This window comes from Pezoporus wallicus, unplaced genomic scaffold (assembly GCF_028554395.1).
Source record: "Pezoporus wallicus isolate ANWC-B61680 ecotype Strahan unplaced genomic scaffold, APGP_CSIRO_Pwel_v1 scaffold_6446, whole genome shotgun sequence".
NCBI lineage: Eukaryota > Metazoa > Chordata > Aves > Psittaciformes > Psittacidae > Pezoporus > Pezoporus wallicus.
Window position 1 is genome coordinate 10,128,572 of NW_026636264.1, and position 112,250 is coordinate 10,240,821.

At 41.6% G+C, this 112,250-nt stretch overlaps 5 protein-coding genes, 2 long non-coding RNA genes and 9 other non-coding genes across 20 annotated transcripts in view; 12 read left to right on the top strand and 4 right to left on the bottom strand.

Moving 5' to 3' along the window:
- The window catches only part of VSTM5 (V-set and transmembrane domain containing 5), a 6,071-nt gene extending 3,045 nt beyond the window's left edge, over positions 1–3,026 (top strand). The window contains exons 2-4 of the mRNA XM_057399839.1: positions 430–759; positions 859–999; positions 2,521–3,026. Of these exons, the coding sequence (XP_057255822.1) occupies positions 430–759; positions 859–999; positions 2,521–2,564 (515 nt within the window). The 3' untranslated portion in view covers positions 2,565–3,026. The remainder of the gene's footprint in view (positions 1–429; positions 760–858; positions 1,000–2,520) is intronic.
- Positions 3,027–7,174: 4,148 nt separating this feature from the next.
- On the bottom strand, positions 7,175–19,553 carry MED17 (mediator complex subunit 17). Its single transcript, XM_057399840.1, has 12 exons — positions 19,283–19,553; positions 18,794–18,960; positions 17,901–18,120; positions 16,292–16,428; positions 16,105–16,189; positions 14,806–14,958; positions 13,766–13,896; positions 12,589–12,773; positions 11,888–12,025; positions 10,732–10,849; positions 9,408–9,567; positions 7,175–7,579 (listed from the first exon to the last, which is right to left on the bottom strand). The coding sequence occupies exons 1-12, from the start codon at positions 19,512–19,514 to the stop codon at positions 7,374–7,376; spliced, it is 1,932 nt and encodes a 643-aa protein (XP_057255823.1). The 5' UTR covers positions 19,515–19,553; the 3' UTR covers positions 7,175–7,373.
- Positions 19,554–19,973: 420 nt separating this feature from the next.
- On the bottom strand, positions 19,974–31,130 carry CUNH11orf54 (chromosome unknown C11orf54 homolog). Its single transcript, XM_057399849.1, has 10 exons — positions 31,107–31,130; positions 30,588–30,667; positions 28,685–28,808; positions 26,497–26,595; positions 25,363–25,436; positions 24,488–24,589; positions 22,986–23,162; positions 22,082–22,231; positions 21,147–21,263; positions 19,974–20,252 (listed from the first exon to the last, which is right to left on the bottom strand). The coding sequence occupies exons 3-10, from the start codon at positions 28,740–28,742 to the stop codon at positions 20,079–20,081; spliced, it is 951 nt and encodes a 316-aa protein (XP_057255832.1). The 5' UTR covers positions 28,743–28,808; positions 30,588–30,667; positions 31,107–31,130; the 3' UTR covers positions 19,974–20,078.
- A 946-nt stretch (positions 31,131–32,076) lies between these two features.
- TAF1D (TATA-box binding protein associated factor, RNA polymerase I subunit D) lies at positions 32,077–45,185 on the top strand. Of its 2 annotated transcripts, XM_057399847.1 has the most exons (14): positions 32,077–32,177; positions 33,388–33,633; positions 33,733–34,198; positions 34,407–34,582; positions 35,809–35,866; positions 36,190–36,389; positions 37,777–37,845; positions 38,097–38,148; positions 38,906–39,385; positions 40,452–40,489; positions 41,023–41,100; positions 41,797–41,851; positions 43,687–43,761; positions 44,716–45,185. In XM_057399847.1, the coding sequence occupies exons 2-6, from the start codon at positions 33,401–33,403 to the stop codon at positions 36,274–36,276; spliced, it is 1,020 nt and encodes a 339-aa protein (XP_057255830.1). In that variant the 5' UTR covers positions 32,077–32,177; positions 33,388–33,400; the 3' UTR covers positions 36,277–36,389; positions 37,777–37,845; positions 38,097–38,148; positions 38,906–39,385; positions 40,452–40,489; positions 41,023–41,100; positions 41,797–41,851; positions 43,687–43,761; positions 44,716–45,185. The 2 variants fall into 2 exon arrangements, with proteins under 2 accessions (XP_057255830.1, XP_057255831.1); XM_057399848.1 differs by lacking the exon at positions 41,797–41,851.
- LOC130594141 (small nucleolar RNA SNORD5) lies at positions 37,890–37,961 on the top strand. Its single transcript, XR_008970989.1, has one exon. It is a non-coding gene; the product is annotated as a small nucleolar RNA SNORD5 (small nucleolar RNA).
- Positions 38,668–38,795, top strand: LOC130594140 (small nucleolar RNA SNORA40). Its single transcript, XR_008970988.1, has one exon. It is a non-coding gene; the product is annotated as a small nucleolar RNA SNORA40 (small nucleolar RNA).
- LOC130594143 (small nucleolar RNA SNORA8) lies at positions 39,116–39,254 on the top strand. The gene has a single exon (XR_008970991.1). It is a non-coding gene; the product is annotated as a small nucleolar RNA SNORA8 (small nucleolar RNA).
- Positions 39,615–39,747, top strand: LOC130594136 (small nucleolar RNA SNORA1). Its single transcript, XR_008970984.1, has one exon. It is a non-coding gene; the product is annotated as a small nucleolar RNA SNORA1 (small nucleolar RNA).
- On the top strand, positions 40,658–40,730 carry LOC130594142 (small nucleolar RNA Z40). The gene has a single exon (XR_008970990.1). It is a non-coding gene; the product is annotated as a small nucleolar RNA Z40 (small nucleolar RNA).
- Positions 41,615–41,746, top strand: LOC130594137 (small nucleolar RNA SNORA18). Its single transcript, XR_008970985.1, has one exon. It is a non-coding gene; the product is annotated as a small nucleolar RNA SNORA18 (small nucleolar RNA).
- LOC130594144 (small nucleolar RNA SNORA8) lies at positions 43,436–43,572 on the top strand. The gene has a single exon (XR_008970992.1). It is a non-coding gene; the product is annotated as a small nucleolar RNA SNORA8 (small nucleolar RNA).
- LOC130594145 (small nucleolar RNA SNORA25) lies at positions 44,813–44,942 on the top strand. Its single transcript, XR_008970993.1, has one exon. It is a non-coding gene; the product is annotated as a small nucleolar RNA SNORA25 (small nucleolar RNA).
- A 1,435-nt stretch (positions 45,186–46,620) lies between the features above and the next one.
- CEP295 (centrosomal protein 295) lies at positions 46,621–84,400 on the bottom strand. 4 transcript variants are annotated; one of them, XM_057399843.1, is made up of 28 exons: positions 84,262–84,400; positions 82,179–82,379; positions 80,892–81,016; positions 79,910–80,003; positions 76,459–76,572; positions 74,986–75,126; positions 74,034–74,217; positions 72,971–73,141; positions 71,815–72,039; positions 71,624–71,727; positions 69,861–70,073; positions 68,942–69,039; positions 67,786–68,815; positions 66,648–66,819; positions 66,368–66,520; positions 64,653–64,859; positions 61,028–61,134; positions 59,370–59,508; positions 57,724–57,948; positions 56,251–56,405; positions 55,836–55,998; positions 52,788–53,425; positions 51,869–52,042; positions 50,660–50,777; positions 49,200–49,403; positions 48,140–48,242; positions 47,577–47,676; positions 46,621–46,788 (listed from the first exon to the last, which is right to left on the bottom strand). In XM_057399843.1, the coding sequence occupies exons 1-28, from the start codon at positions 84,367–84,369 to the stop codon at positions 46,741–46,743; spliced, it is 5,514 nt and encodes a 1,837-aa protein (XP_057255826.1). In that variant the 5' UTR covers positions 84,370–84,400; the 3' UTR covers positions 46,621–46,740. The 4 variants fall into 4 exon arrangements, with proteins under 4 accessions (XP_057255826.1, XP_057255825.1, XP_057255824.1 ...); XM_057399842.1 differs by having other exon boundaries at positions 64,653–64,850; positions 67,786–68,842; XM_057399841.1 differs by having other exon boundaries at positions 67,786–68,842.
- Positions 55,247–57,713, top strand: LOC130594124 (uncharacterized). Its single transcript, XR_008970979.1, has 3 exons — positions 55,247–55,374; positions 56,297–56,506; positions 57,203–57,713. It is a non-coding gene; the product is annotated as an uncharacterized LOC130594124 (long non-coding RNA).
- Positions 59,782–59,865, bottom strand: LOC130594139 (small nucleolar RNA U2-19). The gene has a single exon (XR_008970987.1). It is a non-coding gene; the product is annotated as a small nucleolar RNA U2-19 (small nucleolar RNA).
- Positions 84,401–96,158: 11,758 nt separating the features above from the next.
- On the top strand, positions 96,159–98,270 carry LOC130594000 (uncharacterized). The gene is made up of 2 exons (XR_008970951.1): positions 96,159–96,722; positions 97,902–98,270. It is a non-coding gene; the product is annotated as an uncharacterized LOC130594000 (long non-coding RNA).
- The last annotated feature ends 13,980 nt before the right edge of the window (positions 98,271–112,250 follow it).

The following is a 112,250-nucleotide window of genomic DNA, read 5'->3' on the forward strand; positions in this document are numbered from 1 at the left end:
GGGCCTATAGGGATGCTGGAGAGGGACTCTTCATTAGGGACTGTAGTGACAGGACAGGGGGTAACAGGTTAAAACTTAAACAGGGGAAGTTTAGATTAGATATAAGGAAGAAGTTCTTTCCTGTTAGGGTGGTGAGGCACTGGAATGGGTTGCCCAGGGAGGTTGTGAATGCTCCATCCCTGGCGGTGTTCAAGGCCAGGTTGGACGAGGCCTTGGGTGATATGGTTTAGTGTGAGGTGTCCCTGCCCATGGCAGGGGTGTTGGAACTTGATGATCTTAAGGTCCTTTCCAACCCTAACTGTTCTATGATTCTATGATTCTATAATCCATCCTCTCTTAAAACAGTCACCAAGATAGGTAGGCCCCATCCTGCACTGGACGGTTGGTGCAGCATCATCTCCACACCCATCACCCTCTTTTCTCTTTCAGCTCCTGGAGGGGTATCGTTAGTTGTCCCACAACCCAACATCAATGCAACAGTAGCACAGAACATCCTCCTCTCAGTTGAATACTCTTGCAGAGGTGTTGCCACCATTGAGTGGAAGCACGTGTCAACCTGGGGCACCACCAAAATCGTTGAGTGGAAAAGTGGGAATTACGTCAACGTATCCACAGCCTACAAGGACAGAGTGACCACTTTTGAAAACGGCTCTATACAGCTCCTGAATGTGGGCATGAGAGATGCTGGCTACTATTTTATCACTGTAACAGAGGAGCACGGAACCAACACCTACGGCACCATCATCGTCAACGTTTACGGTACAAACTAGATGGGAGTTCTTGGCTTTACCCAGTGTTTAAACATGAATCTGCTCATAATCAATTTAATAATATGACTTTTTTCTCTCCTCCCTGCAGAGATTATCTATGAAGATTTACATTTTGTAGCAGTTCTCTTTGCATTTCTTGCTGCTGTATCTGCCATTTTGGTCTGCTTCATGTGGCTGTGTAATAAATCCCTGCATCTATTTCAGAAGAAGATGACACACAAACTAACAGGTATCTCTCTAAGAATGCAGTCAAGGTATAGGGCTTTGAAGTCTGAATTTTGACCCTAAAGTTCACTTGTGATTTGAGCCATAAAGGTGCTAAGCAGGGACACTGAGAAACAAGCCTGGAAGGGCTCAGCTCAGTTACCCTGCTCAATTCTTTGCTAGCTGAAGTGACTGAATAATAGGTATTTAGTTGCATAACAATCCACTGGATACCCACCTTATATGTTTTACATCAGAAACTATAAAACACTTCCCAACATTGCTAACTGCAAAATCTAGGGAGAAAAGGCCAGAGCTGCAATAACCCCCCATCAGAGGAGAGAAGACAAAGTCAAGAGCATCAGTAGTGCTCTCAGGGTCTGCACTGAAGGGTATCTCCTAAGCCATTCGGAGTGGCCTCACCTCACTTCATGGAGGCTGCACCCATCCCTCTCCTCCCAAACCACCCCTTTCATCTGTCCTCGTATTTGGTCCAGTTGTGGACTCCAGTGAACACTGACTAACATCAAACCCAGACTCTTTACGCTCACTAAAGACACCCATCATAAAAAGCAGATCAAGGGAACTCCAGGGTTGCACAGAAAGGAAGATTCACATATTAGGAAGACATTTCCAAGCCACAAGCAGGGATATTTGGCCCAGGCAGCAAGACCAGGTGCCAAGCTACCGGCCTGGGCTCAAGCTTTGGGCACATCTTTGGGACAGGGGGTTTCTTTTACCACTTCAAAACATTTCAGGCATTCACCTCCCTTCTTTATAAGTGCAGATCCATTAGTGGTTTCTTGCCCTATAGGTAAAAGGTCTGTATTTCTTCTGTAAGTGCTGTTAGGTTACAACAAGCAGCCTAAGCATCAGTATTTTATAAGACCAATGCAGATACTCAAGAGTCTTAAGCCTCATGACTTTGTGTCAACTCTGCAAAGCCTAGTACGAGAAGAGATGAATTCGACTCGAGCTGCCTCTTCCTTTCTGCTGCTCACGCACAGATGTAAGGGCTGCTGCTGTGTTCACAGTGCACACACCCTTCTGTAGCTACTGAAAATTTTGCTGTCGTGCCAGAATACACCAGCTCTTGTTTGGATAAAGCCTCTTCCTCCAGCTAAAGCCAATCTTCCTACAGAGCCCAATCAAACACAGTTATCTGGCAGAGTTCAGGAAAGCCACAGCTCTGGCAACTTGCTCTGTCATCTCCCAGAACACAATCTGAAGCAGGGATCCATCGTCTGCCTCAGTTTCACCTTATCAGAGCCCTCCTTTCAGAAGTCATGAAGAGAGGTATAAGGACTTTTCATAGTGCCTTTAGTCTTGTATCAGAAGAAACCAGTGTCACTTCAAGATTGTGAGGGACTCTTTGTGCACTTAAATGCTTTGAAATGGTATATTTAAAACCTAATTGCAGATGAGTAAGCTTGAGCTAATATTAAAAAGTTCAAAATGTCTCAGCTATTAACACAGCGTTGTTAATTTTGGAACGCTGGCCTTCCAATGCATTTGCCAATCAATAATAATACCCTTTTCTTTGCAGCAAGTACAACTGAAGAGATTGAATTGGAAACCACTGAGTGTTAGCCAAGGACTGTCTCATAGCAAAAATAACAATTCTACCTCAGGAAAAAGCACTGGCAAAGAAAGGGAGAAGAAACCTTAAAGGTAACATGCTTGTGGCTGCTGTAGAAACATCCTGACTTGCAAACTCATTAGACTTTAAACCAGCAGTGTCTGATGGAGCTGTTTTGACCTGTTAGGTTTTCAGCTCTGCTAACCAAGGTCAAAGGAAGGAAGAGTATGCTTTCATGCTGAGCACGAACACATTTTTGTGGCTCATTAATAAAATCTACAGCCTCTACCACTCTTAAAACCAACCAACTAAGCCTCCAAGAGCAACCCAGAAAGGAAATGATCATGGTCTTGAAAGACTCCTGTATTTTGGCTACAGCAAGTCTCCTATTACAGACAGAGCAGCCATTAGCATCCCTCAACATAATAAATTTAACGTCTAATTACAGTATCATATTAAAAAATTAATTGCAAGGACTGAATCCTGTTTATTGCGCCTCTGCTGCTAGTTTGGGGCATATGGAATTTCCTGAATGAACACAAACTCCAAACCTTCATGAGACAAAACTGCCTTTGAAACAACGCCGAGCTGGTCAAAGTTCCCCACTTACGTTTCCCAGTGTTTGCACTGCTCCAGGATATTAACACACGTTTCATGACACGACTATAGGAGGTTGTTAAACAAGCAGCCACGCACAGGCACTGAAGAGGACACTGCCTATAGTGATTAGAGGTGTCAGATGAAATACTGAGACATCACACACGAGGGGTGGCAAAACACAAAACAGTTTCATTGTGAAAGATGTCAAGTCCTTTGCAAACCTACTGTCAAATACTCTTATCTGGGAAGAAAAAATGATACAGCATTACTTAGAGATTTGCTATTTACAAATAGAGTTCTGAAGTTGCTCTTGTTGAGAAGCTGCCTTTGCTTTCCTACGTTGTAAGAAAACATGAAGTGATTGAACTAATGTCTTCTTGAATCTGCATATTGCACTTACATTCTCCACCTGCAGATCTGCTGGCTGGAATAACGTTTGGTTTTGTGAGCGAGAAAGCACTGACCTGGCCGAGCTCCAAATTATCCTGGTTTGCTTTTGTAATGAGAACTATTTTGCAGTGTGAAATAAACCTCAAAAACATAAGAGACCACGGACTAGTCTGATTGCCAATGGCTTCTTGAGCCAAACTGCTGCTACTGCCTCTTAATGCTTCAGCTCACTTGTCTGCAAACCTTTCACAGGGCAGGCTGACAGAGCTTCCCCTCTAGGCAGGGACTATAATGCAGAGGTACTAAGGGTCAGATATGGAAAGCCAGAGAATTTCTCACCAAGTGCATAATGATGGAGGAAGGCACCAAACAGGCTTTTTCCAAAGCAGCCTGTACACAGTACCTTGAAAAAGTCATCCCTGGATTAACCAGTCTTTTGCAGTACAAAGGGCCTCCCACCAACTCATAAATTCAGGTACCAGATTCAGCTGGTTGCTGCTTCCTGCATCCTTCCTGTTTGAGAGCAGGTCACAAAAGGTGGGAAATCAAAGAACAGAAATAAAAATCCTTGCTACAGCGCAGCTTGACAAAGTAGCAGCTTGCTCTAATTCCTCACTTTAAGTATGTGCTCCTGATCTTCTGTATCTTTGAACTAAGCTTTGACAACACAAAAGAAGTTGCAACTACGTCTGTTTCAATCACTAAGCTTGAACTACTTGTGAGGTATCCATATAGCATATGGAAAACATTAGTATTTTTTCTGTTTATCTAGACTTTTTTACATCACTGTTAGCACTTGAATATGAAGTTATTCATTAAGGTGAGGATATAGCAGGTGCTCTGCTACACTTATTTAGAAAGCATGTCAAGTACAGCTTACATATAACACCATTACTGTCTGCTAATTCTGACTTGAATAGTGTAATTGCCAAAGGCAAAGTCAGGAAACGTATACAGACATGAATGACCATTGGAATGCATGGCTGGAATTGGAGAGATCACTTTCAAACTCCAAAATTTGAAAGCTGGGATCAAAGTAGGAAATGACCATATAAAAATCTTCAATTGAAGATGCACTGTAAGAGCAGCGAGAGGTTTCCCACTAGCACCGCTGTTCTCCCTCTCCCAGCTTAGCTAAGGATACAACTTCTGGTGCCCATCCTTGGCTACTGACACTGGTGCCAACCTCAATTTTAGGTAGCAATATCCTAGATGAACAACAGGCATCTAAGTAATATTCAGTGAGGACATACAGTACAGTTAGCCTGTGTACTGCTTGCCTATAGACAATTCCTCACCCACACATTTTACCCAGAACTTAGCAGGCTCACTATGTAGGTAGGATCACTTATAAAATACTCCCATTTTCTGAAACTGATGTTTGTCCGTACGCATTATTAATCTCAGTAATATTTAATATACAGACCACGAGGCTAAGCTGTCTGCAGCAGTTTCTTGCTACACTGGAGGTACCTGAAGTATTGAAAGTCTTACGGCGAGCTGTTAAAATGGAAGTTTAGAAACTAATAGCTATTCTTACTTCACTTGTAACATGCAGAACAGCAGCAAACTTAATATTTAGAGCATTCCAAATGATCAAAGGGATTAAGGCATTTTGTTTTTAAATGTTAATTAAAGAGATGTCAAAATTCACAAGATTGCTTTGGCAATCAATTTCAAAGGTCTTAATCATCCACTAATGTCTTCATTTCATGTTCGAAGATGCACTACCAAGCATTACAGGACTCTGTTAGAAGCCTAATCAGTCCATTTTCCATTCTGAAACTTGGAATCCCTGTGTACTCAACACTAAAAGACAGACTCTCCAAGTCCCCCTAATAATTCTTTATTCATTTTTCATCTAGGCCTGGAAACCCTGACAAATGTCTTCACTGTTAATGTTCAGTGCTTGCACTTCTGCAACACAAGTCCTCTTGCATCCATTGCTTCCTTTCAGGAGGCAAATCCTGCAAGTGCGAGATCCTAATAGCCCCAAAGCGATCCTATTGCTTGGTAATGAAGAGCTTGTTTGAAGAGAAGGCTATCACTATATGCAGACCTGTCAACTAGGTTAAGAACAGTGAAGTGCAAAGACACATTTAAGTTTCATACACTTAAGTTTCATACACTCATCTTCTAATTATTAGTAAGAGAAGATTTGTTGTGTTGTCAAGTCCAAAGAGCCTCTTATAATCAGATGCATGAACAGATGCATCAAGCTGATGGCTGAACTGTTCATCAAAGAACCCCCTCTCCACCTGTAATCATAGGCTAGTCAAGCAATACAAGATCTGGCATCACAGGGGTTGTGTGTGATTCACCCATCTTTCAAGACAATAAACAGTATTTTCAACCAGCACTTTTTCATTTTCTATAAGATATCGTGAGAAACTCACTGAAACCTGAAAGGAAAACCCTTTCTCTCTCATAGCTCAGCCACACAGAAGCAGGTACTTCAAGGAACTGAAATATTCAAGGAACTGATGCTCCACAGTGGCAAACACCAACAGTAGTACAACAGTTGCTTTGGATAGACACTGAGCAGCAGCTTGCCACAAGCAGTTGCTTAATACATTATTTCCTACTACTACTCTTTATTGCTCAAGAATACAGCAAAATAACAACTGTCACAAAGTATGATGTTCAATGCAAGCATTCTATGTGTGAAATGTTCTCTTGTATACATATTTGCTCATACTTTGTAACACATAATATGGACATAAATCTGAACCAGTTCATACAGACAGGTTTTGAAAAGATCTTTAGCAATTAATCATCAAACAAAAGCTTTGTGCAATACCTTACTAGAAGCTTCAAGAAGGCTACAAGCACAACCAAGAGACAAAAATGCGACTACTTTTATTTTCAAAGAACTCAAGAGCTGATCTTCAGGATATTGTTGTTTCCCCAGATGATAAACGACAGTGCAGGAAAAAAACCCAAACAAGCAAACAAACCAATCTGTGGGGATGCAAGGGGTACTGCGTGAGTTACCTGCTGCTATCCGGACATGAATTTAGAAATGTCATACCCAAACTCCAATTGTCAGAGTCTTGCAAGCAGAGTAAGACCCTTCCTTCTACATACCTGCAAAAAACAAGGACAGAAAACAGAAGCAAAGTAACCAGCAACCGCACAGGCTCACCTGTAGCCATCAGAAAGATGTTTGCCAAAAGCTGTGACTTCGTAGCGCTCTCAAGAATTGCCATCAAATGTATCTCTCAAAAAAGAAATGGATCACCCAGAAGCCACATCCATGTTCAAACTCCAGCTCAAGAATGTCACCCAGCTTTCTTTAGCCTTAATTTTTGACAAGAGAGCTCTGCTTCTCCTCTGCTGTCCCACTTCTCATCAAACGAGTCCGTTAGCTTCCCCCAAGACAGCCATTCCTTGTGGTCCCAGCCATTAAGGCTTCACAATAGCACAATTCCATTCTAGTAATTTTCATCTCTCAGTAATACTTACAAAAAGATCTGCTGAGAAAAGTAGGAGCATGAGAGGGAAGGGAATGACTCTGAGCAGACACCTTTCATATAGCAAAGAACTACTGAACTGATTTAATAAAAGAAAAATACATCAGTGACTCAGCTCTGCTACTTTAGACAGCAATCTGCAAAGAAAGAGCTGAAACGAACCTTCCCAGAAGTTTATTTTAGATGTTATTGAAAAAAGTTTTATTAGAAACAGTACAATGAACATATTTGTACAGGAAATACATTTGGCTTTGCTTTCTTGCATTGTGTTATAGCTCCCATTTCCCTTTGCTGCTCAGCAGTGATTGTATGCAGCTCAGTGATGATTCCAAGCCGCAGGGAGAGGCAGATGGATTATTAACACGGAGTTAGGGCAGCCATCAGGAGTTCCATTTTATAGACAAAGTTCCGCCCTTCCATTTTATTCCACTGTACTTCCTTGAAGGGCCCTCGAAGATGATTCCACTTGTTGTCCTGCAGCACATCGCCTTTGGGAAGATCCTTGCACTGACTCCGTGGAAACTGAACCATAACTTTGCTGCCACTTTCTGGGCCATTACGCACTGTAATGAACAGAGATTGTGTGAGCACTTTTATACTGTAAGAATTCCTCATATTAAACATCCTTCCTCATGTATGCTATACATTACTCCTACTCAATTCCAAACATGCTGAAAGCAAACAAGGGAAATTACCTTTTAATTATTATTAATGTTTTCTCTTTGAATTTTCTCCTTCTGGTCTCCCATTTCTCTCTGATTTTGTTGCTTTAGCACTGCATGTTCTGGTCAGAGCACACCAGAGAAACATCTGACATAACCCCCATACACATACAGCTTACAAACGCATTTATTTTTCCCTAATGATGCTAGGAAGGGCAAAGGGCTTCTTGGCCAAATCTTACCTTGGATGTATTCCCACCATTCTGCTGAAAACCGTGACCAAAAAGATATTTCTAGTGGATTTACATCAGATGGAGAGCGATGGAGTCACTCAGGATAGGTGTTACTTTTAATCACAAAATTCCACAAGACTTGGCTTGGACAGGTTTTTGTGCTGTGATGTTGGGTGGTGGTGCGTGTCTGTGTTTGTATTTTACATAAGCAGTTGGGGATATAACAGTTAGCTCTTCCCTCACTTACCAAGCCAACCTTCCACAAAGAGATGACAATCAGGCCGATTGAACATAATTTCTCCTTCATAAATCAATGGTGATTACTCCCCATCATTATCATCACCTTTTCCTTAACAGTTTGTAAACTGCTCATGGGGCTGGCTTTTGCCACATCTCCCTAGTAATTGCAGTGAGGCTGACCAGACTAGTTCCCCAGATTCTCCTTCTTAAATACAGGATGTGACATCTACCTTCTTCCAGTCCTTGGGAATCATTTCTGATCACAATGACCTTTCAAAGGTCATCAAGAACAGCCTTACAGTGATATAAGTCGCCTCCCTCAGCACTCATGGATACATCCCACCTGGTCCCATGAACTTGTGTATGCCCTCTTTGCTCCAAAATTTCCTATGGGTCTCAGGGACCTGGGATGCCTGAAGTCCAGTCTTAAGATGAAAGCAAAGAAGACATTGTGTACCTTGGCCTTCTCCATGTCCTGTGCCACCAGGTCCCCTCCCCATTTACCAGCAGGCCCATATTTCCCCTAGTCTTCCTTTTGCTGCTGACCTACCTGTTGAAGTTCTTGTTGCCCTATACATTCCCCACCAGATTCAACTCCAGATGGGCTTTAGCCTTCCTATCCACATCAATGCATGTTTGGATAGTCTATCTTCCAGAGTAACTGGTCCTGCCTATAATCACTTGCAGCTTCCTTTTTATGTCATGAGTTTAGTTATGAGCTCCCTGTTCATACACACAGATCTTTGGTCACCTTTGCACAACTTTCTGCACAAAGAAATGGCCATTCTTGAACCTGAAAGATGTGATACTTAGGAAAAAAAAAAGAAACAACTCTCTCACACCCCTTTTCCCTCCACCCCATAGGATGGTATTCCATAGGATTCTTCCAAGAAGATCCCTGAAGAGACCAACATTTGTTTTCATTAAGTCCACAGCTGTGATGGTGTTGTTTGCCTTGTTCCCTTCTCTCAGGATCTTAATGGTTTCTGTAATCTGGCTTTTCAATGCTAATTCTAAGAAATAGTTTCAAGCCTTTGTAAACTAAATCAGGTTTATATTACATGGCTTACTGAGCAAAGTATTGATACTATTTAGGTGTCAACTGCATACACAAAAGAGATTGCTTCTAGAATATTTTGCTATAAATTTACATTATTCAATGAAATTCAAGAGACTCTCCCAGAAAGAGACATACAAACCCTGTAGAATTCACTTAATGTTAAGATTTTCCATACATTCGCAAGAGAAGACACTACCTGAAATGGCATAGTCTCCATTTGGTGATGCTACAGTTATTGCTGATGCATTGCCAATGCTCTCCACCGGTCCCAGACCAACATGATTACTGAAACTCAGCACATGCCATCCCATAACTTTCGCAAGTTGCTGAACTGCATGGACTTGGTGCTGTGACATCTGAAAGGTAACAAGAGGTTCATCTTCTGGTCAGTATTTGCACGCCACAGAAATAATTGATTCCTGGTTTTACCCAACTTCTTTTCTTCTGCACACAGAGAAGACCACTGTATTAAGCACACTATGCAGTTAGATAAATCTTTCACAGCTATATGGGCTTCTGCAATTTATTTAAGTATTGCTTTCAAGTTACAAAAGCCTTTATTTAGGTCTCAAGAACTAATTCAAGTGATACAAACAGGGCTTGGAAATAATTCTTTCTTTGAATGGAAATGAGACTTCTGCTGGAAAAATATATAAAATCTGTGATATTATTCTCACAGCACACTCTGGGAAAGAAAAGTTGTGGTTCTCAGGTGCCTGATTATTCCCACTAATGCTCAAGTGCAAGTATTGAGCTTTAACAGCTTAGAAGTTTAAATGCTAACATTTTTCTGTATCGTGACTTCACACTTGTAACAAAGAAATAGCTAGCACTGTTCAGCAGTTCTCTGTGAACAAGTCTGAAAACACTTCACCAAAAAGGTGCCTTCAGCAGAATCTGTTTCAACTTGTTTTCTGTGTCGTGGAGTTTCACTAACTGCAACAGGTCAACCACTGTTATTAAAGACCTGTACTTTGACTATTTATAATGCATAGTAGGGACACAGTCACTTCTAACTAAAACCAGCAGCTTGCTCTAAGCAATTAAGAAAACATTCATATTCATTCAAATATCAGCTGATTTAGTAATGGCTGATGCAAAGTGAACATTAACAAGACAATGCTGAAACCACAGTAATTGTGGGCTCATTAAGATCTCTAGACAGGTCTTGGTTGCAGTAAGTTTCATATATTGAGTACCTTATTGTCTGCTATGACTCTCACTGACTTGTCCTGAAGTAAGCAAAAATCTTAAGTGTTCTCATGATGAATAGCATAAAAAAATGTATTTCAAATGGGAGGAGAAAAATTATTATTACTACTGACCTTAGTAAAACCTGGCATTGTATTTTAGTTTCAGTTGCTAAAGACACTACACAAACATACTGAAAAATTCAGTCACCTACCTTCCTATTTTCACTATCTTTAAATAAAGTTTTTCTACACAGATAAAGGTAAGATTCTAACTTCTTCTGTTTCCCAAACATTACAAGAAAGGAAGAAGAATGTATATGAATCTACCTGAGATAAAAGGAAATCCTGCAATTCCTGCTCTTGATGGGATAATGTAATAACTCTTCCATCTCTATGCACAACTCTGATTTGTTCAACTCCAATGTTCAGCTGTAGTTGAATGGATCTTTGAAGACAAGATGCACATTTGTTCAAAATGCATTACATTTCCTTAAGAAAACAGGAAACTAAGAGCACAGAACTCCTCCAGACAACTCTAAGATGAGCATAGTGCAAAGCCTATGGAATAAGGCTGCAACTCTAAATATTTCAGTTTCACCCCTCATAATAGCTCCCTCTACTGCAGGGAACATCTTCTGTGGTCTGTTCCCACATATGGTCCACTGCTTGCTTAGGTCAAGGAACCTCCTGAGGGGCCTCACAGCTCCTGCATGGCACTGTGCTCGAGTTTTCTTGCAGGGGAGCAGAGGAAAATGGTGTGTACTTGGGGCTTGTTCTAACCTACAGCCAACACTTGGGCAGAACAGGTACTCTGGAAGTTAAGACTGCAAATCGCACCAATGACCACAGTCTGCTCCACAGTGTGTACACAGCCAGAGAGGGCTGTAGAAAAGTAGAAAAAACAGCTGGGTCAAAGTAGAAAAGCTCAAAGTAGAAAATGTAATAAGAACAGCTGGGTCATCCACTGTGAAGACACTGGATCATTCACTGCTGGTCAGCATGCATTCATTTCTGGCATATGAAATCTCTTATTTTGAAGACACAGTGTGTAACTAAGGGGATGAATTACATAAGTTCCACATTTCAGTAGCTATGCAACAGAGCTAGGACTGAGCACTGACTAGCTGTCCATGACCAGACTGGAAGTTCAGAATCCAGCACATACAAAGATACCTTATATTCATCTATCTCTATACAAAGCAACCCACCCTCCCTTAAACAGCCAGTTTCACCTTCAATTCCCACATTGAAAGGGAAATGTGCTGGTTAAGAACTTCAGTTTCTTCCTTAAAGTTTAAACTGGGTGAAGATTCTCTTAGGGTGGCTGTTCCCCCACAACTCAAAACCAAACACTCACACAGAAATAAGGGGTTCCTAGTTGTCTGCCTGAAGAGAACCTAAAGCTGTAAAACCCAACTTGAACACGCTCTGACACTGCTGCATGCTTCTACAACTAGAAAGGCACAGGCACTTTCATACATACTTGCATATTTGTTCATATCCTTGAGAAGTTATAAGAACTTTAACACTGGATTCATAAACATCATTTATATTGGACCAGTGGGCCTGAATCTGGGGATCCTCAATACGGCTGGCCAGACTGTCTATGGTTCGAGCAGTTCTAGAAGATAAAGACATAATCATGTACAGTTATCTAGACAGCTTGAGCTCTTATCTGGATTAAAGGAAGTGAGGAGGTTATAAGTTTGTTAGGTTTTCTTTTGGTGGCACACCAGAAAGATAAAAAAGGAAATTTAATAAACTGTGTGAAACAAAGTTCTACTTCAGCACCACTTTGGTGCTAATGGAGCACCTGTTTACTTGGTACATGTCACATGCACTCAGCAGCAGTACTGAAGTGGTATTACTTAGAATGAGCTAATGAGCTACTGCACAGGAAAGAATACTAAAAAAGATTTATGCAGCTTCAGAAAAGTAGGGACAATTATCAGCAGCTGTGAGAGCTGTCACAGAGATCTCTAAGAAACCCCATTCCTTTTCTTTTTTACTAGCCAACTGCTTATTGCTCGTATTTCCTGATGTGTTATTGGTTCCTAGTACTTAAAAATAGACTATTTTAACAGTGAAGGAAGTAGCTACTAGTTCTAAGAACACTGAAAAAAAAATCAATTGTATTCTACATAATGGTACATTTAATTGCAACAAGAACAGCTTGTGACCTACCTGCGTCTCAGAAAGATGTGCTTTGCCTGCTTTATTATCTTTTCCAGAAGGCCTTCATTTGACTGTAAAGAACTGATATCATTTTTATCAAAAGCCTGGGGTCCTGCAAGTCTCATTCTCTTATGGCCAAAAGGTGCACTAGCTGGATGTGGCATCACTGTTGAGCTCAGGGTTTGCTTGTGACACTGCAACAAACAAAGTTATGAAAGGAAGTGCCCAAATGATGCATCTGCAAGAATATATATACTATAATATGCTGCTTCACGTCAGGTGTTTTACATATACATACTTTCCAAAAGTGCAACATTTTTACTTTATAAATTTGACAGCACTTTAAAGCAGCTTTCCACTCATACTTTGCCTCCCCTGTCTATGCATCCCTTTCAAACCTTATGGGAAGTGATGTTTAAAAACATGTGCTAGCTAACAAAGGTTTGGTAGTATGGCAGTAGCTCCTACTAGTAAGTCTGCCTCATACACATCTCTGGAGACAGACAGGATAGTCAAACAAAAAATAAAGGAACTATTTTAGAAATAAAAAGGGGTACAAAAAAATTAACATCTGGTTCCAAGTTAAGAAAGGAAACTCACAGAGCTGGGCGCTGGGCTCAGGAAACCCAGTTCAGTGCTTGGAACACTAGACTAGTCCACATGACTGCATGACTTGTGCCTCTAAGGAGATGAACACTCTCTGGAACATGGTTTCACAACTGCATCTAAGATTATGCTCCTTTCCTGAATAGACGAAAGCTCAGCTTCCTACCCCACATCCTTCTGAATCTAAGACACTGAAGCAAAAAAGTGGACCTCAAAAGAAGCAAAGTTATTATGGTCATCGATTGTTCTTCCTTGATGCTCACTTAAAGTACCTGACAAGCACCAATTAGACACAAAGGAAAAAGGGAAACTGATGAGCTGTACTGGTAAAACCTTGCACAGCTTTTCTGAATGGAACACCAGGCCTGAGGTTAAGTAAGGAACCGGCATTCCATGAAAGCATTAACTGGAACTCCCTAACTACCTCTACACACTAGAACTGAACAGAATGGTGCCTCACACCAATGGATAGAAAGCGACTGGCCTCTAGTGGCACCCTGTTGTTATAACAGGGCTGCATGCCATGTAGAAGACTCCAAAAGCCCAAAACATCTTCAGTACTTGACCATAAATGCATTACCTCTCTGATAAGCTGATGCAAATTATGTTCCAGAACATAAAGATGATCATCAGGATTCTGTTTCTCGGAAACAGACTTTTGTGACTTTTTGTCATTGGAAGAGTGACACAGAGAAATAGACAACTGTAAACCTGTACAAAGCAGATTAAAAAACACAAAACATATCAGGACACAGACAATTTCCACAGTGGCTACTGAGAACTGCTTTTCTTCATGTATTATAATCAATATTTCTACAACCAGTACTCACCATAATCAGAAAATCAAAGAATGATGTTGGAGAGCACAGCAACAAAGGCAGGTAAGACTCGCCACTGACTGAAGTGTTGACAGGCCAGCTACTCACTACTAGGTAGGTTTCACATCATTTTCTATGACTCGACCCCAAACAAAAAGAAGAGTCTTCAGGACCCTATTCCTTCCCCAAAGAAGGAATGATTTACCATCCTATAAATCTGAAGCAATCCAGAAACATATTCTTCACATGATATCATCAGCTGTGTACCCCTTGTAAGAACAGAGGATTCACCAGCCAACTCTGAGCCACCTTCATGCTATTTAAATTATCCTCACTGAAAAGTATTGGCCTCTCTTCTTTTCAAGACCCATTAATTCAAGTCTTAAATTCCACCTGCACCCAATCCAGCAGCACTGATTTATCCACAGCTCCAAACTGTAATGTGCACACATGTTGTGGTTTAAGTCCAGCACCACACAGCCACCTGCTCACCCTCTCCCTGTAATACAGTTGACAGCTTTTAAGTGCTACTGACAAAAACCAAGCACAAAGTAAAACAATCCAAACTCCACACAATAAAATGTGAGTAAATTAGAAACCAAAGTGCATTAATTGGATACTTCTACAACTAGCAACCAAAATTCCCATTCTGGGAAATTCTGATTTTTCAAAACCTTTGAAAAAACAAGGTTCCTTTTTTTGTTGTCGTTAAGAGCAGAGCATTTAAAAAGGTCTCACCAATCAGAATTTCAGTTCATGTTTAAGCTAATAACAGGTTAAGAAGTCTTACAAAGTTTCCTACCTGGGAAAGGCTGGGAGATGATCTGATTTTTCACAACAATGTGAGGAATCTGGGATTTAATTTGAACAGCTTCTCGTGAGAGCTGGGCAAAGATTTCTTTACATAAAAGAACATTCTGTGCAGCCTCCAACTTTGTCTGCCAGTGGGGAGAGCCTGAAAAATATAAACCAATGTTCATACAAGGAAAGGGTAAGAAAAAGCTACCTTTTTGTTCAGATACCAGACACTTCAGTAGTTATGAGTAATTGCTAAGGTACAGTAGTCAGTAGCTTCTGTCCAAATGGAGCAGAAAAATGCATTAGTGTTACCTTACATATATGTATACTGTGAATTGCAGCTCCCAACTGGAACTGTCCATGACATTTCCAGACCTTTTGTGAGCTCTGCTTAAGTTGTAATTTACTTTCAATGATACTTCTAGCTTTATTAAATTCACTCTAAAGTGAACCACCAAATAATGGTAAGGGCATGTATGTGCCTTCACAGGAGTTATAGGGCCCAAATTCTTGGAAGATTCTGGTCTGGGTAAGCACATAAGCTCTATGCTGTACCCTCAATACCATATGAAATATCTGTATAGTACAGCATCCTGTCTATGGTCAAGACAGCACAAGTATCTGTGTCACAGACCATTGTGAAATAAACCCCTGTCAGTTCCTTTAATCCTGAAGAGTAAAGGATGAAATTTTAATCCCAAAAAAGTACAGCTTTCAATAAGGGTACATAGCAAATGACTCAATCCTCACCTGCCAGGTGAGCTATTGGTAACGAGTGCACATAATGCCAGCAGTTTCAGATCCAGAGAAAACAAATGAGGCACAGAAACAAATTCCACATTTTGGCCAAAGTTACGAGTGAACAATTGGACATTCAGTTTGTTGAAGTAATGGGATGTAACTGGATGAAACACAATACCTCAGTTTGCTTTTGGTTTCATGCTAACTTCCAATCACAGAATCACAGAATCCCAAGGGTTGGAAGGGACCTCAAAAGATCATCTAGTCCAAATCCCCTGCAAGAGCAGGGTAACCTAGAGTACATCACACAGGAACTTGTCCAGGCGGGTCTTGAATATCTCCAATGTAGGAGACTCCACAACCTCCCTGGGCAACCTGTTCCAGTGCTCTGTCACTCTCACAGTAAAGAAATTTTTCCCGATACCTAACAAAAGGTGCTCCAGAATACTTACAACACAATCCTAGTAATTTTGTTTCAACTATATGCTAAGATTTTCAAATAAACACTGTACACAAACCCATTTCTTGAGAACATGTTCAAAAAACATACAGCTAGTTATACCTGGTTTTGGTTTTAGCATGGGTCTCTTAAAGAGGTTAACTGTCCCAAGGTCACCAATGTCTGGAGCTTGTTTCTGAATAGAAACCTGGATGAAAGAGAGAACGTTATTTGATGTTTGTTCTTTGTTGCAAGCACACAAATACCAAAACAAAACCCAAACTACATTATTAAAGTCTCTCTGGCAAACCTTGATATAGGCTGATCCCTCTAAATCACTTGGAATTTGAACATCCAAAGGACAGTAATCCTCAGGTATCTTTTTATCCAGGTCAATGTCAGTGTTCTTTATCACCTCAAATGTGCCATGATGAAGGAAAAGGGAACCTAAGAAAGAAAGACAAGAACATACACACTCTGTATAAAGCATCTTCTGAAAACATGAAGCTCATACATCTGTTTTGGAAGACTATGTATTTTCTAAGTCTCCAAAACTCCATAGTTGTGCTTCAGAGACATGGATTCAATGGATGGAGCACTTGGTGGATAAAGAATTAGCTGGATGGTCACACTGAAGGAGTTATGGTCAATGGCTTGATGTCCAAGTGGAGACCAGTGACATGTGGCATTCTGTATGGCTTTGTTATTGGAACCAGTGCTGTTTAACATCTTTGTTGGTGACATGGACAGTGGGATTGATGCACCCTCAGCAAGTCCGCCTATGACACCAAGCTGTGTGGTTCGGTTGATACGCTGGAGGGAAGGAATGCCATCCAGAGGGACCTTGACATGCTTGTTAGGTAGGCAGATGCCAACCCCATGAAGTTCAACCAAGCCAAGTGCAAGGTACTTCACCTGGGTCCAGGCAATCCCAAATACAAATACAGGCTGGGCAGAGAACAGATTGAGAGCAGCCCTGAGGAGAAGGACTTGGGGGTGTTGGCCGACAAGAAGCTCAACATGAGACGGCAGTGTGCGCTTGCAGTCAAGAAAGACAATCACATGGTGGGCTGCATCACGACCAGCAGGTCCAGGGAGGTGATTCTACCCCTCTAGTCAGTTCATGAAACCCCTCCTGCAGTCCTCTGTCCTCTTGGGCCCCCAAAATAAGAAGGATGTGGACCTGTTGTGGCCTCCTCTGGACTTGCTTCAAAGATGCTCAAAAGGCTGGAGCCGCTCTGCTAAGGAGACAGGCTCAGAGAGCCGGGCTTGTTCAGCCTTGAGAAGAGAAGGCTCTGGGGAGACCTTAGCGCATCTCCCAGTGCCTAAAAGGACTACAAGAAAGCCGGACTTTTAACAAGGGCCAAACGGACAGGATAAGGGGGAATGGTTTTAAAATGAAAGAGGGCAGATTTAAGTTACTACCTTCAGTGACACTCTTTAGTCACATGGTTTAGATGTAGGTAGTCCCAGCAGGACTACCTAAAATGTGATGATGAGTCCCTTCCAACTTGACATATTCTATGATCTTTGTTCACAGGAAAATGCAACACACTCCTCATTTTTTTTTAAGTGCTTTACAGGCCAAATGTAGATAAAAGCCAAAGATTACAAGGTCTACCTGTCAACTGATCAACTATATTGTTGGTACAGAATTGTTTCTGCAAAGCAATCTGTAGTAGAAACCTACACAGCCTTTGAAATCACTTTCTGGCTGAAGGATGGCACAAGATTTTTCCTGATAATAAAACAAGTTCCCTCCTCTTACAATCTTGTCTCATGATTAGAATAAACTTGCCTTAAATTATGTTATTATTAGAGCTATTCTATCTGGTTTTCCAGTTAAAAAAAACACACAGAAGTATAAATAGCCATTCTAGAAAAAAACAAAAGACGCTCTGCTTGTTCTGCTTGTTTACCTGCACTTCTGTAGCTCAGATCACCAAGAATTTTGTCTCCTACTTTCCTCAGCTTCCAGTGTTGTCTCAGTCTCAGCAGTTCAGAGTTGAAGTCTCTTTGTCGCTTATTTTCCTGGTTCTCTGCTACTGATTTGGATAATCTTTCTGCGCCTTTCAACAGGATTTGAGCTGCTCCAGCTAAGGACTTCTTTTTTGAAATCAACTGTAGAAACTGAGGATTCTAGTCACAGAAAAAAGAGAGAATAAGCCACTCGCACCTCAAGTCTCAAAAACTATTGCTAGTGAAAGCTCACTGACACAGACGTCTTAGCAGCCTTCCAGAATCTGAAGGGGGCCTACAAGAATACCAGAGAGGGACTCTCCCCCAAGAGCTATGGTAATAGGACAAGGGGTAATGAGTTCAAACTTCAACAAGGGAGGCTTCGGTTAGACATAAGGAAGGAATTCTTTACTATGAGGGTGGTGAGGCATGGGAACAGGTTGCCCAGAGAAGCTGTGGATGATCCATCCCTGGCAGTGTTCAGAGCCAGGCTGGACACAGTCTTGCGTGACATGGTCTAGTGTGAGGCATCCCTGCCCATGGCAGATGGCTGGAACTGGATGCTCTTTAAGGTCCTTTCCAATACAAACCATTCTATGATCCTGTGGCTAATAACTTTTTTTGCTGGATGTTCAGTAACTTATTTAGGATTACTTTCACACCCGCATTATACACCCATAAATCACATTTGGATGCCTTTGAAATCAGCCTCACCCTCACCCATCCAGCACTGTGCCAGCACAACACAGGGAACACTTGACTAAACCGCACATTCATCATACACAAAAAAATACCCTCTGAAATAAAACCTTAGTATCAAGCCACACAAGCTATATAACTAGGTACAGCATACCTGTTTTGGAGGAAGGGGATCTTGCACAACTGGATCTAGAGTCATGAATTTTTTATCCTTCACAATGCTTAGAACATCATACAGCACACACATCTCAGTCAAGGCGCTTCTCAAGTTGTTCCTCACCGAATCCCAGGGCCAGAGGGATGGCTGAAACTTTACCAACCCTGAAAGCAGAACAGAAAAAAAGGAAACAAAAGACTTTAAAAACATACAGTGGAAGGCTTGTCCTTACACCAGAGAGAGATCATAAAGACATGAAATACAACTTATCAGCACTATACCCGCATCTACCTTTTTCCACTCTACTACAGTGATTTACTGGGACTCGATCACGAATATCGCGATCCACCGCCAATCGCGGGCACCCACGGGAAGACGCCAGGCCCAGGCACCAGTGGGCTGCAGGCCAAGCATCAGCCACAGCCCGGCGGGAGAGCTCCGGCCGCAGGCCGACTGACTGGGAGCCTTAGGCCCGCAGCCCCTCACCTTCCTCATCCTCCGCCTCGCCGGGCTCGGCCCAGGCGCGGCCAGCCGAACCCGGCTCGTCCTCCTCGGAGCCAGAGCCCTGGCTGAAGTCGATGCGCTGCGCCAGGCGCGCCAGGTTCTGGGACATGGAGAGCGGCTGCAGGTAGGTCTCGCTGCCATCCAGCCCCACCTCCTGCACCTGCTTCTCGCACGCCGACTCGATGCTGATGCGCACGGCCGGCACGCCCGCCATCTTGCTGCGACCTCCGACCGCGGGGCAGGCGCGACCCTCGCGCCGACTACGGGTGCCGCGGGGGGGCGGGCCGATGAAAGGGCGGGGCCAGCGCCGGGAGGGCTCGGCTGTTTCCGGACGGCGCTCGGGAAGGGACGCGGCCAGCGCCGGGCGGGTTCGGCTGTTTCCGGACGGCGCTCGGGAAGGGACGCGGCCAGCGCCGGGCGGGTTCGGCTGTTTTCGGAGGGCGCTCGGGAGAAGACGGGGCCGACCCGAGGGGTCGGTAGCTATCGGCACCGGCGGAGCTGAGCTGCTCTGCGGGAGTCATTAACGTGGAGCGCTACAAGAGCGGCCGCCTTCCCTTCCTGCTCCAGACCCACTCTTAACGGGTCTGCATCCTTCTTGGAGCCGTAACAGTCATAAGTGCAATGACAGATACACTCCAGATTTCTCACTTTGACAAAATGAGGAAGCCATCTCTTTACTGCTGCCGTATTTATTCTTGACTCTGATAATTGTACATAATTAAAAGCGTTTAAAAAATCAGCATTTGTACTGTAGAAAGGTTCAGCTGTCACCACAGCTTCAGTCTCTCCCGATGAGGTGGGTCTCCTGGGGCCTGTCGATGCGGAAGAGCAGCTCGGCGGGCAGGAAGTACCCCAGGTACTGCACACTGTCGGGGCTGGTGTCCTGATGGTAGTGCCCTCCTTCCCCATGGTGGCTGAAGCAGTGGGTGTGCTCCACACGCAGGTCAAAGCCCTGTCACCATAGAAAGGCCCGTGAACACATATCCATGTGAACAGTATTCAAAAGTCCTGGGGTAGCCTCTCCTAGGTGCAGATTTCCACAGCTCTCAGAGCCTGCTCCAATTATTAAGCACTGAAAATTTGCAAGATGCTTGTGAAACTAATGAGACAAAAGAAGAGGCGCTGTACAAAGCCTTACCATAGGACATCAGAGAGTTTAGAAACCCCGAAAGCCCCCAAATTTTGGTGTCAATCTTGCTGAAATTTACTTTTTTCATCACAGACTGGTTTGGGTTGGAAGGGACCTTAAAGCTCATCCAGTTGCAACCCCCTGCCACAGGCAGGAACACCTTCCACTACATCAGGTTCCTCCAAGCCCAGTCCAGTCTGGCTTTGAACACTGCCAGGGATGGGGCAGCCAAGGTTTCTCTGGGCAGCCTGTGCCAGCACCTAAGCACCCCCACAGGGAAAAATTTCTTCCGAATGTCTAATCTAAATCTACCCTCTTTCAGTTTAAAGCCATTCCCCTTTGCCCTATCCCCAACCTGCCTGTGTAAAATACTGCTCTCCAGCTTTCTCATAGGTTCACTTTACATATTGGAAGACTGCTCTAAGGTCTCCCCAGAGCCTTCTCTTCTCCAGGCTGAACAACCCCAAATCTCTCAGCCTGTCTTCACAGAAGTGCTCCAGCCCTCTATTCCATTTTCATGGCTCTGTCCAGTGATAGAAATGATAGGCTTGTATTTCATTACACCACCCCTAGGAGTGGTGGTATATACAATATATACAATGTATATATACAATATGTATGCAATATATACACACTCCTGTTCTTAAAAGGAAAATCACATCCAAGACAAAATTCATTACAAGTCTCAATTTACACTCAGAAATGAGAAAGACTCACTGGATCTCTGGAAACTATTACTGGCTGACAAATCAGTGGAGCCTTCATTTCAAAGAATTTGAGCCAGTTGTTCACATCTTCATCGGTATTCAGAGGACAGGCAGAAAATTCTGGAGGCTACAGCAAAATAAAAGCTTTGTAAGTGAAAGGAAGACACTTGTCTCAAGATACCTTTTTTCTAACAAATTTACCTCACTTTTCCCCTCTCCACAATTCTACTCGCATTTGTTCTTATATAATCATAGAATGGTTTGGGTTGGAAAGGACCTTAAGATCATGTAGTTCCAACCCCCCTGCCATGGGCAGGGACACCTCACACTAGACCATGTCACCCAAGGCTCTGTCCAACCTGGCCTTGAACACCACCAGGGATGGAGCATTTATCACTTCTTTGGGCAACCTGTTCCACTGCCTCATCACCCTCACAGTAAAGAACTTCTTCCTTATATCTAACACTCCCCCTGTCTAAGTTTAAACTCATTTACCCCTTGTCCTATTGCTACAGTCCCTGATTCTTGACTAAAAGCAGCCTAGCAGTGGCCAATACCGTGTTTCTGCTAGAAACAGAACTGATCAGAATATTGCTTCTTTCATTGCACAGGATAACTACTGAAGTGAGGATTCTCCTCCTGGTACATTTTAGAAGCTTGGTTACTTGGTAAAAAAAAGTCTATTGCTTCTTATAAGTACAGTTTCATGTATTTAATTTTACAGTAGTTCTGCAGTTCTTTAGGTGCCTACAGATTTCAAAAGCAAAGATGATGGCTGAGTAATACTTTTGCAACATCAACTCCTTACTTTAATGCACTGCTTATCCTAACAGTTTATATATCCATTTAAAAATAGAAAAAAAAAAGTCAAGGCACTAAGATGTTATACCCTGATTTACACATCTGTTTTCTGATGGATAGTTATCTGAATTGAGAACAACATACCATAATGTGAATCTTGGCTTTCCCCTTCTGAATGATAAATGTACCACCCATCCCAACTGGCTTTTCTCCATACTGTTTCTCTAAAATTTGTCTCAGACAAGACACAAAGTTCAGTTCCCCAGTTCTTCCATTGGCTTTCACTTCAATGACCTGGAAAATAAAGTTAATTTGTCACTGCTGTCTCAGGCTGCAACAGTCTGCAAAGGTCTGTGAAAGCTGCTCTGAAGCTGTTCCAAGCTTATAAACCAAGAGGAATTGTTGAGAATGTGTTTCCCTGCAAGTGCTGCTCTACTTGCATCATTCCAGCACCTGACCAACTCTCCTTCTTGACTGTCTGTTTGTTTAATGCTGGCTTTGCCTGTGTTTGAGTAAATGACTTACTGCCCAGCACCCTTACATGAGACAATGATATAAGCAACCCCTTTCTGTCCACCAGCTAGCTTCCACTCTTTTCTCAAGAGTTATAAAGAAACTTTTGGGAACAGAGAACACTGCTCAGTTTCCATACAGCTGTCAGGTTTCTGACTCTGCCCATACCTCTTTGCACTAGCTGTGTTCAGGGAAGCACTTCTCCAAAAAATCAGACAACTGCCCAGAGCTGATTTACACAAGTGCATTGTACAACCGTTACTGTAAATCACTGCTACATTGGACTGGATTTGGATGGATGATTTATGATGGAAGAGCTCAGTAAACCAATACTGATAAAAAATCCAAACTCCTTTCTGTCTCCACCAATTCTTCCTCTTGTTCACTGACATCAGTTCCTTATATTTGGATATTCATTTTACAAAATTACTACTTTATTATTATCACAGACAACCAATGGGAGAACATTGAATTGTAAGTTTCCCTTCAGCCACAAAACTCCACAAGCAAAGTCACCTTTGATCCAAGTACACACCTTACCAGATTGGCCTTCACTGGCATAAAGGTTGGCCAAGAGCCCAAACTCACAGTCAGTGTATTTACTGCTGTACTTCTCAAGCAGGCAGCCTTTATCTGCAGGATTTATCTGAGCAACATAGCTCCCATTTACAGCAGGGTTTTTTTCACTCTTAGTTTGAACAATAGGGATAAGCTGAAAAAAAAAAGACCACGTAAGTGTAAGTCAGTAAGAAGATGTAAAGAGTCAGACAAATGAACAGAACTCACATAAATGGAATTTAAGCTTTGGACCATGATCCCAAGTAATAATATCATTCGTCACCTAGATCTGAGAGAATGAGGTCTGTACTGGTAAGAAAACTGCACTAATATTACAATATAATTGAAAACTCCAGAAAACAGTCTTACCTTTTCTGTACAGCTAAATTTAATGTCATGTGAAGATTAATGGTACTGGTAAAGAAAAGAAAAAGTCTAATGATTGAGATGTGAGGCCTGCATGCAAGTATTGGAATTCTGTGTAGTACTTTCTCAGTGTACAGTAACAACCACTATTATAATGGCCCGAATTTAATGCTGACATGGATTATCCCATCCACCAATAAATATATCATGAGGAGATGGCAAGACCAGAGGTTTACGTTTGGAAAGACTCTGACAGCAGGTGTTTTTGTCTCCCACCTCTCCTGCAGGTGACCATTTTGTTTGTGGCATCTTTAAAATTTACAAGGTAGAACAAAGCCACCCAAGAGGGCAAAAACCAGGGAGTATTTCAAAGGCATTTACCAGCAACTTTGACAAAGCATTTCTAAATCTTGTTTTTAAATCCTCTGGTCAGGTCAGTTTCAAAAAATCACATTTCTTCCACTCTTCACAGTAAAATGACAATAGGCTGAGAAAGTTGGGGCTGTTGAGCCTGGAGAAGAGAAGGCTGCGTGGAGACCTCCTAGCAGCCTTCCAGTATCTGAAGGGGGCCTATAGGGATGCTGGGGAGGGACTCTTCATTAGGGACTGTAGTGATAGGACAAGGGGTAATGGGTTAAAACTTAAAAAGGGGAAGTTTAGATTGGATATAAGGAAGAAGTTCTTTACTGTGAGGGTGGTGAGGCACTGGAATGGGCTGCGCAGGGAAGCTGTGAATGCTCCATCCCTGGCAGTGTTCAAGGCCAAGTTGGACAGAGCCTTGGGTGATATAGTTTACTGTGAGGTGTCCCTGCCCACGGCAGCGGGATTGGAATTAGATGATCTTAAGGTCCTTTCCAACCCTAACTATTCTATGACTCTATGAATCCCATACTTCCTGGGGAATTACAAGCTAAAGATTAAGCTTTATTATCTCAATAGTGTGCACCTCATCAGGTGGCCTTCGTTTGAATTCTTGCTGATGTGTTTTATGTGCTTTTGGCATGAATGGTGTTTATTAAATGTTTTGTTGTAAATGGGAAATACCCATCATGGTATTTTACTATTATGATACTTCCATGAATTCATTGAGAACTATCACACTCATTTACTGACCTCAGCATTTACTCCAAGAACCTTAAATGAAACAGCTCCAGCTCCAAGAATGAAAGCTCCAGGAAGCTCTATGTCCTTTGCAACTGTATTTAGATCATAAACCTGCAAAAGAGAAACACTCCTTTGATTTTGGTGTGGTGTTCCGATTAGGAATTGCCATTCTGTTCACTGTAACCTCTGGATGCATTTAATTCACAAGGCCCTCATTAGTATTTTTGATAATTAGGTTGAACACAGTTTCTGAACAGCACAACATTTGATAGTAACAAATCAGGTACATGTCCATTTGTTTTCTGAAAGGTGGAGTCTGCCTGTATGTTCCCCTGCCATTCCACCCAAAACCTGAATTATTGTTTTTATTGGAATTTGTATTTGTGTAAAACAAGTCAAATGGAAGGGAATATCATACAGAGAGAGATGGGGTGAGGTCTCAGAAAGGAGGCATGATATTCTTAGAAAAGGACAGTAATGCAAATACAGTGTTGGCCTGAAAATGCAAAACCAGCCAGGTTTTAGAGGGAATCTTGGCCGTGACTTGAGATCACAGCCATGCAGCAAACCACATATAAACATGCAGACAAGCCTCTTGTTTAGTAGTTCCTTCCATGGCTGCTACCACAGGTGGTATGTTTCCAAAACTGTCTTGTATTTGAGGGCAGGAGAAGATGAACCACCAACCATTTTTGCTATTTTTGCTACAATGTGTAAGATTTCGTGACAGAGTCTATGTTTAACACACATCAGAATCAATCTCATAAACCATTGAAAGTAAGTCTTATCATATTCATTAGTCCTTAGTTTTGTTTATATTTCTACAAAATATTGCTTTTCTTTTGACAAATGTAGTAAACCCCACAGCCACAGGAAAAACTCACTTTTTCTTTCCGTGCAACAGGTATGAGGTAAGGAACACCTCCCACATCTGCTATCCTAGGTTTTCCGCAGATTCCTGGAAAGATACAGCTAGTTAGCTTGGTAAAAATACTTTCCCTAATAATTTTAAATGAGCATGCAGTCTAACCCACCAAAGAACTGCTTCCTCAAGCTTCTAAACCCCTTTGAGAACACTATTTCCATAGCTTGCTTACATAAAGTGTTACACTAAGGCCGGGTTGGACAGAGCCTTGGGTGACATGGTTTAGTGTGAGATGCCCTGCAAAGGGGTTGGAACTTGATGATCTTAAGGTCTTTTCCAACCCTAACTATTCTAGGATTCTAGGAGTCTATGACATTAAGTCATAAAATGCTTCACAGTAGGATTCAATTTAACACCTGTTATTAAATTAACGTTCTGTGAAGCACAAAAACATTATTACAGGGGGCAACAACTGCCATTCATCAGTTCTCCATTAAGACGCCCTCACCACACAACGGATACCCCCACTAACACTCCACTTGCAAAATTCCAGCAAAGCTGGATGTCCAGCTCTTGGGACAATTCATTCACTTATTTGGATGCATTTTAAGAAGTGATGAATCACCTTCTGGAGGTGTTTCTTTCAATACATTGATGACAGAGGGAACTCAGATGAGTAGCACAGCTGACATGTCTGTCTTCCGAGCAGCTAATGTCAGAGAAGATGAATGCCACTCAGAATAAGATGGTTTTACTTCATTGGCATACAAGAATGACAAGAATTTAAAAATGCATGGAAGTGTAACTCCTTAGATTCAGACAGTGATTGGCATGGGCCTAAGGAATTTCTCCATCTGGAGGATAACAACTTAATTTCAAAACCTTTTCAGTGCATTAAATAAAGCTTATGAAATCAGTGAGCATTGCAATCACAGGTTAAGAAAATTACCACAAGTACTTGGTAGTGACTTGTCCTTGTTCATACATCAACTAGGAATCAAATCCAGAAATAAAATGTAGCCCTCCTCTCATGCATACTCTTTATCTGAAAAACAATTTAAGCTCTCCCAAAATCTTTAGAAGATCAAAACCAAGTAGGATCACGTAGAAAGAACTGGAGAAGTCTTTGTGGAAGACAGAAATGCGTGGTTACCTTTGGCAGGAAAATTGAAGGGTTCCTGAGTCAGATCAGGGCAGTCTACAACAGACACTTGAGCATCAGCAAAGTTTTCTTTGAGCCCTTTCTGCAAAACTATAATAAAGAATAATGGCAAAGTTATTGACAATGAAAAATTACCAAGAGTTTGACAAGTTGCTAACAATAATAAATACACCTGTTTAGGGATTATTTCAGCAAGATACATTAAAGGACTTATACTGACCCTAAGTAACTCCATTAAGTGTTACTGTCTGTAGGCACTTGTTGCCTGAATCAAAGCTTCAGAGAAGAGCAAAAGCTTGTAAAGGTAATTGTGTAGCTACCACACTAATTCATTTTATGAACTTTAAAGACCTTTTAATTGAAATACAATAACTGACTACTCCCAGTAGCACTAGGAACAACACAATGTGAAGTAACATGGGTAAATTTAAACCACACTCAACAGTGGGTTTGCTTCACAGGAGCAAACAGTTGTAACCACAGTCAAATATCATGAAAGAGCAAAGGAGGCAGTAAGTTTTAGCTGAAGTGACAATCAGTTCTTTAAATATACTAACTAGACTGTTTGCAATAGCTTGATTATAATCTCAGGCTGTCTCTGCTCTCTGGAAACTTCTGCTGTCATGGGTCTGTCACATTTACATTCACGTGGAGATTTTTCTGGCAAGTGCCACTGTCTGGTTAAGACAGATAACGAATGGTGCTGATGATAATGAACAGCTTCAAATCTGAACTTTTGGTTTTGTTTCATATCAATGTTTTTAGGCTCAGAACCTGCAAAGTCACTCAAGCAACAAGGAGGATTCTGACTTACACAAGTGCACTCTTTGGAAACAACTTCCAAACCTTAACTGAGTGTGTAAATGCCTTCACATCCACTGCTTCAAATAACATGTCAAAAGGTCTGAGTTCTTTCATGCCTGGGGGTCTGCTTTGACAGATGTCTTGAACAGAAAATCCAGTCTGTTGTCTCAAATCAGGCAGTTCCTTATTTACTCAGGACTCTCCTGTGATTTTGTTTTCTCTAATCAGGATTTCAGCCATACTTTACTTCTTGGGAGCAGATTTACCAAGCTGTTGACCACAAGGGTCAGTAGAAGGTACTTGACAGGTCTCTCAAATACACTTCACAACCTTATGGCAATTGGAAAAGGACAATAAAAGGGCAGTCACTCCTCAAATGCTCCTCAAGAGCTGGACAGCAACAAAAGTCACAGCTTACAGGAGGTCTCAGGACAAACTCAGGGAGAAAAAGGAAAATTCTACTTGGTAACTCATTTTTTCCTACTACTGTTTTAAGCTGTTCTACTGCAAGTACCTGCTGTTCTCTGCAGACCCAACAGGTCTATAGCAACCTTGGCTTATTGGCCCAGCCTGATTGCTGCTGGGTGAGAAAAGCACTGAGAACCACACAGGGTACTGCTGGGACCACACTTCCTCAAAGCATGGAAATGTCAACCTGACACGGAGCTGGGAGAGTGGCACACTGAACTTGAGGACCAATCCTGATAGAAACAAATCCTTTTGTACATCTGCTGCAGGAGACAGACTTCTAGAGGGACAATGCCTTTATAACTAGGGCAAGGAAAGAAGTTCATGAGCAGGTATGTTGGACCAAGTCACCTCCAGAGATCCCTTCCAACCTCAACCATTCTGTTATTCTGAGCACATTTTGAGGTGGTTTTGGAAAGAAAAACTGAACAAAATGTTTCCTGCAGCCCGGTTCTAAGGCAATCTACAAGAGAGGAGTCAACTAGGTTCAAGCAAGAGGACCTGCTGTGCTATACTGCATCATCAGCTGCATTTTGGGTAGTCCTGAAAAAGAAATACAGAAGGGTAGAGGAGGGCAGATGATCCCATACGAGTAAAGGAGTTCAATCTGTAACTGTTAAACTTTCCCAAATCTGCAAATACATGGACAGTTTTAAAGGGTTTGAAAGGCTGTTTGTGTGCCTGAATATCATTTGGGGCTCGGGGAAGAGTCAATGTTTGCTTTAAGGAAATAATAGCATATACAAACATAGTGCTTTTTACATTTCAGTATGTAAGAGCAGGAATATTCTGCATGTCCTGCACGCTGTGGAGAGGTTTTAAGAGCTTTAAGAGGTGATAAGAGCTTTAAGATTAAGTTTGAAGAGTACCTTAAATGCTGTTAAAAGTTACACGCTGCATGACTTACCCCCTGCAAGCTCCTCCAGACTTGGAACATGAAAAGCAAACCTTTCGACTTTGGCCATTTCCTAATGGGCACGGATTTCTTCAGAAAAGTAATTACAATCTACCACCCTGCAGGAGAGGCTGATCTGCAACAAGGATAATAGTTTAAAGATTAAAACAGGCTGTTTTCAATGTTATACTTTTCAATTTCACACAAGAATAGACAACAGCAGAATTGCAGTTCTGCCATCAAAGCAAAGACTAACAGCTTCAATATTAATGTTAATTTTCTTACATGCTTTGGAAGAAGAGGTGTCTGTCAGCTCTATAGCTGTCTCAGAGCATTACACATGCTAGCCCTCAAGCTTACAAGTGGGTGTAGGCAAAACACACCTTATGTTGAATCCAATTCACGAAGACAGGTCAGATTCATCTGTGTCTTTTGCAAGCAGAGAGCCAGGTTGGTTTTGAAAGAAAACTGGGCTTCTTTGAGCACAGTGGCTGCCTCCTCAGGTCTTCCCTAAGTTAATGTTTACTTTTCCAGCACTGGCTATAGTGAACTTTCAACCTTAACTCTGCCATCATCCCCAATTGATTCTAGCCATGTGGTTCCCCCTTCAGAAGGGAACAGGCTAGTAGCAAAATAGAAAACAACAGCAGCAAGACCTGCAGTATCAGCTACAGAGCCTGCAACGAAAAGTTTTGTTTGAATATAACTTTAGGAACCTCTTTACAAATGAACTATATTACAGTCAGCCTTGGAGCAGCAAAGTCAGCTAGTAGGGCCAACCACTAGCTTAGGGCAGAACAGCTGATTATACACTACCTATAACCCAGCCACAGCAATCATTAACTCCTTAGCCATACGCTTGCTGCACACAACATAAAAATAAAATGAGTCCCACTTATCCAGACCTCAGGCCCTGGAAGAAAAAGCCAAAACCTCAATTACAATCCCAGACCTGACAGAGATTTTCTTAGAAAGGGCTGTGATAGAGAAGGATGTTCCTGTGTACTTTTAGCTTCTATTTTAAAAGAAGTCCTACTTAGGTGAGGTATAAGGAAGAAGTTCTTTACTGTGAGGGTGCTGAGGCATGGGAACAGGTTGCCCAAAGAAGTTGTGAATGCTCCATCCCTGGTGGTGTTCAAGGCTATGTTGGACAGAGCCTTGGGTGACATGGTTTAGTGTGAGGTGAGGTGTCCCTCCCCATGGCAGGGGGGGTTGGAACTAGATGATCTTGAGGTCCTTTCCAACCCTAACTATTTTATGCTTCTATGTTATGACTGTCGAAAATCATAACTTTCCTTACACCACTGGCCTCTCAAGTCTGCATAAAGAAAAAAAACAACCTGCTGAAAAAAAAAAGAAATAGAGGTGGGAGATCAGAGCAGTCACTTACATTAAGTCTTTAAACACTAAGTTCAGCCACCCCAGTTACTGCTGTAGCAAGCAGCAGATAAAGGGAGAAACACAACTACCTGTGTATAGTAATTCTCATCTTAGTTGGTCTTATCCATCTCCACCGGTACCACCCTTCTCTGGCTGTGGAGGAGAATGTAACAGGCTGGATTGGTGCCTCTGTTAGAAGCCTACCATCAGGTGGAGTGAACCCTACTGCAAGACTTGCAGTGTGCACTCAAGAACACAAGAAAGAGAGCAGTTAGTCAGAGAAAGGAGGTGACAAGGTAACTGGTTGAAAAAGTCTCAGACTAAGAAAACAGGCTAGAACTGCTGTGGTACAAAAGGCAGAGGCAAGACCTGGACACAGTTCACATAGGTAGGCTCAGATACAACACCTAGACCATCACCTGCTGTTTAAAGGACAGTAGTCAGTTCACCACAATCAAGAAAGGAGGGAAAGCCTGTGGGAAAAGCTTGAAGTACCATAATAAACCTGATCTGACTGCTAGACATTAGTCCTTACGGGGAAGGACACAGAACAGAAGTGCATCCACCCAAGCAAGTATTCACAAGGGAGTTTGTGTGGTGTGGGAGACAGATAACCTGAAAGGAGACAACAGTTAGGATCCACCTTGGAGGGGTGGAGTGACACTGAATTACTACAGAAGGCTTTCAAAGACACAGCACAAATAGTAAAGGGACAGTAAGATTATTAGATCTGGGATGGCGCAACAAGAATGGAGAGGAAAAGCATCTAAAAAGGCTTTAAAAGTCTGTCTTTTTGAGGACGGAAGAAGACATCAAAGAGTAATCAAGGGCAGGGAGAGTGTAGATGAAACGGGAACCATGATACTAAGGCGGGAAAGGGTATGAAAACCTGTATTAAAACTAGTTTGGAGGGTAGAAGGCAGAAAGGAAGAGTTATGTTCAAACTGGAGATGAGTCAAAATGGGAAGGGAAACAACGAGGAGAGGAAAACTGCAAAATGACAGTCAGTGAGAGAAGACAGAATTAGCGATGCCACCAAGAGCAAAACACGCACAGATGCAGCCGCGGAGGTTGCGTTCCTCAGCTGGAGCGACGGGAGGAGATCCCGCTCGCGGCAGGACAGCCGGGGCATCAGCTCAAGAGGCTGGGATCCGGGAAAGGGCAAGAACAGGCGAGACCGGGGTCCCTGGGGAGGGCGCCAGGGCAGCCAGGGGCAAGCACGGAGCGCTGGAGCGAGGGAACGCAGCAGTAAGGAGAAGCGGACCCGTGCAGCGGTCCCGCACTGAGCGGGGAGCGCGGGAACTGAAGGAAAGCCGGGACCCCCCTGGGCCAGGCGGGGAGCGACTGAAGGGGGAGATGGCCAGAGCCGCCCCACACCGCTCGAGCCTGCAAAAGCAATGCGCGAGGATCCCCAGCCCCGCACCCGGCCGCACGTACCTGCCCCGCCGCCACAGCTGCTCCGTGCCTTTGCCCGCCCCGAGCGGGGACCGCCCCACCCGCCACCCCCAACATGGCGGCAACCTCACTCCATCCCCTTCCTCCCGCCAGCCCGCGCGGCTCTCGCGAGAGCCCGGCGCTATTTAAGCTCTCGCGCGGCCATTTCGCGCTCTCTGTGGCGGCGAGGCGTGAGGTGAGAGGGGGAAGCAGGGGGGTTGTTCATCATCCGCCGCCATCCGCGGCGCTGGGGCGACGGGAACGGGTGCTGTGGGTGAAGGCGAAGAGTGGCAGCGATGCTATTGAGTCGTGCACCCTCGCCGACTGCTTCGTTTGCGGGGCCGGGCCGGGTGCGGCCTTCCGCGGTTGGGGTACCCCCGGGAGTGGGCAGTGTAGCGGCCGCCGGTGAGGGGTGCGGATGTCCGTGCCCTGTGGTAACCCGGCGGGTGCTCGTGGACAGAATGCCTGCCGTGGTGGCGGCCTCAGAGTGCTGAGGGCAGTCGCGGTGTGCGGGGTGGGGGAAAGGGAGCGGTTTGTTAGCCTGAGGTGCTGGAGAAGTGATCGTTGCTCTTTTGAGAGACGTTTAAAATAGGCAGTTATATGTTGTGCTTCTTTACGAAGGGACTGTGTGGTGCTAGATGTTAAGAACAGAGCTGTAATAAAGGTGGTGGATGATACTGAGCTGCTGACTGTAAGTACCAGCTGCAGTCTGCCTAGCTAGAGTGCTGTTGCTGCTCATGTACCTGCTTTGATGTTAGGCTGTTACATTGCTCGGTGTTGGGTTTGTCAGGCTTTGGGTGAACCAGTGCTGTCTGCAGTCTGTTTAGCTAGGAAAAGACCTTTAAGGTCTTGTTAACTACTGCCATGCACAAACAGCGCTACGAAGTGCACCACTGAACCATGGCCTTAAATGCCCCACCTACATGTCGTGACTACTTCCATGGTGGTGAATACATCAGTTCCTTGGGCAGCCTGTGCCAGTGGATTTTTCCCAGTATCCAAACTTAACCTCCCCTGGTGCAACTCGAGGCATTGCCTCTTGTCCTATCACTTGTTTGGCAGAAGAGACTGTCCCGCGCCTTGCTACAACCTGCTTTCAGATAGCTGAAGGGAGCAATAGGAGCTCCCCAGAGCTTTCTTTTCTTCAGGCTAAACAACCCCAGTTCCTTCAGCCATTCCTCACAGGACTTGTGCTCTGCCCTTCAGCACTTTTGATGCCCTTCATGGGACTTGCTCTAGCAACTGGGTATCTTGTGATGAGGGGCCCAGAACTGAACATTCTAGGTGCGGCCTCACCAGTGCTGAGTAGAAGGGGACAGTCCTTGCCCTGGGCCCTGTTGGCCACCATCTGATACAGGCCAGGATGCTTTCGACCGTTTTGGCCACCTGGGCACAAGCTGGCTCATGTTCAGCTGCTGTTGAAAACATCCCAGGTCCTTTTCTACCAAGCAGCCTTTCAGCCACTGTAGCATTGCATGGATTGCTGAGGCCCAAGTGCAGGACCCAGCAGTGAGCCTTGTTAAACTTTATACTGTTGGCCTTGGCCCATTGATCCAGCCTTTACAGATCCCTCTGCAGAGCCTTCCTACCCTCCAGTGAATCAGCACTCCCACCCAACTTGGTGTTGCCTGCTGACTTACTGAGGGTGCACTAAATCCCCTTATCCAAATAATTGATAAAGATATTAAACAGAACTGGCCCTGGAACTGAGCCCTGGGGAGCAGCCCTGTGACCTGCTGCCAGCTGGGTTTAACTCTTGTTCACCACCACTCTATGGGCTCAGCCATCCAGCCAGGTTTTTTAACCAGGTAAGAATGCACCCATCCAAGCTGTAGGCAGCCAGTTTCTCCAGGAGAATGTTGTGGGAATGCTGCTCTTTAATGTCTTGAATTGTTTTTTAGGGCAAACAGAAACATGACTGATACAGATGGATCCCAGGCTTCTAGCACTGATTGCCCTGATGACCAAGAGCTAATCAGCAGTCGGCAGGTAAAACCTCATAAAATACATGCATGGGAAACAAATACACAGATGGAGTGTTCAAGGCAAAGGAATGCTGCTTCTGATGAATCTTCAGATGAGCTTAACATATGTAAATCGTCAGCTGCTTCACCTGAGGTTTTGCTGGACAGCAGTGATTCAGAAATGTGAGTTTTTATCTCTAGGATTTTTCATGTGAAGAACCTGTGTCATATATCACAAAAGTTTATATTGTATTGAAACTAAGTATTTTTTCTTGTTCTCAGTGACGTCTCTGTTGCTGGTGGCAGTGGGTACCATCCCAAATGTTCCACTGCCCCTGCAAAGCAAAAAAGGAAATCTGAGTCTTTAGGGCAACAAGCTGAAGCTGTTACAGGAGTGCCTGACAATGAAAACTCCTCAGATTCTTCTCTGTCCCCTCCAAGTCCACCAAAACCATCAGAAATTCCAAAGAGGCACAAGTCAAAATACGATTTGAAAGCCATTTTTGACTATCACTTCCGGCGGAAAAAGTTTAAGACTGCTGCACGCCAAAAATACATGTGTGGCCCAGAGAAGAAGAGGAAGAAGTCAAAATATGTGAGCACACAGATGCCTGTGGGGAGGCCAGCACTGACTGCCTCCCCTGAGGAGCGAAGGAGAAGGCTTCTACACAGAGGTGCTCAGTTCCCTTTTTTTAAAAAATATTATGGGAAGAAACATACTCCCCTGAAGATGGTTCTTGGCTATGAGGTGAGTCCTCTTATTTTGGGGGATAGATGTATTATTTATTTCTTTACTCTAAAAATAGCAAGGTTAAATTGGCAGTCAGACATAGACCGGTTTGGGTTGGAAAGGACCTTAAGTTCATGTAGTTCCAACCCCCTGCCATGAGCAGGGACACCTTCCACTAGACCAGGTAATATCTCGCCTGATGTGTTTGCTACTTTTTTTTCTTCAGCAAGCAGCTCTAAAGGGATATTTCCGGTACATTGAAATGCTTAAATATGAAGAACATCTTAAAAAAGCTTTAAAAGATCTTCAGGCTAGTGAAGACTTGGAAAGAGAATGTATGATGGAACGAAAACACAAATACTTGGATGACGAAGGCCCAATTTCCCCTATTCAGGAGACAAAGTAAGTTTAGCTTTATATTTTTAGGTGGTATAAGACTTCTGGGGTTTTATACTTTAATATAGGTGCATGACACTCCAGCCCAGCCCCCCCTTGCTCTTGGTCTACCCCCTGTTCAGTGGTGTGGGGAGGACATCAGTTCTGCTTTTAGTTGTGTTATCTCAAGAACAGCATCCTGAAGCTAGCTCTGTCCTAGGCAAGCCATTACAACCAACTACTTAGCACAGTTGAGGAATTCAGGAGGTAGTACAGTTGCTTGCAGTAGCATATGATGTTGGGACAGTTATAGGTATATCAAATTCAGTTCCTACTATCCTGTCCTTTATCATGGAATCAACTAGGTTGGAAAAGACCTTTAAAATCATGAAGTCCAGCCATTACCCCATCACTGCCAAGACCACTGCTAAACCGTGTCACTGAGGGCCTCATCTATGTGTTTTTTTAATATTTTGGGGATGATGGGCAGCCTCTTCAAATGCCTGATCACCCTTTTGATGAAGAAATATTTCCTAATATCCTATCTAAACCTCCCCTGGTGCAGCTTGAGGTAGTTTCCTTTTGTTCTACTGCTGTTGTGAGAAAAGACCACCTCCCACCTCAGTACAACCTCCAGAAGTAGCAAAGTTCTGTAGAATAAATGCAAATGAGCTCATCTGGACGCTGAACTCTTTACATGAGATGAGTACTAGTGAACCAGTCCTTCCTGTGCCACTTGTTGAAGCCATTGTGCAAAATGATTTTATCTCAGTGTTGGGAGAAACTTGTGCATGATAGTGGAATTTAATCTTGTTTCATGGCAGTATGGAGATACTGTTAAGAAATATCATAATAGTATCATTAAGAAAGCTGTGTAATGTTGTTAGCTGAGTACCATCCCCTTGTTTTCCTGGTTGTATTTTGCTTGTTTTCTGGCTTGTTGACATCCTAGCCTGTTTGCCTGTGCAGTCCTAAATATCTCTATACTACTGTTCATGTCTGTCACTGAATCTTTATTCTGCTGCTGTCCTGCCAGTGCTGTTTATGAGGCTGCAATTCTGCTGCAGAAACCATCATTTGAAAGCACTCTTATGTAGAAGTAGTAGTATTGTACATCGATAAGCTGTAGCATTGCCATACACATTAGGAGGTTTCTCTTAATAGAGGGGTTGTAGTAGGAAAATAGTTGACAGATTTTTTTAGTCCAGAGCTAACTGTAAAAGTCCAGAGCTTGATTTGAATTTTTATTTCAGTGATAATGATGACAGCTTGAATTCTGATAATCAAGAAGACCATGATGTCAGAATAGTGGTGAGTAAATATTCTTTCATTTCAGAAACTGCCTAACGTTTTTCTTCAGAGGTTAAATAACTAGTAGATGATGCTTTGAGTACTTAAATCTTGATCTTGGATCCAGAGTTAACTGTGGGAAACCTGTGAATCTTGGATTTGTTAATCCGTAAGGAAGTTGCTTTGAGAGCCCACACTCTCTCCTCTTTGAAATAATGCTGGAATGTTTAGGAAATCCAGAATTCTCTGAAGAGTTCTTAAAAGTTTGCAAAGTTACTACCAAAATATTATCTTTTAAGTATCTCAGAACTAGTCTTGTGTATCCCTTTGTCTTATGTTTCTAGGAGAACAGCTCTTTTATTCTAAGCAGCAAAATCCCCAGTAAGAAAAAATCAAAGCCAGAAAAGAAATGTGCAAAATTAAGTGGTTGAAGTAGAGGAGGAATATGACGGCACCTGAGAACTTTGGGCTTCTGTGGGTTTACGTTGGTGAACAGGCAAATGAGATGGCAGTGGTCACTCAATGTTGTCACATGCAGTTTAAGGTGAGTATATTGGGCTTGTGTCTGAGACAGTTACAAAACAAATAAAAGCTTAGCAAAAGCCAGGTTATAAGTGTCTTCTGTGCTGTCCTGTGTCAAGTGTATAATATCCATGACTCAGTGGCTGGTGATCTTGCTGAAATGCTCCTGCAGCTCAGCTTCTGTTAACCAGTGATTCACAGGACCAGACCAGTCCAAACCATTCTATGATTCTGTGAAAAGAAGGTCCAGATACTGTACACAGCAGCAGCACAGTGTAGAAAAGTATATTCAGAAATCATGTAGATGAAGCTTTCAGTGACATGGTTTGGTGGTGGTCTTGGCAGTGCTGGAGTAGTGGTTGGACTTGATGGTCTTAGTCTTTTCCAACCTAGTTGGTTCTATGGTTCTGTGTTTACATGTACATCTACTGGAGTTACAATGGACAGTTTGGACCCTTTCATAGCTGACATTTTCTCTGTCTTGAGGAAATGCAGGATATGCTGTGAAATACTTCAAGAGCTAAGTCAAGGTTGAAGATGAAACTTTAAGTAGATCAAGTGCCAACTGTAAAAGTGCAAAGTGGTTAGTCAACTGGGACAAAAGCTTCTTGGAGAATATGGTTGATGCATTCAGATGATGATAAAATGGACTTGTGTGATTGAGGTTGTCTGTTCCATGTGAATAACTTCTCAGAAAATTTCTGTGCTCCTGAATCTATTCCAGTAATCTGGAATTAGAAGTTACCTTAAAATACCTGTAGCAGCACAGTGTATCTTGGATTGCAAGATTTTTCCCTCGCCCTCCTCTGTCCTGAATGAATTCTGATGTGTACATGACTAAGCACAAGATGGAAATTTAACAAGCATGGCCCCAGTTGCAGATATTCTCCCAGGGGCGTTTTAGGCAGTTGGGAATGTGACTAGTGAACGTTTAGTAATGTCTGAAGATGGCTGACTTGATGACAAGGCTGTCTTTGTAGCAGTGTCAATAAAAAAGTGTCTAAGAAGTTTACTTGTGAATCGGCAAGATTTAAAAAGCAAAGCTGATATGTGTCACTCTTAATAACAAATCATTGTCAGCAGCAGAGCTGTTTAGCAGTTAAAAACAGTCTGCCAAACAGGGATGTTGTCAGGAAAAGATTTAATATCTGCTTGTTTAATTTCCTTCAAAACACAGTTGACAGTGGGAGGAAATTTACAGTAGGTGCTCAGTGTGATTATTAGAGCAGGTCAAGTTGCATTCCCTGTGTGCTTCTGTTAGGGTCCCAAATCTTTGTAAAGAAGGTTTGGAGTTTTCCAGTTGCAGCTTGGTAGCTCAAGGGAGTAAGACTGTAAAAACTACTCTTCAGTTGTTGGAAGATGACATTTAATACTGGTCCAAAATTAATGGCTAAATGTAACTCTTTTAGGGATCTACCTGAGAGATACTCTATGGCTTGAAAGACTCATCCTGGATCTAGGAGTGGGGTTCTTGCAGGGTAAGGTGTAGCAAGGTGTTATGTGGGGTCCTGCTCATTCTGCAGTTCGTGTGATGAATTTTTCTGTTCAACTGCTGAGTGACTCAGAAATGAACTAAATTTCAATTCTGATTAGAACTGGATAAATCACATGAAAATCAGGCTTGTCACAACTGTTACATTGCTTGCTGAAACATAGCCTTTGGCTTTAGGAATCTCAGTTGCTTGACCATATCTGATAGTTTGAATTCCTTTGCTCTTCTTTATTCCAGTTTATGGTGCTTTTGGAGGAGGAAATGCCACTTGGTTTTCCTGATGTAAAAGGTAAGCTGTTAACTGGTTAATGGGGACAGCAGAGAGAAGCTCTTAGTCTTCCACTTACGTCTCGTTAAAGCTGTCTAAATGTCTAAAACATCTTCCTGTAGGATGTTACAAAGTCTGTGTGGCTCCACGACAGCCTAGGAAGTGGCATGCAAGAAAATGCTGTGTAAGATTACAGGACAGGAAAACATCTGTAACATGAGAATCCTTGAGCTAAAGCCGGGCAAAGAGTGAAACCTGACAAGAGCATAGTCTCTTCTTTGGCTGATGCTGTAGTGTGGGTGCCAGACTAGATAATACACCAGCTTGACACAGCGTAAGTCGTTCTTACAGCGGAGTATCTGATACTGAACTCCTTGCCACAATTCCTTTGGTCCAGAGTGCACCTGTGTCTCAAAATAGAAGAGATGATAGTGAAAGGTGACAGTTCCTAATGGTCACTGTATAGGAAACTGAGACATAGCTTCAAATGTAGTTTCAAAAGCAGTGGAAAACTAAAAGCTGCTGCATTCAGTCTGTTCCAGCACGTGTTCAGTTTTTGTCTGTTGCTGTAGACAAAAACCTGGAACCTAGTGCTTAGAAAAAAAACCTTCTTTTGCAACCCACAGCTGATGAACATATTGGTTGTGTTACATGTATGAAGGGACAGTATTTGCATGTGTTCAAACAGAAATTCTTTCAAATACTGATGAACCTAGGGCATGGGTTCTGTGTCACAGATCTGCAGAAGTGTAGTGCAATTACATCTATTTCTTTCCAGGCTCTGCAGATTGAGCACAGCATCTTTTGAGTGCTTCAGTTCTTATGGCTGTTAGCTGGTTTCTGATGTACAACTCTGTTACTTGAGTGGACTCCTGTGGAACACATTGGTGAAAGAGGTAAGTTTTGTGTTTCTGCTGAACTTCAGCTTAAGGGTATCAGATTTCTTCAGGCAAGTACTATTTCTACAGCAAGTAACCAGACTAACTTATGCACTGGATGGTATCTGCACCCAGCAGTGTTTTCCTGGTGGGGTGTTCAAAAAGCAGTGCTACAGTATTTCAGCAGCTGGCATCGTTGGTTTCCATGCTTATGTGCTGGTTAAACTTGGTATTTCTGTTGAAACAAGTACATTAAAAGTTTCTTATTGGAAAGCTTGTAAAATGCAATATTGAGGAGCTATGATATTACTTGAAAATATTTCTTCTTAAAAGGGCATTCCTGTGATGTCTAGAACACAGTGGAAAGCATCTACTTGAGGGTAAGTATTGAGGAAATAGTTGTTTTTTTCTAGGTGGGGAGGTAGCTGGATGAGGATCGTAAAAGCTCAAGTCTTAGGTTTTGCTTGCCTTTTTACAAGGAAGCGGGATTTGATTTTTGAAACACAAATCCAGGCACCAGATGGCAGATAAGTGACATGTTTCTGCTGAGGTTAACTGGCTGGGCTTCCAAACCAGAAGCTGTTCGGCAGCCATTGTGAAGAGTTGTTATGCCACGTTATTCAACAAATAGACACAACTCACTTGTGTGTCTGAATTGAAAAACGTGGCTAGAAAAGGAACAGGTTGTGCTTTCCTCACTGTATAGTTAATTGCAGTGGTGACAATGAGACCTGTAACAGGTTCACTTAGTGGGACAGCTATGCAGTTTAGCTGAAAATGCAGCTACTGCAGAATCCCAAGGATGAGCTTGTTTAGATTCTGCATCCTGCCTACTAGAGGAAGTAGAATTAGCAGGTGGGGGAAGAACACTTGCAGCACTGCATTCTTGTAGATGGATTATTAGAGCATATTTGTAAGCTTTAAAATGTGATGTCATAGGAGTTTGCTTTGTCTGGTATCTCTCTTAGCTGTACCTCTGTGCCATAGCACTACGGTTTCTCACATAGTGGATAGGTGCTGTTGGCAGTGGTGTGATAGCCTGGGCCATGGCTCTGATTTCAAAAAGCCCACTTTGGCATTAGCGTTCGGATAGCATAACTGGACCACAGTCTGTCTGCTTCATACTGGGGGAAAGTTCAGGTTAGATATTAGGAAGAAGCTCTTTACTGTGAGGGTGGTGAGGCACTGGAACAGGCAGCCCAGAGAAGTGGTGAATGCTCCATCCCTGGCAGTGTTCAAGGCCAGGCTGGACAGAGCCTTGAGCAACATGGTTTAGGGTGAGGCGTCCCTGGCCATGGCAGAGGATTGGAACTTGACCATCTTAAGGTCCTTTCCCACCCAAACCATTCTGTGATTCTATGATAGATACTCTTCATTCAGTATTTTAGTAACTTATTAAGACTTAAACTTCAAACTGTTACTCAGATGCAACAATTTACTTTTTAGGGAGTCCACCTGGTAGTCCGGTCTGAAGCAGCATCTTGGTAAGCTGGTGTGCAGATTGCTTTTTAACCCTTGCCTGTTGCAGGTTAGCTGGCTATATCTTGGTGAGCCTGTAAACTTGCTGTTTTCTTCTTAACTGAGAAGATGCTGTGTTGCTTTAGAAAACATCAGAGCTTCTCTCCCCCTAAACTTGAGAATGCTGTGAGAAAGCTTGTTGTGATGATTGGCAAGATGTTCAACTGCTCTGAAAAGAGTGAGTGAGAATGGCCTTTCTGAACAAACCCACCACACGAGCGTCCTTTTTATAGCACTTATTCTGGGCATCTTGAGTATTTAACATGCAGCGTTTTGTATAAGCAAAGGTGGTGACTATGTGTCTTTATTTAAAATAAACAGAATTGAAGAGGAGCTGTCAGGTGAAATTAGGAGAATATTCAGACGTTAAGCGTGATTCCACATAGGCTATCAGGAGTGCTTGTGATGGTTAGAACCACTTGAGTACCAAGCCCTGCTCTAGGTTCTGCTGGTTTGCGTGCACACTATGTCAGTTTGTGACCCGATCCTGCCTTTACAGGTGGTATGTGATTAGAGAAGATAACAGAAGAAACGCCGGATGTCATTTCATGGCAATCTGAAGGCTCTTCTGGAGCTGGTTAGTATGACATGAGGTTCTGAGTATTCCTTAATGGTGAAAGGGCTCTGGTTTTCAGTGGTGGGAAGTCTGTGTGACTTTTGGGGGGGTTTCAGGGACTTGTTTCTACACTGTGTTACGGTGTTGTGATGTAGAATGTACTCTGTTTAGAACTGGTTTTGACTTTGATTTGTCCAAAACCATTTGTACAAATGTCTCAGTCAAAAAGGAGCTGATCAGCTTGACGTCTCGCACTGATAGCTTCATTTCTACAAGCAAGTTATGTTTAGCAGGGAAGTTAGAGGATTCTGTTTGTATACACTTTTGTAGTTCATTCTCTTTGCCTTTCAGGTAACATTAACTTTTAATGCTATGAAGGAGTTACACTAACAAAGGGGGAAGATGAAGTATCACTTACCCTCTTTCTTCCCCCAAGTGTCTCGAAACAAGTTAAAAAGACAATAGGTTCTGTATGAGATGACAGTTTCAGTCTGCTTGATTTTTACCTGTTGCTTTAGTTCAGAGTACCGGAAGTGCTGAGGTCTATCCCGATAGGATCTCTTCTGTAGGTTCGTGTCGTTGGAAATGCCTCACAGAATAAACTTGTGGTTTCGCTTTACCCATTGAACTACCTGTTAGTTCTGTGGGATAAAACTGCAAGACAGATGTTAATGTAGCATCCAGGGAGCTGTAATAACACATCATGTTCTCCTTTAGGTACTGGCTTGTGTTTTGGTACAAATAGCAAAGATGATTCAAGTGGAAAAGCTTGGTAAGAGTCAAGAGATGGTGTGTTTTGGGAGTTGAGGTGTAACTAACATGAATTGCATGGGATTTCTGTGCGGGTACCTGATCGCTAACACTTCCTGTGGTTTGAGTTTTCTGGATGGCTTATTCCTCCTTACGTTATGAAAGCATGAGAATTGTTTTGGTGGCTGTAGATAAAGAGGCAGCATTATGGCATCTCTCTGAGCTTCAGGTAACTTACAAACATGGTGTGTTCTCCTGCATTTAGAATCACAGAATCAACTTGGTTGGGAAAGACCTTGGTTCGGTTGATATGCTGGAGGGAAGGAATGCCATCCAGAGGGACCTTAACACGCTTGTGAGGTGGGCTGATGCCAACCTCATGAAGTTTAACCATGCCAAGTGCAAGGTCCTACACCTGGGTCGGAGCAATCCCAGGCACAGCTACAGGTTGGGCAGAGAAGAGATTCAGAGCAGCCCTGCAGAGAAGGACTTGGGGTGTTGGTTGATGAGAAAATGAACATGAGCTGGCAGTGTGTGCTCACAGCCCAGAAAGCCAAGCGTATCCTGGGCTGCATCAAAAGGAGCGTGACCAGCAGGTCGAAGGAGGTGATCCTGCCCCTCTGCTCTGCTCTCCTGAGACCTCACCTGGAGTATTGTGTGCAGTTCTGGTGTCCTCAACATAAAAAGGACATGGAACTGTTGGAACAAGTCCAGAGGAGGCCACAAGGATGATCAGGGGACTGGAGCACCTCCTGTATGAAGACAGGCTGAGAAAGTTGGGGCTGTTGAGCCTGGAGAAGAGAAGGTTGCGTGGAGACCTCATAGCAGCCTTCCAGTATCTGAAGGGGGCCTATAGGGATGCTGGGGAGGGACTCTTCATTAGGGACTGTAGTGATAGGACAAGGGGTAATGGGTTAAAACTTAAACAGGGGAAGTTTAGATTGGATATAAGGAGGAAATTCTTTCCTGTTAGGGTGGTGAGGCACTGGAATGGGTTGCCCAGGGAGGTTGTGAATGCTCCATCCCTGGCAGTGTCCAAGACCAGGTTGGACGAGGCCTTGGGTGATATGATTTAGTGTGAGGTGTCCCTGCCCATGGCAGGGGGGTTGGAACTAGATGATCTTAAGGTCCTTTCCAACCCTAATTATTCTGTGATTCTACGATTCTAAGATCAAGTCCAACCATTACCCCAGGACTACCAAGACCACCGCCAAACCATATCTCTGAGATATCACTATATATGATAGTTTTATACTGAGCAGCAAATACTTGGGTAAAGTTTGGGGTTTAAAGAGTTAAATTTCTGAGCAGCTCAGCCAGTTTACTATATGCAGTTAAAATTTCTGGCTTCTGGTCTGTAGAGTGCAGTGTTTAAAGGAAACCAAGCAAAGTACTTTGAAAGAAGTATAAATCCTTCACAGTAAGGATTGTAATAAATTCCATGCCAAAAATGTGGAAGAATTCTGAAGCTGCTGTTTCCGTTAGGTGAAATCCACAGTGTGTTTTCCCTCAGGGTTGCATGGCAACTGCATCAGTAGACACTAACTGGTGCATACAAGCTTTACTGTTAAACGAGCAGTTGTGGATGAAAAAGCACTGTGGGTGTTGCACTGAATGGTATCTGCACCCAGCAGCATTCTCTGCTGGGGTGTTCAAAGATCAGTGCTACAGGAGGTCAGTGTTGGTATAGTTGGTTTTCATTGTACTGTGTTTGTTAAACCTGGTATTATTGCTCATACAGTTTTTGCCCTGCTCTGGGATTTGAGTGTACTCACTTTCTAGTTGCATGTTCAGTATAAGAACTGGATACCTGTCTCTGGAACTCGGCAAGTGCATTCTGTCTGTTCTTTCTAACAGGTGCTTTAGGATACAGAGTAAAGTGGGTGTTGCTGTGTTGAAGGGATGAGCTGCAGAAGATAACCTGTGTGACAGGTAAGCACCAAGATGCTGGTCAATTCAGATGCTTTCATGCTACTTCATAGTTTGTATGTTAACTTGTGTGACTCTGGAACATGGAAGCCTCAGTAAACTGTTCTTGAGAAGTGTGGAAGTGGTTGTCTTGTAGAGAGAACTGGGCAGTTGTCAGCCCAGATTCTGGCAGTATTGAGCAGGCTGCTTATCTGCAAGTCACTGCGTGTGCCTGTATACTTTAAATGGATGTCACTGTTGTGCAGCAGTTTGTGCTGGTTTCTGAAGTAGACTGCTGCTGGTTGTGAGGAGTTCCTCTGGACATGGAGTTTTTAAAAGGTTGGATGGGGCTTGGGGTAACCTGGTCTAGTGGAAAGTTCCCTGCCTGTGGCAGGGGGTTGGAACTAGATGAGCTTTAATGTCGCTTCCAACCCAAACCATCCTGTGATTTTTAGGCTTGTTGGTACACAGCTTGGCTTATATATTGGCAGGACTGATTTGCCCTAATAAGAAGGGATGGGCAACTTGAGTATTGATGTAAGCTCCAGATTTAGGTTATCACCAACCTAACAGCAGTGAGGAGAGGATCTGGTCATTACCAAGGCTGCCTGGGATGTTGCTGTTTCTGGTGAGCTGTGGACATGACCATAAAGCAAAGCCATCAGACTCCTGAACTGCCACATCATGTGGCACTAAGTCTGCTGGGAATAAAGCTTTTCTGTCAGTCATAGACGTGCTGCTCCCCTCTGCTGCTAAAAACAAGTTCTGGCTGAGGTGCATGTGTGTGGCCGTATCCTTGGGCACCTCCAACACTGAAGCTACAGAGTAGTAAAAGCTCTAGTTAGAAAGGTTGTAACTTGGGTTCCAGAAGCTGCTGTTGAGAGGATTGTTGTGCACACAGGGGCAAAAAAGCTTCTCTGCAATTTACACACAGTTTGTGAACTCTTCTCTAACCAAATCTGACTCCTTGACCCATAGTGTCTGCATGTGGGAGGCCTGAGAAACCGAGAGTTGCCATCAAAGTGAGTCTGAAGGTGAGTGCTTAGCAGAATGGCTGGTGCTACAGAGAAACTTGAGGTCACTTCAAAGAGGGTTTGCATGGCTGAGAAACCAGCAGCTCTTAACGCGGTGACCGCACATTGAAATCCTCTGCAGGATGCCGTGGACACGTGTTGTGTGCTATGGTCTATTTATGAGGAGATAAACCTGATGTAGTTGGGCCTTTTGGACTAGAAAAGGATGTTTATCCACTGCCCTCAGGGTTTTTGAGATGTTGATGTAGGAAGAGGCTGATGAGTTTAATGCTGAAACCAGCTGACTTCCACAGCATGGAAAACTGAAGAACACGTTGATCCAATTGTGGCACAGGCTGTCTTGTGACTTCATTGCTGCTTACGTGTCCATGGAAGGACAGTGAAGCTGGTGAAGGGTCTGGAGCACAGGCGTATGGGGAACAGCTGAGGGAATTGTGGTTGTTCAGCCTGGAGATAAGGAGGCTCAGGGGAGATTTTATTGCTCTCTACAACTACCTGAAAGGAGGATGGAGACATTTGGGTGCTGGTCTTTTTTCTCCCAAGTATGAAGGGATAGAAGGGGAGGAAATAGCCTCAAGTTGTGCCAGGGGAGGTTTAGATTTAGATACTAGAAAAAATTCCTTCCCCAAAAAGGTTGTCAGGCATTGGAACAGGCTGCCCAGGGCAGTTCTGGAGCCACCATCCCTGGTGAGGTATTCAAAAGATGTGTAGATGTGTATAGGGGCATGGTTTAGTGGTGGATTTAGCAGTGCTGGGTTAAAGCTTGGACTCAATGAGCTAAAAGTGCTAACAGATGCTTTTCCTCTCTCAGGTCCTGGTGCTGTTGCTGCAAAGAACTGAATGGCTCTTCTAAAAACAAAGAACCTTATCCAGAGTGTTTCTTGCAGTAATTTATTATTAATCACTCAGCCTAACTCCCCTCACTGCTTTGGACACTGAAGTAGTGTGCAGTGTTTGGAAACTGGTTCAGAAGCACAGGAGCCTTTGTCCTTACCCTCTGTCACAACTTGCCTGCAGTGCACTTGTGGGAGGATGTGAAGCTGCCAGCTTGCTGTTGCAGAAGACTCAAGAGTATAGATCAAGTTTTAATTTGAGTAGTAAAAGCTTTATCAGCTGTTTTCTCTCAGTTCCCTGTCCTGAACTTCAGGAGAGAATGTGCAGAATATCAGAATGTTTAAATAAAATCAATGTCAGAGAGCTGCAGCCTGGGATTAGTTCCTGTTGCTCTGGTGTAAGCACGTGTGTGTGTGTGAATAAATCATGGCAGCTGCTCCCCTGGCAAAGTGTAGGCTACACCTCTTCCCCTGAGGCTGCAGCAGGAGTATTTTTGCATGAAAGCCTGAGGAGCCCTTGCAGAGCCACTACAGCCAAAGGAGAGACCATTAATTGTTCTGCTGATTGTTCTGTTGCAAGAAGCCTCCATCTCTCCTCCCCATAGAATGACAAGCTGGTTTTGGCTTTGCTCTGAATCAGGAGCTTGGCAAATGTGGGTAGAAAGATGGAATTTGGAAGGAGTAACAGGGTAAAGGATTTATTTTCTTCCCTCCATGTGATTTAGATACACCTCTTGACTGCATGAGCTCACATGTCCTCATCTTAAATCACATAGTGCAGAGAACAGATGAATGTTAAACTTGACAGAGGAAATGTCTTTCATCTGGAGGTGTCATCTTAAAAAGCTTTATTAGAAAACGCTTTATACATGTGTATTACAGGAGTTAGGACGATCTGTCTTTAAAATACAGATGCCCATCCAGAAAGGCTTTTCAGTGTCAGTCCGAGACAAAGCACGATTACAGCAACAGTCAGTCTGCTGCTGTAGGGATCTTGGGAAAAGTGAGTTTGCTCACAGTCTTCCTACAGCTTAAAGCTGAGGATTCCTCATGGCTCCACAATGAACTTAATGTAAGTGCGGTACTTTGTAGGCTCCTGGCCTGTACCAGGACAGTCTTGTTAAGTGTTCAGCCAGTCATGGTGCTTTCCCAGTTTTCTTGGCTCGTAGTTTTTCCAGCATCTTCTGCAAATAAAAAACATACTAGTGTAGTGTAGCTTGAGTGACAGGACTAAAACATGTAACCTGGACATCAGTAATGGCAGAGCAGTGAGTCCAGCTACTGCTCCAAAACTCCTACAGGTCCAGGGGAATGTGTGCTTATTGCTTGCTCTTTTTTCCTGTTAATGACAGGATTTGTAAAACAATGCAAGGGCAGCACTCAACTACAGAGAAGTTGAGGTGGTCAGTGCTAGACGCAGGATGTGTGCCTGGAGCCTCAGGAGCAGCTTCAGCCTGGCAGGACTATAAAGCACTTCCAGCTGTGTGAGGCTTAGCAAGGGGACAGAGAACCAACAGCTTGAGGCCTCTGGTTCAGCCCGTTGTAGAGCAGCTACAGGCAAACCCAGAGGGGATCCTACACCCTTTAGCTCAGGTGTGCTCAGCTAGGCACAATCTCCGGCTATCTGGAATAGCCAAAGCAGCCAGCCCCCACCCTCCCAAAACTGCCTTATAATGGACATTCAGTCACATTTAGACTAATAACCTCCCGCTCTTCTGCCAAGTGGCCCTTCTAGCTGCTGAAAGCCCTAACAGCCTATTTTTGCTCCACCTCAAGTCACCAGAAAACCAACCTGAGGCCGTCACAGTGCTGGCAGGGAAATCCTGAACTGGGATATCCCTTAAAAGCCAGACTGGTTTGACAGTCACTGTTTCAGCTGTACTCGCACCACACCTATGTCAGATTACTCTGAGTAGAAGCCTAGTGAAATGAGAATGGACCAGGTAGGACAATGCTGTATAAACTGCATTACCTTTTGAAACTCTTTAGCCTTTTCTCTGTTCTTAGCATAAGTTTCTTGCCTTGTTTTTTCTTCCTTTCTCATTTTTACTTCTGCAAGTTGATTATAAAGTCTGCACAAACAGTAGGGGAAAAATTGGTTTGTCAGAAGCAAGTGGCAAAGCTGCAGTAAGTGAACATTTTTAAAGGTTTATACTGTCTCAGTTGCTAGAAATTAAGAAATTCTGACTTCACTCTCCCATAATCCAGAGTCACATCGAATTCCTTTTTGGCTACTTCTAACCCCCAGTTCAGGGATGCAGTTGCTGCACATTGCCCTTAGTGCCAAGGTGCAATTGTGACCTTGGCTTCAGCTTTAATTTAGTTCTACATGAGCTGCCTCAGCAGGAAGAGGAAGCAGGTTTCTTACAGCCAGCACTGCGAGAGGGTTTCCCAGCAGGAAAACACACTCAGCCTTTCTCTCAGTTCTGTGTTACACAGCACTGGGAGATCACAAACTGCTCTGAGTGGTCACCTTCACAACATACAGATGAACTGCTGGGTTTTAATCCACGCTTCTTCCACTTGTGTTCATACCTTGAAGTACGCTGACGCATTCCGGTTTCTCCAGAATTCCTGTCCCCTGGAGAAGACGCTTCTCCTACTTTCTTCAACTGACTGGCAACTGCACCTTTTTTTCCTAACAAGAAAGACAAATCTTAAATTTACACCTTTAGTCCAGCTAATGCAAAAGGTGAGAGGTTTTCCAAGGGTTTTAAAGGACATTACAAAGATAAGCCAGCAGAATGCAGGATGGACCTGATGGAGGGGATGTCTTGTGTTAAAGCCTCGCAGTCTCCCTCATGAGGCTGCTGCCTGCACTTCAAGCCAGCTGTGCTTCCCACCAGCTGCCTTCCAGCTCCCCATTTTCACAGATGCATCACAGAATCAACTAAGTTGGAGAAGACCTTCAAGATCAAGACCAGCCATTACCCCAGGACTTCCAGGATCACCACCACATGTCACCAAGGACCTCACATACATGGATTTTGAACATTTCCAGGGATGGTGGCCCCACCACTTCCCTGGGCAGCCTGTTCTAATGCTTGACAACCCTTTTTGTGAAGAAATTTTTCCTGATCTCCAATCTAAACCTCCCCTGGTGCAACTTGAGGCATTACCTCTTGTCCCATCATTTGTTACCTGGGAGAAGAGACTGGCACCCAAACCTTGCTCCATCCTCCTTTCAGGTAGAGGAGGATAAGGTCGCCCCTGAGCTTCCTTTTCTCCAGACAAAACCTTCCCAATTCCATCAGCCATTCTTCAGCAGACCTGTGCTCCAGCCCCTTCACCAGCTTTGCTGCCCATCAGTTCCCTTAACATGGTTGCTCTTTGATAAACAACTGTGATTTGCAGAAACACGAGTACAAACATGTGGGCAGAAGGTAAAAACAGGATGAAGACCCATAAGGGCCTCTGTGACACTGAGGAAGTGGCCAGGCAGTGGGGAAAAAGTTGCCCACATCCCTGAGAAGACAAAGAATAGCCTAGTCTGCAGTAGTAAGTAAAGATGCAACAAGTGTGAAATTTTGCTCTTGGACGCAAAACAGCACCTGAAAGGATATCCAATGATGTGTTTGGCCCCAGATAAACCTACCAGAGATAGGAGAAGACTCTTTTTGCCTGCTTAACTTCTCAGACTTTCCTCTGTGAGACCGCCTGGCTTCTGGTTTCTCATTTGCTCTCTCTTTAGTTTTTATTCCTTCTACTCTTTTCAGGGATTTCTGGATGAAGTTCTGCTTCTGTTTTAAGAAAGATTCTTGCAAGCTTCCGGGTGCAGCCGCAAACTCCAACACCATCACTGTGAGAGAAAGTGAACAGGCTGAACATTCCTCACTTGTAGCCATGAGCAGCATCACCTCTAGCAAGTCAGTATCACCTCTAGCCACTTGTGCAAGTCAATGTATTTCTCCTAAAATGCTGAACGTGACTATTTTGGTAAATCACACTGTTGAGAGTGACATTACGAGTGATGAGCAGCAGTTCAGGCCTATGGAATCTAATAACTAAGTGGTTCTGCCAAGACAACTGTGACAAATAAAAGCATCTTGATGCCTCAAAACATAATCAAGGACCTAAGAAGTCCTTGACACAGTTAAGTTCTGCCAATTCCTGTCTTTCATGTTACTGTTGCTCATCCTTGACAAAACATGCTTCAGTGTTTTACTGATGTCCCACACTGTCAGAATAGTTAAAAACACATTCTTTGGCTACAGAGCTTGGGCCTAGAAGGAAATAAAAACCAAGTAACAAAATATGATAGTAATGATAACACACAACATAATTTTTCAAAATTAAGTAGTTGTAACACAACCCCCCCCAACATATTGTAGGTATAAGACACATGTTAAACCTGGGGAAAATGTACTACAGCTCAAGCCTGAGCAGCAAGAGGCACATGCCTAAGTAAAAGATGCTTTACATTTTTTTAAGGGACAGGTGTATATAATTAATGATTTTAATACTATAAAGACCTTCTCTATCTCAACTTCAGTATAGTGAAGTACAGTGAAGTATGTATTCAGTACACTGAATATACTCCACTATATTGTGTTCAGCTCTGGAGCCCCCAGCACAAGAAGGACGTGGACCTGCTCAAGAGTCCAGAGGAAACTATGATAATGCTCTGAGGGCTGGAGCACCTCTCCTGTGGAGACATGCTGAGAGAGTTGGGCTTGTTCAGCCTGGAGAAGAGAAGGCACTGGGGAGACTCTGAGCAGTGCCTAAAGGAGATTGCAAGAAATCTGGAGATGGACTTTTTACAAAGACATGTAGTGACAGGATAAGGGGAAATAGCTTTAAACTGAAAGAGGGGAGATTGAGATTAGATATGAAGAAGAAATTCTCTCCTGTGAGGGTGCTGAGGCGCTGGCACAGGGTGCCCAGAGAAGCTGTGGCTGCTCCAGCCTTGGCAGTGTTCAAGGCCAGGTTGGACGGAGCTTGGAGCAACCTGCTCTTGTGGGAGGTGTCCTTGCCCATGGCAGGGGGGCTGGAACTGGATCATCTTGAGGTCCCTTCCAACTCAAACCAGTCTGTGATTCTACGACTGACACTTACCTGCAGTCTGAGGTGATGGGAGGTGACAGTCATTGGGACTCCGAGCTTTGGAAGAACTGTCAGGCCTTGCAAACACCGAATAATCTGCATCTGGAACTAGTGGCAGAAATTCTCTCTCCTGTTTCAGAAGGAATCGGTGATGGAAGTGCTTAAAATACGCAACAAATTTGATTGAAGTGGCAGTGCTGTACCAGTAACATAGACCCAATGCAGATACAAGATGTACTCTTTTGCCTTGATAGCAGATACAAGAACACCAGAAAGGGATCCTGGTGGTAAGCATTCAAAAGCTACTTTCTAGAAAACATTTTAAAACTTAGAATAATCCATTAAAGATCCTTTGCCCACCAGATCTCACCCGCTGGTTCTTAACACAGGGCTGTGTAACTCCATCCCAATGGATGTGGTTTTCTTCCCTCTGGTTCTCCCCACTACTCTCACTGCTCTGTCCCTTTACCCCATTCGCAGCTGAAGGTGACACCTACTGCCCAAATACAGCCTCCAGCCACCCACCTCCACTTTGTTACTTTGTTACACCTTTTGTGTACTTTGTCCACACTTTGGTTACTTTACAGACCATCCTTGAGCACTTTTAGGATCTGTTCTAGATGCCTCACACAACTGGATCATGGTTTTATCTAACAGAGATCACTTGGGTCTACGTTACTGCTGTGCCACCCAAGCCATTACAAACCAGTACCACTACGATTCACTGCCTTTGCTTTACATAAGCACAAGCATGCCATAGGCACATGAAGCATGGCAGGACGATGAGCTGACCATACTTTCCCCCATAGACCTCAAACTGCTGTGTGGGCCTGGTTAGCTCCATCCACAAGGGAAGGGATTTGTCCTTTTTTTCCCTGTTTAGTTTGTAGCTTTGTCCCACCCTCTCCTATCAATTCAAGTCTTCAACTAATGGGATACAAGTTTGTCTTGCCAGCAAGACAGTTCTATTTCTCAGCAGAAGTCTTCCCAAACTAACTGCACCGATATGACAAGGTAGTGATTTTAAGGAATAGCCCAAATTCAAGATCTATTAGATCTGTGTGGAAAACAGCATCGAACAAAGATGATCCAAGCAATTACTAAGCACAGATAACCCTAACATTGCTTTGCAACAGTGGATTAACTGCTACAGTGGGGCCTCTCCTTATTAGGATTAAGCCTAAGTTAAAATCATAATTACGTTAGATAATAAAGACTCACCTCAGTAAAAGCATGAAATTCAGACTGATCCACAGCAGCTGGGCTGCTTATTTTATCCTCCTTAATCTTCCCTTGGTTACTGTGTTCAATGTCTGATTCTGCAATACTGATGTCGTTTGAGCTTATCAGAGTGAGCTCAGGCTCTTCCATAATACCACACCCTGACTCTGTCTCCTAGAAAACAAATTACACAAGACATCAGTGTAACAAAAAAGGACATAAAATCACTATTCCCAGCAACAGCTGTTATCTTGTCAGAAAGAGGAGGCTCATTCGATGTACAGAATGAAGAAAATCTGCCCCCAAGCAGGAAGTGAAATGCAGAGAGCAGTTTGCCTGAGGTTTTGACATGTGCAAACCCTGGAAACTAAGTCCAATGCAAAGTATGTTATAGACCAGTGTTAAAAAAGCCTGAACAAATAACCCAAAGAACAAGAAAATCTCCCCCTCTCCTCCACTCACTTTCAGTTTAAACTACTCAGCTCTAGGGCAAACTTTTTATCTTCTTTTAAAGCTACATCAAAGCTGTTTGCTTATGCTTTGATTATTTACCTCCTTCAGGCTTCTAAATGGGTGTAGGGGCTGCTCAGTGAGGTACCTGTGCCATGCAATGCAGATACATATGCGGTACCAACTGGTGCTGGGAGAGGGAGATGCAATGGAGATATAGCTTCCACAACAATCATGAGATCTGCAGCTCATTTTAGGTACTGATTATTTCAGTGCCATGATCTGAAAGCAGTAGTAGGACAGAAGTCCAGGAAACACATGGGTCTTAAACTAGAACCATCAAATCCACATTTGCCAAGCTTTCAGATATTAAAGGTCTAAAATAACTTGGTGCAACAACACACAGAGAAAAAAAAGCTAACAATGAAGCCTGCACAAATGACTGCTTTTGGAAATCTGTTCTACTCACCCAGACTGGAATAGAGCATGAGCTTCTGGGCACAGGACGAGAGTGTTTCTCATGTCTTTCTAGGACAGAACCACTCTGTTGTACAACAGCCTGGAAACGGAGGTCTGAGTCTTCCAAGTTGGTTTCTCTGGGAATCCTGAAAGATTTTTGTTCATCTGGAAAGCTTTGATCTGGCTCTTTTGTATGTCTATTGCACTGAGAATCCAGCTCCACAGCTTTATTTGCTTCATGTAAATGAACTGATCTTTCAGGAAGCTTAACAAACTTCTTCTCCAGTATCTCCACAGGTGATTTTTCAGAAGACATGGTCTCTTTTAGCAAGTGCTGAGGGGAAGTGTCATCCACTGTACCTGGTGTGGTATTTAGAGGATAAAATTCTTGCTCTTCCAGTGGATTCAGGCTTTCATTTTGCAGATCCTCCATTGAACACTGCAGATCAATAGATTCCATATTTCTTGCCAGCTCTTTGTATTCTCTGGCAGGTGAAATACACTTCTCATTGCCCTGCTTTCTCATTCCAGGGGTTTGGTCAGAACACCCCTGTAACACAGCACTAACGTCCCCTAGCTGATTGGTGTTCCGACAGTGACCGCTCAGAGTAGATTCTAATGGCAATGGGTGAAAAGATTCCTCAGATCCTGTTACAAAAATTATCAACAGTCAAAATTCTGGCCAACACAACAGAATTTCCACTTCAAAAAGTCCCTCCCTAGTATGGTTTTTCAGTAATGTATAATAAAAAGTATGCCAAATAAGAAGAAACATTTTGTTTAAAACCAGTCTACTTATGTTTCCTCAAACTTGTTAACACTGTTAACATTACATAAAACGGTTTCTTCACTGTACACAAAGCAACTTCAAGAAACAACACCTTCTGCTGCTTCTTAGAATATGTTTAAGATACAGGGAAGAATTTCTTCCTCATGGGAGTGCTGAGGCGCTGGCACAGGTTGCCCAGAGAAGCTCTGGCTGCCACATCCCCTGACAGTGCTCAAGGCCAGGTTGGACGGGGCTTGGAGCAACCTGGGCTAGTGGAAGGTGTCCCTTCCCGTGGCAGGGGTTGGAACTGGAGGAGCTTTAAGGTCCCTTCCAACCCAAACCATTCCATGAATCTACGATTCTGTTTTTAGGAACAGACTTTGTGATGATGCTGACATAACTACATTGAAAGTCAATGGATTTTACAATTTACTGTCTGTAAATGGAAGTCCTTTGAGTCTTTTTCTGCCTCCAACAGAGTCTAAAACAGGAGGAAAACAAACCAAAACACCTTTAATTGGGCAGAAACTCTTCAGAGTAGAAGAAAACATCTAAATTGTAACAATGACTGATGTTCCTACAAGTTACAACACTGTACCCTAAATTACCTCTCCCTTAGGATCTGTGCATACAAACTGAGATACTATTTCTCTTCCAGCAGAGGCCTGAAAAGAGGAAGACCAGGTATCAGCATTTTTTGTTACCATGGAGGCATTTCAGCAGTACAACATGTGCCAAACAAACAACAGGACTGTTTCATAGAATCACAGAATGGTTTGGGTTGGAAAGGACCGTAAGTTACTCCAGTTCCAACTCCCTGCCACAGGCAGGGACACCTTCCACTAGAGCAGGTTATTCCAAGCCCTATCCAACCTGGCCTTGAACACTGCCAGGGCTGGGGCAGCCACAGCTTCTCTGGGCAACCTGTGCCAGTGCCTCAGCACCCTCACAATCAAGAACTTCTTTACACGTATTCATTTCTGACCCAAGTTTGATCACATTGGTTGCACATACTCCAGCACCATCCTAGCAACAGGCTTTTTACACACACAGGAATATACCACATGAATCTTTAACAATTTCCTTTAAGTATGTTTTTTTGTGTGTTCTTTGACACCTTCAAAATATCTACTTCTAACTGCATAAAGAATATTGTCCCCTGATAACAGCTGTTCACAGCAAGTGAGGAATTACACTGTAACATCAGCCATCAAGAGACAATTCTCCCAATGATGGACTTAGGTATCAACCTACCTTGAACTGACAACCCAAAACAGTTTTGACTTGCTTAGCCTGTTGCCTATGTTATTTTCCACCCGGTTTTAAAGCACAACAATAATTGGTTTGGGATTATAAAACCACTTAAGGGATGGGGAGATAGTGCAGTTAAATTTAAAGCACAAAGATTGTTCGTATAAGCAATTTAGAAATAGAATGTTTTGAAGTTTTGAATGTTTTGTTCTGAAAAGAGCTTCAAAAATATTAAGATCACTGCTAGCTGCATTTGGAATTTTAGATTGGTTCTTTAGGATACATAAACTTAACTTGAATTCAACATGAAAAAGTATTTTTGCTGTTATGAGCTGCAGTTAACTTAATGCTGCTGTAGAATCACAAACTTTTAATCTACTAAATTAATTACTACACTGTAATCTAAAAGTTATTTCCTTCCTCTCTTTTCCCTTTTATTTTGTAGATAAAGCCACTGCATAATCAGACCACGTACCACAGTGTGCAGTACATAATGACTGCCTGTGTGATTTAAGAGTGGAGAAGGAAACGCAGTGGTTTCTTGAAGGATGCAATGGATCAAAGACAAATGAGTCAGGTGAGAGATTTTAACACATATTCCTCAAAATTTTAATCAATTTTTGGAACTTCCTTAATTTCCTCAAACTTGAACAGTGATGGATATCCATGAATAAATATTTGGAAAAGTACCTGAACTGACAGTTTCAGCCAGAGTTGATATTTCTTCACTAACATCATAATTACTGCACAAGTAATAAGTAACACAATACCCATTACAGTGACTTGAATATGCAGGTCTGCTTTTGTATTAAAGTCACAACTATTGAGGAAACAAAACTTCTCAAGAGTTAGGAGTTCTGCCCATTAAAGGTAGTGGAGAAGACTGTGTGTGAGAGCAGCAGCACAGTTAAGACATTTCAAGGCAGGACTGACAGACAAGTGAAGAGTTCCTTCCCAGTTTCAACACAGCAAACCTGGTATCTACATACTGGCAGCAGGCTGGTTCTGAAAGCACTGATCCGACTGTGCTGCACATACCTGGAGTAAGGTTTCCTTCAACAGACTGCTCTTCTGGTGTACCGTTGTTTGGCCTGTTTGTTGCCAGACTAGAAGGCAGACTGCTTCTTTGTATAGTCAAATTGGAGTTTCCCACTTCCAGAGATGTAGAAGCATCTTTACTTTGAGTTGAAAATTTTGAAGTCTAGTGGCAGGAAGACAAAAATGATCTTGATTAAAGATTCAGTTTCTCAGAAATATGAAAGATGAAAAGCTAACAGTAGTTGATTTTTTGGATCACTTATCTGCTATAACCAGCAAAAACGCTTTCAGTTCTACATGTACCAAAAATCATTTTTGCATTTCTTCTAAAGAGAAAACAGTACAGGCATTATAGATTTAAAATCCTACAGAAATCTTAAGCTCAAGTATTTCCTCCAGAGATTTTCTGTAGTACCTTGCTAAATTCTCTACTGTCTTGTGAAATTCTGTGTTGAGAACAGGATGATGAAGTATCAAAGTCAAGACTTGGTTCCAGAGGCTGAAAGAACTGGTGATGGAAGTTTGGAAGAGGTCTCTCCATTTCAGCAAAATCGAGTTCAGCTGTTAGAGCTGTAAAAAAAGACATTGCTATAAAAACAAACACACCCCAGTACCCCAACACCCCTCTCATAAAAAGCCCATGGACACATCAAACCTTGCTTCTATATGCAGTAAGTAAAGCAGATATAGTTCTGCAAGTATACAAATGAGCTTGCAGAAAAAATAAATCTTTACAGCACCCAATTCTTTCACCCTGATACAACACAGGTATAAAAGCAGCAGAAAAGTGCTACACTGATGCAATTTGTTCTTAAATGAAAAGCTGAAGCCTGTAAGCTTTCTGTTAAGCACTTGTGAGACTGCAGAAACACTATAGGCTTCCCAGTACAAAACCCACAGTGACAGAGGAGCAAGTCCAGTGAGGAGCCACAAGGACGATTCAAGAAAGGAAGGATGAAGCAAATAATGTGCAAAGAGAAACTGAAAGATTGAGTTTGTTCCATCTTAAGAAAAGGATCTGGGGTGTGGGGGAAAGGGCAGAGAAATTTCTGTTGTCTTCTACAGTATAGAGAAGATGCAGTCAGGCTCTTGAAGATACTCAGTGAAAGAAAGAGAGAAAATGGACGTAAAATGGAACACAGGAAATTCTGACTGGAGGAGAGGGAAGAGAGGGGAGGGAGAGAAGAAAGTTGTTAAAGTATTGCCCAGGATGTGTAGAATCTCTGCCCTCAGAGATACCCAGACTCACCTGGGCAAGGCCTTAAGCAACCTGGTCTCAGCTTGCTCTGCTGTGAGCAGGAAGAACTTGGACCGTGTAACCAGAAGTCCTTGCTGGTCTAGATTAATCTATAATTTTATGATTCTAGGTATTCAAATGTTCCAGGAGGAAGCAGTTCATTCAAATACTAGCATTAACTTCATGATAACCAAGAAAGATGTTCTTATTTTCATGAAACACCACATTGTTCTAGAGAGCACAGAACTTCCACCTGTCTGATAATCAGTTTCATCAATTCTGTGACCCTACATGAATAATAAAGTGTTAGATATTATTGTCTCTACCTTCCTGAGAGGAAAAGTTGTGCATAAACAAGTGACAGGATTGACAGAGATAACAAACAGCCTGGCCATGGTAGCAGGAAGCTGCATAAAACTAAACTATGATCAGACACTTGACCAGACTACCCTTTATTTTTTTGCTCCACCATTACACTATGTGGACATAAAGCAAAGCACAAAGAACATGGAAGCAGCAAAGGTGTCACATGTAGAATCCTTGCTGAATTTAAAATATGTTGAGTATAAATGCTACAGACTAACATATAACATTGAGTGAACTACTGTATGAGGAGAGCACAGCACAAAGATGTTTTAAAATGGTGAATACCTTGGAAACGTGTATTGTCCTCTAAGTAGGAGCTCAAGTCTCCAGTAGATTTCTCCAAGATCTGATTTTCTCTGTAAGGGTACATCTCTCCTTCAGGCAGCTGAGTTTCAGATGCCCCAGACAAATTCTCTTGCCGGTGCCTCAAGGTAAAAGGCAGTGAGGGCTTCCAAGGGCACCTTGCTGTTTCTCTCAAAACCCCATCTTCTGTACTATCAGAAGACAATCCTGAAACAGTAAGCTAGATGTTCATGGTTTGCATACAAACCACTTATATGAAGTCATCTGAAATGGCATTGCTTAATATCCTGAAATACTCCTATCCTGAAATACTGAAAGAAGCTCCCTAAGGAGCTCTGGGGTTTTGTTTAACTGTCTCCTGTCAATGCTGCCATAAACCTTACCACAGATTTCCAGAAATTTAAGTTGACACTATCTAGTTAGGTAGTAGTCAGCCCAGCTTAGCACTTTTAGGCTATGTAGACTTACGAAGTACTGAAACAGAAAAATCAGAAAAGAATTAATACAGAAGTTTCATGCTAACTAGCATATTCTTACCTCCTACTGCATATAGATATGATGATATATAATGTGATCTTGACCATCATTATGGCATCATGTAGCCATTTTATACATGCTTAAACAGAAACTGCCTAATACCAACACAAGAAACAGGAGGGAATCAAGGCAATCAAAATGGTGTTTCTGGTTAGTGCACCCACCCCTCTTTGCCTCTGTGCTTACAGAAGAATTGCTCAAAGCTCTTAGGAAAGGTCACTGCTAAGCACCGAGTGCAGGGTGCAGACATAGCCAGACTTGAAAAACTCATTCACGCAACTGAGTATGAAACTGTTGGTATTTTTCTTCCAAAACTAAACAACAACAGAAAAAAAGTCTACAAACAAATGATCTCAGGATTTGCTTTACCCTTATGTCAATAAAGCCCAGATTTGTTACCCGAGTTATGAAGTTTAATACTCAAAATAATGCCAGTTTAGAACATTAGGGTTAAGATGAGCTGCTGAAATCTCAGGCTGTAAAAAATGTAGTCTTTGATGTATAAACATGGAATAGAGGAGCAACTATGTATGTATTATAAAGGAGTTGTTTTTAATGTTATGACTAACAAGATGAAGAGGCAGACTGCAAGGAGGATGTGCACACATATTTCCCAGAAAACTATTACAAGTTAATATGGCATTCAAATAACATTTTCACAGATAAGTTATGAAGAACTCCTACTGTGACAAGCAGATATTGGAACAATGCTCTTCACAGCAAGACAACACTCACAGCTCTGTACCACTGACATACTGATTAGAAAACTTTCATCAGTGTATCATTTGGGGATCAGGTTGTTTTAATACCTTGCCACTTGAAACCTGCTGGTGTTACAGTTGCTTCATGAAATCCCAAATATCCTTTGCCAGAGCAGATGTAGTAAGGTTATTATAAAAGTGAAAAAATCATGAGCACATAATGGAGCCTTCTAGTTACACTCAACTGTGAGAAGTATTAATCATTCTTAAGTGAAGCTCCGTATTAGTTTATTTCAGAAGAACTTCTACCCAGTGAGTTAGAGCCATTCTGCTGTAAAATAAAGACAACACTTACATTTCCTTTTAGAAGAACAAAAGCCAAACGCTTACCAGAGTCAACAGGGTTTACATCCAACACTTCACTAGTCAGAAAGCTTCCGGTGGAAATAGTTGACGATAAGTCACAGGGTATTTCTTGCATTAATGCCTCTGAACCCAAGTCTGTGGATCCTACTTTAGAAAGTGCTTCCTAGGATGAATAAACACACCTATTACCATGAGTTCAGAAGTCCATAATTAAAGCTTTTAAACCAGGTATTTTATCCTGAGCTCAGTTCAAGTGTAGAAGCCCTCATGTTCTGCACAGTCAGGCAAATACAGGTTCATCATAGCTCAGTACAAACCATTCACACCCCATGTCACAGACACATCACTCCCCAACAGTCCCTTCCCTTCAACACACTCATTTGCACACACACACACACACACACACACACACACACACACACAAGGTTATAAAGCCTCTCAGAGCTACATACAAATCATGACACCTGGAAGACTTTTTTATCTTCTGGTGGTCAGATTTGGCTATTTCTCATCACAGACCTACTTCAGTCGGATTGTAGATCTCAGAGGGACACATACGCAATACATGGAAAAACTCAAGAGCTTTACATGTACTTGCAATACTGAGCCTTCTACATGCAGGAGATTGACTTAAAAATATAATTTAAGAAAGTAAACTAAAATATACAAAATATCCTAGAACATTCTCTTCTTTAATTTTGAGGTAAGCTCTACAAAGTCACAGAATGAGGGTTAGATGTGAATAATTCTTCAAAACTCTTAACTAAAACGTGCACTGAGAAAACACAAGACAAAAATTTAAGAAACCCTTCCCCTACAATTTCATTATATACCACCTTATATATTTACCACACATATATAAACCATGTACATTTAAAAGTAATTTCATATATACATAGCATTTTTTAATACTATTTTTATCTCCTGACAAAACAATGGGATCTTTGGTGAAGGAAGAGCAGGGGGTATCACTGGCATCGATTTTGGCAAGGCTTTTGACACTGTCTCTCACAACATTCTTTTATCCCAGTTTGGATGTCACAGCCTGGATGGATGGATGGTCAGGCTCAGAGGATGGTGATTAAAGCATTACACTCCACCTGGAGGTGGGGAACAGTACGACAGGGCTCTGCCCTAAGACCTGTCCTCTTTGACACCTTTGGACATGACCCAGAGGACAGCATGACCCAGAGAAGGACACCATGGTTTTATCAGGTTTGCAGATAACACTAAGCTGGGAGAACCATCTGGCATGCTAACTGGCAGGGATGACATCCAGGAGGACTTCATGAGCCTGGCGCTGCAAGAATGTTTTGAAACCCAGTGAGAGCAATGCAAAGTCCAGCATCTAGGAAGAAAGAACCACACACACCAAGCCAAGCTTGGGCCTGCCTGGGGACCAGCCCTTGAAACAGGACCCAGGAGTCTTGGCAGACAGCAAGCTGAGCATAAGCCCCTGGTGTGCCCTGGCAGCAAAGAGGGTAACAGCATCCTGTGCTGTAGGAACAGGAATACAGTGGGTGGTAGATCCAATGCAGTGATTACACCTTTCCACTTGGTGTTTTGTCATTCTGGCTGCCTCTAGAATACTGTACCCAGTCTTATCTCCCCAATATGAGACACAGATTTTATCACAAAGTAGGGAGCAAGTTATATTATACGATTATTTTGATATGACTGACCATATTATCAAGTCTGAACGATGGTCCAGATTGTGCTGTAGCTCCCTCTCCAACTTCAGCAGCAAGAACTGGTGAATCTTGAGCCACTTGAGAATCCTGGGACTGATCTGAACACAAATGTAATAGAAGCAATAAGGAACAGAAATTAACTTTAGAGTTCATAGTTGACAATTTTCATTTGAGCACCAGATGGCAGCAATACTCTACTGCCGCTGTCCTCACTATCAGCACTGATTTTGCTCATCCTTACCACTTTCTTCTCACTTACAACATACTTCCTGCTCCACTGTAACACCAATTTAACTGGCAACCAGTGGTTCTCCTTGAGCAGGCTTCCTAAAATTTATAACAAGCATGAATGCTTACTGCAGAGCACGCAGGAAGGGCCAGAAACTCATGCTTCAGCTTTGCAGTATAAAACACAGCTTTGCTAGTGTTACTGCAATTATTTAACTGGGCTGGGGGGGGAATCTTCTGCCCTTTACAATTACAGTGATTACAAAGAAAAGTAGACATTCTAAGCACATCAGAAACAATGAACTATAGGGTGGCCAGTGTTCAAGGCCAGGTCAGACAGGGCTTGGAGCAACCTGGTCTAGTGGAAGGTGTTGCTGCCCATGGCAAGGGTTGGAACTGGATGAGCTTTAATGTCCTTTCCAACCCAAACCATTCTATGACCCTATGACTAATACCACGGATCTGAATCGCATTTGCCATGATGCTCTTACTTTTATGTGCAAGATCAGTATCTCTTGTGCAAAGGAAGCACCATATCAGCACAAGAAAAATGCAATAGCTGAAAAATCTAGTTGTTCCATTTTTCCTACTATACACAAAAAGGAGGGAGAATTTTCCTCTGAGACAACACCAGTAGTATCTACATGATGCGATACTTGCATATCTCAGTAAATATGAAACATTTTGAAACTCATTTGGGATAGGTGAGAGGGGGAAATCTAAGGTTTCCTATAGCCATTATCATCTAGTAGACTTCTAGGAGAAAGTACAAGACATGAAAGGAAATATATCTAAAATATATTTGGATTAAAAGAGAAGTTAACTTATTCTTAACTCATTTACTATGTTATAACATTGAATGCTACTGACTGATCTGAAAACTAAGGGTGAAGAAATCCTCAAACAGCTTCTTCCTTCCTCCCCCCCAACTGTTCTAAAATGCTCTAGCAGGCTTGATCCTTACAATTTCTGGGCAGCAACCAAACAGAGCTGTTGGCAATAGAATTTGCAAATTATACGGAGAGTGGATGAATGGTAAAGAAACACAGTAGCACTGCGGCATTAAAAAACATCCCAACCTTCTGCAAAGCTGTAGCTGTTGAACACATAGATAGAATTATAAATCTAAAAGCACACAATGCTTAGACTGTGCTCTTAGATTTCTAAGACTAAGACTATAATCTTCAGTTGCACAGGAAAGAACTCTTAAGCTTTGAGTAGAACCAGGTAGCAACAAGCTCCCGACTGGATGCAGCAGTCGTTACTGAGCCTATTATACACGGCAGGTCTGCTCCTCCTCTTTGGAACAGGATACAGGAGACAGAGGACCCTGAAAATGAGCAAGGTCTTGAAGAAAATTCCTTGAATCAGCATGAAAATTGCAATCATATCCCCACCTGGTATTTAAATATCTCCATAGGAGAAAAGCCACACAGTACAAAAGATTTCTAAACTCAAAGTAATAACAAGAAGCAGCAGCTAGAAATGGCTGTCAGACATTTCTTTTATAGTTTGATAATAAATTTAAATGCTGGAACAGGCTTCCAATGAATCCCCCATTTCCCGATACCTTTCCATCAAGACTAGATATATTTCTGAAAGAAATTATATTCTTTTCTAAAGGGTATCAGCATGACAGGTTGTAATTTAGGATACATATGAGATGAGATTCAGACCTCTCCTGTATATAAATTCTATGGAGAGCCACGCTACGAATGTTTCATTACTATACTGTAATAACCTGTATCGTTCACATGATGTTAATATAACGGATGAACAGTAGCAACTGCACGCTCTAAACCAAACTATTTAATTAAAAACACAACATGCTCATATCTCATTACTTTATTACATTACTATCCTTAAAAGCTGTATTTAGTGATTCATAAAGGAGGGTTTGTCAATCTTCTCCCTCCAAAATAACAGTGCAAGGCTCTTGTTCCTCCCAGCTTCCTGACATCCACATGGGACTTTCATGTTTTAACCTCCTGGCCACCATACTGTGACAAAGGATTTGTATTTAAGAATTGAGCCTGTAATAGCCAGAACACATTTCCCAACAGGAACTGCAATAAAATAGCAGCAATTATTTTAGGGTGCAATTTGAAGAGACTGAACAAACCACTCAGTGAAGACAACAAAAACAGGGATTAGTCCAAATCCAACCGTGTAGGCAAACAAAAAGATGTAGTTTGCACATTTGGTGATGGGTAAGACAGTCTGTCAAAACAGTGAACTATGGACAAATACTGGGGATTACTAAAAATGAATTGAAATCTTGGGTTAGGTTGGATCACAAAAAACAATGAGGCTTGGAATAACATCTGTATAGGGCAGCAATACGTGGAGATAATCACATCTGGAACATGGCTCAACAGCACCATTAAAGATGAATAAAGAGAGACAAGCCTGCTAGTATGTAATGAAGGAGAAGCGTGGAAGAGATGTATATCTCAAATCTTGTCACTGTTTTCAGGCTGACTTTCTAAGGGAATCAGGTTTATGCCATCAAACTGCCTCTCTCATCTGTAGGGTTATTCTGCAATTCCATATTAACAGTTTGCACTCTAGTAGCCCGTTTTAACCAAACTGCATTGGAAGGAATAAATACCAAGTGTCCAAAGTTCCCATCTCATCTTTTCACGCATCAGCGACATGGCATGGGAGAGATCAGCCAGAATGGTGGCCTCACTGGTGGCACTGAGCTGCAGCACCGCTTTAGCACTGGTAACCACTCAATGCTGAGCATAGGGCTTCATCCTTCCCTAACCAGCAGCAGCCCATTTTATGTTCAGACATGCCTGCCTCTAAATTTAAGGTTAGTTTTCTTCTTCTAGAACCTGAAACATTCACAAACCACTTAATAATAAAACCATCTTTTTTCTTTCGATAACCAAAACAACTTAATTTACAGAATCAGACTAACTTTGTCCCATATGGACACAGCCTGTCCTCAAAAAAGTATGACCTTCGGGAGGAAGACGCACATGTGGCTTTCCACAGCAGTTTGCTCCCCATGCATGCATGGGATTCTGCTGGTTAAGGGCAGAGCAGCCAGGTAATACAAAAGAAGTTTATTAACTGACAGTTCTACAAAGCACATGCCTTGGATTAGAAACTGCTGACTAGCAATAAAGCTTACTGCTGCATGGACTTTTGTTACTAGAATAGTAATGGGTCACAAAAAAAGGATAAGAACTCAATCATTCTGAGACGCGTGCTTACTACACCCATGCTTAAACCACCCTTTTTTGTATTTAAAATTGGAATAGTATTTAAATAGCAGTACATGTTCTTTAACAAGTCATATGCTACAAATAAACCGCAATAAAATTAGCAGTGCTGAATGGCATTCACAAAAGTCCTTGAAGAAAGAGGATTTCCTCACCTGAATCGTGTGAACTTTCAGCAGTCACCAGCAGCACCTCTTGTAATAATCTACTGGGCCTTGGACTTCCACTGGAGATTTGTTCCTCAGAGTTTGTTATGCTCGAAGGTAACTTCCTGCCTTCTTTGTGACTGTAATGTTTCACATATGAAAACTCCCCAGTGGTCGAAATGAGAGAAGATTCTCCACCAACAGAATCTGTTTTATCTGAATTTAAAACATTTGTAATCAGTTTAGGTATAGAAATGCAGTGATTTGCATTGCGTGAGGAATATTAAGATGAACAGCCTATCCTACAGAAATAACCTGCTGAATCTGTACCATGCTCCATTTTAACAGCCGTACCAGGTTAGTAGAAACCTCTGCATTACAGCCTATGGATTATACAGGTTGAAAAATTACACAGGTCACAGACTTCCCAAAAATAATTCCTAGCTCAACTACAATATTCCATTAAGAAAATATTCAAACTGATTTTTCCACATTGCAAACCCACCAAAACTTTGAGTGTTTTTCCCAAATCCAGAGGCAATAGAACTCCTCTGCTCTGGCTTCATGATTTCTCCCCAACCTGCCCCACACAATGGCTTTTTTGCCACTCAATCCAATAAAAAACTCCAGTTCAACTTCTAATACCTTCCATAAGAATAAATCACCTGTGGATCATCACGGGATTATCCAGAAAATGAGTATTCCTTCTAGAACTCCACTGGATGTATGTCACAAAACTTTTTGGGGATGTATTTTGATTTTAATCCTTTTTTTAATTAATGTAACACTAAGCCAAGTGCTTTTGAGAATATTCTTCAATCAAAACGTTCACCAACAAAACTTGTCTAATCAAGATACCAAATTGCTCCAACAAGAATTAATTGTGTAGAAAGTGATGCTGACCAGCATTAATTACTTTGCTTTAATTAAAAAAGCCCCCATATCAGCTGTTCCATTATTTTACTCCAGATGAATGGCAGCCTGACAGGCCTATAATTACTTGCATTGCTCTGCTTTGCCCTTTTCAAAACACTGGCACAACATTAAAACTTCTGTAAAATATGCATTAAATTTTAGCTATGAAGAGACTTAAATTCAAATGCTTACATTTAGAAAGCATCAGTTTGTTGTAGCTATTTAATTAACGTGCCTTACAGAGAATTAGGAAGCGTTGCACATGGACTTACAAAACAACAATTGCATTGTGTAGTTCCTCCCCAAAACTTTTACAAAGAGTGGTTTTGGTCTGGAATGGAAAAAAAAAACCCTAAAAAAGTTGGTCTAAAAATTTCTGTAGAAACTTGATACTAACTCCTTCAAAAGATTTCACACTCACTTTCCATAGTATGCTCAAAAGCTAAACCTTGTGGTGGGGGCCATCAACTCTGATGGTTCTCTGCCCAATTATTGTACAGCTGTCTATTAACACACCTTGCACAACAGAGAAATAAAGAGGAAACTTCAATCATGGAATTACATTGAATTTCCTATTCTTGGCAAAATTTTGTTTTAGGTTTCTCTAGCCAGACATTAATAGGATGAGCTCTTCTCAGCTATAACTCACTTTGTTACTACAAAACTTGTACCTTAAAACAAGGCAACAGTACCAGCTATTATTTCACAATCGATCATCTCAATTACTCCTCAGAAAACAGCTTCCATGCTTTATTTCTCAGGAACAGCAGCATTTATCATATATTTTTATATCCATATATATGTTTTACCTGCAAAAGAAATGCTGCAGCTCTTCGGTGTGTCTACTTCTGGTATAATACTAAGTTCATGTGGTTCCAAACCAAGCCCTAACTTGACTTTTGCCACGGGTGGTTTGGAAGATCTCCATTTCTGTTCTTTAAATAGAACTTTCTCAGTCTGTTCTGTAAAACAAAGTTTTGTAAGTTGCAATAATGCACAGATCTCAAATTAACTTGGGGAGATGGCAGAGAACTCCATCTCAACTGCAAAATGAGAAATATTATAATGAGAAATACTATTCAGCCTTACCAGTCCGCTCAGCTGGACCCATGTACTGTGAAATCATTTGACTTCCATGAAATTTACTCCTGCCACAACTCTCTTGCTGGTAGCTTTCCAAGACTTGGAAAAAGTCAGTCCTATCAATCCAGTCAGGTTTTTGTGCCTCTGTCATTTCTTCACTTGCACGGCTATGCCTCACCTTAGAAAGGCAGGAATGGGAAGCAACTGTATATAAGACCATATTTATACTTATTTATGAAGCCAGCATTTTCTTGTGTCTGCATTCCATGAAGGACAATACTGAGCACTTTGAGAAAGTACTTCAAGTAAGACACTGGATGGACTTGCTTAGCTTACACAAACATTTGGACATCCAGGTACTTTATTTAGCTCTACAAACCTCATCTGCTAAAACATAATTCTGTACATTGTCAAGGTCTCTGTTAGATTAGAGTTGAATAGTTTGCATTTTTAGGAAGAAATATTCCTGAAAAATTTGCTTTTAGTTTTTCAGCTCCCGAATTCAGGAATTTTAGCTGCGTGGAGGCTGTAAAAGCAACGGACAGGGACTCTGGGCAGCAGCTATTTTCCTAAGATGGCTTCTGTTTAAACCCCCTCCCCCCCCCAAAAAAAAACCCCAAACCCAGCCCAGAATTAAAACAGGAAGGGAGCAAAAGAAGCTTCTCTAGAACTAAAAATATACTTGGATTTTATTTCTGTTGCCCAGAAACAAGCAAGATTACAAAGTCAGGAGTGCAGCTGCCAAACCATGTTCCTAACAGGTACACATAAAAAGAGAAACTTTAAAAAGGATCTATTCAAAACACTTCTGGCATCCTTTGAGTTATTATTAAGTATTTTTAATACAAGAGCTGAGGAAAAACTCTACCTGCAGACACTTCTGACAACACAGCCATTTCAAGGGGCATTATATTCAGAGACCAAGCATAGTTCATACTCTTTCTGTTAGACTGAACAGAATGGCGCTCTTGGGGCTCGCAGAAGAGAACTGCTGATTGCAAACTGCAAGTCCTAATTAAAATTTTCATTATGGTAAATCACCTAAAACTGTCAACACTCCATGGGGTACTTTGCTAATTGGTAGCATTCACAAGTTTGATCACCTACTGGATGATTCGCCATGCAAAACATTCATAAAGCTCACCTGCTTGTTCAGTAATTCTTTCAAAGCCTCTTGCTGTCTCTGCATCTGTTCCTTCAGTTTATCTTGCTTCTGTAAAAGAAGTTGTTCTTGTATTTTCTGTCTAGAAAGAAGAGCTTCTCTTTGCGCATCTAGCTGTTCTTGCAATTCTTTCAAATACTTCTGCTGAGCTTGGATGCTTTCTGATGAGGCCAAGACTCTGTCCCTTAAATTCAGGATACCACAATAATTTAACAAAGATTCATCTCCCGTTTTTGATACCAAGAATTCCCCAACACCCTGGGCTTTAGGTTTCTCATGAGATAAAGTCACGGGTTCAGAAAGACTGAGGGGTTCTTCAAGGCTTGTTCTGATGGTGCTCTCTGCATATCCCTGCTGATATGCCAAAGAATCAACTGGGGCTGCCTGAATTACATGAGACTCTTCTCTAGCTTTTGTCTCTGTTTGCTGGTGAGATGATTCTCTGGAGCGCACCACTTCTGAAGGTTCAGAGGAGTCTTCTGCAGGCAACATGAATCTAACATGTTGTACTCGTGCTTCCGGTTGTGTTCTCACTGCAGCAACATCCTTCATGACTACCCCAGATGGTGACGGGAACCGAGGTGGTTCTCTGACATGACAGCTGGAGGTTTCCAGCATTCCCACTCCTTCCTGTGAAGGATGGCCACACGGCAAGTGAAACTCTCCATGCTTCAATTTCAATGCTTCTGAAAACTGCATGTGTCTGCCAGGACAAATGTTATGCATTTGCTCTTCATGTTGCTGTGAAGATGAGTTTTCTGACATACACAATGGTCCTGAAAACGCAGGTAGCAACCGTGCATGCTCTTGTGCATGAACCTGTTCAGGTGACTGGCACTGTGTGGGTTGTACTCCTTGCCTCTGCAGACGTGCTTCTAGGACAGGCTTTAAATGAATTGATTTTGTGTCCACAGAGCTTGGAAGTGCTGCAGCAGACAAGTGTTTTTGTTTTAGTTTATTCTGATACTCCTGTAGATGCTTTCTACCTTCTTCAATGGTCTGTCTGTGCAGCCTGAACAGAACAAAACCACAAATCTTTCTAAAGTGGTGTAAAGATAAACAGCAATTTCAATAATCAAAGCAATTCAGATTATTTTGAAACAGGCAACTCAGACTTCCATTTCCTAAAGAAATGTACCTATTCTGCTGTAGAAGGCGTTGTTGGTAATTATGGATCATCTGTAAATGGCTGTCTTCTCCAGGACTCCTGGGTTCTGACATTGTACTGTTTCCAGCCTAATCAAAATAAAACAATTTTAATTGCACTTATACAAATAACTCACAGAAAACTATTAAAGCAACAACCTTCAGCTGTATGTTCTTTCTCCTAAGTTTACAGAAGTCACTGTACAGCCGTTTGATGTCTGTGAGCTTTCAGCCTGAGGCAATGAGGCTAAAGCAGTTTCTGGAACAGATGGCCTTCAGCTACAGTCTCTCTTGGCAAGTGTAGCGTGCACCATCAAAGTCAATGGTGCTTACAGCAGCTTAGCTCAAAGATGTAAATGTACCCAGTAGTAAACTCGGAGCAATGATCCAACAGAGCTGCATTTTCAAGGCAGTCAGATCCTCAGATGAGTAGAGGTTGTGCATATGATTCAAGATTTTTAAAAATGATTACTTTCCCTAAACATCCTCCATAAATTCATCTCCTTAAAGTAGCTGCTTGAGATTTAGACAGACAAAACCACAGAGGTGAGGTCTTTCTGTCATTCTCCCCATGCCCCCATTGTTTTTTTCCTTCTTGGAAAAGAATACATGCACACGCATTAATATTATATGACTCTAAACACATTTTACTAACAGGTATTTTAAACAGACATGCTGCCTTTGGGACTATGCAAAGACAATCCAATATTGGAAGTCCAGTGATACCATGTGAAATATAGCTTCCTTTTGTTTGCTGTAGAAGCTTTTTTTAATGTATGAACTTCTGATTCATAGCCTAAGAAATAAAAACTGTTTTTCCTGATTGCTGTGATTTAAAGCCAGCAAATGGCTCTTGATTTTTATAATAAGGATAATTAAAAAGCTACACACAATTTTCTACAATTCTTCACCTCATGTTCCACTTTGTTCTGCTGCTCTGGAGAAGGAACACTATGGCTTTGTACCAGCTGACCTTGCTCTTCCTCGTCTTTTTTTTTCTTAGCTGTCTCCAAACAGCTTTGTATTTGGATCTTAAGGAGATCGGCCTCCAAACGTGCTCTCTCTTCTTCAATTTGTTGAAGCAAGGCCAGCTGTTCCTGTTTCTGTTTCTCTATTTGCTCATTCTATTGAGAAGAAAAATGAGGGTCAATCTGCAGAATGGAATGACAATGAAATAAAAGACCGCTCACATACAAACACCATACACAAAACTTTGTTCCAATTACAGCAGAAACCCTCTTGCTTGCGAAAGGCATTTCAGAATTGTCAGAGGCCTTTAAAAGTAGTTCCAAAGTTTACCAGAATAATTTTGTTTTACTGGCTAGACATTTCTAATAGTCCCTGAATCCGTTTACCTTCGCACTATTATCTGTTCTCAAATTAACAGAATGGATAAGATCAGAATCTAACTATTCAAGGTACATTATAATTTTCCAGAGACTGTAAAAGAAGCCTTTTTCTTACAGTGAATTCGAAACCTACTTTGCATTTTATAGAGCTTTTCATCAAGAGTTCACCACATTTAAATGTTAATTCAAACCTTCCAAAACTCCTGAAATAGCTAATGTAGAACCACTTTCAGAGCACTCCATAAACCTCTGAAGTGGTTTATTTTTATTCTCTTCCCATGTACCTATCAGCTACAAATCACTTAGACCCATGTGTTGCAACAGCATATGTACTTTGAGAATGGAAACAAGGAAAAATATCCAAGTATGGCAAAGATGAAGTGGACAACAGCCTTTAATGAGCCAGCCTGCATGGGGATCTCAGGAAGAGCAACTAGAGAAAAAGCCAGAGCTGAGAACAGTTAATGTGAGCACAGCAATACATAACCCTGAGCAGGTGCGAAGTGGGAAAAATGTGAAAGAAAATAACCACACTTTCACAGAGGATCACCTGCCTTTCTTTCCCCCCCCTAAAAAAATACTACTTTGTCAAATTTGTATTTCCTGAATATCTGAACTTAAACTCTACACTTTGAGGCTGCACCAAGACCTGAATTCAACTTTCCTTTTCTTTTGTCAATTGAGAAACCACCACAGCAGAGCCCTTAGGTCTCTAAGGAGACAGCAAAACCTGTAAGTATCATGAAAGACATACTGAAATGACATATATATATATAATAAAATAACACACAAAGTTATTTTCTCGATAGATGAGGCATTCCCACAGACACATGATTCCTGGTTTCTTATAATTAACTAGGAAAACACAGAAACAAAAAACACCTCGAAAACCCCAACAGTAAACCACACAAAATACTCAAGGTTTGTAAATTTCTCCTGTCACTCCAAGCAGAATCCCACAGACCTTCTTATGCTATCACACAGTGTTCGTAAAGTTTTTGGAGTTGTGTACTATTGACTACATTCTCCCAAAAGCAAAGATATTAACTTAGAATTGGGATTCAAATTTAATCAGTGTGGCATCCCTTGCCTATAGCACTTGTCAGATAGTAAGAAACTGTTTCTTTCCTCTGCAAATTCCAGCTGTCATTTAAAAATAGTTAGTACACAGAAGATAAGTACAGAAAATGTTACAGTAAGTTTTAAGTGCCACAAGCATGTGAAAAGCGTCCATAGCTGCTGTACAGCCTGTAGCATTTTTAGACTTTTGGAAATCACTATTTTTACACCATAACTGAGATAGGAGTGAGTATATACGCACTTACCCACTTTTGTCTCTCTTGCATTCTGATTTTAGCTGCTTGCTCTTGAGGATGGATTAGAACTGAATTTTCAGCTGCAACTGTCTTATCCAACGTTTTCACAGAGTCTAAAATACATGTTATTTAACTGTAATTGCAATCTTCCAAGTCTTTTTGCTCCTACACAAATTTTGCTGCAAGTATGTATTACATACCTCTGGCTTCACAAACTATGTTTTTCTGTTGCTCATAGTTCAGTTCTGAATCACACAATGGTCTCTCTTCACTAGCAATTGTGCCTGATTCAATAGTCTCAACTTCACTCTGAATATCTTTTTCACTTTTTGATGTCCACTCTTCTTTTTGGCTTCTAATCTTGTTCAGCAGTTTCTTTAAGGCAAGTTTTGACTGAAGTTGGCGAGTTTTTGCTTCTTCATGATCTATAAAGAATATATGCTGTTGAGAGTTTTGGGTAATACATATCTTTACATCATAAAAACAAAAAAAAATCCTCTTTTGTTGTTTTTAATTGCTTGCACAGTTGGACAAATAGCTTCATATTATGAAGTTCAAAAGTTTAACAGTATTTTCTCTTACCTGCAAGAGAGAAGCAGTACTTTGTCTCTGCACAACATAAAAGGAGGGCTAAGCTAGTTATAGTGCTCCACAGACAGGCTACTAAACATACTGTTGCAGAAATAGGTAGTACCATTCCCCTGCCACCCTCCACCTAGATGTTGCTGCCCTCTCCTTTGTATTGGCACAATGCAACACGAAGAAATGGCCTGTGCCACCAAAGGGATGTGGTAGAAACACTTGGCCAAAAGGCAAAGTTCACCAACGCATTTTGTATTCATATCATGTTACCCTGTACATGCCACAAGAGTTCATGCACACACATACCCGCTGCAGCCTACTCACAACATGGATCAATTCAATCACAAACCTGGACATAAAAGACATACAATAAGCTGACTTGCATACAAAGCCAAGCTTTAACTTTGAAATATTTCAAAACAAAATGAAAATTGTTGAAGTTCCCATACCAGCATCATCCAATGATTTACACTAATTATACAGGAATAATTCTGGCTAACAATGCAGTTCTTACAATTAAAAGTTATTCTCAGTATACCAATAAACTGAAGAATATTAGAAAAACAAGTCAATTTTTAAACTCATAATCATGAAAGCATCTGTGATAAACATCATAAACCACTGAATACTAAAATACTTCACAACCTTCAAGGAATATACTACAGACATTTTAGTTAATACTACCGTTAATTTATTTGACACATTAAAACTAAGTATCCTCTCTTCTACTATAAAACCAAAAGTTTAAGTTAAATCTGAAGTTAAAGGGTTTACCTTCTGATTCGATGCGGACCTCCTCTTCTGGCTGAGTGTTACAGGCAGATTCTGGTTGAATGCCACAAGCTGATTCTTGCTCCAAAGAGATATCAAGGTCATTATCTTGAGATCTATCAGGAGCTGGCAGAGGTTGTGGTTCAAACTGCAAAATGAGGTCTTCTTTCATTTCTAATGAAAAGATCACAACATAAAACAACCAACTGGAATAAAATGCCAGCAACACTGCAAATCCCTAGAAGTTCAAATAACAATTAGCTTCTTTTGCAACAGATTTAACTCAATTACCTTTTTTTTTTCCAAAATAGAAAATTCAAGACTGTTTAGATCGTTGGTTATCCATTAATTCACAAACTCTACACGCCTGTCCACCAGAATACGCTATGCCTTTCAAATTAAAGGTGTTTGTGATAAAAGGATCATCTTTACACAGAAAGCAGTACACAGGAACAATTACACACAGGAGGACCCCAATAGCTGTGTCAGGGTAAAGATACACTCTGTCCTGGCTGCTCACAGGGCTATTGCAGCATGGTCTGGGTGTGAAATCCTAAAAGATTAGTCAACAGGAGATCTCCCATGATCCGAGGGGGTTGCTGCCTATAAGGGGTGTGGGACACATGGGAAGATCATCTTGAGCTTATATGCTTATTATAAATATTTAGGGGAGGAACCAAAGGCAGGGAAAGGATTAAGTTAGTTTGGGGAGGAACAAGTGTGAGGAAAAATATCAGAATATGGGAATAAAAGGGCCTGGTCAGTACACGTGTATGTCCCTGCACTGTGCCTGGAAGTCTGTACCATCTTCTCATTAAACCCATTTCTAGCTGTTTTCCAGGGCGAGAAGTCCTCTATTTTGTACGCATGCATGCACATGGGTAAATAAGGGCTTGTGTGGCCAGCTGGTGTATGCATACTGAAAGCCTGTTTGTGTGTGTGCCTACTGTGAATACACACACAGCCTTGCTACCAGCTGGGAACCAGCCAGCCTGGGAACTGGCAGCCACAGCAGCCTCTCCTTCACTGGGCTACTGGATTCAGCAGCCTCCAACAGATTACTTACTCCTGTCTTCACTACACATATCTTCAAATGCAAACTCCAACTCTCTCTGCCATTCTTCTTTTATTTCCATACGTTTGTATGGAGGCACAAAAAGCTGAGGTGGCATTTGCGCTACAATCCGTCTTCTGCGCATCCTATCCATGTTCTGCATTTGCTCAAGTTCTTTCAGTAGCCTTTCCCTGTCCTACAAATAAAAAGGATAACAAACTTTTAGTGTTCACATTCAGACAACCATATGCCAGGACTGATAAAACACTTCTGCTTGGCTACTATGAAGTTAGTTTAATCCTTAATTTAAAATTATCTTTATTCTAGGGAGAAGGTACTTCGTCAGACGAAGGCTGTATCTGACCTTTAAACACACACATCAAGTAAAAAGCAGTAAGCTTTAGCTATCTCTAGCCTCCAAAAATACTTGTGAAGGTAACACAACAAAACAACAAATTTCAAAGCATACCTCTGAGTACAAAGACCTTTCTCAGCAGTTCAGTTTTTACTTCTTAAAGGAAAGAATTTCAGTAATTCCAGACTTCTACACTAACAGAACATCAATCTAAGTAAAACTTGGAAAAGCTTTCCAAAACTAAAACCAAACTGTTGCCTTCTTAATAACAAACTAATTTTTTTCCCCAAAAAGCACAGAATAACCAACTCCAGCTAAAGCTTATGTGGAAAAGTAGACCTCATCACCTATTAAAAAAGGTTTAACTTGATTATTACCAACTGGCTAAGGGCTGTCAGACATGAAGTTAACAATAATTAAAGCATGTTCTTTCATTCTGCCTCTTTCCAGATAGCCAGAGTTTGATGGTGTTTTTAACACATTCTGAAAACTCCATTTAGCCCATCAATTTGCCTCTTGTAATTGTAACTCCTCTGCTTATCACCTACATACAGTTTACTTAACACTGGTCATTCTGACATTAAAAACATGCACAACTACTTCACCTACCTGAGCCAAATGGACCTTCTTCAAGGCGTGACTCCCTCGGACATGTGCCTTTTCGAGCTGCTCTCTTCTCTCCCTTTCTGTCTCCCTATGCAGTTCCTCTAAACGCTTTCCTTCTTCTTCAGCAGCTGACCGAGCATCTGGCTGGCAGTCAATCAATAGTTTAGTGCATTAAGTTCTTTCTAACAGTTTTAAAGCATATGTAACAATAAATAAGGGAATAATCCTGCAGCAAAAGCACTTTTAAAAGAGACACAGAATGCCGTATGAACACCCTGGAAGATTTATAGTTCTTGGTTGCAAGCAGGACCAAACTAGCTTCTAGCCTTCGGAAAAAATGCGTGTATTTACACAAGTGTAAGTGTCAAGTGCTCTATTTTCAAGCTGTACTAGGGACAATCATCTGTATGATCTGTTATAACAGAGTAGCTATTTTTCCTACATTACAAGGTAAAAATCAATAAAATGGTTCATACAGATTGACTACTTCTATCCTCATGGATTTGTTTTAAACAAGGTGAGAAGGAAGCAGGAATCCAGAAGCATTTATATTCCCTTCTGAGAAACCAGAAACATCTGAAGTGTTTTAAATAAGAAAAACCTTACCAACACATGACAATTTACTTAAGTAAGAAAAAAAGTCATTGCACATAAATACGACCACAAAATTTAACATTTTAGATTTCTTCCATGACAGAGCTGAGCAAACTACAGTGTCTCTTCTTACTGTGTCTAGTCCTTCAAACATTAGGAAAACCTAAAACTGTATGAATGCACTTCAGAAAATACTCACAAAACCAAATTTATTGAGAGTGCTGATCCAGAACAGGCACTCAGACTGTGGTCTCACACTAACAATAAGCCAAACTGTTGTTTCATTCACTTCTGAATAATATTGCCTTAATTAAAAAATCACTTCTAAAAGCTAAGCTCTTGCTCCATCTCTTGCTTTTCCAGCTCCTCCCCTTCTTCTGATCTTTGGCCTTTGTTTGAGTCTATTGTAAGCTTCAGCAAACTTTCCCATTTGGCATCGTTCTTCTTCCCCAGTTAGACTTCTGCCAGTTTGGAAGTCAAAACCATTGACTGCATGAACAAGATGAACACAAATACAATGTAAAACTGGGAGTACATAGCTAAAAAGAGAGAAAAAGCAGGGCTACTGTAACTATTAATTTAGCATAAGCCACAAAGCAGATTTGGGTGTCCAATGTCATGCCAGTCTGGTGAACTCACCTCCTTAGAGGTCTGTTCATGTGGGACTGTCACGTGTGATCCCACAAGTGACTGAGCACACGAAAGGTCTTACAAGGTTTCCCCATCTCAGATTCTGATCAGTAAGTTTTGACATGGTTGCTTTATACAAGTTCATATTTTTCAACCTGATCTAGAAGACTGAGTTGCTGATATCCAGACACTGCGTGCAACATCAAGAAAGATCTATGGAAGTATGTATCACAAACACTTGGAGTTAATCACCTGCTCTCCATCCACTTCTCTGTCCACATAAGGTTCAGAAATATGGTAACGTGTAACAGAAAAGTTGTCAGCACTGTAGGGCTTCACTGCAGGAGCTTTTTTCACTTCAAAATTCTAGGAACAAAAGTACAAGTACAGCTGTATCAGAGAACAGTATCACTAGCAAAGCAACTGAACAGAACATAAATGATCTGTAGCCTTAAATCAGTATTAAAAGAAAGCCACCCCTCCAAATTCTTTCCTGAATTCTCTTCTGAAAATATCTGTTTAAATCCTTACATACATTTAATAACTAATAAAAGACATCAGCACAAGACAGATCCAGAGGGCTTAATAACTGAGAGCATCTAACTGCCTAATGCAAGCTCCTTCACAAAAACTGACATTCAAGAGCTCTACCTTAATGTTTCAAAATCATTACCTTACTTTAAAAGCACTTGCGTTTGATGCACTAATATAAAGCCCACTTACAACAGCTGTCACACTCACCTCAAAGCAGGGCAACCACAGACCCACAATATGATTATATCTAACAGCAAAATAACACTTCTCAAATACTGACTTTCTTTACAAAACTCAGAACTATTCTGTCCAATTTATTGTTTAACCAGAGAAAAGAGCATTTTCCATAATTTCACTGAAAAGTATCCATTCAGACAATACAAGGTTTAATTTGTTTTGGGTTTGTTTGTTTGCTTTTTAAAGTTTTGTGTACACTATCACATTCCAACTCTTGTGCTAAAGAGTTTGAATACTGAGCAACCAGACCTTCCCTCTTCTTTGGCTCAGTCTGAAGTTCTCTGGTAAGGTAGCTAGGTTAGGAAGCAGTATTCTGTAGGAGCTCCCTTTGTGCTTCTAACATCTCCTCGATTTATTTTCTCTCAGCTTCCTCTTCCCTAGACTTTTTCCTTAAAAAGCATTCTTGCATCAACTAAACCAGAAAGCTTCGTAGCCTCAGGGGCTTGAAGCCAACATGACTGTAAACAAATGTACACATACAAAGAGCAGCATTAAGTCTCAGGAATCTAAAACTTCTTTCTATGCAAGATGAGGCATTCCAAATTTCAGCATTATCCTGTTATTTTAGAAAGACTGTAGAGTCAAGTCTTTAAAAGAATTCTCTAACAAGCAACTAAGTTTCAGCCTTACCAACAGAACATCAGTAGCTGATTTTATGGTTCTTAAGCAAATGCATGCAATTCTAGTAGGAAAGAAAAAAGATATGTACAAATAAAAGCAAACCATCAAGGCTTTCATTTGTACAAAATGCTATTTTAAAAATTGCTAACTTTCTTAATTAATATATCATAGTAATTTAACAGATCAAAATTAACATAAATGCTTGTAGATACCGATTACAGCTCTTAAAACAGACAAGTCCCCTGGCTAAACCTCATTAGCCAGATCACCAGCTGCTTGACCTATACTGTGTTATTTTCTGAACACGTAATTAAACCTCAGCCTTCGGAACTATTAAATAAAACCTGAAACTAACAAATCAGTAATTAAGAACTACAATCGCATCTCCAGAATTCTATTCAAGAATGGGAAGATGCAAGAATTACACTGGAGGCTGAAAAAATTATACTTGTAACATAATGACACCTCACGGTGGAACACTGCAGTTAAAAAGTCATCCATACTTCATATACTTCCATAAAAAAAAAAAAAAAGAAGTTCATAAAGAGTCTGTGACACTTGTCAAGAAATTGGTGTTTACAGTTTAACTTCAATTAAGTAACTTAACAGTTGGGCTAACTAAATAAGGCCTCAATTCCTAAAAGCTGTTCTTGTGAGAATTAAAGTTATGGCAAGATATCTAGAGGAAAAAAGCTTCTTTTGCAAAGTAACAGTAATTGCAGTATATTAAGAAAATGTTCCTTATGTCGTAAGTAACCACACTGTCTAAGCTCCATTTTATGAAATTTTATTCAATTGTTATTGCAACAGAGCATCAGATTATGATTATAACTATGTTTAATAACCTCTTTATGTAAATTGATTCAAGAAAATAAGCATGCTTATGCAGATGACCTTGTAATTTGCTGTAATTCACAGGATTTAAAGTTAAGCAATTCAAATTCAGTGCCTTTTGAGTCATACATTTGCAAGACAAAGCCCCAGATTTCCCACCCTCCCCCTTAAAATTGACAGTTAACATCTTTTGTTTTCTCTCTCTATACAGAACTGGGAATAAGCCACAGCTCTAATCATCTATTACTTCCCATTTACCCCATGCAGTACATGACACCCAGTTACACTTCCAAGAAAATAACTATTCTTCACCCTGTGCCCTTCCAGCAACATATGCCTCTGACAAAAGGATTAAAATCCTTATAGATACAAAAACTAGGAAAAAGGCTCCAATTCAGCTAGTCTTTACATGAATCACATTAACATGCTGTGCTACGTTTAAACAACGCAATCTTTCCTCAACATAAATCCAACATGTCTGCAGAATTGTTGATTCGATTTGCCATTATCGAAACATGAATTCATTAAAAGCAAGCCCAGGTACTGTAGAAAATTCAGCTGTTTGCAAACTCTCTTAAAACCAGCTAAAATCATGCTTACTGAAAAGGTGAGTAAACAACGTGTTCACGGGTGGAAATGCATCACATTGTAGAGTTTCAGGAAAGGAAGTTATGATTGTGCAATACTTTGTCCTGGGTTCAGCTGCAACAGTCATTTTTCTCCTTCTTAGTAGCTGGTGCAGTGCTGGTTTTGACTATAGTCTGACAACAACGCTGATAACACACCAAACTTTTAGTTGTTGCAAAGTAACGTTTACCCCAATCAAGGACTTTTCAGTCTCATGCTCTGACAGCAAGGAGAAGCACAAGAAGCTGGGAGGAAGCAGAGACAGGACACCTGACCCAAACCAGCCAGGTATTGACCCAGACCTGTCATCTTAACACAATCACAAATGCACCAGAACCTGTAGAAACCTGAACAAAGTCTTCTTGCTTGCCCTGGTCAAAAAATAGACCGAGAGGGAAATTCTACATTTTAAAATGGAAAGAGAGATGCATTACTGAGGTTATTAGATTAACTATTATAGATATAGTACTGTGTCTTTTTATCTGTTACATCATCTAGAATGTTGAGGTGGTGTGTCCATGCTGAGAAAGATCACTGTAGAGTTTAGCACTACTGTGGCTATTAAATAAAAATGAAATCATGATAAAGTTTAAATGATGTATTAACCACAAAAATAGGATCTCAGATGACAAGAGATAAAAATCCACACACAACAAGAGAACAGAACTAAACCAATACCAAAGCTTGGTAGTAAGAGGTCTACTAATACATAAGCCAGTAATTTTCTTGGGTTTTGCTGAACCACTCTCATATGTATGCAAACAGCAATTCTGGATATCGAAGCAATAAATAATCATTACATTCTATGGTATCCTGAAATTGCGATCACTATGGAATCATGGATACATACCTCAAGAGGATGTCGTGGAGGAGGTGGCAAGCTTGCAATTTTGGCTGCTCTTTGTCTTTCTACTTCCAGAGCATGTTTACGTGCATTTGTTCGTCTTGGGGAGGAAAAAATCAGAGCACATATCCCCACCCAAAAAGAAAGAGCGAGAAGAAGGAAAATAATTCAAGAAACAATGACAGCAAATAACTGTGCAAAAAATGACTGTGCAAAATAAAAGGCAAACCTAAAAATAAACAGATTCAGCTGTACTTGAATTGAATGCTTGGGAGATAGGAAAGGGCAAGCACACTGGAAAGTCAACAGAACTTGCGCTGACAGGCAGCACTGGAAAACTATCTGTTGCAGCAATGCAAAAATATTAATACACACAAGCTTCTAAAGCACAAAGATAAATCCCTGCCTTTCACTGTGGTTTTCGGTAAGCACTGCAGCACTTCAAATACTTTTAATTACTCAAGTGTGGACAAAATTAAGTGTTTAATCAATAGGTCTCAGCTCTTACTCAAGCGCAACTGTCCCCAAGACTACACAGTTCATTTTCCATGCTAGCCCAAGTTTGGTGCAGTCTGTTTAAACCCAAGCAAACTAAAAGACCCTAACCCTCCCAAAACCACCAAACATGCTAAGAAGGAAGGCCATGACAAATGCACTAAGTCCTTTTTGCAGGCAGGTAACTCTCCACCAGGCACTGGCCTGAGAATATTGCATTTTGTATGTCACTGAATAGCTGTCAGTCAACAACCCCGACTGAAAACAGCAACAGAAAAATGAAAGGCCCCCGCTTCTTGAGAGCCTGCAAGGCCAGTTTGTTCTTAAAACTAGTTCTTACCAAAATCCACCAGCTTTAGCCACCAGCATTAATTCTCTAACCCATACAATTTCAAGATTCAAAAAGCTCAACGCAAGAAGCACTTCTGCCTTTCACCTTGGGACACTGTAAAATGCACTCTGTGCTTAATGAAACCAGGGAGTTATTGCATACCGGGCTTGCTCACGAAGTAAGTTTTCTTTTTGGTATTTCTGCTCTTTCAAGGCTTTCCTGTGCCTCTTCTCTGCTCGTTGTCTCCTTTCCTCTGCTTGTTTTGCCAGAGCTTCTAAGTCAGGTTCCTTAACAATAAAATATCACAAGCACTTAATACAGGGTTTTACTCCTCAAACTATCAGTGTGATATTTCAAATTAAGTTCTGCTGTAAGAATCACAAGCTCAAAATCACTTTCTACAGTATTACAGCAAAAATACCCTAAATAATAGCTTTTCCTTCTCTTCTCTCTTTATTCTCTTTTCTACCACCAACAGCAGCAAATTTACCACATTCCTCAGCCAATGTAACCAAATATTAATGTGGAAACCTCAACTTTTCTCTGCATCTCTGGTGAAGAGGGTAATATACTTACCCATTTTAGCAAATGCTGTACAAGAGAAAACATGTTACTACCTTTCAGTCATAAACTACAACAACTGTGTCTCACCAGAAACATTTATGATTAGTTCTCTGTGGCACTGGTACCACAGTTTTCCACAAACTCATCCCTCCTAGCATCAGAAAGGAGTTTTCAAAAGATGATTTAGGGACACTGAAGTACGGAAAGGTATAATGCTGGGTTAAAAGCTTGATTAATTTCATAAGTAAGCTAGCCTGCAAAATCCATGCAAGAAATCTGTAGCACTGATTTCTGTAAACCTGGCTCAGTGTCAGATCTGTGGAAAATTTCTACCTAACAACCTCAGTGAGCTCTCAAAGACAGCCTACACAAGTTACAGGATTTTAAAGAAGTGTAAATTTGTTATAGGTGCAAAATTAAGAAGTGAACCAGCTGACAGGCAAAGGCCTCGGAAGCCCTTACCAAGACTTTCCAAGTCACTTGAGCAGTGAAGAAAAAAAAAGTGCATTTTCCTAAGCACAGAAAAGATACCGTTACATGGTAAAGAAAAAGAGTTATTGTATGGCTGACATACTTGAGACAACAATTCACCATGTGCAATGTAGTCAAGTACAAATATACACTATCATATATGTGTACAATCTAACACAAATAACTCTAAGAGTTTGCATAGCCAAAGCCTCAGCAAATGCGCCTGCCAGACCATTTAAATCTTGGTCTTGCGGAATGATACCTGCAAAAAAGAACATGAACATTTCCAAGAAGCTTCCATTCTTCAAAGCTGCTGGTTTGAGTATTAGGGCTGCAAGATAAAGAATATAAAAACCTGGTATTTCTAGAGCATCCAGAATTTCTCTGACAATACTATTAAGCTGTTTCACTTACATTTTCCTTGGCTTGTCGGTGACCTTCACCAATTGCCCTTAGGCTTGATAAATAAAATTCTTCTAAGGCTTTCATCTTTTCATCCTGCGCTTTCTGCCACTCGGCTCTCAGTGCCTCCTCTAATTGATGGAGTTGTTCTTCTCTCCTCTGCTTTACCTTCTGTCTTATCTGCAAGGCGATATACTTCTGTTGCTCTCTAACCTGCAGAAACAGCATTTATGTTTTGTCAGCAACTTACTTTTTACTGCAAGTCTTTCCACAACATACTCTACCCTTTTTTCAGCTTTCCATCTCATCTACTATACCGTTGACATCTGTCCAGAAAATACTTTAAAGTTGCTGTTACCTTTTCCCAAACTTTGTATGTTAAATAATAAACTTAATCATAGTTAAATGTTTCTGTCAAAGTCCAAAGGCAACATACAACTGGCAAATAAAATGCAAAAACTGCTTGAAATATCCTTCTCCCCAAAGCCACAATGCAATAATTTATTAAAGACTTCTATTACAATGCAACATATAAAAAAGCCCAAGAGGGGTGAAAGACTAGTACACAGTAAACATCTTTAAGATGTATCTTTTGAGGACATTAAAGACCAGAACAGCTTGTGTGGGACAAAGCAGACAAAGGCTAAGAAAAGAGTAAGAGAAATGGAGAAATAGCCATGTGGTGTAACAGCAGCACAGAAACAGTAGAAAGATGAGATGAACAGGTATGTTCTTCAGAACATAGATGTACTCTGCTCAGACATCCTAAAAGGAGCTATACCTGAAGAACAGGTATGTTCTTCAGAACATAGAAGTACTCTGCTCAGACATCCTAAAAGGAGCTATACCTGAAGAACAGGTATGTTCTTCAGAACATAGAAGTACTCTGCTCAGACATCCTAAAAGGAGCTATACCTAAAACATTTTGAGCTATGACATACTGTAGCAATTCAGTTCATCTGGAGGAAAGCTCTGAAGTTCCATATTAGCAGCTGTTGTCTTATTGCTTCTGTGTGATCACTGTGAAAACTCCTCGAACACTGTAGGTGGTGACACACAAGTGACACACCAGCAGAAGAGAAACAACTGCATGTTCACAGCCAAATAAAAATGGTGGATACTGGGAAGCTAGTAGGGAAGAAGAAATTCTGGAACATTTGTTCCAGCGAATCTAACAAATAGACATTTCATGAGCAAAATATGCACTTAGTAGTAAATAAACATGAGAAAGACGGAAGTTACTCACAAACTAAATGGAAATCTAATATACAATATTGGGGGTGGGACTAGTGGAAGAGTGCCTGGAAAGCTGTCACAGAGGAAAAGTTCTTTAGGATGTTGGCCAGGTGTGTGCCCAGGAAGCTAAGAAGGCCAATGGCATCCTGGCCAGTATCAGCACTAGTGCAGCCAGGAGGGCCAGGGCAATGATTGTCCCCCTGTACAGGGCACTGGTGAGGCTGCACCTTTAATCCTGTGTTCACTTCTGGGCACCTCACATTGAGGTGCTGGAGTGTGTTCAGAGAAGGGCAACAAAGCTGGTGAAGGATCTGGAGCACAAGGGTGATGAGGAGCAGCTGAGGAAACATAGGTTGTTCAGCGTGGAGAAAAGGAGGCTCAGGGGAGCTTTTACTGATCTCTTACAACTATCTGAAAGGACATTGTAGTGAGGTGGGTGCTGGCCTCTTAGCCCAAGTAAGAAGTGATAGGACAAGAAGCAATGGACTCAGGCAGTGCCACAGGAGGTTTAGATTGGAGGTAAGGAAAAGTTTCTTCACTGAAACGGTTATCAAGCATTGGAACAGGCTGCCCAGGGAAGCAGTGGTGTTACCATCCCTGGAGGTACTTAAAAGACATATAGATGTAGCACTTAGGAAAATGCTTTAGTGGTGGACTTGGCAGTGCTGGGTTAACAGTTGGACTGCATGATCTTAAAGGTTTTTTCCAACCTAAATGATTCTATGATTCTAGAATCATATTCTATGATTCTATATTACAACCATGAGATTTAGCTTACATGAAATAAAATTTTCAGTTCATTTTCCTAAATTATTTGTAACATCACTAAATAAAATAACATGCAAAACCACAGACACACCTGCTGCAGCCTCAGCTTTCTTCTCCTTTCATATTCTTCTTTCAGCAGCATGGTTTCCTCATTAGGACTAAGCCTCAATTGCCCAACTTTTGCAACTTTCCTCTTCATTTCTGGAAACGTGAATAATCAATTTCTGAGAGAACAACATAAAAACCAGAAATTGTACATGAATTATATAAGTAAACCAGGTAAAAAAAAATCCAAACAAATATTGCCATCATCTTACAAATCTATCACAGTCTTTAGGAGCATGAGCTACAATTGTTCAAGTCTATTTCAAATGTACTCAATGACATTGGCACCATCTTTGTCACAGTCACAAACTCACTGCTTTTGAATATTATGCTATATAGTAAACTGCAACAGCTTTACATTCTCATTCTACACTGTGGACCTGACAGGTAAAACTGCAAAGTGAACAGTGAACACCATCCAACACGTGGGAAGATTAAACAAAACAAGAAAAAAAAAAACAACAAAAAGCTACTGCACATGAAAGCAAGGCGGGCACATAGGTGATTCATAGTGAAATGTTCTCATAGCAGTTGTAAGATACTGTGTTTGTTGACGTTTCTGACTGCAGTCCAAGGTTTTCTACCTTGAAGGTGTGAAACTCCACCAACAGCCTGCATGCCAAGCATTTCACTAGAACACTAAAAACCATAACTGAAGGTTTCTTAAGCAGCCGTTTCAAACATTGTTCCCCTGCAAATTTTGCTGTGGAATCAGGATGTACTGGTTCAAGGAGAAAGAAAAAATACTTTTTCAGCCTGATAAGCAGCCTAGTCCAAATTTTCTCCCTTCCCTCAAGCATCTATTTGATGTTTAAATATGCATATCCCTGAAAATACTCTCCCAAAACAAAGCAGCAAAACTTTCAAAAGCCACTGTTCAGTTCTGAAAATCTTATGAACAAAAATGAAAAATCCACATAGCCCTAAGAATTTAACCACATGTTACACTTTGAAAGAGTTCTCTTCAGTATATAAATTAAAACAAACAAATCTCACAAACATTCTAAAGAAATCAGGTCAGCTGTAAAACCAAAATAATTATCACCGACTGGTTTGGGTTGGAAAAGACTTTAAAGCTCATCCAGTCCCAACCCCCTGCCGTGTGCAAGGACACCTTCCACTAGAGCAGGTTCCTCCAAGCTCTGTCCAACCTGGCCTTTAACACTGCCAGGGATGGGGCAGCCACAGCTTCTCTGGGCATCCTGTGCCAGAGCCTCACCATGCGCACAGGGAAGAGTTTCTTCCTAATGTAAATCTCCCCTCTTTCAGTTTAAAGCCATTTCCCCTTGTCCTGTCACTACATGTCCTTGTAAAAAGCCCCTCTCCAGATATCTTGTGGCCCCTTTAGGTATTAGAAGCTGCTCTAAGGTCTCCTCAGAGCCTTCTCTTCCCCAGGCTGAACAAGCCCAACGCTCTCAGCATGTCTCCACAGAAGTGCTCCAGCCCTCGGAGCATCTTCTAATTATCCACAAGACACTTTTAGTAGAGGGTTATTAAACCAATGAATCCCAAGTTCATTACAGGATAAACAGGGATAGAAGATCGTATTTCCTGCTGGCTTTCCCATACTCATCAGGTAAAAACCAGAAGTTTATCAATACACATAGTTAAGGAGGAAATGACTACCTCCCTCCTCCCCTCCCATAAAGAAAGGAAAAATTTAGAGGATGAACAATACGAAGTCTAGATCTAACACTTAAAAAAAAAATAAACCAAAAGCAGATAACGCAAACGCCACAGTAAAGCAGCCAACATTTGCCCAGATTCAGTTGCAGCACAAAGCCATCAGTAAAAGCACAACGGGTAAGACTAAGTCGGCCTTTCCTGGGACCTAGAGAAGGTCCGAGAGCACCATTAACGCCTCTCACATTCCTACCCAGAGCAGCTCCCAGAGCCATGAAAAGCAGCCCCTCGCCGAGGCCCCGCCCTGAGGCGCCCTCCTCAGGGGCAGTGACCGGAACGGAGTCCCCACGCCCAGCAGCTCTGCCCTGGAGGCCCGATCTCTGGGAACCGCCGCGGGGCCTCGGCCGCTGGACCAAACCGAGCTGAGGAGGGACTATGCGGAGAGAACGGAAGGGAAGGTACAGCCTCACCCAGCCCCGGGACCGGGGGAAGGGACAGCAAGAGAGCAACCCCACCGCGGGGAGCCCGCACCTACCCGCGCTCCTCACGGCGCCACCAACCACCGCCCCCTGTCGCCACCTCACCGCCAGCAGCCAATGGCTGCGGGCGCAGCGGGAAACCGAGAGCTACGGCGGGATCAGCCTCTGCACATGCGCAGTGTTAGCCTCGACGCTCACCACCACCAACCCCAGCGCGCATGCGGAAGAGCCGACCTTCCTCCTCCCACGGGGGCCGAACCCCACCCCTGCCCTCTGGTGACCAATGGGAACAGGGAAAAGATGCCGTAAGTGACCAATGGGAACTGGGGAAAGCCGCCGCGGGCGGAAGCCTGCGGGTATAAAAGGGGCTCTGGGTGAACGTGGAAGGACGCAGCTCGCTCTTCGCGTGATCCGCAGTCTTAGCCCCTTTCGAAGGGCTAACTTAAATGGGGTTAATGTTTTGCACACTTAATCAGGCAATTGCTACATGTGCTTAAAAGGGAAAATCGGTGTCAGTTTCTCACTACCGTATCCGCAGCCCTCAGTCAGGGTTTCTAAGTGCCAAAGCTTCTGTAGGAGGGCTCTGGGCTAACCTGCACGTGGTGAGGGAGCAGAATAAAGCCCAACACTGAGTTGTACTTCTATGCAACTTCCGTATTTAACCTCTTCTATATGCGCTCCGTGAGTAGGAGTAAATTTAGGTAAATGAGCGTTGTCTGTGCTGCTGCCTCAACCTTGTAACCAGTGCTGATCTTTCTTCTATAAACCTCTTTTTTTTTTAACTAATGTCTGCAGCAATACTAGTCTGCTGCTTTGCTTTACCCTCGTGTTTTAGTTTTCTTTCTAACAGTACTGCTTATTACACGTGCCAGACCTGCAGCAGCTGGGGTTTGAAAGTGGGGTCATGGTATATCTTGGATTCACGAGGAACATAATGCTGAGCAAAAAAACTTGTTATGTTCATGTGGGGAGAAACAATTCTGCACTTATGGATGAAGCAACAGAGGCCTTGCTAGATGGTTTCTCTGCATTGAGTACGTTCCCATTTGCTGCTGCAAAATGGAAGAAACAAGAATGGGTCAAGTACAAAAGAGATGAGCGGTCGTCTCAAGCAGAAATGAGAGGGCGAAGTGTAGCTACTTTCTAAGGCAGTTTCTTCTAGAAAAGGGAAAAAATAACTTTATACTAGGAGCTAACTGCTGTAATAACCCACTATGTTGTGCCCCAAGGGATGGAAACCAGGAAAGCTGTGATCACTTGGTAAGACTTGGTGATAGGGTATATGTGGATGAACCAAATGATAATGAAATACGCTGAAAAAACACAGAACTGCAAATAAAAGATGTAAGTGCAGGAAGAAGAGGCAACAGCAGCTGAGTGGGCCTTCTTCCCTGCCTTCCACATTTTCATGCTAAACTGCTGCCTTATTCACAGACTTCTCCTGTCTGTCAAGTGCTTGCAACTTGCTGGTACCAAGCTAATACCGGATTGTACGTTAAAGACACCCAGATGTTTCACGGTATGCATACTGCATAAATTACACTTGAGCACTGCACTTCCAAATAGGTTTTCCAGTCCCTTTATTGGATTTTTTTGTCCTTCAGCATTTTCATTATGGCAGTGCTCTCCACAAAAACATCTCTTCTAAAAAGCTTTATCCTGCAGGTCAACAGGTAAAAACAAACCTTAACAGTCTATTAAGAGAGTAACTGAGATTACAGATTTTTAGAATCCTCTACTTATAAAATGTGAAAGAGGTCAAATATATGCTCCTCAATTATACTACTGAAAAAAGGGATGTTATGAAACCTACATTTGCTGAGTAAGAATTTTGTTTAAGGGTGTTCACTGGTCAATGTATTGCAGAATTACTTCTGCTATCACTTAAATTACATATACTGAAAGAAAAAGGGGGTTTAGTAAACAGTCATTTTAATACTGGAATGTTTTTACTTTTTACTACACCTGTTTGAATTACAGTGCCACAGGCCTACATTAATTCTTTCCCCTTGTGAAGTAGATGGTGTTCCTTTGATAAAAGGTGAATAGCGATGCTGCAGTATCGGTGCATCTAGCCAGGAATATATAAAACTGGAGATAATGGCTCCCCTGTGCTTCAGTTCCCAGTCACATTTCTCCTGGGGGACCAGAATGATACATGGAGGAGTTATCTACAAATTCCCAAGATAGCTGGAGGAAATCTGAATTTCTTTTCAGGAACAGAACACTTGCCATACATAAAAAAAATGTCTTGCGGTGTGAATCTATGTGAAAACCTAGATTTAAAAGAAAACATTTTCATTTCATGGGTTTGAAGTCGCTAAGGGCTTGCATAACTGTGAAACCTGCTGCTGAGGTGGACTGCAGTGCAAAAATCACAGTACCAGCCTTCTGCTGTCCCAGGAAATGGCTTTTCAGAGTAGGACTGTCCATACTCTGCTACCACAGAGGATGTTTATTCCATCACCTGATGAACTACTAGCAGGAAGTGTTGGCACAGGCAGGTTGCCTTGGTGTGCTTTGTGGGAATGTTTAGTCTGAATGTAAGATCAGCAAGACTGGAGTTGCCTTTGTGTGCCCTGAGAGAAAAGACTCCTTGTCTCACAGGCAGGTCGAGTAGACCAGCATATACAACCTGTACCTCTTCGTGCCACACAGGAGCACTTGCTTCTTTCTTCATTAGAAATTCACTCATGTCTCTCACTCTCACAAAGGAAGGACGACCTTGCAGGCTTTTCTGCATCTTCAGCAGGGAAGCATTGGTTTTATAGGTTTCCTGAGATCCAGTAATGGAACAGTGCAACCACCTGACAGCTCACCCTTGTGCAGGACTTGGCACCCTGTGTGAATTAAGTATTCTCCTTGAAAACCTCTGAAAGGAGAGCTTTAAAGAAAGTGTCATGTTCAGATGCTAAACTCCTGCCCCAAGTCTTCTAACACCTCATCAGACAGTAATGCAGTTTTCAGTTTCTTGTCTCCTTGCTGATCATTGACTTATTGGAATGAAATGAGAACTTAGCTGTCGGTTTGAACAGGTCTTTCTCTGCATTTTGTATATTGCTCCATGCCACACACCACATTATCACATCTTTCCCTATGGTTCATTTTGGTTTGATCTGTGATTACTTCTCCCATGCTGTTTTATCTCTTTCAGCACCTGACACCGGATATCTAATTATTATGACCACTGGGAACTAACAAGATGTGGTTTGACAAACGTTTGTAATCCTCCAGTTCATACAGTCTCAAAGCTGCAAAGTGCTTTTGTTAAATAGTTTGCATTAAGCACGGTTTTTATGTGTAAGCTTTGCAAACATGGATGGAGTTTCCTAACAAGGAAAAAGGGCTAAGCTTTATTTTTGAGACTGACTAATCTACTATGGTCAGCCCATGCGAGCAGAACCTATAATAGTCTCTGCCTGAGACTGATTTGGAGATAAATTTTCTTGACGGATGTGGAAGGGTAGCTTTGTTATTATACTCTGTGTCATTTAATAGAAATCTATGCCTTCCAGTACCAAAGCGACTGTATCCACAGCTGTGCCTGGACAAAAAATTCTCAATGTACAGATTCTATTTGAAAAAAAAGATGTTATAGTTAAACAAGAAAAATGAAATAAAATAGAAGGCATGAAAGGTAAGGAGCTGGTAAAAGGATAATTACATGTAGTTAAATTAAATAGAAAATCACTGTCATGAAAAGACAAAGAAATAGCTGTAAACTCAGATCTGGTCTAAGATATAAATGGTGGTGTCCTACAGAAAAAAATCGCATGCTTTCTTATTGCATTGGTCCAGAAGATATTAGGGAGCCAAAAGCAACCTCAAGCAATGCCCGTTTTCTGTCAGGAAGGCCCCTGGGACTCCACTCAGCATCCTTAACCCAGCTTAATGGCCTGGATCTCTGGAAAACAACCAGCCTTGGGACTGAGCAGCACCAAGTGCTTAACAACTTCTTATTCATGCATAGACCATGGTGCTGCATAAGGTGATTTTAAAATGGGCTCTCAAACTCTCAAACAAATGAACTCCCAATGCTTAAAACTAACAGAACTGAGCTGGGTTTGGGCTTTTACAAGCAAATGGAGCCCTGTGTAGCTGTAGTGCTGCATGTCCTCTGAACCACTCTGCCTATTTTCCCACTGATGCCAGCATATGCACAATTTTACAACACAAACTTGAGGGGTGTACATTCATTTACTAGAATTCTTGTTCAGCCTCGGAGCCATACATAGAACTTTCTCCAGTTGTTATAATATGCACAGTAACTCTGTGCACAGATAGGCCAATTATGCTCAGTCCAGTGAATTTACAGCTGACCTTTGCCAGCTTCTCTGAGCTACTGTGCCATATCTCCTTTGGCTAACCTTGCTTCATTTCTTCTTGTAATATCTACTTTTATTCAACTTCAGAAACTATACTGAACATTACTTGATTTATTGCAAGTAGTTTCAAGCAGAAAACAGACTTTTCTGGTGGATTTTCTGGTATTTCAATAACAGATTCTTCTCCAGCAAGATCTCTCAAATGGCTTAATATTTCACCGTGTAGAAAAAGACCTCCTTATGTGATTAAAAATGCCTTTTTAGTTTAGTCCTACATTAGTAGTAAGCATCGTATTTTCAGCATGAGGTACAAATGAAACTGTGAGAAAACAATTGGTTTTCCCCCGTTTTAAAATCATTACCTTTACACCCCTCTGAATTGTCCTGTTTTGTATTGTTTGCCTCCTCTTGATTGCTCGTGTTTATCACTTTGTATACAGGAGGTGCTGGGGTTTTCACAAGCTTCAGTTTTCCTCAGATGTACATTCAAATGTTGTGTTTTAAGCAATAAAATCAATGTAGGAACATCCTGAAGAATAGCTTAGGGCTTTAAGTCTACAAATTGCCACAGAAGAGGTTAAAGGTTCTGGATGAAATCATAAAGAAGGAAATAGTCAGGTCCTGCCAACTGAATGACCGATTCAATCACAGAATCTCAGAATCCCTTTGATGTCATAATAGTTATTTATACATAGAATCATAGAATGGTTAGGGTTGGAAGGGACCTTAAAGATCATCTCATTCTAGCCCTCCAAAAGACCAGGCTGCTCAAAGCCCCATTGAACTTGGCCTTGAAATAGAGCAACTAAAAATGTGTGCTAGGTACTTCCTTACTGCTTCTGCTGTCTCTCTGATGACTTTGACAGTGGGTGACATAGAAGGTAGGATCCAGAATGCAGGTCTCCCTTCAGGAAAGCACGTGTTACTATCCTTGGATATCTGTTATAATATCTGAATATTGTTTATGAAATACCAGCAAAATGTCCCCAGTGGAAAAAGAGTGGATCCTGGTTTGATCAAGACCTCCACAGTGTAAGTCAAACAGACTGTATGATCAGACCTGTGATACACCCCGTTACACTTCTACCACAAATTAGCTTTGATGCTTTCTTTAGGAGAAAGAAACCGATTAGATAGATGGAGTCATTAAAAAGCTTTATGGAGGAAATATGTTTCCAAGAGACCCTTACAAAAGGAACGGATAGTGAAGAAAAATTTACAAGGAATGAGAATGAATTTGCACCAAGAGGAGGAACTTGGAAAAGCTCCAGAGTGAACAACTGTGTTTAGAAGAAAGCAGTGAACATGGAGCAGTGATACACTGGTTCTTACTGCTCCCAATTTACCGTTTTTAACAGAAATCAGTCTGTATATAGACATGGAGACATGTTCTGATAGAATTTTACTAAATATTATAGAAACCAAGAAGGGGTGAAAAAACCAAAGGGTCTTCAGTGATGAGGAAAGAGGTAAACTGGAGTCAAGCCTGAGAGAAGAGAATGGAAGGGAAGGTGATCAATGACTTGGTGCTAGTTTGATAAACTGCAGTCTGAGTTTCAGGTTTTTGCAAGGTCATAGATTTTTGTGTGTGAGATCTTGGCTTAGTCTCTTTGTGACTGATCTGATAAATGGAACTAAGTCCCAGAGTCTGATCCTGAAAAGCCTTGCTAAGCTGCTAAAGTCTAGAGGAAGTTAGTTAGCGTTTTTTAATCCTGCGGATCCCTGAGCCTCTAGACTTGATGGCTTCCCATGCTCGAGTTCTATTGTTGACAGGACTGAATGGTTCAGAATCTAAACCTGAATAAGATTCAGGAATTACATTTTTTTTTAATACAAGTCAACATCCAATGTACGCAAAGTACATCCAATACATCAACTGCACAGGGGAATGCCCGAAACACACTACTACTTTCTTTTGTGATGAGAGAGAACAGACGCTTGGAGACCAGCCTGACAGTCATCTGCTCACTCTCTCTATGGTGAAATGAATAGTGAGGCATGACTTCAGAGGAAGAGGCAGATGATCCCATCTTCCTAGAAGGACTTACACCTGGGGGTTAAAGCTGACCCTTTGCTTCAGATATTAAAGTAATACTGAAGTCAGTAGAAGGGACATCAGCCATTGTGAAGGAAGACATGGACATCATTTCCCCAGTAACGTCCTTGGTAGTGCAAAAATATTTTTTCCCCACTGGCTTAATAAAATTGCCTCCATCTGCTTCCTTGGGTGATCAGTGCTCATCTGGAATTTTATCACTGTCCTTTGTTGAGGATAATTTCATTGTTTCACATTTATAGAGGCAAGGTAATAGCCTCAGATTTACATAGAGCTAATTTCTTTCTTTGTGAGTGGGTTCTACAGGATGTGAGCAATTAAGCTTCTGTGGGAGGATACAGGAAACATGATTAATGGATCAAACAGACACCAGCTAAGGGAAGTGGGTATAATACCAAGGGAGATAATGCTCCATTTCATAATAGTTATGCAAATACGCCAAATGTTGGAGAATTCAATTAATATTTGACAAATGGTTTTGCTGTGATGCAGAGTAAACACATACTGGGGACAAAATAAAGCTCTACTGCACATTATCTGTTAGCTTCCTCTCGCGCAGGCTGGGATGGTTGGTCAGGCATCTCATTCCACTGCAGGTGGCAGAGAACAGCTAGGCACGAATCACTGCCAGACAGTGGTATTGTTGGGATGAAAAAGACTGACCAAGGTTGAATTCTATGCACGCAAGGCCAGTCAGTGCTTGCCAGAGTGCTCAGGTCTATTGCTCAGTCCTCTGCTAAGTGTGACATTTTATTCTGTGTGAATGAAAAGTAGTTGAAGAATAAAGGAGAGAGAATTAGACAAGGTTGGTGTGTTTGAAATTCTTTTCTTATCTGTAAAAGCAACAGTAGTAGAAAAAATTCTCAAGTAAGAGCAGAATGCCTGAGCTAGTGGAAGACCCTCAAAAACCCTGAGCCTCAGTTACCCAAATATAAATTGATGATAATACTAATCATGTATAAAGGCAATGACTCATTCGGATATTGTAGTGATGGAATTGTACAGGTCTCTAGGTTTACTGAAAACGTATGTTTCTTGTTTGTTTGCTAGCTTTCATATTAGATGCGGTATTTTAATCTCTATTCTAATACCCTGGTTCCCTTACTAAACACTTAATATGAGGTTTTGTTCTGAGAAATCCTGATCCAGAGAAGGGAGGCATTTGAAGCAGCATATTGAAGTGTTTCTGACCTTACAGCCTGGGTACTGGGCTAGTGAAATGAGGCAAGAGCTACGGAGCTGAAGTTTCAAGTATGAAATGCAGGTTTGACCTTCAGTTGCAACTGTGCTATAGCTGGGTATCAGGGCTGTTCCTGTATGCACACCTAGAGCTCTTCAATCGTGAAATCCCTGGGAGCTCCCCAGCCAGTCATCTGCCTCTATGATTTAGACAGATCTGAAACAACGGACTGAAACAATCACCTGAGCCAAGGTGATTGACTGGACTTCTAGCAACCTTCACAGTTAAAATCTGGCTTCCACAGAAGCTCTCCAGTAGGTATTTTGGACATTTCTAGAGATTTCCCCAGACAGCTCCTGCTGTCCCTAAATCAGTTTATGTGCCTACATGTGTTGACTGACATTCTGAGTGGAGAGTGTGGTCAGGAGGCTCCCTTACATGGTTCTTGCTGCAGAACTGACCAAACTTTACATAGGCATTTGTACACAGGTAGTAGAAACTGTTCTTACATATACAAAACAAGTCACATAGGTTCTTTGTGATACTTACGACAGTTAGGAGATGTTTTGTATGGAGTTTAAGATCCCCTATAGGAATGGATCATATATGTGCTGGAGCACCACTGGCCAGTTAAATTATCTGAGAATTGAGCAAAACAGTGGTTTAAGAAGCTGGATTCCATGATCCAGTTATGGTGCTGTTCCAGGCATTACCCTGTGCCAAGGTCTCAAGAAACTATTTCTTTTTAGCCAACACTGAGTGTGCAAACACATCCTGGGCTGTTAAGGCATTCCGTACCTTGCAGCCAGAAGGAGTTCTAGGGACGTTCCTTCAGTGCCTAAAGACAGAAAGTTGGGATGATGCAACCAGGAATGACTAAGTAAGCTATAAACTTGTATCATACAAGGACTCTGTTTTTTTCAGTGTAAAGCATGGCAGCCAAGTTACCCTATTTGAAAGTGCTATTACTGTTGCTTCTTTAGTGCTGTTGCTTAGTGGTCAAAGCAGTTACCCAGAGCAGTGGAAGTTTGGGGTTGATCCTTAGCCTGCATATGTCCTCTCTAAGGCTAGGAAAGCCTCTCTGAGGCACGTCCTTTGCTGTCTGGGCTGCTGTGCACCCAGGAATGAGACTGGAAGGAAAGCAGACAGGGCAGTGCCAGGCTCTGGAGGAAAGGTGGAGGGACCTGGAAGTCAGGCAAAGATTGAATTCTTCTTGCCTGTACTCTGAAATATCAATACATTTTACATTAGGTAATCATGAGATGAACATTCAAAGCTAATGAGAGAGTTGAGACACCAAGTTAGGCTTGTCCTTCAGCCATTACATTCCTCTAGAAAGAATAAGCCCTGTTCGATTAGGCCATTACAGATGGGATAAGGCTCTGTGCTATGTATCCTGGGTGGGCAGATGCTCTAAAGTCCCGGAAAAGAGAAGTGCTCAGACATGTTATCTTCAGGATTTCATACTGGCCAGCCACCAAGCCCTTGTGTGGCATTCTTGGCTACCCTGGGAAGTGTCTGATTCTTTCCTTTGAGAACATGGACCTTACATACGTAGTTTCAGTTCTTTGATTCACCTTGTTGAGACCAGGCTTTGTGATGCCTGCAAGAGCACGAACAGGCACTCTGGATCTCATCCTTTCAGCATTTAAGTGTGCATTTTCCCTTTGCTTTTCACCATGAGCCTTATTTCCTACTTGCAAGGCATGTGCTCATTCATTTTGATTCACTACAGTAAAGTTACAAAATATTAAGAAAATCCTCATCTCTTCTACTAAGCCATGTATTTAAATCAGAGCTAGTAAGTGTTAATGAACATTTTCCAGAGTTTATGATTCCTTTTAAAAAGCAATTTTGCTGTGATCTTGAGTTGTTGCCTATAATAGATGACTTCCTTGTTGTCAGGGCTGATTCTGTCTCAAAATCTATTAATCTAACCCACATGCACACTTCAGTTAAATGTATCTTGGCAGACATCCACCACTGGAATCAGTGTGTCTTTCTAATTGGACATAAAATTCATAGGTTTATCATATGATTCTTTGCTGTACAGCGTGTCCAATTAGATTTAATGAGCTCAGTTTCAGGACAAATTGGCCAACCCAGTGCTACTGCTGATTTACAGAGGCTACAGAAAAAGTTACTTTATTGATTTCCTTCCTAAATCAAAACTTCCTAGGAAGTATTGTTGCTTCTTTTCTTTTTAGCGCATGAATATACAAAAGCCTTATTTTGGAATGAAAATGTTTCCCCAGTGTGTAATTTCCAATGATTGTTGTAATATCTTTGTTTTTTCTTGCAAATGTTTTGGCAACAAAGATAAGTCTAGCATATTCTTATATCATGTTAATAAAACCAAGGTAAGTAGCATGATGACTGAGGAGCCAGTAGCAATGTAGCTATCATAGCATGAATTGAACAAGCCAGCTGGAAATCCCATATAAATACTTGGCAGCTGGTGCCTAAGCTACTCCAGCAACACTGCCAGCTCAAGAGTTCAGTGTAAAAACATTCTTGATTAATACAGAGCTGGTTTAACATGTTTTTCTCTGGAACACCGTCATGCTGGCTAGGACAGAAGGAAGCTTTAACCATGTACTAGACCTTGCAAGCTACACAAACCCGAACTGGTCCACAATGGAAAGCTGTGCTCTACAGATGTAATCCAAGAGAACATAGCTGACCCCCTGGAAAGATTACAGCAAGGAGAACAACACAGAGGAAAGATTTCATTTGGCCTCCTCATCACTGCAGCACTAGCAGAAGGGATAACAAAGCAAACTGGTAAGTTGTCAGTTGGAGGCACAGTGCAAAATGTGTTGACACACAGTTGAGAAGAGTGGTATTTGGGGAAAAGAAGGAAGATCCAAACATGAGGCAGTCTTTCACAAGGAAGGGTTCTCTAATACGCTGAAGCTATTTTATGTGGTATCCTTTGGTTTTCTATCTTTCATCTAATGCCAGTGGATGGCTGATGGGAGCTGGTAGGCCAAGGTTCTCTTTCCAATTGCAAGAGCAAGGAGCAGCCCCACTGTCACCCTCTTCTCCCCTGTTTTCAGCTGCCTGGCTTCCTTCTACCTTGTCACCTGCTGATGTGTTTAGGGAAGGCACTTTTCCTAGTGGGATCATTTTAACAGCTGCAAAATGGGAATAATGAACCCATTTTGGAAAAATGCACTGAGAACTATCACCATATGCCCCAGAACAGGAGTGGAAATATTGTTATTGCAGTTTTATTGGTCTCTACTTGCTTTGTGACAGTGTCCCATGCCATGATCACTTCATAAATTGCTAGTTCTGAGTTACTAAGGATTAAACAGTTACATTCCTGTTTGCTTAGACATGTACTAAGGTTTTCCTGCCCTGCTATCCTTGCTGCTTCTTACAGAGACGTTTCTCATTTATATACAGAAATAATGAGACAGAAAAATGTTAAAAGGATTGCTTGAAAGCCACATATCACTTCTGCCAATAGTTATTTATCTGTCCACCATTTTGTCTGTATTTTATTTTCTCTTAGGGTACATATAACAACAAATTACTTGGCAGAATCGAAGCCATTCATTTTATATTTGTAATGCTCCCTTTTGACTTGTCCATAAACAAGCAGCACAGTGGAGGACGTATGTGCATTTTACACTTTGTAATCTTTTGGTGTTAATTTATTTACGTGCATCTGGTTGCTTTCCTCATAGAACAGACCAGGCTTCCTTACCTAATGAAAGCAGTCATGGGAAAATTGTTTGAGATGTTATAATGAAAGCCAATATATCGTGATGTGTCTTTGGCGGAGTGTGTTAAGCATGAGTACCTTGTGTGTTAACTGTTTCTTTCACCCGCACAGAACGAAGTTTAGAATAACAATAACAATACATTAGCATTCTACAGAGTGAAGTCAAACATTAACTAAATATCCTTGCCAGATCCCCCGAGAAAGAAGCAGCTCATTAACTTCTTTTACAGATGAGGAAACAACATCGGATTAGCATTGAAACTCCACTGGCATCTGTGGAGTTACTCCAGATTTACAGCAGACAAAATAAGACTAATATTAGTCTTCAAAAGAATAAGCCGTTTGCTCCTGCTTATCCAGTCACAAAGCTGCACCCTCAGGATTAGAAACTGAAGACATCCTCATTTCCTTTGCTGTTACAAGACGACTGTCTACTGAAATAGCATCTCTAAACCTTTAGTTAGGGTAATGTAAAGAAGTCCCCACACCACCACAGAAGCTTACATTGTTCTCCCACCGGTGTCTAGAAATAATTGCCCTGTCTAGAAAGGTCTGCATCCGATGGAAATAAATGAATGAGAATAAATTATTTTTATGAACTCCAACTTGTCCAGAAATGTGAATGTTTTTCTGTGTAAAATTTTATAGCAGAAAAGAATAATGGGCTTCCAGAGATCACCAATGAGCAAAGAATGTGAGTTAAAAGCCCTTTTATATGCAAATGCTTCATTATGTTTGGGGGTTTTCTTCTCTTTTTTTCCTCATTTTTTTTGAAAGCAAAAGCACAATGGGACATCAGTTATTTCCATTTACATATGAATACCCAGAATTCAATTTCCACTTACAGTTATTCCAAAGTCCTGGTGGTCCCTGTCAGCATTTGAGGTCTGGAGCAGAGCAGGATTCTGCTGACTTCTCAAGGCAGAGTGCTCTGCAGAAATTGGGGGTGTACACTATTGCTGCAAAACCAGAAAATCTTTTGCAAGGTATATGTTCATTCCCAGGTAAGTGGTGGTAACAGCATTATTCCTGAAGCAGGATGACTTGAAAACACAAATACAACTATCATGGGTTGAATCCATTATAAAAATGCTTAACTGTCAGTTATAATATACTCATTGCAAGTCTGGGAACTAGTGATGAAATTTGGCCTTACACAGAGGATCAGTATGAAGCTTTCTGTATAAGCCCCACTGAAAACAAGGTTGAAGTCCCACTCAGTAACTCCTTGCTCCGAGTGGCCCTTATGCACCAGCCAGAGTTCCCTTCCCATGGCTGAACAGTACCCTAAGAATTCAAACTCCTTGAAATCAGGTGAGAAGGTAACTGTAACTAAATCTTGAGTATTCCAGATGAAATAATATCAGATCTGCTGACTGAAAAACTGCTTTCTGGGTCAGAGACCAAAACTTACAAGCCAGTTCAGTGATATCACTGACACTACACAGATGGAAGTTCATACAGCATCTGGTCTGCTGAAATTAGAACTAATATTCCAATAGGATTTAACAGGCTTCTGAAGATATAAAATACTTGAATGTTTAAAATCTGAAAATCTAAATAGGAAATAAAACATTTACTTCTTCCCAAATTGTTACTCACATGCAACACCTTCCAAAGCTGACTGTATAAGAAAACCAGTTATGCAAGACCTATTTTGAGCCAGAAAATTAAATCCATTCAGATGTTAGCAGATCTCCGGAGATTGTAGTCCATTTCCAAAAATGTGCAGAGATAAGAATGAGAGGTTGAGAAAGCCCTACTAATCCCCCAAATCAAAGGCAGCATTTTAGAAACTATGGAGATGCCTCAGAGATGCCTCCCTAATACAGTTTATCATCAGGTGGGATTTTTCTCTGTCTCATATGGCAGCACTTGAATGCGTGAAAGATGTTGGCAAGTATAACAGCTTTTGTGTGGGAAACTTTGCCTTTGTGAACAGTAAAAACAAGCTTTCTGTACAATAAATTAGAAAACCTATGGATTTCCTGGTTCTTGGACTGTATTACAAAACAGCCCTGAAGGTAAATTGTTTCACTGGCTGATGTTTCATTATTTAAGGTGTATTCACCTTTATTTTTAATTATCTGCACTAGTAAAACACAAAGGGGGATAGATGCTAAAAGCAGAGATACTGAGAATGAAATACGTTCTCTTTAGGGAAAATCTATAACTTACATATGGATCTTCTGTCCTTCTCTGCCTTCTCCCTGACACTGGTCACAGAGTCACAGGGTGACAGTGTTCCTATTCAGGGTTGGTGTATCACCAGATCCACAGCATGAGTAACTTAACCTGGGGGTTACATTCACCCACATTTAAAGCACTCAGCCTCCTGTTGAGCTTGCTTCCAAACAGAGGCTTGTCATAATATAAAGTGACAAGTCAATCTGGGATATGGCAGGATCAGGCCCATCCTCAACCGAGATACAAACTTCTGGTTCCTTCAGAATTGCACTCTCTTATTTGCATTTGCAGCTCTCAAAAGCACACTCCAGGAACAGAGGAAAATGCATGCTGTCAAGCTGAGCTTACACCCAGGATTTACTTTATGAGATCCTTACAAAACAGAATGTGAAGTGCTGTAAGAGTAGTTTGTGCAAGTATTGTAGTAGCAGCTAAATGAAATGTGCACAGCTTTACCTCCACAAATATGGCCCAAATCTCCTATACCTCACAATTCAAAACCAAAATTATATTGACAACAAAAGATGGCCAGGAGCCTGAAACACTTCCAGGATAAAGTAATGCTCCCACTTCAGAAACAAGAATCCTCACATGTCCCCTCTCTTCAGAGAGTCTTGTGGCTGCTGTGCTCTTCCACAGACCTTCCTTTCCTTTGCATGTGGACAGACCAAAAAAGTGCTCCCACTCCTTCTGTAGTCAATGGGAACAGCTCCAGTTGACTTCAGTCACATTGGTTCAGGCCCTTAATCTCCCTAAATGTGTTTCCATTCGAACAAGCAGCAGACATTGATATTACCAGCGAAAAGGGGGGTGACATGAATCTATTTCCAAACAAAAGAGATTTATGGGCCAGTTGGAGTTACAGCACATTTATTTTCTTTAAAGTTAATGAGCGGCATGATCCAATAATAATTGTATCTTATGCTTTTCATAAAGCTCTTAAGGCATTTCATAATCAATTAACAGCTCAAGCACGTCATCATTACGGGACATTTTGCAATAATCCATTAGGAATTAATGTAGAGTGAGCTTTCCATCATCACTAAACAAACTGCTACACAGCTAGGATCCACGCCAAGCAGACAGGCTCTGAATTTTCTAGTGCAGATTATGCATTCCCTGCAAGCATATCACCAGGACTTTGCATTTACCTCCTCCCCACCACCTGCAGGTTTCTTTATGTTCAGCCATCTCTCTGTACTCTGGTGACATTAATAAAATCCTGTGTTTCTGTGCTGCATTACCTTTAATTCAGGTATTCAGGACAAGATGGATCACAGAAACAGCAATATGGAGTAGTTACAATCCTGGATTGAAAATCAATCCCTAGAATGACTTCATGCATTTCTGAAACCTTTCTTAACAGCTCTGTGAGGAAGACTCACTACGAAACTTTTGTTGCCTCCTCTTAAATCACACACGCCCAGTCACAGAATGGTTTGGGTTGGAAGGGACCTTTACAGATCATTTAGTCCAGTCCCGCAGGTTGCAAGGGGTTTCCACCATCCACGTACCCTTGGACTTCCACAGAAATTGTGACAACAGGGATTTTAAACCCCAATCTAAAATCTTGCTACTCCTCCTGTTTTTTTCCTGTTAATAATTCCGGACTTATCCCCACCTCCTCAGATCAAACACAGCAAAGAGGGAGAGAGCACCTGTGTAGGTTTCTACAGGCTGTTTTCAGACCTAGCAATTAAGTGCCTGGCTCTCACACGTATTTTAAGGCAGCAGTAATGCTATCAGGCTCCTTAGATTCCAGAGATGATGTCTGGATCTAAAATCCAAGCTTGCACCTAAACAGCTCCCTCGCCTGGCAATAGCAGGCTGTTCCCTCTCCACTAAGGTATTTGTGGCTTTCCACGCTCGTCTGCCCAGCAACAGTTTGTTGCTTCCTGTCTGCAGCAACAGTTTAATGTAAGCATCTTGCCCGAGATCATCATCAGCAACGTACGGTATGATTTACAAGAGGGGGAAAAAAAGCTGCTTCTTCAAAGATTAAAACTCCTTTAGATGTCTGACATCGGGCCCCCACACTGACAGCATCACACAGGATGTAACTTTTAAGCCGCTTAAGCGAGACATGTTTTTGTTTTACAAAGACAGCACACAGTCTATTATTAATCTTTTGCATGAGAGACATGGCAGTTTCCCCACTGTTATGCCAGACAATATGGTTTGATTGCTTCTGCCTCCTGTCAAGTCTCCAACTGGAAATGTGTAATATGAAATGAAGTGCAGCAAAACAGATAAGGATGTGCTGAGGTAGTTAAAACAGGCCCGGAGTAATTAAGGATTGGTATCCATCCTCGAAACAAAATAAGCCCACGGTTTGGATGGTTTGATTAATATTGCAGGATTGTAAGGCTACCGATGACACACACTCTGTACAAAGTGGAAAGAGAAAAAACATCTTAAAATGGGAAAGTTTAACACTAAATGGTGTGCACTGGGAACATTTATTTCAATGTTTTCAGGAAAGATTCTGCTCTGAGCAGAAACAGGAATAGAAAATGGTTCTTGCAGCAGCTCTAGCAGCAAGTTATATAGCAAGAGGCTACTCTGATCCTTTTGCTAACATGTACTGCCTTGTTATTATGTGCTTAGACCTGTGGCAAGCGTAGCAGTAATGAAGGAGACTGAATGCCAGTGCCCTAAAAAGCTAGCAGCAAATGACTACATAAAACATGAGGAATTCCTCCTGTGTGAGCCACACATTTTTACACAAAGCCAAGAGCTCCTTCTTTCCCTGCACCAAAAACATGATGAAGTACTGCCTAGGAGAGCAGTGCTGAACCATGAATTGCTCTTATTAATGCTGTATCAGCCAACTTCAAAAACAACCCTCTTTGCTCCAGAAGGTACCAGAATCCATACAATGGAGTGAAGCTTACTGCTGGTTATCTGATCCATAACTCCTGATCCTTTGAATCTCTTTTAGAGATTACATTTGCCCTCCGTACCCTACATCCTTACTGCAGCCAGCTGCAATTCCTTCACTGTCAAAGAGAGTCATTAATTCCTGAGCCTTTAATTCCATATTTACAAAGCAGTGAATTCTTCTCTTGGGAGAAGAAATACAGTCCATGCATGACTGTGAAGTTGCACCCATAGCTGTGGAGTGTATGTGGGAAAGGGTGGAAGTACAGATTCCCACTGGCTCCAAATGGGATACGTGACCAATAAGGGAAATAAAATCTCCTACAAAAAGATAAAGGAAAAATGAATGAAAGAATTCTCTCCAAAACATACATTGTTTCTCTTTCTTTTCCCTCCTGCTAATCATACCTCATCTTGTACGGAATCATCATCTCTCTTTCAGATGAGGGAGATAGTCATGCAGTGTAGCCGTGCTCATACTGGGAATATTCCTACTTCATTTCCCCAAGTGAACATATCCATTGAACCAACTCACCAACTGGAAATTGCTGTGCGTGAGCCAACCACAGCTTTCTGTGTTGTCAACTGAAGGATGCACATTGCTGACAAGCTCGACAAAACAGGCCATTTCACAGTTGTGAGCTGCAGTGATTGAGCCAATGTAGACTTCCAGCAGCACGCTTGCCTAAGAGCTACTCCTTCACATTTCCCTTGCAGCACAGCATGTATTAAGGATGCTTCACCCTCATTCCTTCTGTGTGGAAAGAAAGGATACTGCAGTGATCACTTCTAAATAATGATTAACACCAAAGTAAAGCATGTTAATGTCAGCAGTGGTCCTGTGCCTAGCGTTCTGCTAGGAGGCTGCTTAGCTTATGTTCATGGCTAAGCTCTGCTGGGCCTGCTGGATGCTTCTGATAAATGTCTTATCTAACAGCTCCCTGATAAGGATCTGAGATTGAATGCAGCCCAAGACACAAGTGCCCCAGTTGCTTCTTTTGCCTTAAGGGTTTGAGCTTGTTTTCTACTGAAAGTGCCATAATGTCCAAGTTACAGAGCACTCTGAATGTCTCTCTTGACCACCTTTGCTGACATTGTTCTATTCTGCACAGAATAATTAATATCCACAGGGAGCTGAGAGAATATGGCTTGTGTCTTAAGGTAGGCACCTGGAGAGGGGATGGGGGTTCTTGTCTGTTCTCCAGGGAGAAATGAGTCTTAATTTATGAAGTATGTGATTGAAAATTTCAGATGACTGTTAGGCAGGCAATGCCCAATGACGCAGACTTAGATTTGGTCCTAACAAGACTCAGAGGTGAACTGCTGTGGTAAAGGAGCATCCTTACCACCTGCTTCTCCAGTGTCAATCACAATTGTATTCTGGTGCCCTATGAAGTGACTTCAAACTGTGCTCAGTGCAGCACTCCAGGGTAATCCACAATTTTATAGGATCAAATCATATGCAACCACACAGCTGTAGTGCAATGGAGTAACTTCCTTTAACTACAACTAGAGAAGAATCAGGCAGCTACATGCTCCTTGGATGCACTGAGGGTTGTTCAATCATTTACGTCAGTTCCCATTACACTGCTGGGCAATGTCAGGATACAGCAACCTTCAGTAGGTCTCTAAGATGAAGTGAAGCCTATTTCCAGTTGTTCTGGGGATTTTTTTAAATGATCTGACACATAACACTTAGCAAAAATGATTGATCCAATCTTCAGAAAGAAGATTCCCATTGATTTCAGCGGGTCACAAAAGTTACTCATTCCAAACCACCAGTGTTCACCTTTAAGCCAGTGATTATCTAGATCAGTCACAATATTTAATCTAAATAATTTTCTTTGGAAATCCCTATTTCTATAGAAGTGGAGGTTTATGCAAAGCTATCAATTTCTATTAAGAAATAGTGAAAATTTTCCTCTTTCAGTATTCTTCAAATAAGAAATGTTTAACTTTAATAGTGTTCACCATTTAGTGACAAAGCTCATATAAAAGAAATCTAAACTGAAACAAAATATTGGAACAGGTAAGGTACTCATGTCAAATTAATTCAATTTTAATTAACAATTTAATAGAGACAATTCTCATCCCATTCACCTCCCTGCCCTTCAAAAAAAGGAGAAGCATTTGTCCCACTTGGAAGATGGAAAACTTCTGATCCATTGGGAATGAGAAAAGCTTATTTTAAGATTATCCCAGCCAACCCTACCCAATAGACTGTGTCTCAGAGCTGTAAATACAGCTTGCAGATCTGGCATCTGGTTTTTGTTTACAGTGATGGTACAATATCTGTATAGATAGGACAGGTTTTCCATGACAACAGTGTGCGCCTCTACATTTCCAGCTTGTGGTGGCTCTTGAAAACACAAGAGAAAGAGAACACAGAAAGAAAACCTTACAGCAAAAAAAAAAAGAGAAGACTCTCAAGAGCCAGAATTAGGTAACGCATAGAGTAGCTGAGCTTGTTCAAGTAGGTAATTGTATTAGTATTGACTCAGTGTAACCATCTCTCTTTCATAAGCGAATGCTTTGCATGACTGGTTTTCTGTGAGTATAAATGCACTAAATTTTTTTCTTGTTATTGAATTTGATAGAAAAAAAACCCACGACTACATAGATGGAAGCAAACAGAACTAATCCCTAATATATGAGAGGAAACATACATAGCAGTGAGTCCAAATGTAACTAGAGATTACTGGAATTGCTAGGGTGCATAATCATGTTTATCTCTACTGGAAAAAGATCCGAAACCAGAACTCGGAATCTGAAGCCATCAGGCATGTACTGTTTCAAATACCCACCACCTCCAACTGTGAGCTTCTGTGTGGGTCCAGTTTTGAAACAGTTTTATGCCCACCTCGTCACTGTGAGATTGCGCCTCTAGTCACTGCTCATGCTGAGTAGCACCTACTCATGCAAGCTATAGTGAAGAAGCAGGGGATAAGAGTATCTCCTCCCTTCACTTCTTGCAATACTACAAAAAAAGTGTAATATATATCTTTGCATTATAAATCTAAAACCTTGGGGGAAATAAAAGAAAGTTTATGGACTTGGCCTTTGGGATACACAGGACTGAACTGATAAGAACATCCAGAGATACAGTATTAGATATTATATCCACGGATACAAGTGGAGAAGGACTTTGGAACTGAGCCCAGAAAGAACTGCTGATACAAGACAGAGTTTCTCACACTTCTCCTAAAATCTCGAAGTCTGGTATTAATAAATGAAAAGGGGTTTAGGCTGGAAGTAAACTTGCATAATTTTATGAGGGACAGGACTTTACTGCCTAGTTCAATTTCTGTGACTATATAACCCTTTGAGAAGTGTGGTAGCTGGAAAGGTCTTTATGGTTCAGTTACAAATCTCTTTTCAGTAGCAGGTAAACAGGAACCAAACTTTTTATCATGTTATATACGGAAACATCTTATAGTGACATCATTAGTGATATTACTGGATCCAGCTGACATACAGCCAGAATCTACTCCACTCCTCTGCCCAACCCTGAGTGTAATCCCCTAATCATCTAAAGTCCTGAGAGATGAGATTTAATTACAGACATTGGCCGAATAGAGAGCTGCAAGTACTACGAGCAGCACAAGGACTATGGACACAATTCTGCTTACTATACCATGACCCATGAAGAAAGGAAATGCTTACAGATTCATAGTTCCTGCGACCAAAAGGAACTGCAATGTCTCCAGCCCATAACCTCAGCACAGGCTGCAAATCTCTCCCATGATTAATATGTATTTTGTAAAAAAGATATTGACTCCTACTTTAAGCCTTTTAATTTACACTGATGTACCACTGCCTTGTTAAGGCACCCACTGTTTAATTATTCTCACAGACTGCACTGTATTTCAGGGTTGACTCTATCCCACTCTGACTTAAAGCTTTTGGATTTTGCAGTGTCATCAAATGTGAAGACCCATCACAAAGGATTATACTGACATCTATGTCAAAAAAGCACAGGACTCATCTCTGCTAAACATGCAAAGCACAAAGTGGTCTAATACTGCTGTGTGATTTTCTGATGTCATCTGGGGATACCTACGCTCCCTTTAATTCCATTATTTTGCTTCCCCAGTCACAATAAGGTGATCATCAGGGAACCAGGAGGAAGCAGAAGGCACTGTTACATACCAGAAAGAATAAAGAACATGCTGTAAACAATATCTATGTGCCAAATGCTACTGACTCTTTCAACAGATCATTGAGCAGCAACAGCTCTGCTATGGAATTAGGTTGACTGTTTAGAGAAAAGTCCATAACTGAATAAGCCATTTGGATATCTGGCTGTTATGATTTAGGAAAATTACAGAAGAGCTCCCAGCATTAGTATCTTTATACTCCTAAGGGAAGCAAATTATCTGCTGAAAGTCATGGAACTGCACATGAACTGTGAGAACTAAAAGCTTTTTACACTTCAGGTTTCTTCAAAACATTTTGTCCCCTAACACTGAAGATAGCATCAACAGCAACAGAAGTTGATGGCTGATGTGAGAATCTTAAAGGAAGTGACAGTGTTTGCCAGTTAAGTATATTTTTGTGTCAAGAATAAAAAATAGAAAATGTCAAACTATACCTAAAAGTAACTACAAATGTGCAAGCTAATGGAATTAATTTGCATTTGATTCTTTAAAAGTCTCAGCTCTTCCCGTAAGTAGTCCACTTCCTTCAATTCCTAAAAGATCAATAGGACTTGAAAGCATTTAGTAACTTGCAGGAAGTTGCTCAGCACTACACCATGGTGTTTATAGTGAGATTTTGAAAGTCTGGCTGGTATGACAGGTTCTTCAGAGAGAAAGACATCTTGAAGCAAAGAAAATCTTTTCTCAAGCCTACATCTTCAGGGACTCACTGTAAGTCACATAACTGTTAATATATTTATGCTGATTGAATGTGAAAATGTTATACATAGACATCAACTTTCAGAACAGTTGTGATTTAGAGAGCTGCAGGTGTGGCTTTTGTAAATCTCACATAGTTCACTGCCAAAAGAGGAGACAGCATGAAAAATTATAAGCAGATGTATTAAAGCATTTATATCAATAGCGGGTATTGAAAAAAACTTTGTCAATGTCCATGACTTATCTTTCCACTTCTGTAAAACATTGTGCAGATGTAACTGTCTAATCTGACTTTTAGTCACAATATTTAGCTACGTGAAAGATAAAGTACAACGTAACGCTACAGATACATCTTCTTTCAGTCTTTCTCAGCTTTGGAACTGTGAGCCTTTGAAAGCAGATGACATACTCAATTATTATCAAGTAAATTTTTTATCTGTCATTTGATCACTTACGACAGCAAATGAAATGCAGAAAGACTAAACATGCACTACAGAATTAGCCTGAAAAATGTAACAGTTATTGTAGTGTAGCCAACATACTAAATGTAAATTATCTGCCAGTTTTGAATAACATTTTTATGCTTTTCAGATAAGATCAGCCAAAGTTCTGGCGACAGTGTACTTCTATATCTTTCAAAATATCACACATTGCTTCCTGCTGAAAGAGGAATTCTGAACTCCAAGAGTCCTACTGTGACATGGAGCTCTAGGGAAAAAGGATAGGATCTGGGTGTGTTTTAGTCTTAGCTTCAAATGTTCATAGACCAGAATGTTTCCTTTTGTAAATCAATGTAATTTCCCTGACAATACCAGCAGATGAATCCAGTCTTTTGTTTTCTACCACAATTCACATATTCTTCTAAAAGCTATTTTAGATTCTACCCTGATCGAACCATTTTGACTGTAAAACTGCTACCCAGAGTTCAGGAAAGAATTGTTCTTCAGGATGGTGACAGTGCAAACCACTTCTGTTACCTTGACAATAGGGACTGGCTTTCTGTTTGAAGGACTTATCCCATAGTTTGTGAAGTCAGAAGAAAGCACTTCCATCACTTACTCTGACTTTCTGTTTATACAGAGGTCATCACGATTTCTGGGCTCAATTCTTGTATGAATTTTTTAAGGTAAGCATCCTGTCTCAATTTAGACATTACCAGTATTGACACATTTAAAGTCATACCAGGTGTATATTACTCCATCAGTTTGTTTACACGCATGGTTTTAATCCCATCCTTAGTGTGACTATGTTGAGCTTTAACGTTAACCTGGGAGACTGAAAAGTCTGTTCCTGGAATGTTGTTCCCCACACAGATACTTCCACTTCACAGCTGATTCACTCCTGAAAGCATCTCTTTCATGCACTCGTTCTGCCACTGTTAGATTGAGCTCTGAAGATCTCCTCTCCAGAAGACAAAGAGAGCTATAGTCTCTGGGACATCTGTCATGAAGTCATCTCTGAGAATTGAGATTAAGAGTCTCATTTTTCAGAGACTACCAAACTACTTTCAGATAGTAATAACTAATGTTCACTTGTGTCCTGAGGTAGCTGCTGAGCTAGAAAAGAAGGCAATCGTTATCCATCACCTCAGGTGCTATTGTTACCAGGACAAAAAAGTTCTGGGCCTTATCTTTCAGTACTGAAATTACTCAGAGTTTGTCTTTGACTTCACTGGCAAAAGAGAAGTCTCGTAAGACAAGTTCATCTCACCCTGCTTTAAGTGTCTAAATCTGATTTACTTTTTATGTACTTTTTATAGTCAGTAAAAGATAAATAGACACTTCCATGGCACATCCCTCCCACCCAGAACTTGGCAGATGAATGTTACCTAGCTTCAGCATTTCTGGTAACTATATGGGATATTTCCATGTTAAATCTCTCCATTTAACATGACAGAAAGGTGACTGTAATGATGTGATTCAGGAGAGGTCCCACAGGAGTATGACATGAACAGAGCATAAGGGAAACAAGAGCCCACAATAAATCTGAAACTGTGGAACCAAAAAGAAATCGAAAGCACAGGAGTTCACAGCAAACCCCAGAGGTGGAACTGCACAAAGGTGGGAAGTATTTGCTGTATGAGTGCTGTGGCTCCAACACCCTTTGCAGAAAAAGAGGTCCGGAACTGCTGGAGTCTGTGAAAAATCACAAATCCAAAGAGCCTTGGCAAGCAACATTTGTTTCTTACTATGAGGAAATATTTTGACAGTTGGGAATGATACTGTCTGGCAGGTTTTACCACTGCAGGTTCTTATGGAAGGAAAAAATTCTCCCGGGAAAAGCCCTTGTAGCATATACGTATTCGCACCCATACAATTACATTTTCTACTTGAACTTGTAACTCCTCCCACAGTTGCTGCACTTCAATTACTGTTTACGTGTGCTGTTTCATCTTTCTGTCCGTACACACACACGTAAAAACATCTGTATTTCTTAAAAGGAAAAAATACTGAATTCAGTAATAGCATTTCTTATCCTTTTACAGTGCCACATAAAAACCTGTATAAATTCTGAGCAGGTTTAAGGGGAGATTACTGCATGCTGATAGCTCAACCTGAAAACACTTTTTTTCTAGATTACAAATAACATAATAAAGATTATAATATAATCCTGGCAGCAGATTTTACATCTACATCCAAAGGATGTGCAGGATTATTAAAGAACAGTGCAATGTCTTAAAATGTGAACCAGACCTTTTTACTGAGCTGTACTGCAGACTCCACTGCTGCAATCAATACTCCAAACAGCCCTATTTTTCTTGGACAAAACCCCTACACATATCTGACATTTGAGGAAGCCAGGTGAGGAAATCAATATCTAAACAAAAATGCACTTAATCATATCTCCTCTGGACAGATGCAGATTGGAAAATCCTATACGGTCCACATATTGCCTTCTGCTTAAAGCTTAGAAATGAAGCTGTGCTTCCTAAATGGAAATGTCCTGCTGCGAGAGCATTGCCGAAGCTGGAGTGAATACAGTAGCAATTAACTGTGTGCCAGCCCATGTGAGATGATCTATTGCTCAAATTTAAGTTTAGGTATAGTTTTTTGTTGAAGCACTTCAGCATAAATACATGATAACACAAAAATGTATGTACTTTATAAATGTAGCAGCTTTACTGGAATATATAGCAAAGAGTCACACATTCGTTTTAACCTTACATCTCCTGGGCTGCTTTTTCATACCTTGAGTCAGCCCAAGGAGGAATTTAATATACACACATACTTTATCTTACCTTAATGCCTTTAAGCAGTGACCATTATTGGACATTTCTCATGGCCTTGCAGGTGATCATTAAATGTGTAACAGCCCTACTATATAGACACTAAATGAGTATAGATAGCTGTAATGCCAAAAAATGTCTGTCTTCAAAGGTGCGTTTGTGCACAGAATGGCTTCTGTACTTAAAGGTGCTCCTTTACTTGACGTTACTTCATAAAGCCCTTTGAGATAACCACAGAGTGAGAGATGTTTTAGAACAACACAGTTTTATTTCTTCTCTGCTTTAGCCCGAAGCGGTTCAGCGTTATTTGAACATCAGCAACAGCACCTCTTTACGACTTCAAAGTCAGATCCTAACCTCAAACTGGCAGTGCACCTCAAGATTAAAACTCTGCCTGGCACTGTAAGAAATGGATGCTTTCAGGAGAAACAATAGCAATAGGAGGTAACAACACCACGGTCTAGTATCGCTCAATTAGGAGGCACATTAAGGTTACACTAACGTGCCTGACACGAATGCTCTTACAGGAAACAGCTTAAGAAAGGTGTGAGAAAAAAGATGACACCATTAAGCTTGGGAAGAGTTTTGTAGCTGTTATTAACCTGGAGGAAAGGTGAGACTCCTCCCAACTGACCTTCATAGTGAAAACCTCCACGTCAGGCACTCTGCAATGACAAAGCCCAAAACATGCAATCCTGAACAGAAGGAACTGCAGATAGATGTTTGAGGTGTTTCCTACCTAAACAGCTACTGTCTGTTTAGGAACACAGCGAGAGGTCTCTTAATATGAAAGCAGAACATCTCTGTGGTGGAGTCAGCCTAAACCATGGAAAACTGGGAAGCAGCTACAGGTGCTTTGAGGTCCTGCTGGCACAGAGATAACAGCAGTTCGGGCTGGGTGTGATGGGCTTCCTCAGCAAATTCAGCTGTCCCCAAGAGGAGGACACTGCTCTCTGTTTTTGTCTGAGGCCCATTATAGCAGTTTCATTATCTCAACAAGTGCTTTCATCCTACTGATACACAAGAAAGCAACTGCTGTTGTGATTTCACCTAAAGGGGGCTACAATGAAAGATGGGGAGGGACTTTTTACAAAGACATGTAGGGATAGGACAAGGGGGAATGGCTTTAAACTGAGAGGGGAGATTTAGATTATACCTAAGGAAGAAATTCTTCACCATGAGAGTGGTGAGGCGCTGGCACAGGGCGCCCAGAGAAGCTGTGGCTGCCCCATCCCTGGCAGTGTTCAAGGCCAGGTTGGACGGGGCTTGGAGCAACGTGCTCTAGTGGAAGGTGTCCCTGCCCATAGCACGGGGTTGGAACGAGATGATCTTTAAGATCCCTTCGACCCAGAGCAGTCTGGTGTTCTATGTGGGCACTCACCAGTAAAGGCAACACGGCACGGCTCGGAGTAACGCGTTCCCGCACGAGA

Coding starts and splice junctions, on each gene's coding strand:
- MED17 (XM_057399840.1), bottom strand. CDS start 19,514: ATGGCGGGCGTGCCGGCCGTGCGCATCAGCATCGAGTCGGCGTGCGAG. Junction 16,190..16,291: donor AGGGATCAGCCTATATCAAG/GTTTGCCAGAGA, acceptor TCTTTCATCCAG/GTTTCTATTCAGAAACAAGC. Junction 10,850..11,887: donor GGATATGAACAAATATGCAA/GTATGTATGAAA, acceptor TTGTCTTCAAAG/ATCCATTCAACTACAGCTGA.
- CEP295 (XM_057399841.1), bottom strand. CDS start 84,369: ATGAAGAGGAAAGTTGCAAAAGTTGGGCAATTGAGGCTTAGTCCTAAT. Junction 64,860..66,367: donor CTGCAGCATTTCTTTTGCAG/GTAAAACATATA, acceptor TTTTAAATTCAG/ATAAAACAGATTCTGTTGGT. Junction 47,677..48,139: donor ATGCGTCAGCGTACTTCAAG/GTATGAACACAA, acceptor CTGTTTGTGCAG/ACTTTATAATCAACTTGCAG.
- CUNH11orf54 (XM_057399849.1), bottom strand. CDS start 28,742: ATGGCCAAAGTCGAAAGGTTTGCTTTTCATGTTCCAAGTCTGGAGGAG. Junction 23,163..24,487: donor TTCTTGGAGTAAATGCTGAG/GTCAGTAAATGA, acceptor TTTTTTTTTCAG/CTTATCCCTATTGTTCAAAC. Junction 20,253..21,146: donor TAATAGTTTCCAGAGATCCA/GTGAGTCTTTCT, acceptor CTATGGTGACAG/GGCTTTGACCTGCGTGTGGA.
- TAF1D (XM_057399847.1), top strand. CDS start 33,401: ATGACTGATACAGATGGATCCCAGGCTTCTAGCACTGATTGCCCTGAT. Junction 34,199..34,406: donor AGATGGTTCTTGGCTATGAG/GTGAGTCCTCTT, acceptor TTTTTTCTTCAG/CAAGCAGCTCTAAAGGGATA. Junction 34,583..35,808: donor TCCCCTATTCAGGAGACAAA/GTAAGTTTAGCT, acceptor TTTTTATTTCAG/TGATAATGATGACAGCTTGA.